Source organism: Sus scrofa, chromosome 5, assembly GCF_000003025.6.
Source record: "Sus scrofa isolate TJ Tabasco breed Duroc chromosome 5, Sscrofa11.1, whole genome shotgun sequence".
NCBI classification, from domain to species: Eukaryota; Metazoa; Chordata; class Mammalia; order Artiodactyla; family Suidae; genus Sus; species Sus scrofa.
The window spans coordinates 4905973-5019958 of NC_010447.5; the positions used below are offsets into that span (position 1 = coordinate 4905973).

The 113986-nt window shown below is 56.0% G+C and overlaps 1 protein-coding gene and 1 long non-coding RNA gene across 2 annotated transcripts; both read right to left on the bottom strand.

Moving 5' to 3' along the window:
* On the bottom strand, positions 695 to 109522 carry PARVB (parvin beta). Its single transcript, XM_021091402.1, is given in 14 exon segments — positions 695 to 3753; positions 4593 to 4665; positions 9462 to 9563; positions 12321 to 12389; positions 14731 to 14792; positions 21721 to 21740; positions 25690 to 25748; positions 28490 to 28605; positions 30361 to 30444; positions 30447 to 30500; positions 37948 to 38050; positions 49029 to 49099; positions 53196 to 53285; positions 109253 to 109522. Coding segments are annotated over 14 exon segments (1095 nt in total). The 5' UTR covers positions 109368 to 109522; the 3' UTR covers positions 695 to 3676.
* Positions 99865 to 103955, bottom strand: LOC110260615. Its single transcript, XR_002343855.1, has 2 exons — positions 101583 to 103955; positions 99865 to 100459 (listed from the first exon to the last, which is right to left on the bottom strand). It is a non-coding gene; the product is annotated as an uncharacterized LOC110260615 (long non-coding RNA).

The following is a 113986-nucleotide window of genomic DNA, read 5'->3' on the forward strand; positions in this document are numbered from 1 at the left end:
GTCCCCCTGGTCCCTGCCGCACCCCCCAGGACCTAGCTGGCACCCAGGAGTCCCTCAATAAACACTGACTAAGCTCCTGTTGTGCTGAGCTCCTGGGGGCCCCCACATCCCCCCCCCCGGGGGTTACACTTGACTCTCGTTGCTAATGAGATAATAATAATTTATTGACTCAAATTAGATTCCCAAGAGGAGATTTCTACTCAAAATGAAAACTGGAGTTTCCTTGTGGTGCAGCAGGTTAAGGATTCGGTGTTGTCACTGCAGTGGCTCTGGTCGCTGCTGCAGCTCGTGGTTGATTCCTGGCCCGTGGGACGTTTCACAGGGGCTGAAAAACCCCACAAAATCCCAACAAATCTGAGCTTCCTAACCACAAGACGCTGTCCTTGCCCAAGGAAGAGTCCCCATCTCTGCAGTGTCCAAGACCCTCTGTCAGCCCCGAGCTGGCTCCTGCCTGGGAACGGCTCCCACGAGAGGACTCAGAAGGTCCCTTCCTTCTCTGAATTCTGCTGAGGGCAAGCGGCCAGGTTGCCACCAGGCGGGGACCCTGGTGGAAGCAGAGATTCTGTGTCCCCCGTGGGGAGGGGAGGGCTGGACGGGGAGGCGTTCCTGACGGCACCCCATTCACACCAGACACCCATGCCAGACGATGAGCCAGACAGAACGGGGACAGAAGGATTCATAAAAGACGAGGGCTAGGTCCACAAGACAGCCAGGGTTCCAGTGGCTTTTATTTAATATCCAGAAATCCTACGTAAACACGGCTTACAACAATTAAAGACAATAAAATACTGACACACAGGTTGGGGAAGAGGATTCGGTCGCTTTAAAAAAACACAGCTCTGGGAGTTTCCATTGTGGCTCCGTGGATACAAACCCGGCTAGTAACCATGAGGATGCAGGTTCCATCCCTGGCCTCGCTCAGTGGGTTAAGGATCCGGTGCTGCTGTGAGCTGCGGGAAGGGCGCAGACACAGCTGGCATCCGGTGTTGCGATGGATGGGGTGCAGGCTGGCAGCTGCAGCTCTGATTAACCTGGGAACGTCCATATGCCACAGGTGCAACCCTAAAAAGGAAAAAAAAAAAAAAAAAAGCCACACAGCTCTGCGTCACATCTGGGAACAAGGGGCTCCAGGGTCAGTGCTTGCTGGTTGTTTGAGAGGACCAGAGCTGCCAGCAGGCTCCCCAAACTGGGCGGGGGCGGGGGTGGTGTCAAAGACACACCACCCAAAGGATACGAGGAGGCGAGTGGTTCGCTGCCAGCCCGTGGCCACACGGGTGCATATGATCCTGGTTTCACAGTCCCTGAGAAAGATGGTCCCACTTCCGGGGGCAAAACAATTCACTGGAAATGGGAGGCAGCTGAGGAGGAAGGCTTCCAGAACCTTCCTCAATCAAGGGCTCAGAGGGAAGCCTCTGCACGCCAAGGAGCATCAAAAGCAAGCTGTTCCTGCTGCCCACGAGATGCCCCAGCGTGTGGCACTCCACGGAGGGGCCATCCCCGCCCCGAAACACCTGCCTAGACAGCTCTTGTCCCCAAGGTAAGAGGGAGGATGGGCGAATCCCCAGAGGAGGGATCGGCCTCGAGCAGAGTCCCCCCTGACCTCTGCCCGGAGCACCGCCCCCCACAAGTATCTGTCCAGGCCTTGCTCTCACCTCTGGTTCAAGCCAGCCTGGAAGGGAGGGAATCGAGATGCGTGCAGCCCGAGGGGGCCCACCAGTGGGCGGGAGGCACAGGGATACCACTGCACCAACTTGGAAAAACGGGGATGCCAACTCACTCCTTGGTTGGCATACGGCCTTAAATCAGCATTTGGAGACCAAAGTGCCCACGTACAATCTTCCCACCTATCTTTCGCCCCTGTTTCTCTCCTACGTGAGACACGAAGAGCGTGAGGTGGGCTCCTGGCCGGAAGCTGAACTCCCCACCCCACCCCCACCCTCCCTCCAGGGTGTGGAATAGACCAGGGCCGCCCACCGGGGCTGAAGACCCCAGGCTTCTTTCCGATCCCACCCCCACCTCACCTCCTTCAGCCCCTCCCCACGCCCACCCCTCGGCCCCCAGGAATCAGGCCCTCGCCAAGCCCACGTGACAAGGCAGGTGACTCGGTCTCCATCAGCCGGTCACGGAGATGCTGCGTGTAAGGAAGGCACAGGATGTTCCAGCCTCGGCTATTTTGTCACCGTGGTCCTTTCATGTCGCCGCATCCCGCGGGAGACGCCGTAATGCCGTTTATTATTTCTTTCCCCTGCTGGGTAGCTACCTCCGTCAAAACAGCTCTTCTGAACCCACCCCCAGCCTGGCAGCCGCCGGAGCAAACACAGAATATTAGACTGGTTTCTCAGTCTTGAGCGTCGGTATTCAGTGCCATATTAACAACTTACTCGACAGCTCTGTTCGGTAGCAGGAAGGCCAACATCAAAGAGAAGAGAGAGGCCCATCTTGCTGGGGGAGCTCAGGGGTGGCATCAAAGTCCCAGCTCCGGAGCCCGGGGTTGGGGGTGGGGTGACCCAGCCTAGGACCACCTGAGCCCTGGCGGATGGGTCCTCACTTCTCTCCTGAGCCAAGGTGGGCGCCCCAAGGATGCCGATGGGGCGCTGGAAGCTAGGAGTCGGGGTGGGGCAGGGGGAGGGGTAACAGTCACATCCCCTGTTAGGGGCGGAGCTGAACCCCCAGAACCCGCACGCCGCGGTCCTAACCCCAGGACTTCAAACGCAACCGTATTTGGGGCCCAGGGTCTTGATTGGTGTCCTCATAAGCAGTGACGAGGACTCGGACCCGGAGGGAAGATGTGAAGAGACAGGGTGGAGACGGCGTCCCCGAGCCAAGGAGCAAGGCTCGGATCACCTTGACCTCAACTCCCAGCCTCCAGTCCGGGACCCCAGTCGGCGGCCCTTTGTTACGGCAGCCTGAGCAAACGAACACGCCCGGCTGGTTTAAAGGTGTTTTTCAAGTGCATCCCCACCCCCAGAGAGGGCCCCTGGGGCTGGAAACTTCCCAGGCAGCCCCTCCGCCTGCAGTTCAGATGCAGCTCCGACACAGCCCTCTCAGCCGTGGCAGGAATAAAGAAACGCCTCAGAAACCTCTCCTCCCTGGACCGTGGCGGCCGGGCCCTCGGGGTCCCAGATGTCTATGCAGCAAAATGAACACACGCTGAGTGGCCGGGGGTGGGGGGAAGGGGGGGAGCGGACAGCCCTGTCACAGCTAAAGCTTCTGGGACTTAAGGGGGCGTTTTGAAAACTGCAACATGCTTTTCACATTTAAAACCTTTTTAAAAAAGCCTTGCTTCCGAGGAGAGCCCGGCCCAGGGGATGCGGGCAGGACAGACAAGCCATCACCGCGGCTGCAAAGCTGCCTGTGCCTTTGGAGCCCCTGTGATCGCTGACGGCCCCTCCCAGGGCGGAGGGGTGGGGTGCCCGCTTTTTTTCCTTTCCACCTTTAGATCAAGGCCGACGGCATGGGGCTCAGCACCCCCCAGGTAAAGAGAGGCTGCCAACTCAGGCACTGGTGTTTGGAACGTGCATTTCAAAGGATCCCGCCGCAGCAGACGAGGAAGGAGACAAGAGTGTCACAACCAGAGAAAGGGAGCGTGGGGGTGGGGAACGACAGGAGGGGGGGGGCTCGGGGGGAGGGGGGCAGAGCCGGCACAGCCCCCCCCACCGCGGTCTCTGCTCCGCTGTCACTCCAGGTGCTTGTACTTGGTGAACAGGTTGTAAAGAACCCTCAGTGTGGATTTCAGGTCCAGGTTCACCACGTCTACGGAAGGAAAGAGACCAAGGGCAGACAAGAGGCTGCACCCCAAGCCCTGGTGCCGGCATCTGGGACACGGGGCATCCGCTGTGTCCCCAGCAGAGCACCTCTGGACGCTCTGGGCAGCACCATCTCCAGCCAGGCTGCTGCAAGAGCCCCCAGGCCACCCCCACCCCCATCCCGGGAGGAGTGCCTGGGATGGCGAGGAAAAGGATGCTTCTTCTAGGATCTGCATCGGACAATCCCTGGACCGATGGTGTGGGGGCTACGGCAGCCCAGGACACTGGGGACCAAACGCCCACAGGCCATTCTATGATAGGACCACGCGGGACCTCCTGGGGCAGGGCAGGTGGGAGCTGCTGTCCCACCCCATCAGGCTCGGGCACCTGGTGGGGCCCGAGGCAGGACACCAGGCACTCAGACCACCACTCGAGTGGGAGATTCATGGGACAGGTCATTTAACATAGGCACCAGGTAGGGACGGGGAGGTGGCCCCTCGCCGGGGCTGTCCTGGCTCCCTCACTGCCATTCAGGCCTCACGGGGCGTGGCCAGGCTGCATTCCTGCTCAGGACAAGGACCCAACAGGCAAGAAACTGCAGTAAACCTTCAATACCCTTTCAAGGCCTGAAGCAGCATCTCCAGCCTGAGGCTGTGGGGCAGAGGTCGGGACCCCAAGCCAAGCGGTTACTAAAGAACCGGCCTTGGGGGCTCCACCAGCACAGTCAGTCCTCTCGGGCCCTGAAACCCCGGCATAGGAGCCACCAACTTTGAGCCACACACACGGGGCCCGATGGGAGACACGGCCAGCCCTCCAGCCCCTCTGACACCCCAGTTGGGGCATTACCTTCGGGTCGAGCCTTGGGTTTCTTAAGCCCTCCGTCCAGCATCAGCTCAAAGGCAAACGACACATTATGGACCTGCGAGGAAGCTAGAGTTAGCACCCAGTCTGCGGCTGGTCACAGCACTCCCGCCCCCCCTCCGATGCCCACTGTTTCCCTCTGAAGGGACGGGGGTGGGGGGCAAGTGTGGCCAGAGTGAGCCTTTGCAATACCTACACCCCCGAGGACCAGGGTGCCTGGGGCAGAGCGGGGTGGGGGGTGCTGCGGGCAACACACATTCACCAAACGGTCCTCACTCTCTCTGCTCATCAGTGATGGGACGGGGGTGCTGGGACATGCTGGGATGCAGGCACCAAACTCTGCCCTCGAGGGCTGGGGTCCCCAAGCACCTGCTCTACCCCAGGCCCCGACACACCCACATGATGACAAGTGACCGTGACTCCCTTTCCCAGATGAGGAAACAGAGGCTCAGAGAGAACAGGTCACTTCCCAAAGGTACCCAGCCCTGTGCACCATCCCCAGCACACAGCAGCCACCTGCTGTCTGCCGGAAGGGCCTCAAGTGAGCTGAGCATGACAGCTGTGCTCCTGGCAGGGGCATCTGTGGCCCTGGCACAGGGCAGACCCTGCTAGAACCGAAATCAGGCCACTGGTGGCTGCGGCAGAGGCCCGGTCCTGGTCCTCAACCTGCTTGATGCCCCAGCAAGGTGGCCACATCCGCACTCCCAACGGCCTCTCCCTGCCAGCCCTGAGCCCATGGGACGCTTGAGGCTGGCATCCCGCTGGCGGTGCTGCAGAGGTTAGACACAGAGGCACCTCTGCTGTGTCGCTGTCCACCTGAACCAGAGGGGCCGGCGGTCAACCAGATCACAGCCAGCCAGACGTCTGCTTCGAGCAAAGGCTGGCAGGGGGTGAGGTGGAGGCAGGGGACCAAAAAATGAAATAAATCACAAAGGTCAGAGCTACAACGGACTTCAGGATTCTCTGTAATCAAACACCTTTTAAACAGTAAGATGTTCATGATTTCAGGGCAAACGAATCAGAAACAGCAAGTTTACCTGCGAGGTGGTTTGACCAATAACCTGGAAAAAGACTTAAGCACAATCACCCTCAGTTAGTCCAGCCCACGAGGTACTGCAGGGTACCTGGAGGTACTGCAGGAGGCCTTGGGGCCACGACAGCAGCAGGCAAGCAGCCCCGGGACAAGCAAAGAAAGCCACCACCTGCTGGGCGTCCACAGCACCTGGGCCCTGACCCCGGGGATGTAGCCCAGAGCAAGCAGGCCACTCAGGCCCCGGGCTGGGCGGGCTGCAAGGATCAGAGGCTGCCCGGCCGGGTCCGAGGCCGAGGGGACCAGGAGGCAGGCTGCCGGAGTGGGCCTGGTGGGGGGCCACGCCTGGCTGAGCCTCAGAGGTGGGGTGAGCACGGGAAATGGAGAGCAGGTCTGTGACCTCCCGTTTACAGAGGGATCCTGTGGCTAAACAGGTGAGGGCGTCTGTGCCAAGAAAGGTGCGAGGCTCCGAGAGATGGAGCCGGGACTCAGCCCGCCCGCCTAGGGATCTGGAACTTGGGTCGCCTTCTCTAAGAGCGTCCTGCCTCCTCGGCCGTCCACTGCCCACCAGGCAGGTCACCTCACTCACACGCCCCCCTGGCTCGGAGTTGAGACGGAGCCAGGACGGCCAAGAGGGAGGCGCAGAGCAAGCGGGTCTGAGCAGCAGCCCACGTGGGCCCCTCCAGGCCCGCAGGGTCCTCCCCCAGCACGGGTGTGGAGCGAGGTTAAGTCCACAAGGCTCCACTCCTGCCCCACGGAGCGGGAAGGGGGCGCCCCCCTACCCCAAGTCCCACTCTGTGCAGCTGCTCTGCCCAAATGATTTTTTTGGGGGGAGGTCTTTCTTAGGGCCCCATTCATGGCATACGGAGGTTCCTAGGCTAGGGGTCGAATAGGAGCTGCAGCTGCTGGCCCACACCACAGCCACGGCCACGCAGGATCCTTAACCCTCTGAGCGAGACCAGGGATGGAACCCACGTCCTCATGGACGCTAGTCGGGTTCATTCCCACTGAGCCACGAAGGGAACTCCAAGGAAACTGCCAGATGGGAAACGTCCCCCACCGCCTTCCATCCTCGCTCAGCTCCGTGTCTCACCCGCAACGACCTCTCCCCAGGCAGAGAAGCATCCCCGGAGCCCGGCCCCACGGACTGGGCCCAGAGAACAGCGAACAGCCACGAGGACGTGAGGCCACCTCCCTGACCCTGACTCTGACCCCAGAGTGTGAGGACCCCGCCCTCCAAGGCCACACACTGAACCCAAAGCCCCGCACTGCTGCTGCGAGTCCGCCCACTGGCAGGACCCAGAAGTCCTTTCTCTCTGAAATGCAGAGGATATTCTAAAACCTGGCCAGGAGACAGAAGACTAGTGCATCCCCAACAGGAGGGGCTCTTCCAGCTCAGCCCCTGCCGCCTGCGGGACCCTCCCCACGCCGCGTTTCCTCGCTGGTGACCCTCCCCACGCCGCGTTTCCTCGCTGGTGACCCTCCCCACGCCGCGTTTCCTCGCTGGTGGAGGGACAGAAGGCAAAGCCCCCTGCAAGTGCAAAGCCCGCCCTGGGTTCACTCCCACTGATCTCCAGGTCTCCAGGACACACTCCACCCCCAGAGAGAGGGACACTGTGGCATATTCCACGAGATGACTGATGGGCCCAGGTACCCAGCCAAGCAGCCAGCCCAGCGTAAGGATCAAGTGCTGGGCCTCACACAAGATGCTGTGGGTGGTACCCAGGCCTCTGAGATGGTTCAAGGGGCCATTTGTTTGCAGGAACCTACAGAGTCAGAGATGCCCAGTCTTTTTAAAACCCAGTGCAGTTGTTTAAAACCACAAGCCCATGGGGAGTTCCCACAGTGGCTCAGCGGTTAGCAAACCCGACTAGCATCCATGAGGACACGGGTTGGATCCATGAGGATGCAGGTTCGATCCCTGGCCTCGCTCAATGGGTTAAGGATCCGGTGTTGCTGTGAGCTGTGGTGTAGGTCACAGATGAGGCTCAGAGCTGGTGTTGTTGTGGCTGTGGTGTACGCTGGCGGCTACAGCTCTGCTTCAACCCCTGACCTGGGAACCTCCATATGCCTCAGGTGCGGCCCTAAAAAGACAAAAAAATAAAAGCCAAAACACACACACACATACACGCGCGCGCACACACACACATACGCCCATGACACGTCTGATTTTGCTCACTGAGCCTCTGTCTCCTGCTGCTGCTGCAAAGATTCCCGGCACCTCATGGAGCCTCGGGCTCGGGGGATGCTTTGTGACGGTCCCACTGCACATGTCACCACTGCCTGGCTGCGTCTACACGAGGTGACCGGGAGCTCAGGTACTGGGACCAGCGTGAAGTGGGTTCGGGTCCACATGAGGTGGCTGGGAGGACCTGGGGGTTCATAACTCCCGCGGCTCACTAGGAGCTTCCCAGTGGCACCGTGACACCATCACTGCCTACAGAGAGGAGAGCTGGGAGTCCACGAGGCCAGGTAAGGACCCTCTAGCATCACTGCCTCCTCCAAGCAGAGCCCCAGCGACTCCCCTCCGTGAGGGTCTAACTGCACGCTGGGCGCCCTCCTCTCCTGGCTCTCGATCGGAGGTGAAGACAGACTGAGAGGCCAGAGCCGCAGCTCACAGAGACCCCCCTCGTCTGGAAGGGACAGAGGCTGGAGGGGGCGTCCCTATCACTGCACAGGGCCCATCCTGGGAAGACACCCAGCTCGAGACAGCCTGGCTAAATGCACCCTTCTTAGTCATTCGAATAAAGAAAAGACCTCTCCAAAAACACACTTCTGCCACCAGGCACAGAAAGGGACGGAAACGCAGGAGCCCCGTCACCAAACTGTCTTCTTGCTTCCCAACTGGGCTCGGCACAGCCCCGAGCATCCGGTTCCCCCTGCGAGCCACGGACGCGGACGTGCCAGGACCTCGCTAATCTGTTCTGATTCCATCTCAGCAGGCGAGGCGGAATCGACATTTGGCTGCGAGCAAACTGCCTGCGAGGTGCCAGGAGCCGGCAGATTGATAAACACTGGCCCCGCTTCCCGATGTTTCCCTGGCTGCTGCCGCCCGCTTTTGCATTGTCTGCCTCTCCGACTCACGGGTCTAGCACTTCGGGAAAATAAAATGACAGATGCTCTCAGGTTCCAGCAACATGGTCAGGCCAGGAGCCTAGTTTCTAAAGCGACACACTACACATGGCTGGGGTTGGGCTGGCCCTCGGGAAGCTCTGGCAGGAGGCAAATCCCCCGGCCACAGAGCCACCCCAAATCTGAAGTCACACCCTCTGACCCACACAATCCTCTTTGAGGGACTTTCTAAGGAAACAATCCAGAAGAATGAAGAAACCTACCATATATTTGTACGTGTGTGTATGTATCTGTATCTACATATTCCAGTTGATGTCCCATTGTTTTCATAGAGAAAAAAACAAACAAGCCAATCGCCCAAAACTGGGGAACATGAAGACAGTGTTGTCAGAGCCACTCCAGGGGCTGCGTGGCACCCATGAAGACGGGATTTAGGAGACTCATGGAGCAGCAGGAAGCCCAGAGGGACATCCGTGTGGCATGAACAGGGGAAGGAGCTGAAAGTCAAGGGGCGTTCGATGACAACTATTAAAACCAGGGCAGTCCTGCGGGAAAGAGCCCGCCCCTGGACGCATCAGGCACTGCCCGTCCTCCTCTCCTGAGGGTTATTTCAATTGCAGTACCATTTTCCCGGCAGTATTTATTTTTTGAAGACTGTGGCTCGACTCCAGAGCGATTGGGGGATTCTACGCGGGGCACTTGGACCAGCCGGGCGTCCCGGGACCCTCCCAGCATGGAGACCAGGCACCTGCCTTCTGGGGGAAGCTGTCGGGGGTCAGGTAGAAGTTGTGCAGGGGTACGAAGTAGTCTTCCAGCAGACCCATGAGCAGAACCAGGTACACACCATCTGCAAACTACAGAGAAACACTCGGTGAAGTTTCTGGGCTGGGCAGGGAGTCGGCCAATGCACTCGAAAGGAGGAAAATGTTTTAAAGGAAAATCCATCCTTGGAGTTCCCGTCGTGGCTCAGTGGTTAACCAACCCAACTAGCATCCATGAAGACGCGGGTTCGATCCCTGGCCTCGCTCGGTGGGTTAAGGATCTGGTGTTGCCAGAAGCTCTGGTGTAGGTTGCAGACGAGGCTCAGATCCCATGTTACTGTGGCTCTGGCAAAGGCCTGAGGCTACAGCTCCAATTCGACTCCTAGCCTGGGAACCTCCACATGCTGCCAGTACGGCCCTAAAAGACAAAAAGACACACACACACAAAAACATCCATCCTTTGTTGAGAGAGCCTGCAATCAGATGATGAAGGCCCACAATATTTAGTAACAAAAGATGCCCACGCTATGTGGTAACAAAAATCACTTTACCAAACAGCTATACAGTGTGGTCCATTGTCATTTAAAAAAAATAAATAAGGGGAGTTCCCATCGTGACTCAGCAGGAACAAATTTGACTAGCATCCCCAAGGACACAGGTTCGATCCCTGGCCTTGCTCAGTGGGTTAAGGATTCGGTGCTGCCATGAGCTATGGTGTAGGTCAAAGACCCGTCTCAGATCCTGTGTGGCTATGGCTGTGGTGTAAGCCGGTGGCTGTAGCTCTGATTTGACCCTGGGAACCTCCATATGCCTCAGGTGCGGCCCTAAAAAGACAAAAAAAAAAAAAAAAAAAAGTATTAAATAAATAAATAAAACATTTAATGGGAGTTCTCTGGAGGCCTAGAGGATAAGGACCTGGCATTGTCACTGCTGTGGCTCGGGTTCGATCCCTGGCCTGGAAACTACCAAAAAACAAAAACCTCACGTATGCATCTGTAAGTCTTCTAGAAAATATGCATCCAACTGTGAACTGTAGTTAGTTACCTCTGGAGAGGATGACGGGGAGATTGCAGGAAGCAGAAAAAAGGACTGCTCCCTTCCAACAGGTGGACATGCACTGTTGATACATCAAGTCACAAATAATCAGAGGCTACATGTGCAGCATTAGCAAACAGCTAAAAAAATAAGAGAACTTGCAAACAACGCCCAAATAAATACACACATTAAAAATGGACCGTTCAGGAATCCCCCCTGAGGGACAGTGAGTTTAGACTCCAACGTCCGTGGCTCCCATCACTGCAGAGGTGAGGGTTCAATTCCTGGCCAGAGAACTTCTATACGCCTCAGGTGCAACTATAAAATACCAACAAACAAACAAAAAAACCCAAAAACCAAAAAACTGGACCTTTCCGCTTTCAGATACAGACTCAAGCAGGCTGCGATGAGCTACTCATAGAAAAAAAAAAACAAAAGATTTGGAACAAAACCACAGCACCGTTATCTCTGGGTGATGGGATTAGGGGTGCTTTTTATTTGTTTTGCTTATCTGCATTTTCAGACATTTCCACAATGAACCTGAATTACTTCTTTAATTAGAAAAGCAAATGAGAAAAGTTAAAGAAAGAGCGAGAAATGAAGACAGTCGCCCAGGGGTTTCAGAAGGATCAGCTGCGCATTAGCAAAATCCGCGCCGAGGACTCAACATTCGAGCCCCCAGCTAATCCTGGAAAAATTATATTGTGTCCTTCCTGCTTGCCGAGTGCTCGAAACACACTTTCACGATGGGAGGGTGGGGGGAGATGGAGGTTCCAGACTTACTGCAGGCGGGATATTTTGCACATATGCATTACAGGGGTATTAGCCTGTGTTTGCTAGGTGCCAGTCGGGGCCGGCCAGCCGGGGAGAGCAGGGGGCCAGAACACTCCAGACTCAGGGACCAGCACATACTGAGCCCTTTGGTGGGGGTGCAGTAACACCTTGGAAGGTGTGATTGGTGAATTGCACCCCCCCAAAAAAAGATGTGCTGGCATCCTAACACCCCCACACACACCCCCAGAAGCTCAGAGTGTGAGCTCGTTTGGAAATGGGGTCTTTGCAGGTGTCCTGGAGTTCAGATGTGCTCATTAAGGTGGGCCTTAACCCAGCACAACTGCGTTTTCCCAAAAAGGGGAAATTTGGTCAGACACCCACACGGGAGAAAGTCACATGAAGATGACAGCAGAGATTGAGATGATACATCCTGCTGCGGCTCAGTGGGTTAAGAACCCGACATGGTCTCTGTGAGGATGTGGGTTCGATCCCTGGCCTCGCTCAGTGGGTTAAGGATCCAGTGTTGCCACAAGCCATGGCATAGGTGGCAGGTGTGGCTCGACCCGGTGTTGCTATGGCTGTGGCAGAGGCAGGCAGCTGCAGCTCCAATTCAACCCCTAGCCTGGGAACTTCCATACACTGCAGGTTTGGTCATTTAAAGGGAAAAAAAAAAAAAAAAAAAAGATACATCTAAGGACCAACGAAAGCCAGCAACGGCCAGCCAGCCACCAAAGCTGGAATAGGACCCCCGGCCCCGCACGCCAGGTCCTCAGAAGGAACCAGTCCTGCGAACACTTTGTTTGGCGGATCTGGGACTTCCAGCCTCCAGAACTATAAATGTGTATTGTTGACGGTCCTTTGTTCCAGAAGCCCCAAGGAATTAAGACAGGCGGTCCAGAAAACGATCAGGACGGCCAGGGCTGGCGCTATCTGGGCTGCGAGATGGTCCTTCCCTGCCTAACAAGATGGCCCACCGGAGCTCAGAAAGCTGTCTGAAAACGACCCAGGACGAAGGATCCTTCCACCCAGAACACTGCTTACCTGGGTCTCTAGTTCCGTCACCTCCAAATTCAGCTTGTTCAAGTGCTTGTTCACAAACGTGATGAGAGACTGTCAAAAGCCAAGAGAACAGGGAGCATGACTGATTCAGCACCACGCCAGGGGACAGATGCGACCTTTGCCGTCCCTGGCTTCCGTGATCGCGTCTGTTTGCTAAAGCAAAAGGCTTCCCTCTGCAATGAAACATTCTCACAATAGCCCTTGGTTTTACTGGGAAAATGCCTAAATCGACTGTACCTCTCTATTCACCCGCCACGGCACACTCACCATCCACACGCACGTGCCCTCATCAGCATCCCCTACGGAAAAGCATCATCGGTGCCTTCGAGACGGACACAGCCGTCGGGGGAGATGACAAAATGTTTAAACGTCTGCTAGATGTAAGCTTGAACTATGCGACAGAGCAAAGGCTGCCCAGAGCCCCAGCCATCCGTTTCAGCCGAGGAAGAAGCTCTACCCAGGGCTTTAGCTCAGGTAAGCAGAGATTTTTCTGAGCCTTGCTAAGCACACGCCAAGGGCCGCGGACCCCTCCTCTCTGGCCGGAGTGGAAAACTTGCCCCCTGTCACTTGGCTCAGTCATCAAACCCAACTTCAATCAAAGTCAGGACAACCACCGCCCCTAACCAATGCCTCATTCATTCGACCCACATTTACTCTGTGCTGGAGACGCAAGACCATTCATGAGACGGAGCCCCACCCTGAAGAGCTGGAGGCATAATTCTCCACACCCACCCCCAGTGGACACCACGGAGAAGTCAAGAGATACAGCAAAGCACGTGCAACCACGCAACGTGGGGGCGGGTGGGGCGATAAGTGTGTGGATCCCTGGAAGATGTCAGAGGGGGGAGCATTTGGACTAGGGGGGCGCGTAGAAGACGGGGAGGGGGGAGTGGGCGGAGCAGTCACCCAGGCCACATACACACAGGCGAACCTTCCGGCATCTTCTGCCTGGGGGTGGACGTCGGGGGGAGGGGAAAGGGTAGGAGCGGGTGACCCTAGACGGACTGGTGAGGTGGACAGGGTCCAACTGCTTTTATTCCGGGGCACGGGACCATCAACCCAGCACCTCTCTCTCCCTCTCTTTCCTTTTTACTTTTTAGGGCCGCACTGGCAGCATATGGAGGTTCCCTGGCTAAGGGTCCAATCAGAGCTGTAGCTGCCGGCCTACACCACAGCCACAGCAACGCCAGATCCGAGCCACATCTGGGACCTACACCACAGCTCACGGCAACGCCAGATCCTTAACCCACTGAGCAAGGCCAGGGATCGAACCTGCGTCCTCATGGATCCTAGCCGAGTTCGTATCTCCACTAACAAGGCAACTGTCAATGTGGTGGTGGGGAAAGGGCCAGGCCAGAAGCAGGAAGCTGCCAGGCAAACACAAGGATTTTGTCTTGGTCATGACTGGAGCCCCCAGAGCCCCAAACATGCTTTTTCAAAGAATGAATTAGCACCAGATCTACAGAGACAGCTTGCCGCTACCTCATACTCCACACAGTCAGCAGCCGACATGGGGCCAGGCCCTGCACAGAGCAATCACACTGTATCCTCAGAAAAGCCGCCTCTCTTGATAGATGGGGAACCTGCAGGGAGGACTTATCATCTGCGTGGGTCACACAGCTAAGTGGGGAGCCAGATCGGAATCCTCTTCCTCGAGAATTCCAAAGCATGTCAGCCTATTAAAGGCTCTGATAAGTCCTGCACTGAGAAACCTGTGTGGAAAAACAGTCTGAGACACAGACAGCTCTCTCCCCAGGGTCAAGGGCGCAGATTTTACAGGTGGGTGGGATGACAGTGAGGTGAGTCTGGATTCCTTCTGGGGGAGAGCAAACCTTCCCAGCAGACCCCTCCCCCCAGCCCCGGATGCCAGGGCCTCGTTCACAGGGATTTTTCCATCCGCAGCCTGACCAGCAGGCTGCCTGGACTGGGGAAGGGCCTCCCCTTTGTCCTCCCAACGGGGGCGGGGAACAGGCCAAATGCAGCTTGGAACAGCTCCGCCCAGCAGCGTCTGCTTGTTTACCAGGCACGTCGTGAATGCAGCTTCATGGTCACCAGGCCAGCGGGCAGACGTGCTTAAAAACATTTCCACATTGGAAATTAAAAAAAAAAAAAAGCCTTGATTCGGAAGGAACCGCCACCGGGTGCTGGCTGGGTAATTCACTCCGCAGCAGCGGTGGGGTGGGCGGGCAGGAAGATATCCAGGAGCAAGGATGCTGAGTTAAAAGGTGCTAATTTTATGCACTGGAGTTACGCTTCTGACTATAATTACACTTCAATCCATGTGGCAAACATTTCAGAGATTTCAAACATTTTCCCACCTCCTTCCCAGCACGGCGCCCGTGCGGTGAGGAAGCCGGGAGATGAGAGAAACGCAGCCCCGTGGAGCGCTCACCTTCTTCACCACACTGAGCTTGTCCGGGGCGTGGTCGAAGAGCGTGTCGAAGGCGTCCCGCTCTGCGGAGACACAGAAGAGGGTTTCAGGGGACTCGGATGCCGCCCACATCCCCGCCCGGGACCAGGCAGCCTCTAATCCCCAGGGATGTCCCGCCCGCCTAGAATCTTTTCCGCGCCTGCCAGAACCTAGGGGTGGGCACGGATGAGGGGCAAAAGCAAGGAAAAGATGCTTCCAGGGGTCCTTCTAACTCAGTTCTATCTTTCAGCAGGAAACACAGGAGTAGCACTTCAACACTGGCCCCCCAAAATCACATCCTAGGACTTGAGGCGTCCTTGCCTCTCCCGCCCACCTGTCCCCTCTAGTCGGTAAACCTCGTCAATAAATCTGAGCCCCCCCACCCCCCAATACAAGCCTACAACCTCCTGCCTAACCCGTCTCCCTCCTCCACTCCCAGCCCTTCCCGCCCCCTCTCCCTGGTAGGCACAAGGAGCCCTTTAAAGTGTAAACTGATTCATGTCTTGCCCCTCCCCCTCCCTGCCCTGAATAAAACTCTCCACTGGCTTCTCATCAATCTTAAAATTCCCACAGGCCCGTGGGGGTCTAAGCAGGTGCAGCATCACCCCACCCCCAACACACTCGTCCTCCCTGACTTCACTCCACCAACCAGCTTCCTGGCGGCCCCTCACCCCAGGGCCTTTGCACCTGCTATTCTCTCCTTCACTTCCTCCAGACTGCTCTGAGACCTCACCTCCCCTGAGGGGCCTTCCACGGATGCAAAAAGAGCACCCCACTCCCGCTCTCTGGCCCCTCACCCCGGCGCAATTTTCATAACACATAATCACTACCAGAGAGTGTGTTTTATTTTTAGTTATCTGCTGGACTGTCAGCCCCTTGTAGGCTAGGCCCACCGTCTCACTTGCTCCCTGCACTATCCCTGGCTCCGGCTCCGGAGCCACGAAAGGCTCACAGCCAGTGCTCAGAACAAAGGAAAGAACCAGGAAACCTGCTGAGACTCCTCCAATTATTCTTCCCCGGGCGTCTGCCTCTGTGGGAACATCTGCAGGGCCTGAAGGAGCCCGTTCCTCCGTGTCCCACCCGCTCTTTCTCCCAGAGACCCCGACCCACTCTAACTGCCACGCACAGGCCCGAGCACGCCTTCCAAATTAACACAGAATCAATCCCTTCGCTCTTAAGTGCGAGGCCACTGGAGGCCAAGGCCGCATGGCTTTCAGTGGATAGGACAGCAGGGCGGGCTGGGGGCTGGGCTCTAGCCTGAGGCTGCCAGGCTGCCATGGCAGGTCACAGGGAGGCAGGACAGAGCCCGCTGCCTGGACCCCAGGCAGGTGGGCTGAGGTCTGCAGGGTGGATGCGGGGCCGTGGGGAGTCGCTGCCAGGACAGAGGGGGAGTGCGGAGGGCACCTGGAAGATGCTGGGGCCCCCGCTTCTGGCCTCAAGGAGCCACCCTTCCTCCCAAGGTGCCTGCTCAGAGGACCGCAGCCAGCAGAAAGGCCCTCTATTGCCAGCTGGAACTTGGGTCCAAACCCAGAGGTGGAGTTCTGGGGTGGGGGGAGTGGAGAGCCCAGAAAGATCCACCTGTCTGGAGGGGGCTGGGGCCCAGAAACAAAGCTGGCTCAGGGTCTGCCTCAGGACCCGCCTCCTGACCCGGAGAGGGAGGGGGGAGAAATGAGAAAGAGAGCAGGTCGTGGCCAAGTGAGCTGGGTCTTCTCTTGGAGGAAATAGCCCGGCCATTCAAACAACCTGCAGGTGCTCAAGAGTCCACAGGCCAGGGGCCAGGAGCCGCTCAAAACCTCCGCCCGGCCCAGCCCGGCCCAGCCCAGGTATGGCCTCTTCCTTGGCCTCAGGGGTGGGCAGCAGGCAGGAAGGTGGGAGGCAAAGAGGCAGGTATGTGTGTGTGTAGGTGTACATCCGAGCAGGGGGCAGGGGGTGCTGGGGAGGTGGGGGGTGGGGGGATGGAGGTGGGGGGCTGGGGAGAGGGGTGCCCCTCTTATTTCACCTAAAAGCCAATAGCAGCCCAGAGGCCCAGCCCCGCAGAACTGCCTCCCCCCGCTTTTCCACCGCAGCAGCTGCAAATTATTTCTATAATCATCTAAGTCAGATTATCCTCAATACGGCAGTCGGCTAAGAGGAGGAAAAAAAAAAAAAAAAGCAGCTAAATCTTTACAAAGCAAAACACAAACTTTAAATGCAGCTTAAGAAAAACCCCAGGAGCAGAACGGCCTTGACGTCAGCCGAGTATATTTAGCTGGGCCACTGCCGGGCTCGCAGAGCCAGGGCGGCAGGGGAGCCATCTCCGGGTCTGGAGGCCGGCGCCCCCGTGCCCCGCTCGCCGGCACCCAGGGGACAGGATGACGTCAGATCCAGGTGGTGGGCCTGGCCGCCTTGGGAATAAAAACAGATCCAGTTCAGATCCTGATGCCTGTGACGTAGGCAAGGCGCTTCCCTCTCGACGGTGGGAGCGAAAATAGCCCCTGGCTCACCGCTGGTGTAAGAATTACCCAAGAGAGTGACTCAAGGGCCAAGCCACTGCCCGCCAGGTGTGTCACTGGCACTCAGCTCACCGGGGCCCTCTCTTCCTGCCTCCAATCTCCCCGCAGGCTCTGGCGACAGTCACCAGATGAACAGGAGCAGCCCCACCCCTGGAAGGGCGCAAGCTGAGAGATGCTTACAAAGAGGGGCGCCCAACAGGCCAGAGAAAGGGGCCAAAATCCATCAGAGACCCCAGTGTCCACCCCTGTCCACCTTTCAGAGCTGCTTAGCTTCTCCAAACAAAGTGGGTTTTGTTTGAGTCAATATTTTTAAAATAAGGAGTTCCCAGTGTAGCTCAGCGGTTAACCAATCTGACTAGCATCCAAGAGGATGCGGGTTCGATCCCTGGCCTTGCTCAGTGGGTTAAGGATCCGGCATTGCCATGAGCTGTGGTGTAGGTCGCTGTTGCTGTGTTGCTGTGGCTGTGGTGTAGGCCATCGGCTACAGCTCCAATTAGACCCCCAGCCTGGGAACCTCCATATGCCGCAGGTCTTTTTTTTTTTTTTTTTTTTTTGGTCTTTTTGTCTCTTGAGGGCCACATCTGCAGCATATGGAGGTTCCCAGGATAGGGCTCGATTTCTGGCCTTTTTTTTTTTTTTTTGGTCTTTTTGTCTCTTGAGGGCCACATCTGCAGCATATGGAGGTTCCCAGGATAGGGCTCGAATCGGAGCTGCAGCTGCCGGCCTACACCAAACCACAGCAACACCAGATCCAAGCCATGTCTGTGACTACACCACAGCTCACGGCAATGCCGGATCCTTAACCCACTGATTGAGGCCAGAAATCGAACCCGCAACCTCATGGTTCCTAAGTCAGATTCATTTCCGCTGCGCCACCACAGGAACTCCTCTGGCTTCTCTTGAAGAAATGGACTCGGAGGCAGCAGTATGCCTCCATCCCCCGCCTCAGCATGGATGAGCCCCCCGTGCAAGTAGGGTTCAGACTCCCCTGTTTGCCCCAGGCCCCAGCACTCCCCACCATCAGCATTTGATATTCCGGCCACTTCCCTCTTCTGTGTCAGCGGCCTGGTCCCTAGGGCATCCGAGATCGGGGGTGGAAGAAGGGTTCACAGGAGCCCAGACATCTGAGGTGGGGCTCGATTGGGCAAGAAGACAAGGAAGGGCCTTCTGGGCAGAGGGAACGGAAAGCCAGAGTGCATTCTGGACCGTGTGGCCCGTGCGGGAAGCAAAGAGGGGCTGGTCCCTCGTGGTGAGGAGCCGTGGAGGATGGAGACCAGGAATGGCATGATCCAGCTGCAGTGTTAGCAGAAACCGGGAGGTGGGAGGGGGCTTGACCAGCGGCCACGAGGAGTCCAGGAGGAAGAGGAAGAAAGCTTCTCCCTTCTCCCCAACTTCCCGGAGCCCGGGGAGGGGGAGGGGAGCCTGCGGAGGAGAGGCAGCCAGCAAACCGTTGCCATGGAGATCAGGCTGCAGCTCCCAGCTCCCCTGGGGAGAAGGGCCTCCCACCTGCTTCAACCAGGGCGGTTATGTCCTCGGGAGGCGGCTAAGGGGGACCCCGGGCGGGGGAGCTGCGTGAACCCACCTTCCCTGGCTCAGAGTGCTCCTGTGAGAAACGGGCCGAGCCCTTGGGCTCCCTGCTAAGCCCCAGGCAGACCTTAGCCAAGGAGGGTCAGCCTGGGGTCCAGGGAGCTCCTAGAATGTGTGTAGCCCAGGGCTGGGATGCACGTGGAGGATGCTACACTCCAGCCCACGGGACGCTTGCAGCTCGAGGAACCACGTGCAAAGAGAAAGAGGGAAGGGCCAAATGACAGGCCCCGACAGTCCAGGCACCCCGAACCTGCCAGGGGCCCCAAGTCTAACAGGAGCCCCCATCTGCCAGGCTTGGGAGCAACGTGCTCCCTAAAAGCAAGAAGATGAGTGGCAGGATAATTAGGCAGGATGGGGGTGGGACGAGCTGGAGGATGGAGCGGGGTGACCCGGGCAGGATGGTGGGGAGCCTCCTGGCTATGGGCGGTCTCAAGAGGGAGCATTCCAGGCCCAGGGGCTGTGGCTTTAGCTTAAGACAAGCTGGGGACGCTGAGGAGAGTGAGGGTTAACCCTCACTTTAGGAAGTGACAGCGGCGCAGAGGCACCAACGGAAAGGGCGGGCCAGGGACCAGCACCCCCAGGTGGGGCTGTGCGGCTGTGGGGCTCCCGGGGGAGAAGGGCCTGCGGAAGCTGGTGCTGAGGCTGCCAGCGGGTAACCAGGAGACCTCGGGCGGGCGTGCGTCAGCAGAAGCCAAGCTGGGGGTGGAAGGAATCGCCTGTCACCCACTAATAGCCTGTTTGCATTTCACAAGCACAGCCTAGCGAGTAATGAGGAGGACTCCAGACCCCAGGGCTTCTTGGGGTGCCATCCTCCCATCCCCCCACCCCCCGCGGTGCTCACCAGCAGCAGCAGCAGCAGCAGGGCTGTCGCTCACATCACGACACCCGCTCTCAGCAGGAACCACTGCCGGGTCCACCAGACCCTTGAGCGCTCCTTCCCGGGGGGTTTTTAAGCCTCCCCCCCTCCATACGGGACGCTGCACACAGCCCCCCAGCTGAAATGATCCTCCCCAGTCCCCCAAAGCTCAAACAGGCCCACCCAGCACATGGGAGAGACAACTCAAAAAACCAAAGCAACATTAAAGATGCTCCAAGGGCCAGGAGTTCCCTGGTGGCTCTGCCGGTTAAGGAGCCAGTGCTGTCACTGCTGCAGCTGGGGTCACTGCTGTGGTGCGGTTTGATGGTTTGATTCCCGGCCCGGGAACTTCCACATGCTGTGGGTGTGGCCAAAACAAACAAATAAAGACGCTCCAAGGGCCCCAGTGGAGTCACCTCTGTGCCTCTATCATCCCACAGGGTCAGAGTCCCTGTGCAGAAAGGATGGGGAGTCGACAGAAGGGTGCAGGGCACCCTCAAACGGCCCCACTCAGCCCCAGGCAGAGTCAGGCTGCGGCCCCCCCCCCCCCATCCACTCCCCGGGATGGTTCTGACCCTCAGCAGGCGGACACAGGAGGGGTCCGTTCCTCTCCCTGTAATGTTTTTTAATAATAAAGACATTAAAAAGAACTGAAGTGCTACTTAAAAAAGGGTTGTGAAGACTGAATTTCCCCAGCACAGCTCGAGACCTACTTAAAGAAAGCTTAAGGACATGTCAGTGCTGCATTTTCTCTCATTCAAGACCTCTGAGAACTGAAGGGCAGCAGCCGTGTGCCATGGGTCCCCCAATCACCGTGAGGTCACAGGGCCCCGTGACCAAGCCCCGTGGGAGCCCCCAGAGTGGCACCCCTTATTCCCAGGTACCCGCAGCTAGGGACCAGCTCCGGGTGGCAGGCTTCTAGGGCACAGGGGACCTTCTCATTGGTTTTCACTTTTCCTTCCAGCAGCCGTGCTCCCCTCTCTGCCTCCTGGAGAACATGGCACTGGGAGAGGGAGGCGGTGAGAGCTCCTTGTTTTGAAATACTCCCCAAAGCGGTGAGCCCGGACGGAGCCGAGAGCTGGGCCTTCCCGGCCCTTTATCTGCAGCCCTCGCTACGATGAAGATGGGTCAAGGGGCTCCACGGAGGCAGGGGACAGCGCTTTGGGAATGACCGCTGAAAACGACAGTAACAGAGAGAGAGAGTCGGGCCCCGGGCCAAGTAGATCCAGCATTTATTATCTCACGAAGGAATCCTTCAAACAAGCCCATGGTCCCAACTCACAGATGGGGGAGAGAGGTGAGGGAGCAGGCCAGAGGTGGCCCAGCCAGGACCACAGCCAAGGCTGCCTGACCCTAACGAGGTTTGTTAGGCTGAGATTTTTTTTCTTTTCTTTCCTTTTTTTTTTTTGGCCACCCCATGGCCCATAGGGTCCCCCGGCCAGGGATCAGACCTGAGCCACAGGCTCTGCCTAAGCCACAGCTGTGGCAACGCAGGATCCTTAATCCACTGTGCTGGGCCAGGGATTGAACCTGCGTCCCAGCACTCCCAAGGTGCTGCCGATCCCATTGCGCCCCGTGGGGACCCCAAGCCGAAGATTTTAAGGTGGAAAACGATAATGAAAGTACATCCCACCAGGAAGCTGCCTCCGGCCGCCTGCCCGTGCTCCATGTTCCGCGGACATGGCTACCCTCCCTTTTATCCGGGTTCCCCCCCCCCCCCCGCTCCAGGGCCTGCGTGTGAGACCACGTGCCACGCCCCGCACACTCCCCGGTCCTGTCCTCGGTTCCAACCTCCAACCTCAACCTTCTTAACCCCCCAGGCTCTGGCTCTGAGACGCAAACCCCCGCCCACCATGCAGGCTGCCCCCACCGCAGGACCACACTCTTTCTCGAAGATTCCAAAACTGCTGGGAGCAGCGAAACCCACCCAGGGCCCTGCCGCCCCTGAGTGACTGTGTGAACCCTGGGGGCTCCTGGGACTGTCCCACTGTGCCGGTGACCTCAGACTCCCCACCCCCACTCCCACCCGTTACTTACCAAACCGGCCCATCATCATCCTGCAAACAAGAACAGAGACAACCATCAGACGGGGACTCAGAACCCAGTTTTACAAGCAGCAGGTGGCGGAGGCGACCGGCATGTCGGAGCCCCAAACTGCCTGGTCGAAGCGTTACTTACAAAAATGTAAAGTCACATTTTGAGACATTTTCTCCTCCTCTGTTTACAATCAAGAGGTACGCGGGTGGATTCTACATGTCTCGTTAAGACCAGCAGCCGGCCGCCATTGTGACTTAAGCCACCCTATCAATGCCACTTAGGGGGACCCTGAATCCTAAGAGTGGTCAACACGGAGAGCGTTTCAGCAGAAAACGAGTCCTCAGGCACCTGTTCCATTTAAACGTCACAATACAAGGATGCAGGAGTTCCCTGGTGGCTCAACAGGTAAAGGACCTGGTGTTATCTCTGCTGTGGCGCGGGTTTGACCCCTGGCCCGGGGAACTTCTGCCGGCTGAGGACACGGCCAAAAATTCATTCGTTAAATAAATAAAATTAACTACAAGGGTGCAGGCTCCCCAGGGTCCCCATTTCGGTGAGTAAGCACGATGCTCTTCCGGGAAATCATGGAACTAAAGGATCCTGGAGACCCAGAGGCTGGGCCCTGATTTCAAGGTGAGAGCTGAAACCAAGGGCGGGCTGGGTCCTCCCTGAGGACCTAAGTGCACGACCGCACTGGTCCCTTCTATGCACTAGCTTCCCCTTGACTTCGTCCCCCAGTCCCTCTAGACCCCAGTCCTTGGCCTCCGTCTTACTTAGCAAAGAGTCTCTCGAGCACCTAGGATGCTCAGGCCATGAAGACACAGAAATAAACACCCTATGGCCCCGCCCACGCGACACCTGACAGTGAGAGAGACGTGGAAGCCCACGTTTCAACACAGCCTCGAGCCCCAGAAATGTGACGTAGAGGAGATGCTATGGGGACGTAAAGGAAGCTGGCCACTCCTGCTTGGCAAACCAGGAGGGCTTCCTGGAGGAGGTGACCTCAGCACCGAAGGAATGGGAAGAACTTTGGGCCTCTACGGGAGCGGAGAGACCACCTTGAGAAACTGCAGGTGGATCTTCAGAGCTGCAGGAGGGTGGGCTCCCAGGGGGACTGAAGCAGATGCAGCCAGAAAGCAGGCAGGGTGGTGCTAAGACATCTGATGCTCTAGCAGATCCACTGGGGCCACGTGGAGGGGAAGAGACAGGACGGAGCACACCCGGAATCTAGGAGACAGGCAGGAGGCTGGGCAGCCTCTGCCAGAAACCTCCCTCCACCTGCCTCTGGGGGGCTCGCCCCCCTCCTAAAGTTCCCTGAGGGCCTCGCAGCACCTCCCACAAGGTCACGGGGCTGGATTTCACATTTCTGTGGACACGACCAGCTAAACCACCAGCCCTCAGGCGAAGAGCCGAGTCTGAAACACCTCTGAGCCTCCAGGAGCCCGGCATGGTGCCCGAGCACAGCAGGCCCCCCAGGTGCTGGTTCCTGCCATGAGTCGTGGAAGCCGTTCTCCCAGCAGCCAGCTATGGTGACAGCCCCCTCTGCCCCCTGCTGCCCTCTCGGGTCTTCCTCACACACTGCGAGACTAGGAAAGACCGTCCCACCCTCTCCCCATCACTGTATCCCCCCATCACCGACCTGGCCAACCCAGTGGTCTGCCTCCCCCTCTCCCACCCAGGGTGACTGGCGACTTGCTCTGACCCGCAGGACGGGAGGACACAGCGCATGGGGGTCCAGGGGCCTGCAGCAGCCCTCTCACTCTTTGGGGACCCCTAAGGCCCCCCCCCCAGGGAGAAAGCCCTGCTCTGTGACGACAAGAGACACAGGAAGAGACAGAGGCCCCCACGGGGCAGCACCAACCACCAGACCACTGATCCACAGCACTGTCAGCAAATAAAATGACTTGTTTTAAGCCCCTTGGCTTGGGGGCTAGTTCCTTACACAAGGATGAATAACTAAGACGCCACCCCACTCCCGATCGCCCCCGCCCCCGCAACCAAACTGCCCTCCTCCTGCTCTTGAACAGGCAGAGCCAGCTGCCTGAGGCCCACCGTGCCAGGCTCGGCACCAGGCCCCCATCCCGCACCCCCCCCACCGCCCCCCGCAGGGGGCTTGGAACAGATGTGCACACACGTCAGGCCACATGCCAGCGTCTCTCCGATGTACCTGACAGCTCCCACGCCAGGAGTGGTTTCCTGTGTCAGCTCGATTTTTCAAAGACCATACATGAATTCATGACACAGTAATTAATCACTCTCTGAAGGGAGCAGGTGGGTGAGCTGAGACGATCAATTTTTAATGTTCTGTTTCATCTGGAACAGGTTTAGGCGAGAGGCACCAATGCAGTGAATTTTAAAGATGCTCAACAAGGAGTCTTAAGGCCTCCTGAAAACCACGTGCCAAATACGCCATCTGATTGGCTATTTTCAATAGGTTTGAAGCCTTCGAGCCTTCTTAAAAATTGCCCCCCGGCCTCGTCTAAGAGGTGAGGAACGGCTCGGTCCTGTCTCTCCGAAGAAGGTTCTCGTTGACACGTACAGCGGCCTCCCTCTGACGGAGCGAAGGTGGACCAATACATGAACTGGACAAAGGGACCCTCTGACCCTTCTGAACACCTTCCCCCACCCCCACCCCCGCCCCCTCTCGATATTCTTCAAACTCACCTTCCAGCATAAGGAAGGACAGTCCAAAGTCTTTGGAACGAATAACTTAGATCTAACATCAAAAACTTTGAAGTCTTTGGCATTCCCACTCGATGAAAATTCACCATTTAAAATTCTCCTCCTCCTTCTCTTAGAAGAGATTTTGAATGTGATCGATTATATTCTTTTTTTTTTGTTGTTGTTGTTGTTGTTGCTATTTCTTGGGCCGCTCCCGCGGCATATGGAGATTCCCAGGCTAGGGGTCGAATCGGAGCTGTAGTCTCCGGCCTATGCCAGAGCCACAGCAACGCGGGATCCGAGCCGCGTCTGCAACCTACACCACAGCTCACGGCAACGCCGGATCGTTAACCCACTGAGCAAGGGCAGGGACCGAACCTGCAACCTCATGGTTCCTAGTTGGATTCGTTAACCACTGCGCCACGATGGGAACTTCCGATTATATTCTTTTTGTTGTTGTTGTTGTTGTTGTTGTTGTTGCTATTTCTTGGGCCGCTCCACGGCATATGAGGTTCCCAGGCTAGGGTGAATCGGAGCTGTAGCACTGGCCTACGCCAGAGCCACAGCAACGCGGGATCCGAGCCGCGTCTGCACCTACACCACAGCTCACGGCAACGCTGGATCGTTAACCCACTGAGCAAGGGCAGGGACCGAACCTGCAACCTCATGGTTCCTAGTCGGATTCGTTAACCACTGCGCCACGACGGGAACTCCCGATTATATTCTTAATTATTATTCCCTGCCTCATTCCAGAAACGACTTCGCACAAGTTAAAGATCAAATTCCGATAACATACGTATTTATTTTTCTACTTGGCAAGAAAGAAAAGATCTGGAATTCCTCATGTACACACCAAACCAGGAGCTCCTGCTGTGGCGCAGCGGGTTAAGAAGGTTTGATCAAACCTGAGGATGCAGCTTTGATCCCTGGCCTTGCTCAGTGGGTTAAGGATCCGGCGTTGCCGTGAGCTGTGGTGCAGGTCGCAGACCTGGCTTGGATCCCGCGTGGCTGTGGCTGTGGTGTAGGCTAGCATCTGCAGCTCTGGTTCAACCCCCAGCCTGGAAACTTTGATATGCCGTAGGTTTGGCCCTAAAAAGACAAAAAAATAAAAAACGAAAAAAACCCCCAAACGAACTGCTCTTTTGCCCTTCCTCGACCAAACCAAACCAAACCAAAACAGACTTTGAAGAAAGCACGTGGAGAACAGAAAGCCAGAGTGGACGTTTTTGAGAAAAATCCCATCTCAGGGGCAAGGGCCGTGGAATGGAAAACAGCAGGGCCTGAGGGCGGGGCAGCAGGTTCACTTACTCTGTGGTCGTGGTCAGCTCCTCCGTCACGTGGCTGGAGTGCAGCATGCCTTCCCGCTTCTGAAAACCCCAGAATGAACAAATCAACACCCCGCAGGCAGAGAGGACCCCCCAGCTTCAGGTACCCACAGTCCCCAGCCTGGGAGAGTCTCCGAGGAACAACAGAGAGCAAAGGTGGGGCTCAACACCCACCTGGGGGTGAGACTGCAGGTGACCACAGAGGGGACCCTTTGGTGGCTGGAACCTGTCCCCCCCACCATAGCACCTGCTCTCCGCATTGCTCTGAGAGTTGGCAGCTGTAAGGGTCTCAGGAGAAACACCCCAGCTCCCAAAGGAATCCTTCACTTCAGAAGCTGGGAGAGGCCAGAAGCATGAAGGCAGAGGCCCAGTACAGAGGAGCTGGATGAAATACACGTGAAACGTACATGAAATGCACAGCAAACGCTTACAACAGGAGGGGAAGCCCTGGAGGAACCACACACAGTAACAGGAGGGTGCACATGAAATGCACAGGAAACACACATACAGGAAGAAGCAGAGAAATACACAGGAGCCCTGGGTTGAACTGGGTCTTCACAGAAGTCACCTCCAGTCCGAACCTGAGAGTAGGACCTCCTTTGGAAATAGGGTCTTGGCAGATGTCATCAGCTAAGATGAGGCCATGACAGATTAGGGTTGATGCTAAATCCAATGACTGGTGTCCTCATAAGAAGAGGAAAGAGAGGCAGGAACGTGGACACAGGGAAGAAGCCACGCGATGGTGGAGGCAGCACTGGAGGGGTGTGTCCACAAGCCCAGGGTGCCAGCAGCCGACAGAAGCTGCCAGAGGGACGGAAGGCTTCAGAGGGACCCTGTCGACTCCTGGATTCAGCCTCTAGCTTCCCTTGTGTGAGAGGATGATGACTGTCGGGATTTTGTTTCAGCAGCGCCTGGACACTAACACACCTGCAGCAGGTGAGCAGCGGCAACCCTGGTGGGGGAGGGGAGGTGGTGACTGTGCAGAGAAGAAAGCCTGCAGGTCCCGGACCTCAGGATGGAGCTTGGTGGCTGCTAACCCAGCCCCCACCTCGAGCCTCTACATGAACCCCTTGAATGACGGGGAGCTCACTCACTGGTCAGGGCTGCCCCCTCTCCAGATCCAACCTCCCAGCCTCTCCTGAGCTCGGCCTCCAAGGGGTTTTCACCGCTGGTTCTGGTTCTCGTGCATGAAGAGTAACCATTGTCAGGCGCCCGTCCGCTTTCCCAGGGCCTCGGCGGGGCTGATTCTCAGAAGCGCCCACGAGGGTGGCCCAGAGTCATTTTATTCGCATACATACTGAATGCCCATCAGACCCCCGCTAGATACAGGGCCCAGGGCTGGGTATGCGACTGAGGGGGGAGAATATTGTAAAAGTCTGTACAGAAGCTCAGTTTTACGGGGAAAGCGTGGCAGCTCAGAGGAATCGAGGGCCCTCCCAAGGAAACGCGGCCCTTTGCTCCGTCCTTCCCTCTGCAAACTTCAAACTCCTGCACCTCCCGACTCAGAGTGGCTGACCAGCCGTGGAGGGACAGGCCAGCCACAGCGCTAAGGCCGAGGCTGGCCCGTTCCCCAGACCCCCCGTCTTCCCGGCCTGGACGTGGCCCAGAGTCCTCGGGTAACCCCGGTCAAGGAGGGAGTGCCAGCAAGCGCTCGCTCAGGCCAGCAAAACGGTCTGCAAACCCAAAGATCTTCTTGGACCAGAGTGCGGGCCTGAAAGGAAATATCTTGATTACGGAGCTGCTCAGCATCCATGGGCCCTGATCTGACATTCATGGTTTGGAAACCACGTTCTCATGCGGCCTCGGGAAGCCTTTCCTGGTGACCACCCGGAGTGCGCACCCAAGACGAGTGGCAGGAGCTGTCCCCTGTCCCCGTCACCACCTTGGACCCCAAGGAAGCGAACAGGGCCAAGCGGCTGGTGACCCTCACCCGATGCCAGAGAAAGGGGCGTCCCGCCCATCGGCACAGAGCCAGGCTCCCGGGGTGACGAGGGGTCGGACGGCCTCAGGAAACACAGCATTCGCCAGAGCAGACCGCAGAGACCACGGGACTGATACGTCAAAACTCAGAGGAGAGCCTGGCGCTGGACAGCTCCAGGAACAGAAACACGAAAGACGTCCAGGTGCCAAGCCTGACCTCAAGGCTCTGGCAGAAGCAGCTGTTCCTTCAGGACCCAGTGTCCCCGAGAGCCGGGGCAGAGGGCTGGGAACACAGTAGGTGCTTAATACATGTTTGGTGGGCGAGACGCACACACAAAGCCGAGGCAGGGTCTGTCCCCCGAAACGCAGGGCAAAAAGGGCCAGGCACAGTGACCTGAACCTCCGTCAGAAGGACCCTGGCTCCTAAGTTACATTTTTCCAAGTGAAGGAGGAGAAACGACCCTAAAAAAAAAGACGACGGGGGATGATGGATGTAATTGGGAGCGAGGGGGCGAGGCTGCGACGGGGGCTACCGGACTATCCATTTCAGACCGAGGTCTCTACCCTCTTCCAGCGAGTAATAAGCTCATTCAAGAGGCCTGCATTCCAGCTACTTGGCTTTGCAGGGAAATGAATGCTCTTTTCAAAAGTGTGGAAAATTAAACCTCCAGGCACTCATGCCTTTGAACCTGCCTCTCTTCAAACTGGTGCCATTGTTCCTACCCCATCATTTACCTGGAAGCCAGGGCGAGGCATGCGTTTTATCAAGAGGGAAAAAACAGAAGGCAGCCTCTTAGAGAAGAAAGAAGCGAGCAGGAGGGAAGCGTCTCGGGCCAGCCGACCGCCAGGCTGGCGGTACTTACCCGCACCACCACCACTTGCACGGAGACGTGTTCTGGAAGGTGGATCGGGGCCCGGAAGTGCGTGGCCAGGGCCACAAGGAGGTGGAGAATGGCCACCAGGTTCTTCCCGTGAATCGCTGGTCGGGGAGGGAAGAGTGGGAGCTTTAGATCATCAGACATGTACCCCAAGCCGACATCCAGAAGGCAGCGAAGATGCTGAGTGCAAATGCGACCTCAGGGGAGACCCATGGGCAAACCCACAGGCCACAGGGCAGTCCCATCGTGGCTCAGCAGTAAAGAGCCCAACTGGTATCCATGAGGATGCAGGTTTGATCCCTGGCCTTGCTTAGCAGCTTAAGGATCCGGTGGTGCCGTTGAGTTGCAGCGAAGGTTGCAGACTCAGCTCGGATCCCTCGTTGCCTTGAGCTGTGGTGCCGGCCGGCAGCTGCAGCTCCAATTTGACCCCTAGCCTGGGAACTTCCGTTAAGTGCGGCCCTAAATAAACAAAATGGAGAGAGCCGACCAGCATCCTTGGTGAATTTGGTTCTAGCTCCTAATTTTTTCTTTCCTGTCGGCCTTGGGGGATGTGTGCAACCGCTTTCAAAAGCGGGAACCGCTGTTTGCGAAAAGAGTGGACTGGGTGGTGAGAGGAGGGAGAATGAGCAGGAACATGCAGTTGGCACAAGAGACGGGCAAAGATCTGGGAAAACAGGCCACCTGGCCCTCACCCCCCCAATGAGGCGCATTCTTATCTCAGGGGCTTAAAACCCTCCCGCTCTGCAATCGAGCGTCTCTGCAGGGAAGGCGACCAAGGGCAAGGGGTGCCTGGGGAAGCTGGACGTCCCTCCTGCTGGCCTCGGCCCCGGCCACCAGCCCCAGGTGCACGGGCTCTTCTTCAGGACGTGGACCAAGGTGTCATCCCCAAAGCACTGGACTCCCCAGCCTCAGCCCTGCAGCCCATAAGGTGGGCTGGGGACTGCCCCAGGACTCTGTGCCAAGAAGCCAGGGGCTCATCTGACTGCAGCCTTCGTCTTACCCAAGCACAGGGGCCAGGAGAGCCGCTAAGCCGACCCTGTCTGCCCTGCAGGGGGTGAGGCTGGAGGAGGGACAGCAGGACCAAGCCCCTCCAGCCTCTCTTGGTTAGTGCTTCACTTTTCCAGGTTCACGTCTTGGCTGGAAGCGCTGTGATGCCAGGCGTTCCCAAGGCCGGCGCTCCGAGACACACTCCGGGGACCGGCCTGAACCCTCCAGAAGACCTGCTTCAGTGACTTCGCGGCAACACAGCTCACCACTGGTACCCAGGGTGGTAAGAACCCACCCAGCCGCTTCTGTCTCACAACCCCAACCCCATTCTTCCTCTGGAAGTCTCTCTTGATCCATGCATCCAGAAAGGACCCCTCTCTACTCTGAAGCTCAGGGAAATCTGAGCACTGCTGGCGTGACTCAGCCCCTTATTGACACACCCTGGAGTGGGGACTCCTGCTTCCTCTCCTGCCTGCTTCTCTCTCTCTCTCTCTTTTTTTTTTGTCTTTTTAGGGCCACACTCATGGCATGTGGAGGTTCCCAGGCTAGGGGTCAAATCAGAGCTGTAGCTGCCAGCTTACACCATAGCCACAGCAATGCCAGATCTGAGCCATGTCTGTGACCTACATGGCAACACCAGGTCCTTAACCTACCAAGCACGATCAGGGATTGAACCCACGTCCTCATGCCTACTAGTCAGGTTCATTATTGCTGAGCCACAGCGGGAACTCCCTGGCTGCCTCTCTCAGAGCAGGAGTGTGACCAGGTTTTAAAATGCAAGGCCAGACGTGAAGATGAATGGCAGGTGGAAAAGCTCAGAGGCTGGGCTCCCCTCCCCGCAGCCCTGCCCCCACCCCCTGGATGCTCACAGTCCACGGTCCACTGGAGCGCCCGGCCGTGGGGCCGAAGCAGGTCCTGCACCGCCTCCAGCACCGCCTGCAGCTTCTGCTTTGCCCTATTTCAGACTGGGTCACCTCGGCCACATTCAGCTTGCAGTCTGCCAGTTTTTCTGCAACGAGAAGGACAAGGGCAAAAGCAGAGCGTCAGGAAAAGCTGGAGGGACTCGGGGCCACCAGGGTGGCGGACCAGCTGCAGTGAGGCCTCCCCACCCCCACCCCCACCAGGTCATCACCAACAGGGGGGACGGTCAGGATGTTGTGCCACGGAACTCTGGACTGTCAAGTCCCCCATTGCTCAGAAAATCACTCCAAGATGAAAGGGGGCGGAGAGTTCAAGGCTAGCACTGCAGGCACCTCATGTGAGAATGTTCTAGGCACAGAATGGACGAGATGACTGAAGGTGTGGCTGGAAGGCAAGCAGGTGACCTGCGGAGCCGGGAACAGAGGTGAGGAGGCTGGGCTGGCGGGGTCCCAGAGGGAAAAGGACTTGCTGAGAAGATAAAAAGGGCCCCTTGCTGCCCTGTGGCTCCCTGCACACGGACGCTCCCACTTGGCCTCCGCTTGGGCGCCACGGTGGTTTGATGCTCAGAAGCCTGCGACTCTTTTCTCACCCAGAGTGAGGAGGAAGCATCGGGAGGAGCGGGACGAGAACTGTCACGTCTGCTCAAGATCCAATCCCTGAGACAAAGCTGCAGCTGCAGCCCACATGCTTCACTCCCCTCCCGGTGGAGCAGGAGGGGTCTCACATCACACCTGCAAAGGGGCAGGTGAGGAAGGGGCCCCAGACTTCTCTCCTATTCACTGATTTTTGGTTTTTTATGGAGGTTCCCAGGCTAGGGGTTGAATCAGAGCTACAGCAGTTGGCTCACACCACCACTCACAGCAAGGCCGGATCCCCAACCCACTGAGCAAGGCCAGGGATCCAATCTGCATCCCCGTGGATCCTAGTCAGGTTCCTTAACTGCAGAGCCACGAAGGGAACTCCGCCTACTCACTGATTTTAAGACTCAAGAGGTCTTCCAGTCAATCTCTGCGAAAAACCAGAGAACGACATCGCGGACCGCATGAGATCAGAAGGGGAGAGTGTGCAGGGCACAGAGCCTGAGGGGCGGCACCCGGAAAGGCAGTGGTGCCCAGGTCGGGCACAAACGGGGCTTCCATGTTGCAAGTGGTTCATGGTCAAGGTCTGCTGAAGGCGTTTTCGCCGGAGGCCCCTGCCATGTCAACACTGTCTCCCCGTGCCCGGCCTCCTCCCTCCTGCGGTCAGAACACCGACAAGCAGCTGTGCTATTCCCTTCGGGGTCCTGTCATTGCACAGCGATGCCTGCCAAGACTCTCCTTCCTCCCTTCATTCATTTGCTCGTTTGCTCGCAAAATAATTACGGAGCGCCCACTGTGGACCAGGCACTGTCCCCGGGCCAGAGGCAGCACAGACCAGAGAGGGCTCTCATGAGGGTGGGGGGGGGGGGTCAGTGTCAATCACACCTGCAGGGCCTCAGCTTGGGGGGCAGGGGATGCTGGAGGCAAAACAAAGCAGCTCAACCAAATGCATCCTGCAGGGACGGAAGTGATTCCCGTTGGTACGTTTTGATTTCCTTCCATCTGCATCTAACAGGTCTTAGCTGAACAACGCACAGCTGTTGGTCCACATAAACTCCCTGAAAATCCGCCGCAGGCCCCCCCGGGGCTCGGCAGCCAGAGGCAGGATGGAGCAGGGGGTCCCTGGGGAAGGAATGAGGGCTGTGGAGAGAGATGGGGAGCCAGGCTCATCTCTGCTGTCCCCTTCCAGCAGCCAAACCTGCAGACGGAACGTGGCTGTGACGCCTGGCGGGGGGGGTGGGGGGGACTATCCTGCGACGGCTCCCGCCACCAGAGCGCCGACTGGGGGACTCAGAGGGTGCAGTCACCTGCTCTCAGTCCCGGGGGTTAGAAGCCCGGGCTCAAGGCGTGAGCCGAGCAGGTCTCCCTGGGGCCTCGCTCCTCAGCTGGCAGACTTCTTCCCACGGGCCGCCTCCTCTGTGTATCTGGATCCTAATCGCCTCCTCTTCTTTTTTTTTTTTTTTTTTTACTTTTTAAAATTTGTTATTAATGTATAGTTGATTTACAACGTTCTGTCAGTGTCTGCTGTACAGCAAAGTGACCCAGTCATACATAGATATATACCTTCTTTTTCTCATATTATCTTCCATCGTGTTCCACCACACGTGATTGGATAGAGTTCCCTGTGCGGTACCGACAGGCCCTCCTTGCTCACCCATTCTAAATATGGTCGTTTGCATCTACTAACCCCAGACTCCCGGTCCATCCCGCTCCCTCCCCCTCCCCCTCGGCCACCACAAGTTTGTCTCCATGTCTGTGAGCCTGTTTCTGTTCTGTGAATAGTTTCATCTGTGCCACCTGTTAGATGGCACATGCACATCTAATCGCCTCCTAAAAGGACAGCAGTCTGATGGGTTGAGGGTCCCCCCCAGTGAGCACATTGCAACTTTAAAGACCCTGTCTCCAAATACATCCTGAGGTCTTATGAATGCTGGGGGGCACAGAACTCATCAGGCAATAACAGACACCAAGGGGGTTGGCTCTCAGGTGACCCTCCCGGAGTGGGGGGAGAAGAGGTCCTTGGCCCCCGTGTCACCAGCATCGCCCTCCCAAGCGGCCCAGGGCTTTGCATGGCCAGGTCGCTGATTCTCCTGGTGTGGTGAGAGACAGAGGCAGGAGGGGCGGACTCTCGGGTGAGGTGGGGGGACGTGGGGCCGGGAACACTTATCACACGAGGAAGGGCCTGCCTCTGGCCAGGAGAAGGGGAGCCGTGAGTCAGAAGCAGGATGACAGCCAGGCTGGGGGCCCCCCACGGCCCCAGGGTGGCCTCATCACTGCCCACAGAGGGTCCCCCCAGGACAGCACTCATGTATAAAGTTACATCCCTAAAACCTGCCAGTGGCAGAGGGTCAGAGAGCTGTTCCCCAAATCTGCCCTTAAGCAGAAAGGCACATCTGGAGGTCTCTCGGTGGCTCGGACTTGCAAATCCAGAGGTCTGGTCTCCGTCCCCAACCCCCTCCCTCCTGCCTCCACCTCCTCCATCCTTCTCCTGGTTCCTCCTCCCTCCAGGACCCTTGGGGCTCCCGCGCGGGCTCCTCCTCTGACCACTCACCATCCCTCGGGACCCAGTTCCCAAACCTCTTCTCTCAACAGAGGCAAAGAAGTCAGCCTTGGCCTTGGCCGTCAGCCCAGATCTTCTACTTGGTTTTAGCTTCTACCTTCGGAGAGTAAAGAGCCAAATGCCTCCATCAGGACCCCAGGATCACGTGATCACGTGGGTCACTACCGCCCCCTTAACGCGGCCAGCAAGACCTTGGATGTTCTTTTAATATCTGGACATTCTCTGCCACTGTCCTCTCCTTCAAACAAAGTGGTATGTCCGACCACTTGACACACAAGAGATTTCAGCGTTGCCTTCTCGAGTAGTACTTATGCAAGATCTTCAAACAGGATGGAGCTGCAGTTATAATAAAAGGCTGCCTGAGCCAAGGTCAGCCTCCTGTTATATTACACGGATAACAAAACGGAAATAGCAGGTCTCTCGGACGCCAGCAGCTTCACAGCAAGTGCCCCATTTGCAGGGGGCCAACTGAAGAGGGGACCAAAAGGACGTGCCGTGAGCGGGCAAGGTTTTCTCACAGGATACCTGCTCTACGATGCCCCTGTCGCTCTCCTCCAGGGAGGGAGCTGGCATCCCTTCCGGGCAGCTAAGGCTAAGTGCAGATGCATACCCAGAGCGGGTCCTGTGGCCAGACTTCCACGGCCTCGCCGCTAGAGCTAAGGCTTAGGGACGTCATTTTTTCAAGTGATTGGGTGGGCGAAGCCACAGATGCGTGCATAAAGAATCAGAAAAAAAAAAGTGTAAGTGAGCAAAACACTTTTATGTTTGCGTCAAAAATATCAAGACGTTTCTCCTCTGCTCAAGTGAGCAAAGCAGCTGTTCAAAGGACGATTTCAGTAAGCAAGCATTGTCACCAACGGCCAACCCTTCACGTCTAAGAGCCACAGGGAAGCCAGGGCTTTACCTAGAGAGGAGGGAAAGCTGATAACCCAGGGCCCCTTCACCATCCCGAGGTTTCTTGGGGACAGTGTCAGCTAAGAGTCATGTCCTCCTCTATTCTTCTCAGTTGAAAGTCTGCGTCTAATATCACGAATGTCTGATTTGCTGAGCTCCAGAGCAATCTAGCCCCTGACACTGCTGAGAATGGCTGTACCAAGGACACAATGTGAAACAACAAAGCTCCAACCAACTTTTTTTTTTTTTCTTTTTAGGGTCGCACCTGTGGCATATGGAGGTTCCCAGGCTAGGGGTCTAATCGGAGCTACAGCTGCTGGCCTCCACCACAGTCACAGCACCACAGGATCCAAGCCGCGTCTTTGACCTACACCACAGCTCATGGCAACACTGGATCCCCGACCCACCGACCGAGGCCAGGGATCAAACCCCATCCTCCATGGATACTGGTTGGATTCGTTTCTGATGCGCCACAATGGGAATCCCCAACCAACATTTTTAATTATAAAATTGTGACAATGACGAAACAATCTTTTTTTTCTTCTATTTGTCCTTGTTTTAGGACCACAGGTGCAGAATATGGAAGTTCCCAGGCTGGGGGTAGGATCGGAGCTACAGCTGCCAGCCTACGCCACAGCCACAACACTGGATCCGAGCCGCATCTGCTACTTACACTGCAGCTTGCAGCAACGCCAGGTCCTTAACCTACTGCGCAAGGCCAGAGATCGAACCCACATTCTCAGGGATACCGGTTGGGTTCTTACCCCGCTGAGCCACAAGAGGAACCCCATGACTAAACAATCATGATAGCTTCATTTTGGATTTATTCTTGTACCAAAGAAGCTCATTTGAAGATGGGGGTTCTCAGCTTAGCCAAAGAGATTTGATTCTCGGCCAACAGCATTCAGCCAAAAGTACGGAACACCCCTCCAGGTGAGGCCATCGGGTCCGGCATTGAACGTCGCAACCCACTACCCCACCGCTGCCTCCGGCACGAGGGGCATCTCGGTCCCGGAAGACCCAACCCCACCTCCTCGCTCCCCACCCCCCGCTATTCCCAAGGGCTTCCTCACTCACCCAGTGTTCAGCCCACAAACCTGGCCGCTTTAACCTCCAAGGTACCTGAGACCACACTCCTATCCTTTGCAAGGCGCCTCACCTGACACCAGACGGCTGTGACCGCATCCTGACCGACCTCTCGGCTCCGCCTCCTGACGCTCCTCCCTGTCCATTCTGTTCCCGGAAGCCCAAGTGACCCAAAACCAACCTTAAACTCTAACCCAGATCTTGCCACAGCCCTGCGCCAAACCTCCAGTGGCTTCCGTCACTTGGAATAAAGCCGGGGTCTGCCAGGGCTGGACCTGGTCTGGCCCCGTCGGTCCACCCCGCCTTCTTTCTCTTCTCTTTAAGCACCGCAGACTCTTCCTCCCTTCGGAGTTCCGGCCTGGAACCTTCTTTCCCTGCAACTGTGCAGGTGTCTGCTGGGACGTCAGCTTCCCGGGGCGCTGCCCCTGAGGGCCCGGCCCCCCGCCACCCCACCCCTCCACCCCTCTGATTTTCTCCCTAGCGCCCGTCACTCTCTTAAAGGCTGCACCACCGCACGGGGGTCCTCTTTCTTCCCTCTGCCAAAAGGGGTGTCAGTGATGGGGCAAGGTCACCATGGCACCTCCAGGGCCCACAGCCACACCTGCCACACGGTAGGTCAAAGAACAGTCAGTCATTCAACAAACGAAGAAATGACCAAAACGAAAACACAAATTATGGTCCCTCTGGATGGGCTTTTTGAGGACTGACTGAGTAAGGATAAAACAACGTGAGCCGTCCGTCTCCACATCCCCAGGCCCCTTCCGGGACAGTTTCCCCTCCCCATGGCTTCCCTCGAGGATCAGGCCGCTTGGCAGAGCTCTTGCGCTGAGCGTGCCACCTGCCTGGAGGGACCCGGGTCCGAGAAGGCAGGGCCAAGGCCACGACTCTCATTGCAGGCCACCACCTGCCCCTCCGACCCAGTCTGCTTCCCCTCAGTACCCATTCCTCCCCAAAGCCCAGGTGCCTGTCTCGGCGCCGCCGCCCCCCCCGCCCCCCAGCACGTCCCTGTGAAGCAAAACATGGTCCCACCCCAGTGCCACCCCCCTGGAAGGAGCGACCCTTGAGGTGGTCTGCTGGGGAGACCCCCGCACCAGCACAGCGCTTGTCCGTGGGACCATGGAGGGGGAGGCGTGTTTGCAGAAAGAGGGGGGAAACAGGTCTGTGGCCCCACGGATGCTGGGGCGGGGCCTCCCCTGGACCTTTAGGGGGTGAGTTACCCTACAGGGCAAGGCGAGGACGCTGAGTCCTCCAGGCCACCCTCACAGGGATCAGGGGACCCTGAAAATGCATCAGGGCTTCGCCGGGGCTGAGACCTCCGCCAACGGCTCGTCCCTGCTGGAGCCCTGCATGGTGCTGCCGCCCAGCAGATCCAGACAAACGCTGGCCCGTCTGGTCCCTTTCCACTCCTGTAACAGGAGCCCACGTCCTGGCAGGTAAGGAAACCTCAGGGCCTCCTTCACTGAGTCGGTCAACACGCAGTTACTGTGTGCTCAGTACTCAGTGCTCAGTACTCAGTACTCAGAGGCACAGCCCCCAGCCCAGCTCTAACCCTCGCGTCTTTGTGTTGTGTTGTTAACCGCCCCTTCCAGGCTCCAGGCCGTGGGCCCAGCCCCGGCTAAGGGGCTTTACTTGCCTTATTTTAATGAGAAGCTTTGTCCCCAGTGGACGGACATAAATAGAGCAGCCACAGGAGTTCCTGTTGTGGCTCAGTAGGTTAAGAATCCGACTAGTACCCGTGAGGATGCGGGTTCGATCCCTGCCCTCGCTCAGTGGGTTAAGGATCCAGTGTTGCCGTGAGCTGCAGTGTAGGTCGCAGACGAGGCTCGGATCCTGCGTTGCTAAGGCTATGGCGTAGGCTGGTAGCTATAGCTCCAATGCGCCCCCTAGCCTGGGAACTCCATATGTCCCAGGTGAGGCCTTAAAAAGACCAAATACATACATTAATTAATTTTAAATAAATAAATAAATAAAAAGAGAGACCGCAGTCCATCTCCCCCCTCCCTTCTCCCCCACCCCAAGTCGTACCCCTCGAGGGCACAGCCGGGGGCCATGCCCTCAGGCATCCCTGACGCTGGATGAGCCAGCGTGGGCCTGGAGGTGCTCACATCTGGACAGGCACAAGGCCAGCAGGGGGGGTGTGCAGAGAGGAGACGGTGCCCACTCGTGCCCCCTCTCCATGCTCCCCTTGGCGCCTGCACCCAGCAGCACAGAGGCCACAGACAGTTTTGGAAGCTGTGTGTGATCCACGCAGCCGCAAGGCGGGGACCTTTGGGGGGACACCCATGAGTGGCAATGAGAGAGCAGGTGACCTGGAGCCCCGCGAAGCCTGGAGCTCAGGGGCTGCCACCTGGGAGCCATGGATCCCCTCGCCGTGGCCCCGTGCAGGGTGCGGGGGCCGCCCCTCCCGGGAGACTCACCCAGGAGCTTCTGCAGCACCTGGCCGTCGTACAGGTCCTCCTCCAGCTGCTTCACAATGATCCTCTCCTCCACCAGGACGTCGTTGATCCAGTCGATGAGAACCTGCGGGCGGACAGGACGGTGGCCTCGCTGAGCGGGGCCCCGGGGACCAGCCAGCGACGGGGCAGGGCGGGAACTGAGAGCCGCTGGTCACGGGGACGCCCAGGGCAGGGGCCGGGCAAGCCCAAGGGGAAAGGCAAGCTGCTCCCCCCCCAGGCTGCCGGGACTCCAGGGGGATTCACAGGAGCATGGGGGGGGTGTCACTGTGGATGGACCGGCCACCCCCCAGCGGAGACCTGGGCAGCGCGGAAACTCCGCCAAAGAGGCGATCTGCTCCGCAGGGCACGGCGGAGGGGCAGTCGACGGGGAAACGTCAGAACGTGGTCCCCCATGGCCCCAGATGGTACAGATGAGCCATAAATGTCCACCAAACCATTCCCGATTGCCCTGAGCCTAAAGCAGGGGCGAGGAGGCGATGCCGGTGGCTGTTCCCCACACGCTCTATTTTTTCACGGCGTGACTGAGACAGAACTCACAGTCCACACAACACACCCCTTCAAAGCCTGCAGTTGCATGGTTTCAGTTCCCTCCCAAAGCCGGGCTGCCAACACCATAATCCCTGCAGAACTTTCATCCCTCCCCCGCGGGAGCCCCGGAGCCACGGCAGAGTCCCTGTCCCCTCCCCCAGCTACTTCCAACCCCAAAACCATTTTCCCCACGGACGTGTCCTTTCTGGATCCTTCCTAGGCATGGAAGCCCCTCACACGTGCTCTTTGCCTGCTGGCTTCTTTCACGGATCATGACGTTTCCAAGGCTACTCAAGCTGGCACGTGTGGGGCTGCGCGCCCTCTTAAGGCGGAATCTTAGTCCACTATCTACAGACACGCTCTAGGGGCCCCGCTCACCAGCCAAGGGACATGTGGGTGCGCTCTGGGGCTGCGGTGAACGTGGGCGTACGAGTTTTATGCAGACTCCTGTGTTCATTTCTCTAGATCCGCCTTTTCTCAAGTTTTCCACTCAGTTCCCTGAGGAATATGTATCATAAAAGAAGAAGCCTCGGAGTTCCCTTTGTGGCGCAGTGGTTAACAAATCCGACTAGGAACCATGAGGTTGTGGGTTCGATCCCTGGCCTTGCTCAGTGGGTTAAGGATCCGGCATTGCTGTGAGCTGTGGTGTAGGCTGCAGATGCAGCTTGGATCCTGCGTGGCTCTGGCTGTGGTAGGCCGGCAGCTACAGCTCTGATTGGACCCCTAGCCTGGGAACCTCCATATGCCGTGGGAGTGGCCCTAGAAAAGGCAAAAAGACAAAAAAAAAAAAAAATAGAAGAGAACCTCAATTGTGAAAGTGCCTATGGAGAAATAGGCGTCCCACTGACCAGAATTCCATTTGGCCACCGCTGCACACGGCACTTCCCTGCAAAATGAAACTGATGTTGAACAGACCCGATCAGCAGTCTGCGTGGTCCATGGTTTCCCTGTGGGAGCGAGACTCACAAAACATCCAACCGGTCCCAACAGGCACTGACTGCCCCTCCGGTGTCCTCTACCCCTCAGTGACATGGATGCAACCGGCAAAAATGGGCCACACAGCACACGTCTGTGAAGTGTATTCTATTTTCCCACTAACTCAAAAATATTGTCAGACACACCATCCCAAGAAGAACAGATGTGGAAGGAAAGTGGATGGAGGACTGGAGGAAGGAGTCTTGTGGTCAAGGTCACTCCAGCGGCAGTCTGTACGGTCAAGGTCACCCCAAGGGTCCGCTGGCTCTAGGCTGCAGCCCTCCTCCAGGGTGGGGGGTGGGGCGAGCACGGCCTGGGAGGCTGGGAGCTGGACCTCGCCCAGCTGCCTTCCCTCCCACCTTCTAGCGCCTTCTCCCATCATCCAGTTCCCACCTTCCTCTCTGAGCACCCTCCCAGCTTCCTGGGGCCGGGGTCCTCCTTGGCACCTCCTTCTCCTCCAGGACTTTAAAGGGCATCGCCCCGGCTGTGTCTCCACTCTCTCCGAGGCAGCTCACGCCCTCGCACGACGTCCACTGGCTCTGTCCAGAAAGCCCTACGCACCCCCCACTCCTGCACAGTGTTCCACGAGCATCTCACTGACCTCGCCCCCTCACCCCCCAACCTGCTCCTTCAATGAGAAGGAAAGAGGAAGCCTTCTCCAGCTTTCAGCCCCTGGCCCCACTTCTGCCCTCTTGTCACCAACTCCTCTCCAGAGCCTTGTCCACCACCTCCCTGGGCCATTGCCACAGCCCCGCTGAGCATGGCGCCTTTCCACTGGTGATCTTCAAATACCCCAAGCTCCCCTCTGCCTCAGGGCCTTTGCACGAGCTTGTCCTGCAACACCCCCCCACACCCCCACTGCCAGACCTGCTCCTGTGCATACTTCAAGTTTCACGCTCTGTATCTCTGAACGCCCGTCCCTCCCCAGCCGCATCCCCCATCACGCTCTCCCTGCACCCAAGGGCCTCTCCCAGAGCCTGTTCACATGTGCCAGGGGTACAGCTCTTTGTTTGTAACCGCCTCCCCTGCTGGACTCCAAGCTTTGTGAGGGCAGAGGCTTTAACCTCCTGTTTGTGGCTCTTGTCTCCAGCACCCAGCACTCCCTGCCCGGCTGGAACCCTAAACGCAGGCACTGAGTTCATCGATTCACTTACTGAGCACCTACTATGTGCCAGGCTCTGGGGATAAATAAGATGAGTGAGGCCTCTGTCCTGGGGGACTTTACCCTCCCATCAGACATCACAAGACAAGCACACCCGCCGTCAGGTGGTGATGGATGCCGTGGAGAAAAATAAGTCAGGATACAGTGGAGGGGCCTGACGAGCACGCCTCAGCGGGTGACCAAGGATGCATCACAGGGACCAGTCACGTCGCCGGCACGGCCTGATATGATGGGACGGAAAAGGCACCTCCCCGCCCCCAACCCAGGATGCCCTGGTCCTGAGAAAAGCATCAGACAAAACGTCAGAGCAGGACATCCTGCAAACCGCCTGCCTGCCTTCTCGAAACCACCAAAGGTCACACGGAAAACAAGGACAGTCTGAGACCCGTCACAGCCGCAAGGAGCCAAGGGGACCGGACGGCTCGGGTCACGTGGGGTCCCAGGTTGGCAAAAGTGTATTTGGTAAAAACGGAGGAAATCTGGATAAACGGTGGACTCAGTGAATAAAAATGTGCAAAACTGGCTCATTAGCATCACAAAGGTACCCAGTTGATCTAAGAGATTAACGACAGGAAATCCGGGGTGGGAGCGCGGGAGCTCTAGTTTCTCGCTGCTATTTTTCTGTAAATTGAAACCTGTTCTAAAAAATAAAGGCTGTTGAAAAAACTTAGGCAGCATGTGGGGATGGGGGGGTGGAGGCGCCACGGGGGTCAGGGGGTCGGAGGGCTTCCTGGAGGAGGTGGCATCTGAGCGGAGGCAGGAAGAAGGCAGGGGCGAGCGGTGTAGCCTCCTGGGATGGCCTGGGAGGTCAGGAGCGGGGCTTCCAGGCCCAAAGAGGGGGCAGGAGGCAGAGCCAGCCCTGGACTCTCACTGGGCCCGGAGGGGAGGGGGCAGCGGGGGAGACGAGTGGCCGTGGACACTAGCGGGAGTGGGGCTGGGCGTGGAGACTCCCGAAGGCTAAGGGTCAGGAGGAGAAGCACGGTTTGGCGCCGACCCTGGGAATGTGCAGGTGGGGCCGGACGGAGGATGGAGAGGAAGACGGGGGAGGAGGTGAACGGGGCGGCTCCCTGGATGCAGTCGCGGCTGGTAAAGCCGCAGGGAGAAGATGCCGCCCTGGGGGTGTAGGTACCAGGGAAAGAAGGGGAGGCCCAGGACGGGTGGCAGGGGACGGTCAGCAGTACGAGAAGCGAGGGGTCGAATCAGACTGTGAGCTAATACGCAGATGTTGCTTTAGGCAGCAGGGTTGGTAATTAATTTACACAGCAACAGAAAATACAAACAGCATTCGACTATCACAAAGTCTAAGCATGAGCTTCATGTACAAATAACCGGACACCAAACAAAAACAACGTGCTGCTGACCTACATCTGGGGCTTGCACTTGAGACCGGCTCACCAGAGTTCTTGCTGTGTGACCTTGAGCCAGTCACTTAACCTCTCTGGTTCCTCAGAGTCGTCATGATAAAGAAGACACATGAGGCGTTCCCACTGCGGCACAACGGGATTAGCAGCATCTCTGAAGTGCCAGGACACAGGTTCAATCCCCCACCCGGCACAGCAGGTTCAAGGATTCGGTGTTGCTGCAGCTTCGTCTGGGATCTGATCCCTGGCCTGGGAACTCTATATGCCACGGGGCAGCCAAAAATTAAAAAAAAAAAAAAAATAGAAGACACATCAATTCCTATCCCTGTGTGTGCTATGTGACCCAGGAATCCCAGGAATTCCAGTTCCAGAAGTTTCTCCCAAGGTATGAGTACAAATGTGCTCCTAGACATTTACCGATTCTGGAATGGTTCCAAACTTTGTGTAGGAAAAGTCGAATGCACAAGAGAAAAAGCCTGGAGGGACACAAATTTTAAAAATTACCGTGGCCTTCTGTTTGATTTTTCTGTCTTCCACATTGTCAGCAGTATGTATTACTTTGAGAATGAGAAAAAATAATAATAAATGCCACTTAGAAAAATGAATCCAGATGGCTTCTCTGCAGAAACTGACATGCAAATCCTACAATGCACGTGGAAAGTCAGGAGACCCCAAAAAGGAGGTCTCGCTATGGCACACCGGGTTAAGAACCCAACATAGTGTCCGTGAGGATGCGGGTTCGACCCCTGGCCTTGCTTAGTGGGTTAAGGATCCGGCATTACTGCAAGCTGTGGTGTAGGTCACAGATGCGGCTCGGATCCGGTGTTGCTGTGGCTGTGATGCAGACCTCAGCTACAGCTCCGACTCGACCCAGGAACTTCCACATGCCATGGGTGCAACCGTAAAAGAAAAAAAAAAAAAAATTTGAAAAAGCCAAAACAATCTTGAAAACAAAGGACAAAATGGAGAACTCACGCTTCCTGATCTCAAAACTTCCTGCAAAGCTAGGGAATCAAAATGTGTGATTCTGGCAGAAAGCAGGCATAGAGGCCAAGGGAACAGAAATGAGAGGCCAGGAATAAACCTCACTTTAGTCAAATGACAGCCAGCAGGGACGAGCACAATTTAATGGAGGAAAGAACAGTCATTTTTAAAAATGATAACCGGATATCCACATGCAGGAGAATAAAGCTGGGCCCTAACCATGCACAGAAATTATTGCAAAATGGGTCAAAGACCTCGGAGTAAGAACTAAAGCTATAGGAGTTCCCGTCGTGGCACAGTGGTTAACGAATCCAGCTAGGAACCATGAGGTTGCGGGTTCAATCCCTGGCCTTGCTCAGTGGGTTAAGGATCAGGGGTTGCTGTGAGCTGTGGTGTAGGTTGCAGACGTGGCTTGGATCCTGCATTGCTGTGGCTCTGGCGTAGGGTTGCAGCTACAGCTCCGATTAGACCCCTAGCCTGGGAACCTCCATATGCCGTGGAAGTGGCCCTGGAAAAAAGGCAAAAAGAGAAAAAAAAAAAAAAAAAAAGAACTAAAGTCATAAAACTCCTAGAAAACATGGAGGTAAATCTTTATGCCCTTGGATTAGGGAATGGTTTCTTAGATATGACACTCGAAGCACAAGCAATCAAAGAAAAAAAGAGATAAATTGGACTTAAAATTTAAAACATATGTACTTTAAAAGACACTATCAAAAAAACCAAGACAATCCATAAGAGATTTTGTACATCATATATCTGATAAGGACCTCTATCTAGAATGGATGAAGACCGCTTAAAACTCAGCAAACAATAAAAAGACAAATATCCTCAATTTAAAAACGAGCAAAGGATCTCAATAGACATTTCTCCAAAAAAGATGTACAAATGGCCAACACATGAAAAGATATTCAACGCCATTCGCCATCAGGGAAATATAAATCCAAACCATGAGATACCATTCGCACCCACTAGGGTAGCTATCATCAAAAAGACAGACCATTAAAAAGTGCTGCCAAGGATGTGGAGAAACTGGAAGAATTTTCCAACATTGCCAGGAGGGATGTAAGATGGTGCAGCCACCTTGGAAACAGTCTGGCAGCTACTCAAAAAGTTAGGCACAGAATTACTATGTGAGCCACCACTCCCCTCCTAGGCATAGAGCAAAAAGAACTGCAAACACAAGTTCACGCAAAACCTCGTATGTAGGGATGTTCACAACAGCACTATTCAAAATAGCCAAGATGTGGAAACAACCCAAATGCCGTCAACAAAGGATAAACACACTGTGGTATATCCATGCAATGGAATATTATTTAGCCTAAAAAAGGAACCACATTCTGATACCTGCTGCAACATGGCAAATCTTTATAACACTTTGCCAAGTCAAAGAAGCCCGACACAGAAGCCACATATTGTATGATTCCCCTGATATGAAATATCCAGATATGCAAATTATAGTGACAGAATAATTCTCTAGAGACAAAGTGGTTGTCAGGGGCCAGGAAGTGGGAAATGGGACTGAGTCCTGACGGGTATGGGGTTTCTTTTTGGGGAGATAAAAATGTTCTTAAATTGAACAACTCTGGGAGGACGCTAATTACCACTGAATTTTATGGTATGTGAATTCTATCTCAATAAACCTGTTATTTAAAAATTGCAGGTGTTAACATCTGCCTCTGTAGAGCCATTCTGAGGATCTGGTGGGAGAACCTAGCGGCCAGTGCTAATCAAGTCCAGTGATCTACTCAGATGTCAGCATCACCAGCCCTGGAGTTTTCTGCATGTCAGAAGCCGCTTTATGACTTACTGAGCATCACCAGCAGCTCCAGGTAAGGGCAGACAACACACTAGGCGTTGGCGATGCAGAGAAACACGACCTAGTCTCTGCGGTGCCACAGCTGCTTGCTGGTCCTCCCAGAGCCACTAGAGGGAGCTGCTTCCCCCGGCCCCCTGGGAGTCAACGCCGTCTCCCAACCCCACCACCTCTCTGATCTTCCCGACTATTCCCATCCTTGCTTCTAGGCTCAAGTCATGCTGCCCCCTTTGCTGGCCCTCACACGTGCCACATGTGCGTCCCACGTGGCCTCTGCCCTAGCTGCCGCCTCACCCATCATGCTCTTCCCCTGGGTACCAACCAGCAGGTCTCTGCTCAAATGCCAGCACCCCGTCCCCCCACCTAAAATGGAGGGGAGAGGAAACCACCCTGCTTCCTGCTTTAGTTTCCTCCGAAGCACTCACACTGCCCCCAACCCCATCATATAGTCCCTCATCCCTTGACTCGACTGTCCCTGTCACAGCCCCAGAGGCTAAGTAGGACAGACCCAGGCAAGGCGCTCCAACAAACAGCAGGAGCCTTGGCATGCAGCCCTGCGGCAGAGGCTGCCTCGCCCAGAGTATGGTCCTACCAGGAAACACACAAGACGTGTTTCTGCAATGAAGCAACTAAAACTTTAAAAAATCCCATCTGCCTCTCTGATCTGGTCAAAGTCCAAAAAAAAAAAAAACAAAAACAAAAACAAAAATGAGGGAGTTCCCGTGTGGCGCAGTGGTTAACGAATCGACTAGGAACCATGAGGTTGCGGGTTCGGTCCCTGCACTTGCTCCGTGGGTTAATGATCCGGCGTTGCCGTGAGCTGTGGTGTAGGTTGCAGACGCGGCTCGGATCCCGCGTTGCTGTGCTCTGGCAAGGCCGGTGGCTACAGCTCCGATTCAACCCCTAGCCTGGGAACCTCCATATGCCGCGGAGCGGCCCAAGAAATAGCAACAACAACAACAACAACAAAAAGACAAAAAGACAAAAAAAAAAAAAAAGAAAACCAAACAGACAAAAAGAGAAGAAAGACAAATTTCAGGCAAGAGGCCATGGAGGTCAGGTCTGGGAAGCCAAAGCCCAATTTCTTCTATTTTTATTTTCTTTTATTATTTTTAACCGAGCCAGCAGCACGTGGAAGTCCAGGGCCAGGGATGGAATCCATACCACAGCAGCAACCCAAGCCACTGCAGTGACAACACCGGATCCTTAACCAGTGGCGCCACAAGGGAACTCAGCGGCCCCATTTCACTGCCACCCCCAGAGAGGTGCAGTCCCTTCCTGGTCACCGTGTCCCTGGACGGCCTAGGACCCCTGTCTTAATCCTCTGTTTCACAAAACTTTGTAAAGATGACGCCTGACCTTATTTCTTGGGACGGGCTTATTTACAAACCCCGGATCCTGCCGACACACGTCTAGGACGTAAATTAATGAGGCCCTCGGCACAGGGCTCTTTGCAGGGACCTTTCACAAGCTTGTTCCAGCCAGAATAAAAAATTACTTTTCCCTGAGTGCCATCTGAATGATAATCAGGAGCTGCAGCCTGTCTCCCCCAAAGCTATGTCAGTTATGTTTTAATCACTTCCAAACAGGCTTGTCGTGCTTAATCCACTGAGGACGTAGGCTTATTGCAACAGGCAGGAGGCAGCGCCAGCCTGGCCAGGGGCAGCGCCACCCCGCAACGACTGCCCTGTTTTCTGTCCAGAAGACCATCCTCAGGCCGCGGACTTTCTTCAGAGGGACAAAGGGAGGGAGAAACTAGAACGAACACCCCGGAAGAGTCTCGTCCAGGAAACTGGGAGACGAGATGCGAAATCTGCTCATGGGCAGCAATGACCACACGGCCGGCCCACCTTGGACCCACGAGCGCACCAGTGTGGGGGCCCTCTCTGGATCCTGTGGGAAAACACAAGGGTTGCCATCCCCACGTTCCAGGATCATGAACAAGAAAAAGCATCTCACGTGTAAACGCATCCCTGGGGCACCAGCCCCCACGCTCGGCAAGACTCCGGGCACTCCGCAGGATGCGAGCGAAAGTGACCGCGGGATGAGACACGAGCAAAGAGGACAGGGGTGAGGTCACGTGTGTGCTCACTTCTAAACTGGAGCCACGGACCTGCACGTGCCCCTCCCTCCCTGCTTGGCCCTGTTCACGCCCACGTTCCAGCACCTGCACGACACCTGCCGGACAGATAGCACAGCACCTCCCTCTGCCGTCATGCTCACGCCTGCCGATGGACAGGCTTCTCCCACTTTTTTTTTTTTCTTTTTAGGGCCACACCTGCAGCATATGGAAGATCCCAGGCTAAGGGTCAAATAGGAGCTACAGTTGCTGGCCTACACCACAGACACAGCAACACAGGATCTTCTGAGCCATGTCTGCAACCTACACCACAGCTCACGGCAATGCTAGATCCTTAACCCACTGAGCAAGGCCAGGGATTGAACCCAAATCCTCATGCATAAGTCGGGTTTGTCACAACGGGAACTCCTATTCTCCCACTTTAATCTGAGCTGGGATTTGAGTCCAGAAAGCCAACTCCAGCACCCACCAGGCCCCGTCACCCCCCTTAACACTGCGCTACACACAACAGCTGCTCAAAGAGAACGTTTCGATGAACGACCTCGTTCTTGATGCCTGGCTTAGCCAGAGCCAGGGTTTTCTGGTTTTTTACAGGGAGCAGGGGCAGCTCACTGGATTTTAAACATGACAGTCCTGGGGGGGGGCAAGGTCAGTGGGGGTCAAGTCGACAGAGGGAGAGGGCAGGGGCCAAGCAGGACAGGAGGTAAAAGGTGCAGGAGATGGAGAACAGGATCCCGCTGGTCCCAGGACTGGGGCCAGGTGGTCACTCAGACCACACCCTGACTTGCTCAGGCCTGCACGTGGTCCACACCCTGCACCCCAAACAGCTGTTTCTGGGCCAAATCCCTACAAAGACCCACCGAGAGGCAGCCTTTGCTGAGACCTACTCAGATCTAATCAACCCGAAGCTCAGAGAGTCAGAGGCCCTAGAGCAGGACGGCATCCTGAAGAGCAGCAAGGACCCGCAGGTAACGTGGGTGGAAGTCTGTGCAAACCACCAGAACGGGCTGTCGGACCCCAGGTCCCCGCGGCTACCCTGGGGACCAGCTGCATCAGCATCCAATTCGCAGGTCCCCCTGGCCTTACCCATCCTCCGGAGCTCCCCTTCCCAAGACTGGGATCCTGGAGGGCTGGGCTGGGGTGAAAGGCCTGCCTGGTCCATGGGCCGCATCCCCCGTGGGCGGTTCGGATGCAAACCTTGTGTCAGTGCTGCCAACCCAGCCCCCTTATCAGCACTGCTGTGTGCAGGTGGCCTCTAGGCCTGGGGTGAATCCAGCTGGAAAAGCAAAGACCCAAACCACACAAATAGATAACCAAGAGTTCCAGGCAGCAAGAAGTGGGGGGACGGAGTCCAGCCAGGGCCAGGGGATGGGTGGGGGTGGGGCACAGGTGAAGGGAGTGGGGCAGAAACCTGTCCCTGCTCCAGAAACTGTGGTATGAGAAGAGTGCTCCAGGTGGGGGCATGGCGGGGGCACTGCAGGTGCAGGGGCCAGGCCCGTGGTGCAGCATCTAACTGCCTGCCAGCAAGCAGCCAGCCTGTGCCTCGGGCCCTGGGAGGCGATCTGCAAGGCCCTGGGGTGCCCTGCCCAATAAAGCATCCTGGTTTACACAGGGGCCAGAGAGAACCAGGCAGCTTCGGCTGGGGGCCTGGACACCAGGCAGGGCCCAGGCCGTCAGCAGTTCAAAGCTCCAGAAAAACCTCTGGACCTCGAGGCTCAGAAACTCCCCCAGCTGGCAGTGCTCTGTGCATGCTGTCACCTCATTACCACTGACAAGTGACACTATACGAGACTCCACATGCACCCCCCCCCACCCTTGGCTGATTTTATCCTGTGCCTGTTCACCGTAATAAACCATAACTGTGAGTATAGATCCTTCTAGCAAATTATCAAACCTATGGGTCATCTTGGGGGCCCAGACTTACAAGTGGTGTCAGAAGTGAGGGTGGGCTTGGGGGAAACAGCCCCTCTCACCTCACACCCAGGTGGGCACGTGCTCAGCTTGCTTGAGGAGGGGCAAGGAGGCCTGGGGGCTGGAGCACAGGAGGGTGGGCCGGAAGTTGTGCTCCTTTTGCCCCCAAGAGCTAGAACCCAAGGATCTGCCCCCACAGAGCATCCTGACCAAGACACCCGACCTCACCTTGAGCAGCTCCTTGAATCTGGGGTCATCCCTGGAGGTGGGGTCGATCACCGTGCGCTCCTCGTTCTCCTCTGCCGGGACAAAGGACAAGGGTGTTAGTGTCAGTGGGAGCGGCCAGGTTCCTTGACACAGAGAGCACCTGTGGTCTCAGGTAGCAGCCCTGGACCCAGTGATGTGGCCAGGGGCAGGTGGCAGGGCAGGGACCTACCTTCTGAGAAGCGATGGGGCGGTGCCCACCCCCACCTTTTGGGAGAAATGACAGGGGGTGGGGAGGGCTGCACACAGGCTGGAATTGGATCCGTGGGGAAAGCCCGCATTGACAAACCCAGGAAAGAGCTGTTGTCACTTAGAAAGCTTGTCACGACGTGAGATGGTGGGGACAAGAAACATTAGAAAGACAGGCTAGGGGGACGTTTCACAGCCAAGCATGTTCGTCCATATTCTGTTTCTGTTGATTTGCTTGCTTGTTTGTTTTTTATGGCTGCACCCTCAGCATATGGAAGTTCCCGGGCCAGTGATGGAATCTGAGCCACAGCTGCAACCTACACCACAGCTGCAGCAATGCCAGATCCTTTAACCAAAAGCACCCATACCTCTGCTGCAACTGGAGCTGCTGCAACTGGAGCTGCTGCAGTCGGATGTGTAACCCACTGTGCCATGGTGGGAACTCCCTGATCTGTTTGTTTCCCCCTCTGTGTTTGGGCCTTGATCCATGGACCAGGGCCACCAGCGAGCTTGTCCAGAGGGAATGATGTGGTGGAAACAAGGCAGAGAGCAGAGGAGTGAGACCCGCAGAGGTCAGACACATCACGCAAAACTGACCAGGGACATTCAAAGGACAAACGAGAGGCACGACCTCTGGCCCCTAGGACGTTCACGGGTGATGCCCAGGGTCCTGGGGCCACACAGGCTCCCGTGGCTGGGACCCTGTCCTCCCCATTGGGAACGAAATGGGTTTGAGTGACAGAGGCTTTACAATAGCAAAATCCAAAACCTGACAAATCAGAAAAACTACTTTTGGAGCCATGCAGACCTGATGCTTGAGAGGGACACTCCAGGAACAGGCAGGAACCACTCGGGGGTCCCCTGTGACATCCCTGCGAAGGCCTTCAGCAGTCTCCTCCAACTCCTGAGGCCAAGTCCAGTGGCCTCCATGTGGCCCCTGCAGCCTCTTTGCCCAGCTCTCCCTGGTACCCTCAGCTCCAGCCCTTCTAACCTTTGCTCACCCCTCAGCAAGCCTCTTGCCACCACCAGCCACAGGGCCTTGGCACATGCTGCTCCTGTCCGGCACCCTCTCCCCCAACCTCACATCCTCTTTGCCCTCCAGCTCTCAGCTCCAGGTGCTGACCAGGCCAGTTCTTATCAAGGTCACAAGGGCTTTAGGAGCCAGCAGAACTTGACAGAGCAAACTGAACAATGCCAACCCCCAGGCCAAGAGCAGCTATTTAGAAAAACGCCAGGAGTTCTCGTCAGGGCTCAGCGTAACAAACCTGACTAGTATCCACGAGGCGTGCATTCAATCCCTGGCCTCGCTCAGTGGGTTAAGGATCCGTCATTGCTGTGAGCTGTGGTGTAGGTCGCAGACGCGGCTCGGATCCCCTGTTGCTGTGGCTGTGGTGTAGGCCGGCACCTGCAGCTCTGATTTGACCCCTAGCTTGGGAACCTCCATATGCTGCACTGCAGCAAACCTCCCTCCCCGCAAAAAAAATTATTCATGTGTAGAAAAATGCTGAGACAGGAGGGCGAGGGCTCAGGGAAAGGCAGGTTCAAGCATGCTGACAAAACAACAGCTGCCGTGCTTTGAGGGTAAATTTATTCTCCAGGACAGCTGTGGGCCCAGCAGCCAGAATCAACTGCCCCCAACACCCCAACCCCAGGGGACACACAGCAACATCTGAGGACGTTTCTTTTGACCCGCCTGAGGAAACGGGAGAATGTGCTATGGGAATCTAGTGAATAGAGACCAGGGAAGCTGATCAATGACCCACAACACACAGGACGACACCACAATAAGGACGATCCAGTGCCAACTGTCCACAGGGCCAGGGAAGAGAAAACTTCCAGGCAGGGCTGTCCCCAGTTTCCCCTGGAGCGAGCTACTTGCCTGGACAGCAGCCACAGCCAGATGGGAGATGGTCCATGTGGGCAACCGTGAAGGGTCAGCGGGAAGGCAGGACGCCCGTGGCCCCTCCAGCCCCTCCTGAGCTGCCTGGACCTGCGTTTGCATCTCTTCCCGACCACTCTTGGCCTGGCCTGGCCATGGGAGCCACAACAGAGGGAACAGCCAGGACTTCTCTTTGAACTAAGTTTTAGAAATAAATGCCATGTTCCAGGACTGCCTTCCAGAATGGTCAGAACCCAAAATATGCTTTCCTTTTCTTTTTTCTTTTTTTTTTTTTTTTTGGCCGCACTTGCAGCACATGGAAGATCCCAGGCCAGGCACTGAACCACAGCAGCAACCTGAGCCAGAGCAGTGACAACACCAGGTCCTTAACCCACTGAGCCACCAGGGAACTCCCCCAAACCAGCTTTAAGGAAAGTGTGTCCAGGCCATCGAGTCCTCGGCACTGGCTGTGACGTGGTCCTGAGGAGGTGGGCACAGGGCTGGGCAGGTCTCACCTAGCAAGGCCCTGGCACTGGGGCGCTGCGGCTTTGTGCCAAGACAGGAGGTGTGTTATCCATATTTCTTGTTTTCTTTTTTCAATTTTTTCTTTTATTTAAGCGTAGTTGATTTACAATGTTGTGTTATTTTGTTGTTGTTTTTTAAGGGCTGCACCTGCAGCATATGGACGTTTCCAGGCTGGGGGTTGAATTGGAGCTGCAGCTGCCAGCCGACGATGCAGCCCCAGCAACGCCAGATCCGAGCTGCGCCTGCCACCTCCATTATCACAGACGCTATGTCAGATTCTTTTTTTTTTTTTTTTTTTTTTTTTGCTTTTCTTGGCCGCTCCACGGCATATGGAGGTTCCCAGGCTAGGGGTCAATCGGAGCTGTAGCCCCAGCCTACCCAGAGCCACAGCAACGCGGGATCCGAGCCGCGTCTGCAACCTACACCACAGCTCACGGCAACACCGATCCTTAACCCACGGAGCAAGGGCAGGGACCGAACCCGCAACCTCATGGTTCCTAGTGGGAATTGTTAACCACTGCGCCACGACGGGAACTCCATCAGATTCTTAACTCACAACGAGAACGCCCTCTTCTCTGTGTTTTCTGATGCTTAGACATCTTGGGCCTTGGGGACCCAGGAGGACCGTGCCCCTCAGAAATAGCTGATTCCCAAGACAGCAAATGTGTCTCATGTGCGTCCCATATTCACATGCAAACGGCCAGTCTGCCCAGCGCCTCCTCTCCTGAGCTCTCACCAGGCTCCTAAGCTCAAAGCCAAGAGTCCCTGCCCTACCCACCCAGGGGCCAGGTACAGACGATACAGGGCAGCCCTGTGGCCCAGAGCCCCCTAAAATGACCCCACCAGCCGGTCCAAGCCTGCCCAGGCTGCCTCACCTGCTCCGTCCCATGAAAATCACAGTAAAGGCTTGTGCCCAGGCGTCCCCCACTCCTGCCTCCTCCCGGCCCTGGGGACGGGGGACACAAGAGGGTCTTGCCAATGGCAGTGGAGCCTGGGGTGGTGGCCTCCTCGCCCTCAAAGACGCATAAAACCGACACCTGCCATCAGAGAGGCAGAAACCTGCGAGGGAAAGAGCTCTTTGTCCCTACAGACTTGTCTTTCTTTTTTTTTTTTTTTTTTAGGGCCACGCCTGCAGCATATGGAAGTTCCCAGGCTAGGGGTCCAACTGGGGCTGTAGCTGTTAGCCTACACCACAGCCACAGCCACGCCAGATTCGAGCTGCATCTTCAATCTACACCACAGCTCATGGCAACACCGGATCCTTAACCCACTGAGCGAGGCCAGGGATCGAACCCGCATCCTCATGGATACTCGCCGCGTTCGTTACCGCTGGGCCACAACAGGAACTTCTCCTGCAGACTTTTCTAAATGTGACCTTGAGCGGAGAGCCCGGACTCTCCCACGCTGCCCAGTGTGACATCTGGTCGAAAGGCCACGACCATCCAGCTCCTCTTCAGCCCCTCCCAGACCCACTGCCCAGTCCGAAACTCAACGGGCCCACGACCGCCACGGCTGGGGGCTGGCGGAGCCGACTGTACCGAGCTGGGTGTCTTCGGGGTGAATCTCCACCGAGGCAGGCGACATGGGCGCGTGGATGGCATTTTTGCCTTCTTCCTGCAGGTCGCTCACTGGGGAGCAGAAAGAGAAGGGAGAAGGCTGGTTAGCATAAACACACCGGTGTGGCTTCACACGCTGGCAGTGGAAACAGAGAGACACTGACTCCCGTTTTTTAAGCCCTTAACAAACCTTCCTAAGTGGCTTGTTGCCCAGAAAGAGCCCGAAGAAGAATGCTCCAAACCAAGAAAACAACTTCTCCCCCACGCCAGCGCGTTCCCCAGTCCCGCCAAGCCCTGCCAGGCTGTCTTCACTGCTCTTTAGAAGCCATGACTAAGACACAGAAGCTTCTGGATGCTTCCAGCTCCCCCCCAAGGCTGCTGAGATGGACAAGGCTTGGGTCACCGTGACAGCCCCTTCCCCCACCTGAACAGCTGCATCCTCAGCTGTGGGCTCCGGGGCTGAAGACACACGCCCCCTGCCCCCCAACAAACACGCATACAGGGAAGCCCAGAAATTGAAGTCACGGCCAAGTTCACAGGGCCGGAAACCTGCAGGTCTGTCACTAGGCAAGGCCCAGGGTCGGGGACAGTGGGACATGCAACAGACTCTAGCAAACTGGATCCAGAGATTTTGAGTTGGATCCACGGGACCCCCGTGGAAAGGGCAGGTGGGGGGCTGGCTTGGGGTGGGGAGGGTGCCCTGAACCCTTGCAGGGACCGTAGGGCTGGCCAAGCCATGAAGGGGCAGCGTGGATGGCACCGTGCAGACGGTACAGGAACCCCCCCCCCCCCAGGAAAGCACCTCAAGTCACACTGGCTGGGGGCCACCCGCAAGACAGCAGGGGGCTCACTGGCTCGCCCTTCAACACCGCGTTGCTTCCACCGACCCTAAATGCGCAGACTCCACGCTCCAGCCCAAAGTCCCGTTCAGTGGGTGCAGGTGGGCTGGGCAACTGCCGCCTTTCCAGCCTGGCTGCAAACCGCCAGGCGACAGACCCAACCACATGCCACTAAACCAGCCTCTCCTCGGCTGCCCACAGTGACAAGTGCCAGGCCCTGCCCTCTTTCTTTTTTTTTTATTTTAATTTGGAATTGATGGCTGCATTTATCTAAGGTAAGGACGATAAACCACAGTTTTATTCCTACATTTTTCTGTTTTTCAGATTCTTATAAAATGCCCTGTCTGTTGTCGAGAGCAAGAAATGCTTTTTCTCTACAAATGATTTCACTCTCTTCCCAGAAATCTAGAATTCAACTCAGTTTATTTTTATTATTATTTTGTTAATTGCTATTTCCCCAATATGATTTTTTTTTCTACTGTCCAGCTCGGTGACCCAGTTTCACGTACATGCACACATTCTATTTTCTCACATTATCAGGCTCCATCATAAGTGACCAGACGTAGTTCCCAGGGCTTCACAGCAGTGAACTGAAGCGTAGCTGATTCACAAGGCCGTGATAATTTGCAGGCCTTCTCCTCTCTAATGAAACACCCTCAGAGGGGGCACCCAATTTCCTCTTTCAGTATCGCAGTCACCTGGACTCCTGAACACCTCCAGTTCCGGGATCTGAAGGGACAGCGGAGCAAGGGGATAGGGTACGATGGCCCCGGGGCAGGCAGGCCACAGTGGCCCAACCGCAGGCACCTCTGGTAGCCTCTCTGCCCAACTCCTCAAGATGTCAGGGCTTCTGGAAGCCCTCAATGAAACAAACGATGAACCTCAGGTCCCAAGCCGGGAGCGGGGTACACGGCAGGCTCTCCACCTCAGCCGGAGACCCAGCTTTGAGGACAAGCCACCCTCTATCCGTCACCAGGAAGATGGAATAGGGGCCATCAGGAAGGCCCTGACTCAAGACTGTTAAAAAATGGGGTCTCTGGGAGTTCCCTAGCGGCACAGCGGGTGATGGGTCCGTTGTCATTGCTGTGGCGCAGGTTCCATCCCTGGCCCAGGAACTTCCACATGCCATGGGCGTGGCCAAAAAAAAAAAAAAAGTGGGCTCTCTCTCACCCATGTTCTCCAGCAGCAAGGATTTACACAATGAGTCACAGCCAAAAGGGGGAAACAACCCACACGTCCACTGACAGATGAACGGAAAAACAGACGCAGGCCACACCTACAATGGAGATGATATGCCTGCGAGAGAAGGAGGGGCATTCTGACACAGGCTCCCACGTGGCTGGCCCCTGAGGATGTTGCAAGCAGTGAAATAAGCCAGACGCACAACGGCAAATCCCGCAGGGTCCCGCTTCCCAGGAGGTCCTTAGAGTAAGACGCACAGCATCGAAAGGTCAGGGCTGGGGAGCCGGGGAATTACGGGGAGGCGGTGTCGAGTGGGCACAGAGCTTCAGTGTGGGCAGATGGAAGGGTCCTGGGAATGGATGGGGTTGCTGGACGCAAAAGAACTCGAACGTGCTTCATCCCACCGAACTGTACGCTTTCGAAGGGTTAAAAAGGGGTTCGCATGGTAATTATGTTATGTCTCTTCTGCCACAATTTAGAAGAGGCGTGGGCCCCTCCCAACGGCATTCTCGTCTGCGGTCTGCCCAGGTTGGAGGCCGGCACTGTCCCCACCCCACCCCACAGAGCGCATCCCGGGAGCTGTCCCACGCCGCCGTCATTTATCCCCAAGTCCTTAGCTTAACTCTGGGCACGAAGCAGACACACGTCAAACACCTCCGGGAACAAATGCTTTTGAGACCCCTGTCCCCGGCCCCCAACACCTTCCAAAGATGCCCACTCAGGCCCCTTGGGAAAACGGAGACCCAATTTCGGTGGTCATTTTTACATATTTTTACTACGTAACAAGTGACGTAGTTGTTTAACCAACAAAGAGCTTTCCAAGGCAGAAAAGGGGGTTTTCGCCCGAGTCCTCGCACCGCAAAAAAGGCATGAACCGGGCAGGGGTCTGTCTGCAGCCGCGGCGGGCTCCTCGCTGCCATTCCCAAGGCCAACATCACACAAGGAGGAGCGAGAGGCCAGGGAGGCCCCTCCGGTCAAGGCCATCGGCGATGGCTATGTTCGCGAATGAGGAAGAACAAACGACCTCCGTTTCCTTAAGCGAGGGTCGCACAGGGGGGCTCAGGGCACAGGTGGGCCCCGCAGGTGAGTCTTTCCCATGAGCTCTAACTCCTCCCAGAAGCCCCGGAGCTGCCACACGGTCATCTGACCGCCTGGACGCAGGACCTGAACCAGAGCGACAAGGGGGGACGGGGGAGGGGAGGCAGAGATAAAAAGATGCTTCCAGAAGCCCGGCTGCCTGGTCTCAAAAACAGGGAGGCAGGGAGGGGGTGGGGGACGGGAAGGGCACTTTCAAAGCAGAGAAACTGGGTCGCATGAAAAGAGAGCCGTTTCCACACCGCCCTTGAACATGAAAGATAACACTAAACAGGGCCCAGGACTTCACGACTTAATAAATGAGAGCGGCTCTCGCGGACCCGCCCAGGCTCGGGGCCAAGAGCACATTCCACAGGCCTGGGAAGCAGAAAACCAGGCTCGTCTGTGGCCACAGAGCCCCGGGGTCAGATGCCACGTGCTGGCGGGGGGCCTCCGGCAAGTCCCTTCACCTTGCTAAGCCTCGGTTTCCCCGTCTGGAGCATGCGGGTGGCAGCGGGAACCCACATCACAGGGGCCTCTGAGGAATAAGTGAGCTCATCCCACAGGGGAACCAGGAAGGCTTCCTGGAGGAAGAAGCAGGACTTGAACTTGGCTTGAAAGACAGCAAGAATCCAGAAAAGGGATTGGGCCTCCAGGCAAAGCATGTGGGTGGCAGATCAGAGCTGGGGTTCTGGCAGCCCAACGTGACAGTCCTGAACCACAGCGGAGTTCAGGGGTAGCTCTCTGGGGCTCTGCCATGATGCACGGCCTGGCTTCTCTGAGGGGCACAGGCCCCTCACCGAGGAGCTTTCAGACAAAATCTGATTTCTGAGGGTCAGCAGTCTGGCTCCTGGAAGGAGGGGGCACCCCTTGAAGCAGGGCGTTTCACCCAAGGACCCCCCTCTGCCAGGTCAGTGGCTTTCCGCTAACGCCAGGAATGTCTTGGTTTTCAAAGTCCTGGTCCATCTGCCAGAAAGTCAAACACTTCAAAGGCTGGAAAAACCGACTATCTTGATCCACTGGCGGCCGGCGTGCGTGACGATGTGGGCGTTCAGAGGGGCTGGGGCTCCACGTCTGGGCCAAGGGATTAACTCTTTCCCTAAGTGTTCGCCCTTGTTTTCTGACGAATGCCCTTGTCCACACTAAACCCAACAGCCAACCACAAAGAAATTCCCCGGGCATCAAGGTCCCCCGCCCCCCGCCCCCCCCCCCCACTGGCAGCGGCATCCTGGACATGGCCACACGGGAGGGGGCTGGGCGGGGGGTAGTTGAGAGGAGGCTCAGAAGGCAGCCAGGGAGCGCGTGTGACGGCACCACTGCCCCTTGGGGACAGCCAGGCCTCTCCACCCAGGGCATAGAGTGGGATAAGCCGACTGTCCTCCCTAGATCTCAGGAGCGCTCCCCCAAAAGCTGGAAATTTGGGGTTTGTAATAGAATCTCCCAATTTATGAATGTGAGCAAATTCCTGCGTGCCAGCCACCGTGTACAACCCCAGGTCGCTGTGTATGTCCAACCTATGTTCCTGCCGGTCAAGGGGAGAAGGCCGCTAACGTTTCCTGAGCACCTACTCTGTGCCAGGCACCTCCATGCCTTCCGTTCATCTAAGCTCATACCCAGCCTGAGTGAGTGGCTGGTCCCGGCCTGGTCCCTGCTGAGCTGGCATCTATCAGATGTGAAGTCACCTAACACACAGCAACCGTGAGCCCCAGAGTCAGGACTGAACCCAGTTCTACCTGGTCTTGTACTCGCTATGCCCAGCTAAGTCTCACCCACCCTTCACGCCTCAGCTTCCTGGCCTTTTCCAAGAAGCCCTCCTGGGTACTCCCCTCCCATGCCAGCTCCCCTCTGCCCAGATGGCTCACACCACTAGCCCTGTAATCACCTCTTTCTGGGCCATCTGCCCACACCAGTGCTAACTCAGCCCTACACAAATAGGTCTCTCTCTCCTCTTTTTTTTTCTTCTTTTTGCACTCTTCTTTTTTAGGGCCATACCTGTGGCATACGGAAGTTCCCAGGCTAGGGTCGAATCGGAGCTGCAGCTGCAGCCTAGGCCACAGCCACAGCCACGCGGGATCCAAGTCGCATCTGTGAGCTACACCACAGCTCACGGCTACACCAGATCCTTAACCCACTGAGGGAGGCCAGGGATCGAACCCACATCCTCACGGACACAGGTCAGGATCGTAACCCACTGAGCCACCAAGGTAGGTCTTTATATTTAAGGCTTAGCACCTGGGAGCCAGGCTGCTGGCTACAGATCTCAGCTCAGCCACTGACAAACTGGGCGACCCTGGGGACGAGCTACGTAGCTGCTCTGTGCCTCAGTTTCCATCTGCGAAACGGGGCCTGATGCACCCCCAAAGAGAGACAGCAGAGATTACCAGCAGCCAGGAAACAATGTCTGGTGGGCAGGACGCGCCTGGCGAGCGTCAGCTCTCAGCATCTGCTGGCTGGAGAGGGACGTGCGAGTTTCCAAAGCCAGGCTCCTTCCATCACTCCACCCAGAGACTGGGCAAAGTTTTAAAAAAAGAAAAACCACCCCCACCTCTCCTGACGGGAATTGTACGTGCATAAGAAGGCGGAAAGAGAATCAAAACCCAAAACCTCAGCCATCTCACAAAGAGCCTGCCGTTCACACCCCAAGCAAGTGCAAAGGTTCTAGCTTTGATTTCTCTTTTCATCTCTTTCTTTGCAAGGGTTTCACTTATTCATTTATTTACTTATTTATAACCTGGCTCTGTTCCCCCAAAAGGCTTTTAGGCAGTTTTTTGGGTTTTTTCTTTCTTTCTTTTTTTTTTTTTTTTTTTTTCCCCTTTGACATCATTAGGAAAGCACAACTTTGAAAGCAGGTTGCTTTGAAAAAACAAGGTTACCCAGAAGGGAAAAGACAGATCTGAAAACACAAAGGCTTCTCGTTTCTAAGAGGGGTGCCAGGGCGGGGGAATCACCACGCACCCCCCGCCAAGACGGGGTGCAGGAAGCTCCCTGGGGCTCACCTTTGGGGGGGAGGGGTTCAGCGAAGATAAAAGACCCGTGGTAGGGGAGCCCAGGCTCTCAGAGGCTCAAGCGGTGACAATTCCATTCTCTGACATGTTTCTAAGTGCGTCATTTCAACCCGGCACCGACGTTTGCCACCTATGAGGACTTTTCACACCATACAGACGTGTCCTGGTTTTTGCAGAGAACAAAAGATCAGGCGGAGAGGTTCCAGCCGGGGGGGGGGGCGGGGGGGCCTGAACCAAGATCAAAGAGAAAAATCCCAACCAAAAACGGCCACACGGCCCCCACTCGGATCCACATCTCAAAGCAGAGCTTCCAAATGGCAGGACCACGACCTACTCAGAGAAACGGAGGGGGTCCTCTGAGCTGCCAGGAAAAATAAAGGCGGATAAAGGAAGGCTCGGCTCCCAGGGAGCTCACAGCCCCCACCGCGTGTGTATAAGGAGGACCGGACAAGATCTCTGCTTCAAGGAGGCTCTCCAGCCCTCTGGGAGGCGGGGAGCTGGCTCTGCATCTCCAGCTCCCACCTGCTCTCAGAGGGTGGCTTCCCTGCAGAAGTTACGATGTATCCCAACAACGAAACTCATCGGCCATGGCCAGGAAGGTCTTAACAGAGCTTTTCTTCCACAAATAAACCCAACTGTACTTCATGGGAAGATCCCACGGTTACGACGGCACAAATAAGATCTCTGCTGGAGTGCCCGCTGTGGCTCAACGGGTAGGCGCCCGACATAGTCTCTGTAAGGATGCGGGTTCGATCCGTTGCCTCACTCCGTGGGTTATGGGTCTGGGGTTGCTGCAAGCTGCGGTGTAGGTCACAGATGCGATTTGGATCCTGCGTGCTGTGGCTGTGGCTGTGGGGTAGGCCCGCAGCTGCAGCTCTGATTCAACCCCTAACCCGGGAACGTCCATACGCTGCAGGTGTGGCCCTAAAAAGACAAAAAGAAAAAAAAAAAAGATCTCAGCAAAAACAATGATACCCACAGATGGGCACCGCTTGGGGGGGCGATGCTGCAGGACCTCCCCCTCGGGACGCCAGACAGGCGGATCAAAGGACCTACAGAGGCATAATCCGAAGGGGTCAGCTGCTTCGGGCGGGTCATCCTCAGAAAGCCTCGAGGTGGGGGACTGGCCCTTCCAGGAGGTCAAGCTCGGGTTGGTCCCCGAGATTCTCGGGATTACGAGGAATGAGTGACGTCGTCCAGGCCGAGGCTAACAGCTGGGAGAGCCAACAGCCCCAAGGACAGCAGGGCCTGACCCAGAGGTGGAAACAGAATGAGCATCACTTTCAGCGATCGGTGCAGCAAGATGGAAGAGAAAACGCCTCTGAACCTTTAAAGCGGACATTCCCGTCTTGCCCGTGGGAGCAAGCCCGGTGTATCTGTGTACGTTTAACACGCTCCAGTTTCGCAGCGAGGACGACTCTCTGAGCCGCGTGCCGAGACCCCGGGCATGGATACACCTGACTTACAGGGTTGGCTCTGCTGGGGCACGAGGTTCCAGGCCCTTCCTCCGGATGAAATAAACGGAGACGGTAAAATGCATGAGTGAGCGTGTCGGCAAGCGACAATCCAGAGGCGTCAAGAGCTCACAGCTCCGTTCCGACAGAGGCAAGCCTCGGCTTTTGCAGCTGCTGATCTAACCAACATGGGCCAGGCCATCGGAGCCTCCCCTGGCACTGGCGGGGTGGGGTGCAGGCCGCAGCCCTTGGGGAGGATGGGTGTCCTGGCCACTTGCACCCAACAGCCTGGCCTGGCCTCTGGCACAGAGACGGCGCTTAAGAAATGTCCAATTCATTACGTACAACACGTGTGAGGGTGCTGAGTTTTTAAAAGCTGGTTTCGGAGTTCCCGTCCTAGCGCAGTGGTTAACGAATCCGACTAGGAACCACGAGGTTGCGAGTTCGATCCCTGGCCTCGCTCCGTGGGTTAAGGATCCAGCGTGGCTGTGCACTGTGGTGTAGGTTGCAGACACGGCTGGGATCCCGCGTTGCTGTGGCTCTGGCGTAGGGTGGCAGCTACAGCTCCGATTCGACCCCTAGCCTGGGAACCTCCACATGCCACGGGGGTGACCCTAGAAAAGGCAAAAAGACAGAAAATAAAATAAAAATAAAAACAAAAATAAAAAGCCGGCTTCAAAAAATAGAGCATGATATTTTTGGAAAATATAGAATCAGGTAACTCAAACTGCTGTATTTCGACCTGCACACAATTAAATCCAGAGCAAAAGGCGTGAGAGGGTGTGCTCCGTCATGAGGAGAGCAGCACCCCCCGGGGATGGGTGCGTGGCGCAAGGGAAGGGGGAGAGAGATGGGAGGTACCAGTTCCATGACTGTGTCGTGTGTTACTTGCGAAATTAAAGCTGAAAGAAGGGGTAACACGATCTACAGCAGGGACCCGAGGGGAGGGACAGCCAGTTCTACAGGGAAGCAGACCACAGGGGGCGGGAGGCAAGGCTGCCTGTGGCACTGAGCCTGTCCTGGTGCTCAGCCCCCCAGGCAGGGGCTAAAAGGAAGGTTTCTAAAGGCAGAGAGACAGGGCTGGGAACCCAGGCTGTGACCCGGCCAGGCCCACACACGGTCCCCACCTGCCTTAGACCCTGGGCTTCCTTGCGGGAGGGTCTGCAGGGAGAGAGCCCGTGTCTCTGCTGCAAAGCCCCTGAGGAGTCACAGAGTCGCAGAGGGCACGGTCCATGCCCTCGAGTGTGGGCGAGAGAGAGGCAGTGGGTTTGGAGGAAGGAGGGGGACGGGAGTCACAGTCCCCCGACCCTGGGCAATTCTGTCCCCACCTCCAGGCTCAGGAAAACCCTTTCTTCAGCTTTTCTGCGTCTTTTTTCTTTTTTTGCTGCGCCCCTGGCATGCGGAAGCAGAAGTTCCCTGGCCAGGGATCAAATCTACGCCACAGCAGTGACCATGCTGGATTCTTAACCCACGGAGCCACCGGGAAACCCCAAAAACCCCTTCTTCTGAATACAAGGGGCATCCACAGAGCTCAGAATCGCCTTTCCGCAGGACTGTTTTAAGCCCAACTGTGCTTTTACCCAGCAGATCAATCCAGAGCCTCCGTCTCAGGCGAGGCTGGCCAGCACGGCCCAGCCTGGTTTGCCTGCGGAAGCTGGGGGGGCTTGGGTCCTGGGGAAACCCAGGGACAGAAACCTGGGGACCTCTCTGTCACCACCCCACTCCCCTCCACGTCATCAGCAGGTCAGAGCGCTCAGGCTCCCCTGGGCTGACCCCTCAGGTCTGAGCAGGGGCCAGGACTCAGCATCCCCAACCGGCTGCCTGGGGATGCTGCCAACGCAGGTCCACAGACCACATCTGAGCATCAAAAACTCAGAGGCCATCCCCGCGCCCCTCTGCTCCTGAAACCCGAGCCGCCGAGAGACCCTCTGTGCTCCTTTTAGAGACTCACACGGGGCCACGTGTCCACAGCTCCCTGCCCACCCAGCTCCGGTCACCGCTCTGGGATTCAGGAAGCCCTGGCCGCCCAGCTCACAGGCTCTCATGCTACATTCCCACAGCAGGTGAGGTCTCCTCTAAAAGACGGGGTCTCATCCGAGCTGGGGAGGGATGGATCTGACCCACCCGAGGCCCGAGGTCCCCCCAAACCACATAATCTCCCAGCTTCCAGCGGGATCAAAGGGAGACACAGATCCTGGTCTGCCTGGGGGTGCGGGGGGCGGGGGGTGGGGTGGGGGGGCTGCTGTTCCTTTTCCGTGAATCCCGGTTCTCAGCCTTGAGCCAAGTGCAGGGCTGCCGTCTTAGCAGCAGTAACGACCACATACACTGGCCGCCCTGGCTTCTCCCAAAACCCTCGACTTTCTTTTTCTTTTTTTCTTTTTAGGGTCGCACCAGCAGCACATGGAAGTTCCCGGGCTAGGGGTCAAACTGAAGCTGCAGCTGCCAGTCTACACCACAGCCCCAGCAATGCCAGATCCGAGCCACATCTGCGACCTACACCACAGCTCATGGCAACACTGGATCCTTAACCCACTGAGCGAGGCCAGGGATCGAACCGTGTCCTCATGGAAACTAGTTGGGTCCTTAACCTACTGAACCACAACAGGAACTCCCAAGACACTGTTTCAAAGGGCCGGTTCCCACAGCCCAGCAGGTCGGTTTGACAGCAGAAAAGGCTCTGCCGGATGGCACTGCCAGCCTCGGGGGCCACAGCAACCGAAACGGACAGAGAAACAGGGAGAGGGAACCACACGGCACAGCCCGACGACCCCAACCCCTCGAATGTCAACCAGATCCTGGGACCGAGGCCGGAGGGAAAAGGCCCGGTTCACGCCCGCGGCCTCGTATCCTACGCAAAACCGGGCACGCGACGAGCCGTCCATAAACATTCGCAGAATGAATCAAGGACCGCAAACGAGTTCCCGTGGGCGAAACGGAGCCGAATAGAGAAATTAGGGAATATTATGAGACCTAAAGTCAGAAGAACTGAGAACAGGCCGTTCTTGCAAACCATTCCACCTCCAGCCACTTAATTGGGTGGAAAAAGAGCGTTTCCATTAAGGCGCATTAGCTCGGCAGTCTGGGTCACCAAGCGCCCAATTACCGCCATGTGGACATACAGAGGGCAAGGACTCGAGGGCAGGCCTTTGCTCTGCCATCAGGGCCTTGCAGGGACGGCCTGCCTCTGGAGCAACAGCCCCAAGCCTCGGCCGCTGCAGCGCCTTCAGAATGGCCACCTGCTGCCACCTCCCAAGTGGAGGCCTCGGGAAGGACGCAATCCGCCAGTTCCAGGAAAGGAGGTCTTCCCAACGCCCAAGGCTGCTGAGGTCTAAACGCCCAGAACAGCTGGCGCTCAGAAGCCAAGGTCAGACGGCTGATGCCCTGGGCCCTGAAGCAGTTCTCCCCGCCGCCGCCCCGTGCCCTGCGTGAGCAGAAAAACGTGAGAACCACAGGAAAATGAATTGTCTGTGGACAGGAGAACAGGAAGAGAGACTTCCAGGTGAATGTACAGTGCCAGGCTTCCCCTTGAACCACCGGGCGAGCAGAAACCAGGACACGGGAGGGGCCCTGGGCTTCTCACGCAAAAAAAAGGATGACTGATCCTTTGGCGCCGAGCAGCCACTGGGTCGGTTTTTCAGACAGAGAGCAAGTGGGTCAGCTCATCCAAGTCACCGCTCCAAGTGCATCAGGTAAAAAGAGCCCTCAGGCACTGGGGCAAGGGTTCGAGGTGCGGGTGGCCGGGGCACCTGCTCCCGGCCTTTCCCTCTTCCAGTCCCCAGCCCCCCAGCGTCTCCCACCTTTGTCCCCAGGACACAGGCCCACTGGGCCCCTCCTCTGCCCATGGACCGTCCTGGTCCCCATCGCTCCCAAACCAAGTCCAAACCCCTCCCATGACACCCCACCCCCACCCACCGCTGCAGAGCTCAGGGCCGGGCACCGCCACACAGCTGGGCCTTGGCCAGCCTGTGCCCCCTCCAGGAGCTCCCCGCCCAGCCACTGTGCCCAGGTGCCCAACCAAAGCCCACTGCAAACGTTCCCTCTTCTGTGGACCGTGCAGGGGCACGGTCCCTCCTCTGAACCCCAGGTCCACGGTCAGGGCTGGTGCAGACGGCGGTGGGGTGGGGTGGGGGGCAGGGCTTGGAGGAGGATCACGGCATGGCCCTGTGACCTTGGGCACAAGCTCTCACGCCTTCCATCCTTCGCCCTCGCTCCTCCATTGTTGTGACAACGAATGTCACAAGTGGGTGCCTCAAGCAGCAGCTGGACAGGAAACGCTGGGTCTCTCCTGTTCTCGTCGCCTGCCCCTGCTCTGGGTCACTGGAAACGCCTGGTGTCCTATAGCGCCCCCCACTCAACAAGTTTGTGGGCATACCAGGCCCACGAGGGCTGCAAGGTCAGCTGGCCCCAGAGCCCCCGAGTTTACTGATCTAAACTCGGATGCGTGAAGGAGTTCCTGCCATGGATCAGCGGGTCAAGAACCCGACTAGTATCCATGAGGATGCAGGTTTGATCCCTGGCCCCGCTCAGTGGGTTAAGGATCCGGTGTTGCCGTGAGCTGTGGCGCGAGTCACAGATGCGGCTTGGATCTCGTGTTGCTGTGGCTCTGGTGCAGGCTGGCGGCTGCAGCTCCAATTCAACCCCTAGCCTGGGAACTTCCATATGCCACAGGTAGGGCTCTAAAAAAAAAAAAAAAAAAAAAAAAAAAATTACTGGGACATGTGGATGCGTCACTGCTGGAATATCAACTCCCAGAAGGCAGAGGTCAGGTCCTCTCACCCTTGCGCCCCCAGCACACCGAGGAGACCCCCACACAAGTGTGCTCGCCTGAGCAGAAGCCAATCAAAGCAAATTCAGAAAGCCTCAGTTATCTGCCAGCTTCGCATTTTGTGAAACAGCCTCACTAATTAACTATTCAGACGAGCAGGGGCCAGGACCCCCCAGGGCACCAATTCTCCAAGGATCCGACATTACAACATCCCACTCACTGCAAACCATGCTCGAAGATGCCGAATGTTCTGCTCAGGCATCACTACAAACATCTCAGGTCACTAAGCATCTCAGACAGGCACTAATGAGGCTGAACTGTAACAGAACTGCGCCACTACAGCAAACGCCAGGACGGCAGCTGGACGGGGCCAGCAACACGCTGGCCCCCACGCTGTCCTGAAAAGCACCACATCGGAAGTGCCTCCTGGAGTCAGCCAGCAGAGAGCCCGGGCCAGTGACAGTGACCCAGTGCAGGAAGCTCAGAGCCTGCAGGGGACTGGGAGGTGCTGTGTGAGTGGATCGGAGTGAAATTAAAAGGCATCCGCGTGCAGGAGGCGCTTAGCAGTAGCGTCGGTCACCCTGGGGACCCTGAGGGCCCCCATCCAGTAGCACACACTCCTGGAGCCCCGGGGCACAGGTCCCTTACCCCACCCCTCTGAGGAACAGCTGGACCGCACCCCTGAGGCCAGCCTCCCCCAACCCACAAATGGGCCATCCTGTTTTGCCAGTTCTCTCAGCTCCCTTAGCTCAAGTCCCTGGCGGTCACAGCATCCCAGCCACGTCCATCCTAACCTGATGACAAATGCTTCGATGTGGGTGCTCCGATCCCTCAATTTGGGGACCTCACCGCTGCCACATTCCTACCCATCAATCGTGCTGATTCTGAGCAGATAAAGTGACTTCAATCACAGCTCATGACAATCCGTCATTAGTTAATGATAAAGGAAAAAGATTCTAGAAGCAGCAGAGGGTGAAACCTCGGAGAAACTCCAAATTATCAGAGAGCCTCTTTGCCTACCCACGTGCATCTCTCACAAGTGTCCTATCTTAATAAATCTATTCCTTGTCCATCAAAAAAAGCATCAGAAAAGCCACTCTGTTTTCTACAGAATAATATCTGGTAGTCCCAATCGCCTACTTTATCCCTCCCACCTTCCTCTTTGATAACCATAAACCTGTTGTTTATATCTGCGAGTCTATTTCTGTTTTGTAAATAAGCTCGCTTGTATTATTTTTAGATTCCACATGTAAGCGACGTCATGTGATAGTTGTCTTTCTCAGACTTCCTCCACTTCGTATAATCATTTCCAGGTCCATCCACGTAGCTGTAAATGGTCTGAAGCTAACACAATATTGTAAATCGACTATGCGTCAATTTTTTTCTTAAAAAAGTCACACTGCCATCTGTGTTTGTCGGCCACAGTCGCAGCCCCTTGGAGCCGAGCTGTGAGATGGGTCCCCTCGACTTGGAGATGTAACGAAACCTCCCAGGACCAGCCTCTGTGTGAGGATAACACACAGAAAGAAATGTGCTTCGTAAGAGAAGACGGAAAAGGCAGTGGGAAAAACGAGCCTGGCAAAGCAAGTACCACTGGTCCCTGTTCCGCGAAACTCGTATTAATTAGTCAGATCAGTAATGTCTCATTGTATCCAGGGAAGCCCAAAGCGTGCTCTGCTGAGAAAATATGAAGATTAAATCATCCAGTCATTTTATGAAAAAGAACGGATTCTCTGTGCACCTGCCGCAGGAACGCTCCACTGGGAGGGAGCGGGAGACGAGCAGGTGGAAAACGCCGGAGCACGGCGCCCTCTAGCGGCCGGTCTCCACCGGCGGGCATGAGTGAGGCACCGCCTGCAAAGGTTTCTTCGGAGCAAGAGAGTTGGCTGCTGGGCAACGCGTGCACCTTCCAAAGGCAGGCGGGACTCGGCGGCACAGGGTGCGGGGGCAGGGGGCTTGAAGCCACCACCCCCACTGCCGGCGGCTCCACCAGGAATGGATGCAACACTCAAGGCAACAAGGGAGGAGGAGCTTCAGGACCCACTGGGGTCCCCTTTAGAGGAAGAGCCTCAAGGGAGCAGGGGGAGCCAAAGGCACGTGGAGATCCCCTGCCAGCCCGGACCAAGCCAGGGTCCCCACCGCCCCCTGTTCTGTCCCACTCCTTTCCGGTGTTGTCACGTTCGACGCACAGGTGCATCTGTGTAACTGGATGTGTGCCCACAGCACCGTGAAGGCACATGAAAGGCTTCCTCCCCAGCTCCCTGGGCAGGGTGCAGCCCAGAGGAAGCCCTCAGGGGCACGGGGCGAGTTCATGGCGAGTGCATGAATGAAGGAATGGACGGCTGCATACATGGATGTTTCCGATCCTAGCCTGGAACTCTAGGAGCTCCTTTTCGCCTCTCTGCGGGCCTCTGTGACAGGCTGAACGATGCCCCTCTTCCCTCAAAGACGCCCACAGCTCCATCCCTGGAGGCTGGGACCTCACAGAGCCAAAGGATCTTGTGATGGGGAAATGATGGGTGATGCAGGTGGGCCCCGTGGCATCTCAAAGGTCCATATTAAAGGGACACAGGTGGGTCACAGTGCAAGAAGTCAATCTGAACAGGCCACAGACTATACAGTTCCAACTCTGGGACATCCTGGAAAAGGCAAAATCATGCAGACAGTAGAAAGGCCGGTGGTCGCCGGGGGCTGGGGGAGGGAGGGATGAAGAGGGGGGACAGAGAGTGTTTAGGGGAGCGAAATTCCCCTGGGTGACAGAGCAATGGCAGCTGCAAGTCATTGTACTTTTGCTCAAATCCATAGAAAGTCCAGCACTAAAGGCGATTACGAAATTTGGGTGACAATGATGCGTCCGTGGAGGGCCACCTTTTGTAACCACTGTACCACCTGGTGAGGGGTATGGGTAATGGGGGAGGCTGGGGGGGGGGTCTATAAGGGAAATCCCTGTACCCTCTGCTCAATATTGCTGTGAACCTAAAACTGCTCTAAAACAATAAAGTCTACTTTTTTAAGAGCAGCGGAGGGCCCCCTCAGGGTCACAGGGGTGCGTGTGTGTGTGTCCTGGGCACCCCTGTACCCAGGGCCCCAGGGGAAAGGTCAGCGGTTGCCTAGGGTCCTTCTTTTCCGTGATCTCCTACTCGGGTGGTGGGCGGTGAGGAGGGGGTCAGTGGGGGGCGGGGGCGGTCCTAAGGACACTGAGTGTGGAGGCCACCTCCTTCCAGCTCCGTGGTTCGCAGCCAGGGATGTGCAGCAGCATCTGGGGATACTCCAGGCTGCCACCCCTGGATGCAGGAGGTGCTACTGGCATCTAGTGTGCAGAGGCTGGGGATGCCTGACCTGCCGTGCCCGGGACACACACACACACACACACCTGCTGGAGAATCATCGGGTGCAAAATGTGCGGCGCATGGAGGTAGTGACACCCCGCTGGATCCTCCTGAGGAGCCCCAGAGGCCGGACGGGTGAGGGTGCCCACGATGGCACAGCCGTGCCGTATCCACAGCCCGCCCAGCACCTTGCCCCCACCTTCGCTCAGGTCAGAATTCCGCGGGGCCACGGCCGTGTGCTCCCTGCCTCACAGGATCGTGGTCATGTGGCTGAAACCCCATCCCGTGTTTTGCTGCCCTAAGCATCCCCTGGCTTGTGCCCTGCCTCCACACCCTTCAGGGAAAGGGCTCCTTCCTGCCTGCTGCCACCCAGCCCCCACCTCCAGCCCCCAGGGTGGGTCTCCTTGGCACAGGGGGCAGCCTGGATGCGTCTGTCCCTCCACTTTCTGGCCCAGGGTGGACATGAGGTGGGGGCCCGAGGGCGCTGCAGCCGTGTCCCTCCACCTTCGATACCTGCTGCGTGCCCCCCACTCGCAGGCCCGGATCGCCCACACACCCTCGCCAGTCCAGCCGGGGCTGCGGCTGGGAGGCATGGGCACCAGGTGGTGAGTGACGCTGCTCCATCCCAGGGCCAAGGGGGCCTCGCTGTTCCACCCTGGTCCTCACTCCCTGGGGCTGTGGGCAGATCGGCCGCTCCCCCGAGGCCCTGGCCTCCTGCCTCTGGTTGCCCTGGCAACCGGGCACCCTCCCTCCCTGAAGAAGCCACTGTCTCCAGCAGAGTGAGAGCTCTGGACACTGGTGACAGCTGCGGGCCAGGCAGGGACGGCCAGACCAGCCAAGTGTGAGCCACCTTCTGAGCGGCCTGGACAGCTGCTGCCCTGAGGCTGCCCTGACCTGAGCCCAGGGTCACAGCGCTAAGGGACCTTCCTCTGTGCGCCTTGCCCCCCCAGGCCAGCAGAAGGACCATGGTGCTCAAAACCTCAGGGCTTGTTCGGACGTGGGCAGGCTTCCTTTGGTCCTTCTGACTTTAGCCCCGTCCCATGTAGATGACCGGCCAGCCTCTTCTCATGCGTCCACCCCAAAGTCCCCTGGCTGACTGGCACCACATCCCGCTTCATTCTCGCCCTGAAGTCATCACACGGTTATTCGTTTGTTGTGATAAATTGTCCCCCTCTTGAACAGACAGCCCAAGTACAGAGTTCTTTGCATCCTCAAAGCCCAGCTCAAGGTCCGGCACATAGTAGGGCCTCAATTGATGTTCTCTGAATTCCGAGTCAAATAAGTATCCTATCCTCCCCCCTCTCCCTCGGGGTTGCGGACTCGTGAGAGAACATGTGAAATGCTAAGCACAGGGCCCAGCAGGAGAGGCCTTCAGCAGACGCTCAGCAAGTACAATGCCAAGGTTTTGAGGACCTACTGTGTGCGGGCCAGTCACCAGCACAGCTAGAGGGGAAGGAGGTGAGTCCTGGACCCACAGCCTGCTGCTTCCACCTGCTTCCTCCCTTTGGGAGGGATGTTCCTTCCCTTTCCGGCCACTTCGGTATCTCTGACAAGCAAAGCATGTTTCTGGTCAAGCGGACCCCAAGTTTAAAGGCATGTCTCACTTCCCCAGCTGCCCAGAAACTTCTGTTTGAAGAAAACAATGAGAGGGACACACTTCATCTCTTAGTTCCCTTTATTTGTCCCTGGAGTCCAAGAGGTTAGAGGGGCAGGGGCTGGGGAGAGTAGGTGTGGCCGTATTCATTCACTTTTAAATGTAAATTCCCTTCACTTAAGAAAAGAAGTCTGGGAGTTCCCTGGTGGCTCAGCAGGTTAAAGACCTGGCATTGTCAGTGCTGTGGCTCAGATCGCTGCTGTGGCAAGGGTTCGATCCCTGGCCCAGGAATTTCCACATGCCTCGGGTACAGCCAAAATAAAATAAAATAAAGAGACTGGGTTTTTTTGTTTGGTTTTTTTTTTTTTTTTTTTGCTTTTTAGGGCTGTGCCTGCAGCATATGGAAGTTCCTGGGCCAGGGACTGAATTGGAGCTACAGCTGCAGGTCTACACCATAGCTCACAGCAATGCTGGATCCTTAACCCACTGAGCAGGGCCAGGGATCAAATCTGCAACCTCATGGATACTAGTTGGATTCATTTCTACTCAGCCACCACGGGAACTCCTGAGGTTTGGTTTTTTACACACATCTTGCAGCGTGACCACGCTGGGATGTGGCCCCGTTTGCACCTGCTCACTCTCTCATCCAACAACCACTTAGTGGGCCTCCTCTACTGTCAGGCCTGGCGCCAGGCGGGCCGCGCAAGCACTCAGACACAGGCCCTGCCCTGAGGGGCCCCAGTGCCCAGGGGGAAAATGATGGAAGTACGTGTGGATGCTGGGAGCCCTGGAATGAGTGGCAGTCCAGGCAGGCTTCCTGGAGGAGGCAACCTTGGAGCTGCGTCTTAGAGGAGCCTGGCCTACAGGGTGGACGGAAAGGATGCCAATCTCCATCCCCACACTCCCAGTGGGTGGCGGAGGCATGTCCTCAGGCCCTGCGGTGGCCGGCAGCAGGAGGCTGGCTAAGAAGCCGGGAAGAGTGGGTGTTTCTGCGGTCCCCATTCGGCCAGCTATCAACTCTCATTCTTGAGTTCCCTTCTCTTGCACCGTTCCACGCCCAGCTTGAAATCCCCCCCGCCCAGAAAGGCCTGTAGGGTGGGGATGCTGCTATGGGCTGCACCACAGAGGAAGGAAGCCTGCCCAGCCCACACCCTTAGACATGAGCTCACGCAGGCTCTCGGGGACACAGCGGGGGCAGGGCCGCTACCAAGGAACAGAGGCCTGGCGCTCAGAGGACTTGGCCAAGGAGGCAGCTAGACGCTGGCATTCAGAGTTCTTGACGTGGCTCCATGGTAACAAACCCAACTAGGATCCATCAGGACACGGGTTCGCTCCCTGGCCTCCCTCAGTGGGTTAAGGATCCGGCGTTGCCATGGCATGGGTTGCAAATGTGGCTCGGACACCGTGTTGCAGGGCGGCAGCTGCATCTCTGATTGGGGAAATAAATAAATGGTGGCCTTCCTACTGGCACCAGTCTATCCAGCTACAAAGTCCCCTCCCCAAAGGCACAGACGTGGGGAAAGCAGAGACACATCCTAGAAGGTTCTTTCAGTGTAGACCCTGCAGGCAGGGACCTGGAGGGAGGAGGGAGAGTGGACAAAGGGGCTGTGGGCAGTCGATACAGAAGAGGCAGCAGCTGCCCTCCCGGGTCCTGCTCTGGGCAGGTGGGGACGGCACAAGGCCCTCAGAGCAGAGAGTGAGCCATCTCGGTCATCACCAGGTGGGGACCGTAGAGTTGGGGTCCCACAGCAAGTAAGACACGGAGCTGGGATGGATCCTGCCTTGCCCCTAAGTGAGCAGCCAGAACAAACACACAGTCGCTGACTTGAGCCCAAACAGAACTCCTGTGTCCTCGGTGGCAGCAGACATCAGCCAGGAAGGAGGGGACAAAACACCAGTGATGGGAGCTATTCCAGAAAAGACGAGACCTCGGGTGCAACGGCCTCTGATACCAGGCTCCGGGGGTGGGGGGAGGCAGCCACAGAGCCACGATGGAGGGGGCCTCTCAATTCGGTTCCCAGCTTTTGGAACCTGGGGATCCTTTTCCTAACAGAAAACTGAACACACCTCCCTCCAGCATCAGCAGTGCTACTTTTTGGACAAAGGAAACACATTCAGCACAGCTTTTAGATGAGAATTTTTTTTAATTAAAAAAAAAATTTTAGGGCTGCATCTGCGGCATATGGAAGTTCCCAGGCTAGGGGTTGAATTGGAGCTGTAGCTGACAGTCTACACCACAGCCACAGGCTACACCACAGGCACACAGGATCTGAGACGCCTCTGTGACCTACACTGAAGCTTGTGGCAACGCCAGATCCTTAACCTACTGAGCGAGGCCAGGGATCGAACCCAAATCCTCACAGACACTATGTCAGATTCTTAACCCACAGAGCCACAAAGGGAACTCCTAGATTCATTTTTTGAAGCCCAACAGAACCTAGAAAAACTGGCAAACAGCAGTAGGTATATGACCAAGATACCTATCGATCTGGCCCCCATCACTATTTCCCCGAGTTCCAGAGACATGGCTGGTCTTTGTCTGCAGGCCTTCTCAGAGCCTTGACTGCGTTCATGTACCTTGTGATTCTCCCAGGGGAGGGTAGAGAACTCCGTAATCCACCCTCTTGGTGAGAAAGAGCAAGAGGAACAAAGCCCATCCCAGCCTCGGGAGAGTGGGCAGGGTCTGGCCTCCATCACCGCCCATCGCCCGTGGTTCCCAGACTTTCTGCCTTTTGTCGCGGAGTCTATAGTCCTTGGGAACCTGCTTCGGCGTGAACCTGGGCCTCCCTGCATTCAGCTTCCTTAAGCCCCTCCCTCAGTTGCTGGTTTCCCCTCTAGAAGAGTCCCTGCACATCCACAAAAGGCCGGCTTCAACGAACGAGAACGCTCAAGGCAAAACTCGGTCTGTGGCCTCCTTTAGGGAAGGCGTCACCTGCCAACCTGGGCCCCAAGGTCCCTTCTCCGAGGACACACCAGGCAGAGCCCAGGGGAGACGTGTGTCCTTTACTCCATCAGAAGGGGAAGGGGCACCTGTGGAAGGCGGCCTTGGTGTCAGAGGCACAGGAGCATCTGAACAGCTGTCATCTCCGTCCACCCTCTGGCAGGTCCCAGGAAGATGGCCTGCAAGCCTCAGGCGGAGGTGAAGAGCTGCAACTCAACCCCTGACTCCCGTTCCCAGGCGCTGTGTGGCCTTGCGTGGGTTCATTAGCCTCTCTGTGCTTCGGTTTCCTCTGCTATATAATAAAGCTGGTATGAGGACTGCACGGGAGACAAAGCACACGAAGAGACTGGGACAGAGAGCTCAACAGACATCAGCTGTACGACCGTCCCCATTTCACCAGCAGCAAAGCAGAGCTTTGCATCAGAGGGACCACGCCAACCGCTGTGATCAGTGCTAGGAAGGCAGAGCAGGGCTCGCCCCCAGGCTGCCCAATGCCAAGCTTCTTCCACTGACAGCTGGCTCTGAAGAAAAGGCAGAACGAATCTCTTATCCAGCAGGGAAAAGAGGAGCCCGTTTAAAGGGAAAGACAGAACCAAAAGATCATGAAAGAGAAATCCACTGTACCCGGTACCCTTTAAAAAAATCTTAATGGTTGGAGTTCCCCGGCGGCTCAATGGGTTAAGGATCTGGCCTTGTCACTGCTGTGGTTCAGGTCACTGCTATGGTGCAGGTTCCATCCCTGGCCCGGGAACTTCCAAACGTTACAGGTGAGGCCAAAAAAAAAATCTTACCTGTCCCTGAAAATATTCCCAACACCACTCCCCTATCTCGGCCCAAAGACCCACATAACCCACCGAAGTAATGGAAACTTATCAACACGCTTCAGTCTGCAAATCAGGAGCCCGTCTCTAGGGCCCAGGGGATTTCAGGGCCCCCTCCCCTGCTCTCGGCACCTTCCTGGGCAAAGGCAAGGGCCAGCCCAGAGCCCATTCTGGGCTAAATGACCTTCCCCCATGAGGCAGAGAAGAGATATGGGCCAGGGCTTCCCTGCTGTTGCTAAAAAGAAGAAGGCAAACAGGGGTCACTCACTGGTGAAGAGCGTGAGGCTGGAGGACGCGTGAGACGCGGGAGCGGGAGGCTGCGGGCACAGGGCGGCAGCCGGAGGAGCCGCGAGCGGGTCACACAGGGCGCGCGTGGGCAGGGCCGCTGCCATGACTTGCATTTTGAGGGAAAGGCCCCTTGGGGGTGGCTTTGGGGAAAACCATGGGGGATCCAGCTGCCGGGGGCACTGGGTTGTTTTTACACGATAGGCCTCTGCTAACCACAGGATCTTGTTTCTATCTCTGCTGCCAACGGCTTCACGGGCAAGCAGACGGCTCCCCAGGAAACCAAGCCCCGAGGCAAGAAGAAGGAAGGAAGGGAGGACCCGTTCCAGGGCGACTTCAGACGTGTTGATCTGGCTCAGCAAAACGCTGAACCGTAAGAGACGGCGCCTCCGCTGGGCCTTGGGTGGCGGCCTGGGCCTGGGGACCAAGCTACGGGGCAGGTGGACGGGACGACCCGAGGGCAGCACGGGCCTGGCTCCCCGGTCCAACCCCGTCCCCCACGCGCCCCTCCTGGCACCGATGGCGTCAGGAGGACCAGCGCGAATGGGGAACACTTGTCACCCCATCGCCGCAACAACGGAATCCAATACCAGAAACAAAGCCAGAGCAGGAGCTGAGGCGCCCAGACTGGCAGTTCTGCTTCCTGGAGCACCGCCTCCTCGGGATGGGGGGATCGAAGAAGATGCTAGAACGGGGCGGGGGGGGGTGCAGAACACACCCGCTTGTACTTAAAACTCCTCCTTCCTTCAGCCACTGGACACACTGCCTGGCCTGAGAGGTGGGCCAGCCACCCACCGGGTGGGGCACCAGGGCAGGCGCCTGTGTCCATCAAATGGGACTGATGACAATGAGTGACCTTCCAGCACTGCCTTGGGGACACATGAGTTGATCTGGTGTCTGTAGGAGCGCGATTGGCTCTTGTTTATGACGGTCAGTAGTAAGTCCCCAACGCCCAGGGGAACCACGTCTCCCTTAGGTGTGGCCTGAGTGACCTGCCAACGCCCAGCCCAACAGCAACACAGGCACCTGGAGGGGCCCTCGGCCCGCAGGGGCTTTGGGACTGCGGGCCGGCAGGGGACCCGCCCAGCGGCTCCTGGCGCTGCCTGGTAGCCTCACGTCCGCCCTGGCAAAGGCACCAGCAGCTCAGGATCACCCCTAGTTGGTACAACGTCATCCAGAGTCAGGAGCCGGGGCCGGAGGCAGCAGCTGCGAGGAGTCCAAGGCCGGTGGGGTGCCAAAGCTGATCTTGGGCTAACGGCTCCTCTCTTCGGGCCACCTGATGACAGAGCTTGTTAGGGGTAAACGGTGCTCCCCCGAATCCAGTTGTTGGAGTCCTAACCCCAGGACCTTGCATGACGACTATGTTTGGAGAGAGGGCCTTTGAAGAGGGGAGCAAGGTTAAATGGGGCCCTAAACCCACGTGCCTGGTGTCCTTATAAAAAGAGGAGACGAGGACACAGACACACACACAGCAACAGCCACGTAGGACACTGGGGGGACACCACCCGTAAGCCGAGGCACGAAACCAGCCCCGCCGGCACGTGGATCTAGCCCATCCAGCCTCAGAACGGTAACTGGACAAGTGGCTGTGGTTTGAGCCGCCCAGGCTGTGGTACTTGGAGCCCCAGCTGACTCAGACTAACCCGGAGCCAGGGACCAGGACGGCAGGTGGCCCCGGGTGCCTGAGGACGCGCCTCTGCAGCTGGAGCAGGACGAGGGCATCCTTTGGGCCCCTCAGCAGTCACATGGATACGAGAGATTCTCATACTAAGTGAAGGAAGTCAGAAAGAGAAAGACACACACTGTGTGATATCAGGTCTCTGTGGAATCTAAAACATGGCACCGACGAACCTACATCTACAGGACAGAAACAGATTCACAGACGTAGAGAACAGACTTGTGGTGGCCAAGGGGGCTGGTGTGGGGTGGACGGGAGTCTGGGGTTCGTAGACGCAAACTTTTACATTCAGAATAGATAAGCAGTGAGGTCCTGCTGTACAGCACGGGGAACTCTATCCAATCACCTGTCACAGAACACGACGGGGGAGTTCCCCCTGCGGCTCAGCAGGTTAAGAACCCGACTCGTATCCATGAGGACGCAGGTTCAATCCCTGGCCTCGCTCAGTGGATTAAGAATTCAGCGTTTTGCTGGAAGCTGTGGCATGAGATTGCAGATGCATCTCAGATCCTGCGTTGCTGTGGCTGTGGTGCAGGCCGGCACTTGCAGCTCTGATTCGACCCCTAGCCTGGGAACTTCCATGTGCCACAGGTACAGCCCTAAATTTTTTTTTTTTTTTAAATAAAAAGAACATGATGGGGGAATGATATGAGAAAAAGAATGTGCATATATGTGTGACTGGGTCACTTTGCTGTACAGCAGAGATTGGGACAACACTGTCAATCAACTATACTTTAATTTAAAAAAAAAAAAAGAAAGAAAGAAAGAAAGCAGGGCCCGGCCCGCCCAAGAACAGAAGAGCCAGGCTCAGAGAGTGCCAGCGCCCTGCAGGATCAGCCGTCCCATCTGCACTCAGAGACGGCTGAGACGTCCCCACGTCTGCCGGCTCGGCCAAGCAGAGGCGCTCAGCTCCTGGGGAGCAAAAATAACAGAGGGTCAGTCACGAAAGGAAACCTGCCCAGCTTTTAAAGGAAAACACTGTGCCTGAGAAATTATCCAAGAATCGGGAATCCCACGATGTCCTCGTAACAAGTCAGGTTTAGACGATTTTAATTCAAGGGGAGCGACCGTTTCAGGCCTTCACCATCTATCATCTCGCTCCTCCCACCTGCCAGGCACCGGGGCTTCTGTGATGCTGGGCCAGGTGCCCAGCTCCTTGAGTGCCATCTGCAGAGTGAAACAGGGACCACACATCCATTACTTCATTTGACCTGCATCGAGGTTTCCAAAGGCAGCAAGAAAGAATTTTTTTTTTTTTTTTTTTTTTTTTGGCCACTCCTGCGCCAGGTATCAAAACCTGCACCACAGCAGTGACCCGAGCTGCTGCAGGGACAATGTCAGATCCCTAATTCACTGAGCCACAGGGAACACCAGGTGAGAATTCTTATTACCACCCTACTTAGTGGATGACAAAGCTGAGGCAGCGGGGGCTGAACCAGGCTGCTTGAGGTCAGGACCCCAGCCAGACGTGTGCTGCGCTCCTGCTACGTGCCAGGTGACGCTCAGGCCGGCGCACAGCCGTGCGAGGACCAAGGCCCCGCACTCAAGGGGCGGGCAGCAAAGTGGGAGAAAAGGCAATCACTTCGTAAAAGCAGGATTTGAGAGGAGGATACGGGCTATGGAATCAGGCAAGAGGATGGAAGCACCATTTTACCAGGATTTAAATGAATTCAAACGAAACCAAGGGCAGGTTAACGGCTTCTTCCTGTTTCAGCAGGACGACAGCCCTTGCAGTATCATCTGTGAAAAGCCAAGGAAGGACAAGCTCTACCTTTTTACTGAAATGTTTCTGTCCAGGAGGAAGGCTCCCTTCTGTTGGAATCAGTCCTGGGCTTGAGACGGGCCATCTCCAAAATGCTAAGGTCTGAAACACAAAGCTGGGGAGTTCCCGTTGTGGCTCAGAGGTCACAAACCCGACTCGTATCCATGAGGCATCGGGTTCGATCCCTGGCCTCGCTCAGTGGGTTTAAGGATCCGCTGCTGCCGTGTAGGTCGCAGACGTGGCTGGGATCCCGCGTGGCTGTGGCTGTGGGGTAGGCCGGCGGCTGTAGCCTGGGAACCTCCATATGCCGCAGGTGCGGCCCTTAAATAAATGATAAGAAAGCATTACGCCGAGGGGTGAAAGATGCCAGGTGAGAGGGTGACCTGGATGGTGCCTCTCTGTCAGCAGATTCCTCTGCAGCCACCCACCTGGTACCCAGCAGGCACTTGGTACATGTCGGCTGACTCGGCATTGTCATTCTTGCCACACCCTCAGGTAGGAAGGCCTCTAGCACGTCTGGGAGTGGTGGGGGGCAGGCCGGCTCACCCCCACAAGGTGCTCTGAGGGCCTTGCCCAGCGCCACCCAAGGAAAAGCCCTCTAAAGCCACCCTGATCCCTGGACCAAAGCCCCAGGCAGTCCACACCCTCAGTCTAAGCCGGGCCATGAATGGAAAGAATAAGCCGCGAAGCTGAGTGACACTTTGGAGCCGCACATCTCAGGCCCTCCCAGCCCCGCTGGAGACGGCTGCCCCCCCCGTCAAGGTCAGGGCCGTCCACTTCCAAGGGCCTCCAGATCCGAAGCTCCAGACACCCCCAAACACGACGCCCAAGAACCTCGCTGGGCTTTCAACAAACTCCAGCGCACGGGATTCCCTGGACTCCGCGCTCAGCCAGCACTGCCTCGGTTCCGGGGCAGGTGCTCTGCCCTCCACAAAACCTGTCGAAGGGAAAAGGCGTCCGAGAAGCCATGGCTGGGAAGACAAGCCGCCCGCAGTGACAACACCCCACACAGACCTCGACTGTGACGCAACTGTCACCAGGCGGCCCAGGATCCGCCAGGGCGCTGGCGGTTCCCCCAAGACCAGGGGCCCCTACGGCCAAGCTCCCGCCCCCCAGGGCAGCCCCGGAGGGGTGAAGGGACCAGAGGCCAGCCGTGCCGGCGCTGGACCACCACGTGGGCCGGAGCCTGACCCCGGGGAGCCCTCTCCCACCCCACCAGCCCCCTCTGCCAGCCTCCAAACCCTGACACCGAGCGCCGGCCCGGAGGACACACCAAGATTTGTCCAACAAAGCACAGTCCATCCTCACTGTCTGTGGATTCTGTGTCTGCAAATGCAGCCACTCGCTAAAATTGTTTGTAGCCCTCTCAGCGGTCCTCCTGGCACGTATGCAGTCATCCACAGACACGGGCGTGCGGAGCAGCAAAAAACCGGGTTGCCCAACACACAACTCCCCAGGTGAGGGTGAACAGGTGATACTCCGCTTTGCTCCACACAAACACTCTAAACAAGCATCCCTCTCGAGGTCCGTGGCGTGCCTTGTTGGCTCACCTCGGCGCTTTTGGTGGGTGATTTCACCGTTTAAAAAGGTCCCAAGCTCAGTGAAGTGCTGTCTCCTGTTCCCATGCTGGGGACCGCTCTGCTGAGCCTCGCAGAGAAAGCGCATGCGTCAGATGAGCTGGGTTCAGGCACCCGTCACAGCGCTGGTGGCCTGGAGTTCAGCGCTAATGAATCAGTAACATTTATGACAGCAGGTGGCTTTAAACAGACGTGCACATAAAGCAAGGATGTGTATCGATCAGAATCCCACCTCTGTGTCTTCCCGGGAGAGGGAGTTCAGCATCGCTTGAACACAACTGCCACGAAGAAGGCATGAACTGGGAGTTCCCACTATGGCTCAGCAGGTTAAGAACCTGACTAGTATCCATGAGGATGCAGGTTCCATTCCTCGCCTCGCTCAGCGGGTTAAGGATCTGGCGTTGCTGCGAGCTGCGGTGTAGGTTGCAGATGCAGCTCGGATCCGGTGTGGCTGTGGTTGTGGCGTCGACTGCCAGCTGCAGCTCCGATTTGACCCCTAGCCTGGGAACGTGTGTGGCCAGAAAAAGACAAAAAGAAGAAGAAGCGGGAATGAACTGAATCCAGCACTTCGCTCTGGCCGCTGGTTACGGCGCCTCCTCCACTTGCCCTCCTGGCGGACACCTCCTGTGTCTCCTTGGCCTGCGCTCCAAGAATCCAAGTTTACCCCGGCTTCCGTGCAGGTACTGATGTCCAATGTCTGACACAGCTGTGTCACCAGATGACATTCACCCAGGAGGTCCCGCTGGGCGCCACTCACGCTGAGCCCCGGCTTCTGCACACCCACACCCAAAACCCCAGGATTCGGACCCCGAAGCTCCCGCCTTCACCCACCCTTCCTTTCAGCTCTGGCTCAGCCCAAGCTTCTCCTGCTCACGTCTGCAAGGTTTTGACTGAAAGCGCTTCCTCTCGCTCCAGACACCACAGCTAAAGATGCCTGCGTGACAACCAGCCGCAAAATCCTCACGCAAGAAGCTACCTTCCATTTCTGAATGTCCTTTCCACCTGCTCAGAACATAAGCAAGAAGGTTCCCTCCCACGACAGGTGAAGAAAGCGTCAAAGTCAAAGAAAATGCCAACGGAGACGCCCCCCCACGCCCCCACCCCACTGCGCTAATAAGCAACACCCCACTAGGAGAATGACAAGTTAAAACTGGTGACAGCAGCCTTTGCATCTGTTTAATAACACAGCCTCCCTACCTGTCAAACAAGCGAAGTGAGACTTTTAAAAGGAAGCCAAGGAGTTTCTGTTGTGAAGCATCGGGTTAAGGACACGATAAAATAAAATAATAAAATAAAATAATAAAAACAGTCTTTTTTGGGGCTGCGCCCGAGGCATAAGGAACTTTCCGGGCCAGGGATCAAATCCCAGTCACAGCTGCAACCTATGCAGCAGCTGTGGCAACACCAGACCCTTTAAGCCACTGTGCTGGGCTGGAGATCACACTTCCACAGTGACAGGAGCCGCTGCCATCAGATCCTTAACCCACTGCACCACAGCAGGAACTCCCAAGGGGTTTTAACACTTACAAAGTGCAGGGGACTGTGGGTTGAAAAGGGTCCCCCCCAAGTTCACGACCCCCTGGAGCACCGTGAAGGTGACCTTATTTAGAGACAGGGCCTCTGCTCTGCAGATGTAACCCAGTCCAGACAGGGTCCTGCAGGACTCAGGTGGGCTCCACTGCTGTGCTCAGAGGAAGAGGACATCCAGAGACAGACACGCACAGAGGGAAGGAGGCCACGTGATGACAGAGGCACAGGCTGCAGTGACGCCCTCCAAGCCCAGGACACCAAGGACAGCCACAACCACCAGGAACAAGGAAAAGGCGAGGAAGCGCCACCCCCCCCACCCTGCCCCTCACTGCCAGCCCCCACCCCCAGGTGCCAGGGCGGAGACACGGGAGCCCAGCTGAACTTCAAACACACCATAAACCACCAAGCGGGCGCCTCCCATTCCATCCACAGGCCTCCTGCGTGTGGCCAAGGCAAGCGTGTCTCCGGGACACGCTCAGAGTCAGGGCGGCAAAATATTCAGGCTTCAATCCGCGGTCGCAGAGGTCCCCACGGACACCACCCAGGACGCAGCGCCAGCGCGCTCTGGGCCTCTGCTCCGGGCTGAGCTCCAGCACGAGCCTCCTCTCTCGTCTCAGCCTGTTCCAGAAGCACACGGATTATTTTTAGCAGCCGTTACTGCTCTGCCGCCACTTCATTCGTTTCGGAGCCAAATAATCCCATTATGCGGGACTTGATTGGCTTGTAAAATTACCCTCCGTCCTAACAAATATTTATTGAGCGTGTCACCGTGTGCGACACCCCGCTTGGCACCTTACATTTTTCAAAAAATAATTGACTCAGCTAACAATCCCAAATCCCCTAATTTAATTTGCTCTTAAATGTGTTTAATTTTCCCACACATGGAATGACAAGCGTACGAGGCGAGCACGTTTGCCAGGTTGAGCCGAAAAAGCAAAAAATTGAGAACGTACCAGCATTGGGGGTGGATCCAACAAGGACTCCGCCGCCCGCTCCCATGCGGCTGCCTCTCTGGGCGCCATCCGAGGTCACCCTCACAGCTGGACACGCTCCATCACCTGCTGTGGAAAACTGGCCACAGTGCAGCGAGTTCGAGCGACGGGCCGGTCAGACTCAGGAGGAGAGGGGTGCGGGCCAGGCCGGGCGCCTCGCCTCCAGCCTCAGAGTCGGCTCCTGTCACCACCCGCCCTCCTGGCTCCCATCAACGCTTGTGTGACTGGGTCACCTTGTGCTACCGCAGAAATCGACACAATATGGTAAATCGACTGTACTTATATATATATATATATATTTTTGCCTTTTCTAGGGCCACTCCCGAGGCACATGGAGGTTCCCAGGCTAGGGGTCCAATCGGAGCTGTAGCCGCCGGCCTACACCAGAGCCACAGCAACACAGGATCCGAGCCGCGTCTGCAACCCACACCACAGCTCACGGCAACGCCGGATCCTTAACCCACTGAGCGAGGCCAGGGATCGAACCCGCAACCTCATGGTTCCTATCGGACTCGTTAACCACTGAGCCACAACGGGAACTCCTATGCTTATATTTTAAAAATTAAAAAAAAAAAAACCTTCAGCCGGAGGAAAGCCGAACGCGGCCCAAGCACTGCATCCTCGCCCTCTCCCGAGTTCCAAAGGGACAGGGTTCCGGCAGAGATGTGATATGGCGTGCCCAAGTGGGGGGGTGGCGGCTGGCGGGCAGAGCTGAGCTGTAGGCAACTCGGGAGTCATAAGGGACGCGCACAGTGCGGCACCAGGCAAGTTCAAGTTCAAGGTCAGGCAGAGCCGTAAAACAGAGGAGTGTGTGTGTGGGTGTGGGGTTTACACAAGGAAAGGCACAGATGCTCAGGGCACATTCGAGGGGGCAGTGGGTCCCCTCTGCTGGGAGGGAGAGCCCCTGAGGGCCAGGGCCCGGCGAGGTTATCTAAACCAAGCGGTAGGACCATGAGTGCTTGTTCACTCTTCTTTACACTGCACCTGTGTGCGCTCTTCTGTAAGTGCAATATATGTCTCAATAGCTTTCCATTAAAAAAAAAAAAAAAAAAAAAAAGCGGAGTTCCTGTCGTGGGCGCAGCAGAAATGAATCTGACCAGGAACCATCAAGTTGTGGGTTCGATCCCAGCCTCGCTCAGTGGGTTAAGGATCCGGTGTTGCCATGAGCTGTGGTGTAGGTCACAGACGCAGCTATAGCTGTGGTGTAAGCTGGCAGCTGCAGCTCTGATTCGACCCCTAGCCTGGGAACATCCATAGGCTGCAGGTGTGGCCCTAAAAAGACCAAAAAAAGTGATATAATATACATAACATAAAATTTACCATTTTCGCCATTTTTAAGTGGACACACGGCTTCTTCCCACTTTGCGGCTGTTGCTAGTTAAGCTGTGTCACGATACATTTTCTTTAATACCCAGTTCCCAGAGCGGGAAAAGACACGCTAAGTACATCCTGGACACCAGGCCCTCGATCCTCTCACAGGGAAAGTTACCGCGGTTGCGAATCCACAATATCCGCCTCATGCTCTGATACTCTTTTCTGGGGTGGGGGCGGGGGTCCCTGTAAAAGGCACAGGCAGCAACAGCAGAATACTGTAAATGGCCAGCTTGCAAAGAACGTTCTGGAAAGGAGACCACGTCACACAAACGTGGGTTTTTCTCACTGCTGGTTTATAGCAGGGACGGCCGACGTGCCGCCAGCGGGCCCAATCCAGCCCACCACCCATGTGGTCCGGGAGGTTTCACCGGCACACGCCTGCACCCGTCCGTCCTACGTACCCTCTGGGGCGGTTTGTATGCTCCAAGGGCAAGGCCGGGTCCTTTCCACAGAAACTAGACGGCTCGCAGAGTCTAAAGCATTTGTTCTTTGGACCTTTTCAGAAAAAGACCGTCGACTTTTCAATGATTAAGAGAAATCATAACACAATCCTTTAAGATTTTCCCGGCGTGGGGGACTCAGGGCGGGGGTGGGGGGGAGCACAGGAGCAGGATGTCTTTCCGCATCTCAGAAGCAGCTGAAGTCCTCGGCCTCTCCTGCATCCACCCAGCAACAACCGGTGCGTCCTGTGTCACCTGCCTGTCCCTGTTCACACCACCTCGTGGGCGACAGGTTTTCGTGCAAGGACTTCTCATGCAACCGTGAAATTTCATTCACAACCTCACTGCTGGAGGACCGGACACCCAGAAAGTCAGAAGCCGGCCAAGATGGTACTTGTGCCCTAGGGCTGCTGCAGGGAGCAACCGCAGAGCCCAGGGGGGCCCCAGAGAGGACCCCTCCAGCCTCTTCCTAGTGCCCAGCAGTGCCGGTCAGTCCTCGGCTCGTGGCCCCATCACTCGCACCCCTGCTCTGTCCTCACACGGCCTCCTGTCCTCCTGCGACTGCCTCTCCCCTCCTCTAAGGGCCCAGTCATAGTGGGTGGGGGCCCCTCCTACTCCAGGGGGGCCTCATCTTCACTTACATCTTGGTTTTTTGGCCACGCACACAGCTTTCTAAAGTTCCTGGGCCAGGGCTCGAACCTGCGCCACAGCAGGAACCAGAGCCACGGCGGTGCCAATGCTGAGTCTTTAACTACTAGGCCACCAGGGAACGCCTTAACTTACATCTTTTTTTTTAATTTGATGAATTCTATTATATTCATAGTTGCACAACCATCATCAGAACCTAATTTGGAGACATTTCCATCTGCAAGGACCCTACTTCCTAAAACTGTCACCTTCGTAGGCCCCAGGGATTAGGACCTGAATGGCTCTTTTGGGGTCACACGCTTCAGCCCATGACAGAATCTTCACTCACGTTCCGTTCCAGGCCCTCTCGGTCCGCTGGTCAACGGTCACATGAGCAAAGTGCATCCCGGCCTGAGCCTCCCTGGGTTAGGGCAGCACAGACTCTCCACAGGGCCCCTGCCATCAAGAGGGGATGCGGGTGGCGGCCACTCTCCCGTCCTGGCTATGGTGAAGCTGGACACTTACCCGGCCTTGCCCACTCACTACTTCCACCTGCTCACGTGCTCACCGACCTGGCACCTGTCAAGGCTGGGCCCATACGGCTTCCTGAGCGGCCACACGCCCGGAGCTGGAGTCACAGGCTATATCTGGCTCCAGCGTGACCAGCAGAACATTCTCCACTTCATTATTCATCCCCCAGCGCCTCAACAGCCCCAGTGACTCTCTCTTGCTAAGAATTAGATTTCTTTTGGGAGTTCCCATTGTGGCTCAGCAGTAATGAACCTAAGTAGTATCCATGAGGATTCGGGTTCGATCCCTGGCCTCGCTCGATGGGTTAGGGATCTGGTGTTGCTGTGAGCTGTGGTGTAGGTTGCAGACGTGGCTCAGATCTGGCATGGCTGCGGCTGTGGTGTAGTCCGGCAGCTGCAGCGGATTCCACCCCTAGCCTGGGAACCTCCATATGCCGCAGCACGGCCCTAAAAAGCAAAAAAAAAAAAAAACTAGCTCTTTTGCAGCAGGGCATTTGCAGCCGCCAAGCGCACCTTTGATTACAGGGCTCCTGTCAAAAGAGACCTTTTCGACCATCAGAAGGACGCTCACAGAGAACGTGGCACCAAAGACCCCTGCTTCCCCCTCTGTGGCTGTTTCTCAGGGGCGTGACTGCACAGATTAGACAGATCCCCCAGCACCCGGACGGGGCGCAGCCGTGGCACAGGCGGAACTAAATCCCCAGGCTGCCTGGGCCTCGGCTCCGGTTCGCACCCCTACCTGATACGCTCCTCCACGCGTGCACCGGTGACAAAAGTGTGCGCTCAGGTGACACGTGACGGGTCACCAGGCCCTTCCTCCCACGTTCTCGGGTTTAACTCTTAAAGCACATTCCAGCCCCGGGCGAGGGAGCTGACGCCGCCGCCAACCCCCTCGTTCAGCGAGGGCCGAACCCAGCTCAAGGTCACCAAGCAAAGAGGGACAGGGGACCCAGGTCTTGTCTCTCTTCCCACCAATCTGCGTATGTAAAGGGGACAGAAGATCATTGTGGGGGCAAGGGGTGGGGGAGGGGGTTCTTTTTTTCCCTTCGCCTTTTAAAGTTTTACTGACGTAGAGTTGATTCACAAGGTGGCAGCAAAGTGACTCAGTGACCCACGTACATGCATCAATTCTTTTCCAGATTCGTTTCCCCCATGGATGATCACAGGACGCTGGGTAGAGTTCCCGCTTCCACGCAGCAGGTTCCCACTGGCCAGTCATTCCACAGACCTCAGCGCGCACGTGCCCATCCCACACCCCCAGGCCCTCCCTCCCGCCGCCGACTGTCCCCTTTGGTCACCACAAATGTGTTCGCCAAGTCCGCGAGTTTGTTCTGCTCTGCAAATACGTTCGTGTGTATCCTTTTTCAGACGCCACATGTAAGTGGTTCCGTATGATGTTTGTCTTTCATTGTCCAGCTTCACGGACTATGACCGTCTCTGGGTCCAGGGGATTTCTTTTTAAATAAATGTAAATAAATGTTAAAAGACCTCAATCCATAGATCAGCAGTCAGCACGCTGAGGCCTGGGGGTAAATAAGCTTTTGGTAAATAAGCTTTATTGGAACACAGCTGGGCCGCCTGGTTGGTATTTGCTGTGCTGCGTGCTGGCTACACGGGCAGAGCTGAACAGTCGCCACAAGACTAAAATATTTACTGTCTGGTCCTTTCCAGTAAAAGTTTGCAGACCCACTGGAGATGATGGCTGGGAGGAGGAAGAAGGAATTTGGGCAAGTCCTGCCCCGGGCACACCCCCTAGGGCCTTGCATGCCCACAACAGCAAAACCAGAGACCCTGTGCCACCAGCCTCGTCACAGAGGGACCGTCCAGATTCAGCCCTCACCAGAGACAAGCTGAGCTGAGTCTTGAGCACAAAATCCGCTGCCTCCGTGTTCCGGACGGCTGAGCTCGCATCCTGGGCAGAAATCTGCCACCTTTTTTTTTTTTTTTTTTGGTCTTTTTTGTCTTTTTTTTTTTGTCTTTTTAGCGCCACACCTGTGACACATGGAAGTTCCCAGGCTAAGGGTGGAACTGGAGCTGCAGCTGCCAGTCTACCCACAGCCACAGCAGCACCGGATCAGAGCCTCCCCTGCAACCTACACCACAGCTCATGGCAATGCCGGATCCTTAACCCACAGAGCGAGGCCAGGGATCGAACCTGCGTCTTCATGGATGCTCGGCAGATTTGTTTCTGCTGAGCCATGATAAGAACTCCGAAATCTGCCCTCTTCACTAGGAACCAGGGACCAGTCTGAGTTTGATCTCCAGCTTGCATCTCCAAGGCGACCGCGGGCCCTCAGATTCCTTGCAACGTGCTCAGAAGTCACGCTGAAAATTGGATCACTCCAACACGGAGGAAAATAAAAGGAATCAGAGGCCACCACAGCAGTGGGGACCGGCCTCAGAGGGCCTTTTACGGCTGGAGAAATCTAATCTGGAGAAATCTAATCGGCCTCTGCGCTCGGTGTGTTTCCCGCCCCGACCCCCGCTCACACTTTCCCTTGGAGGATACTTTGACTCCAGTTCAAAGCGCGGAACAACATCCAAATTTAATCCGACGGGAGCTAACCTTGCCGACGGACCATCCATCCTCATTCAGTGCCTGAGACGAGGAAGGCGGGGACAAAAGGAGTTCCTTCTACACGGACTGTCCATCACGTTCACCGTGGGCGGGGCGAGAAGACCACTCACCAGAGACCTGGCTCCCCACCCCCACCCCGGGCTTCGGTTTCCTTTGATTGCTTTGGGGAGGCCGCAGGCACAGGGCATAGCAGGGCCTGTGCCAGAACATTCCAGAACATTCCCCAGGCTGCTCAACAAAGGTAGGAATAAATGGCCTGCTCTGTTCTCACAGCAGTCCCTACCTCGAGCCCGCCCCTTCCCTCCCAGTGACTCCCCTAAACGTTGTTAAACCAAGCCCCGGGGTGGCCGGGGGTGCCAGTACTTTGCTATGTTTCCGCCGTGCTCCCCTGAGCATCGCCCACAGCCAGAAGTCAGCAGAGGCGCCCCGCGCATCCCAGCTCCTCCCCCGCAAGCCGAGGGGCCCCTCTCTCCGCCCTCCGTCCTCATCTGAGAAATGGGACCTGCTGTGAGGACAGACCACCACAGCGCTGGGGAGGGTGCTGGCTGCAAGGAAGCATAAGAAAAGAGAAGAGGGAGTTCCCGTCATGGCTCAGTGGTTAACCAGCCCGACTAGGAACTATGAGGTTGCAGGTTCAATCCCTGGCCTTGCTCAGTGGGTTAAGGATCTAGCTTTGCCATGAGCCGTGGTGTAGGTCGCAGACACGGCTTGGATCCCGTGTTGCTGTGGCTGTGGCGTAGGCCGGCAGCTACAGCTCTGATTAGACCCCAAGCCTGGGAACCTCCATATGCCTTGGGTGAGGCCCTAGAAAAGACCCCCCCCCCAAAAAAAAGAGAGAGAGAGAGAAGAGGAGTCCCTTTTGTGGCTCAGCAGATTAAGGACCCGAGGATTAAGGCCAGGGTTCGATCCCTGACCTTGATCAGTGGGTTAAGGATCTGGTGTTGCCCAGAGCTGTGGTGCACGTGGCAGACGCGGCTCAGATCTTGTACTGCTGTGGCTGTGGTGCAGGCCGGCAGCTATGGCTCCGATTTGACCCCTAGCCCGGGACCCTCCATATGCTGTGGGTTTGGCCCTAAAAAGACAAAAGATAAAAAAAGAAAAAAAGAAAAGAAAGAAAAGAAAACTCCTACTTTAGGCTCATGACTGTCAACCACACAGTCCTCTGTGCCCAGACCCCCAGCCTCCATTAGAGTCACCAGGCGGCCACCCCAAGCCGGCGTGGTCCCCCAGGGCCTTGGGCTCATCCACGCCTACAGTCAACACCCCCCCAACCAGTCCCCATTGGCCAAACCCAGGGACATCCAACCACAAGGGTGAGACCCCAGCAACGTGGCAAGAACCAGGCCAGGAGACGAGAGAGAGGGGCCCTAAAACGCAGGAACCAGGCACTGCTCCCCTGACAAGACAGTCTCACTTACAACAGCATCCGAAGAGACAGGCCACCCAGAGACAGGTCTAAGCAAGGCGGCCGAGCCTTGCACACCGAGGACTACATGCCGCTGCAGAAGGAAACTAAGAAGAGACCTAAATCAGCAGAAAGACGTCCCATGTTCATGGACTGGACGACAGAACTGTGAGATGATCCCTCTCCAATCTCGAAATTCAATACGACCCCTGTCACAATCCCCATGGTGACTGCTACAAAAATATCACAGCCACCCTAAAATTCATACCGGCCCTCAAAGGACCCTGAGGAGCCAAAGCAATCTTGAAAAAGAAAGGCGGACAGAGTGGGAGGAATTTCCTACAAAGCTGCAGACGATGTGACACTGGCATAGGTCAGACATGGAGACCAATGGGACAGCCTGCAGTACACCCACTGCTGGTGGTCAGCTGGTTTCAGCAAGGAGGCCAAGCTTGTTCCATGAGGAATAGAGAGGAGACAGCCATGGAGTTTCCACGGAGGCTCAGCAGGTTAAGAATCTGACTAGGATCCTTGAGGATGCAGGTTCAATCCCCAGACTTGCTCAGTGGGTTAAGGATCTGGCGTTGCTGTGGCTGTGGTGTAGGCCGGCAGCTGCAGCTCTGATCTGACCCATGGCCTGGGAACCTCCATATGCTGCAGGTGCAGCCATAAAAATAAAAAAAAAGAGTGGACAGCAAGATCGAAGGTGACATCAAGGAGGGTCTCGCCAGCCCACCAACACCATCAGAGCTGGGCCAATGTCCAGGGCAGGGCCACTCCATTGGTCACCCATCCCACCTTGGTAACTGGTCAGGGGCAGGGGTCGGGGGGGACTCAGTAAATACGTTGATGAATGTCAGTATGCCTGGAAGGCTGAACGATTAACTAATAAGAACGAACAAAGGAGAGTTGAGAAGCGGAGCTGGAGCACTGTACACCAGAGCCAACAATAATATCCCCAACTCATTCTCCCTGCAGCTCTGAGGAACACGGAAGCAACCTCAGTGTCCAGCAAGAGAGGAATGGGTAAGGAAGATGCTGTACAGACATGCGATGGAATACTACACAGCCATGAAAACGAATGAAAGAATGCCATTTGCAGCAACATGAATGGACCTGGAGATGATCATACTAAGTGAAGTTAGCCAGAAGGAGAAAGACAAGTATCACATGATACTGCTTCCATGAAGAATCTAGGGAGCTCCCATCATGGCTCAGCAGAAACAAGTCCAACTAATATCCATGAGGATCAGGTTCGATTCCTGGCCTCGCACAGTGGGTTAAGGATCCGGCATTGCCCTGAGCTGTGGTGTAGGTTGCAGACACAGCTCGAATCCTGAGTTGCTGTGGCTGTGGCGTAGGCCAGCAGCTGTAGCTTTAATTCAACCCCAAGCCTGGGAACCTCCAAATGTTGTAGGTGCGGCCCTAAAAAGCAAAATAGAATAAAAGAGACAAGCAGCAAGGATCTACCGTATAAAACACATGACTACATTCAATATCCCGTGATGAACCACCATGGAGGAGTTCCCTCATGGCTCAGCAGGTTAAGGATCCAGCATTTTCACTGCAGTGGCTCAGGCCTCTGCTGTGGTTCAGGTTCGATCCCTGGCCCGAGAACGTCCGCATGCCATTGGCACAACCAAAAAAAGAAAAAGAAAGAAAAAAGAAAAACCCATAATGGAAAATAATATGAAAAAGAATACATATATATATATATGTATATATATATGAGTCACTTTGTTGTATAGCAGAAGAAACTAACACAACACACTTCAATAAAATACTTTTAAAATAAGTAAACAAATTTTTAAGAAACAGATTAAATTATCGTCTTGACCTTGTGAGTTACAAAGTCCATCCTAAAAGCTGTGACCAGTACGATTCTCTAATGAACAGACTCAAACAGAAAAAGTCAATGAGCTTCATGGAGGAGCCCCCATGCTCCCCACCCTCAGGTTAAGGATCCTGCCTTGGAAATATGCAAAGATAGATACTGACCTACAGCTGACAGGCTCTGAGCTCCTCTCCGCTGCACAACTATTTTTTTAACAGCTTTACTGAGACAGCATTCACATTTCACGCAATTCGCCCTTTTAAAGTGTGCAGTTCAATGATTCTGGACGCAGTCACCGAGCCTTACAACCGTGACCACTGTCAATGTGAGAACACTTCCCTCGCCCCAGAAAGCAAGCCGGCAGCCATCCTTCGTCGCTCCCTGTCTCTCCTGCCCAGGGCCCCTGCCAATCACGACTCTACTTTCTGTGGATTTGCCTGTGTTGGACTTTTCATGCGAACAGAATGATACACTAGGTGGCCTTTTGTGTCTGGCTTCTTGGGCTGAGCATCGTGTTCTCCAGGCTGATCAGCAGGTCACTCCTTTTCGTTGCCAAATAGTATTCCGCTGCGTGGACAGGCCACCCTGGGCGTTTCCGTTCAGGTCTTGATGGACACGTGGGCTGTTTCCACGGCCCAGCCGTCAACCAGCCATGGAGCTCTTCTCTTTCTGATCAAGGCGGCCAAGTGTTTACAAAGAGCAGAGTCTTCTCTTCCCAGGGGTTTTCTAAACAACCAAATGAAGAGCAGCCTTCGAGCAGGGCTCCCAGAAAAGAAAAACCTAAATAATAATTGTAGAAACGTGTCCTTGCCACGAGGCCCGAGCAAAAAAAATAAAATAAAACAAAACCAAGCCCAGCTGCACACAAGAAGATTGAAATTCGGTGCGAGGCGCCAACATCTCAAATCATTAAAATCTCATTATGCTAATAATATGTTTTCTAGATCGACTTAAACACTCTCTTTCCCCAACCAAGTGCAGAGAGTCTCAGGAGCAGCAGAGTCTGAGGATGAAGGCACAGCTCCCGGGACACCGTGTCCCCCGTGCCATCTGTGCACGTCGGCAGCCTGTCACTCCTGAGTCCCCACACCTACCTGAGTCCTCCTCTTAAATGGAAGTAGCGATCCAAACAGGTCACGAGGCTCTCACTATATTGTATCATTTCTGGCCAGTTACCGCCAGCCCGGGGGCTGCCCCTTCTGCATCTCTTCTGTATTTGACGGATAAATTGGGGAGGGGCACATGGCAAGAATGATGCTGACGAGACATCAGTGAGGACAAGGGCTAACCCTGGGGACCGCTTCTTCTGTGCCTGGCCCAGGCATCTTCCCCCGTTTTTACTATTACAATTTTCTCTTTTGTTTCCATTTAGGCCACACCCATGGCATGTGGAAGTTCCCAGGCCAGGGATTGAACCCGCACCACAGCAGTGACCCAAACCACAGCAGTTGAGAACGCCAGATTTTTAACAGCTAGACCACCAGGGAACTTCACTATTAAAATTTTCAAACATTGTCCCCAATTTTTACTATTAAAATTTTCGTGTGTGTGTGAGACTTTTTAGCACCGTACCCACTGCATATAGAGGTTCCCAGGCTAGGGGGGTCTAATCGAAGCTCTAGCCACTGGCCTACGCCACAGCCACAGCAACGCCAGATCGGAGCCTCATCTGCGACCTACACCACAGCTCGCAGCAGTGCCAGATTCTTAACCCACTGAGCGAGGCCAGGGATCAAACCTGCATCCTCATGGATGCTAATCAGATTCGTTTCCACTGAGCTACAACGACGACAGGAACTCCAAAATGTTCAAACATATAGAAACAACTAAAGAACTTGACCCTGGACCCGAACCCCTGCACACCCACCGCCTGGAGTCTACCAGGAGCATTTCCCTGTAACTGTTTCATTACGTATCCATCTGTTCTTCTCTCTCTCCAGCAAGTGATCTGTATTTGTTTCCTGTGGCCGCCTGAACAAATTCCCACAAATGCAGTGGCCTAAAACAACACAGACATATTATCCTACGGTTCCGGGTGGGGGTCGGGAGTCCAAAATAGGTTTCAAGCTGTCAGCAGAAAGTTCCTTCTGGAGCGTGTAGGGGGCATCTGCTGCTTTATTTTTCCAGCTGCCCCGGGCGCCCACATTCCTTGGCTTGCAGCCCTGCGTCCCTCCAGCCTGTTTCCTTAGACACATCTCTTCCCCACAGTGACCTCCTGCCTCCCTTGCGCTCACCTGGAGAATCCAGGTCACTCCCATCTCAAGACCCTCCACTCAATCACATCAGCTAAATCCTTTTTTGCGTGAAAGGTGACACAGCCGCTGGTTCAGGGGTGTGCGCCTCTTTGGGGGGCCATTAATTGGCCTGCCACACCATCTTCATTTTTATGCATTTTCAAGTATACCGCAGACGGGGAGACCTCCCCCTCTAAGCATACGTATCACTAACTAGAGGGCGGTAGTTTTTTTAAAATTTTATATAGTTGATTTACAGGGTTCTGTCCATTTCTGCTGTACAGCAAAGTGACCCAGTTCGACACACGTTCTTTTTCTCACATTCTCCTCCCTCCGGCTCCACCACAGCGGAAGGGATATAGCTCCCTGTGCTGTACAGCAGGATCTCATTGCTTATCCCTCCAAAAGTAATAGTTGGCATCTGCTAACCTCAAACTCTTTGACTATCCCGTTCCCTCCCCACCCCTGGCAACCCCAAGTCTGTTTTAATTCTTTCTTTTGAGTTAAATTTGCATACATTGAAATGCGTGTTTTTAAGCGCACATGCAGTGAGTTTTGACAAAGGCATGCACTGGTGCCTATGCAGCCCCTATCAAGAGCGAGGGCATTCTTATCATAACGGAATAGTCCCCACCCGCCCCGCCCCTCTCCAGCCAGGTCCCATCCCACCCAGAGGCAACCACACAGATGAGCTGTGTCTGTCTAGAACTCCTCCCCCTAAGAAACGGGTCACCACACGCACCCCTTACATCTAGATTCTTTTGCTCAGCAAGAGCGATGCTGAGAGTCACAGTGTGTGTGCCCTGGCACGTGTTCCTTCTTGCTGCCCAGAAGCCTTCTGTCCCATGGGTACAGCCCCGCCCACCTCTCCATCCTCCTGGAGAGCCTGGCTGATATCATGAATAGAGTCGCTATGGGCATCCTGGTGCCAGCCTTCGTACGGGCACAGGTTTCCACCTCCCTTGAGTAAGTATCTCAGATGGGAATTGCTGGGTCACAGGGAGAATGTAGGTTGAGTTCTTCAAGAAACTACCAACCTGGGAGTTCCCTCTGTGGCTCAGCAGGTTAAGAACCTCACTAGTATCCATGAGGATGCAGGTTCAATCCCTGGCCTCACTCAGTAGGTTAAGGATCTGGCGTTGCTGTGAGCTGTGGTGTAGGTGCAGATGTGGCTCGGATCCCGAGTTGCTGTGGCTGTGGTGCAGGCCAGCAGCTAGAGCTCCGATTTGACCCCTAGCCTGGGAACCTCCATATACCACTGGTGTGGCTTTAGAACAGCAAAAAAAAAAAAAAAAAAAAAAAAAAAAAGAAAGAAAAAAGATAGATATTTGATCTTCCCCAATTCCTAAGTGATGAGAGCGATAAAGATGTCTTATGTGGGAGTTCCCACTGTGGCACAACAGGATCAACAGCGTCTCTGCAGCCAGTGGCAGGGATGTGGGTTCGATGTCTGGCCCGGCACAGTGGGTTAAGGATCTGGCATTGCTGAAGCTATAGGTCTCAATTCTGGCTCGGATTCGATCCCTGGCCTGGGAACGCCATGTGCTACAGGGTGGCCGACAAAGAAAAAAGAAAAAAAAAAAAAAAGATGTCCTATGTGAATGAGGTAACTTTTGGAAAAGCCCCCAGGTAACCTAAGGATGGAGGCTTGTTGCCAGGGGAACCAAGCCCTTGATTAGGATTGGTAATTTCAGTCCCACCCCCAAACTTCCGGGGAGGGGCGGGCTAGAGATGGATTGGGCCAGTCTCCAATGGCAATGAATTAACCAACTGTGCCCACACAGTGAAGCCTCCACAAAGCCCAGGAGGACTGGGTGCAGAGAGCCCCGGGGCTGGTGATCCACAGAGGTGCTGGGTGAGGGGGGGCACCCCTCCCCACTTATTTGCCCCGTGCATCTCTTGCATCCAGCTGTTCCTGAGCGATACCCCTTTAGGAGAAACTGGTCATCTAGCCAGTACAGTGTTTCTCTGCGTCAAAGAGCTACTCCAGCAAATGAAGCCAATCCAAGCCGGGGCTCATGGGAAGCTCAGATTTAGAGCCTGTTGGTCAGAACTTGGGATCAGCATGTGAAGTGGGGGTCAGTCTTGCGGGACTGAGGCTTTAATGTGTGGAATCTGATGCCCCCTCCAGATCATGTCAGAACAGAACTGCACTGCAGGGCAGCAGGCTAGTGTCGCAGAACTGCTGGATGGGGGGGCAAGCCCTCCCCCACCCCACGTGGGAACTAGGGTCAGCATCGCAGCTGGTGATCACGAGTGGACCTGGAACCTGAATCACAGGACAGTTCTTTCCCACGCCATCGCTTGATCAAGCCAAGTTCAAATGACATCATTTCATTAAGAAACTCCCTTAATTTCCCACCAACCCTAAGAGTTGCGTACTTTCTGGAGAAGAGGAACCCGAGGCGTTAGCTCCCTGGTGGCCTAGCGGTTAAGGATCCAGCATTGTCACCACGGTGGTGGCTTGGGTTCCATCCCTGGCCCGGGGAACTTCTGCATGCCACAGGCAAAGGGCAAAGGGCAGGGAAGTGCCCACCCCAGGTCAAAGCCGCAGGGTGCAGCAGTAAGCACTGAAACCCTCAAAGGCCAGGGCTGTGACCACTGCACAAACTGCCTCTTGCGTACTTAGCAAGCAAACCAAGACCACGTTAAGAGGCTGAAAGCATCTCTTAGCATCTCTGGAGACGAGACAATGACAGCCAGGGGACCCAGGCTGACAGGAGACGGGTCACAGAGCCAACCACGTCTGGCAGGAAGGTACAAGACGTGGTGGGTGAGGTGGCAGCACGGGGCCCCCACCTGCTGGAGGCTGACAGTCAAGCCAATGGGCAGAGGGAACAGCATACGTGAAGGCCCGGAGCCAAGGACAATGAGCTGAGCAGGCGACAGGGGGCCGTGGGGACCTGGACTGGGTCCTGGAGCAGCACGAAGCTGCCGAGGCTCCGTCACGGTTCTGCAAATGCCAACGAGCCCATTCAGCACAAAATTAAGCTCATGTGTCTCCTCTGTAGTATCCGTCTTACTGGGGCTGCCTGCATCTCCACTGCCAGGAATGATAATGACGCGACTGCGAGCCAGCTGGGAAGGTTACTTGCGTTTGAATCACTCGGCAGACAAGTTGGTGGCAATTAAGAGCCAGGCTGCCAGAGTTTTAATCTCCCCAGCCGGCAGAGTGACCTCTTGCAATGGACTTCGCTCCTCTGAGCCTCCGTTTGCTCATCTGCAAAATGGGGATAACCGCGTGCTGCCCACTTCCCAGCTTTGGGTGAAGATTAAACGAGGTCACCTGTGGAGTGGTTGGCACCATGCTTGGAATATCCCAGGTGCCAACAAGCCTCAGTCGTGACCACTCGGGGTGGGATTTTTTTTAAAGCCACATCTGCAGCATATGGAGGTTCCCAGGCTAGGGGTCGAATCAGCGCTGCAGCTGCTGGCCTCCACCACGGCCACAGCAATGCCAGATCCAAGCCTCGTCTGCCACCTACACCACAGCTTGTGGTAAGACCAGATCCTTAACCCACTGAGCAAGGCCAGGGATTGAACCCGTATCCTCAAGGACACTATGTCAGATCCTTAACCAGCTGAGCCACAACAGGAACTCCTGGGTGGGATTTTTTTTTTTTTTGGCTGCGCCATGCAGAAGTTCCCAGGCCAAGGATGGAACCTGCGCCCCAGTAGTGACAACACCAGATCCTTAACCATGAGGCCACCAGGGAACTCCTGGGTGTTGCGTGGGCTTTTTTTCATCCTTCTTTTAACATTTCCTTCACTTCTTCTCAGACGATCCTCTATTAAACGTGAACTTGTCAAGTACGGATGCATTCAAGTCTTCCTTTGAAGGGTAATATTCATTGCCAAAACAGGAAAAAAATAAAAGGGACAAACAAACTTCAAATTAGGCTTTGGGCACAATGTCCCTCAAAGTCTATTTATGCCAACAATGAATTACAGACACCGCAACAAGCTGTCCCCCTCCCCCAGCCTGCTCAAAGGATGCTCTGTCCACGCACTTAGAGCAGCGCCGGGACGGTTCTCGCAAGCTCCACGGTAACAGGAGACGCGGCAGACACTGAGGGCGGTTGTGGCTCCATCAAACCAGACAGCTGCTTCCAGGAGAGCTGGATGCCAGCGAGCCCTGGGAGTTAGGAAACATCCGGCCCCTCCTGAACTTTTTAATAACTTAATATTAGACTAAAAACTACATCCTCTGGAATTGCGATTTTTCAAATCAAAGTATGAAAATGTCCAACTTATGAAAACAGCAGCTGTAAACACAGATGGTCTTACTTGGGGAAATCAATATTCCTGACTCACTCTGGGTGACTCACAAGTAAGTCAAGGTTCAAAGGCCCAGACAAAGGAGTTCCCGCTGCGGCACAACGGGACCTCAGTGTCTCTGCAAAGCCAGCGCAGTGGGTTAAAGGATCTGGCATTGCCTCAGATCTGATCCCTGGCCTGGGAACTCCACATGCCGAGGAGCAGCCAAAAAAGAAAAAGGAAAAAAAACCTCAGACCAAGGACAATCATTTCAAAATGCCTAAGCTTAACAAACAAGCATTCAACTGCTAACATGCAAGCATATGAGAAACTGCACAGATTTGCCTAATGTTCTGATTCCTCAGGCTGCTGGCAAGGAAGGAGGCCGAGGTGGGCGGAAAGGCCCCGACGAGCAGGGCTCACACTCCAGGACTGCTGCTTCCGCTCAGAAACACCTGCTGCTCGGCAAACGGGGAACTCCGATTCTCTGCACCGCACACCTCAAAGGAGCAGGCTTCCCAGCCACCGTGGGCCAGGAGGGAAGCAGGATGCTAGCTTTCCCCACACACAAATATTTTAAAGGATTTCTGTAACTCTGCTACCAACTGCCAACCCGTGCCTTCACAGGACACACTGCAAAAGAAGCAGCCAGAGCTGCTGAAATGACACAGGACTAGAGTGAGAAAAGGCTTCTATTCTGGGGATGACAATCACTCAGCGCTTAACCCTCCCATATACACTGCAGGCTGGACTAGTCTCTGCATTCTTTCCCCAGCCCAGATGCTGCCTCAGAATCCTTCCTAACACGGGGCACGCAGTCGTTATCAACCGAGCTGAGGCTACTCTCCAGGGGACACAGCCAGCCCTGCCCTACCACTAACCAGCTCTGGAGTCAGCGTCTGTGTCAGTGCCTCACTTGTCAGCAGTATCCATAATTAATACTTACCGAGGAGTTCCCGTCGTGGCGCAGTGGTTAATGAATCCGACTAGGAACCATGAGGTTGCGGGTTCGGTCCCTGCCCTTGTTCAGTGGGTTAACGATCCGGCGTTGCCGTGAACTGTGGTGTAGGTTGCAGACGCGGCTCGGATCCTGCGTTGCTGTGGCTCTGGCATAGGCCGGTGGCTACAGCTCCGACTGGACCCCTAGCCTGGGAACCTCCATATGCCATGGGAGCGGCCCAAGAAATAGCAAAAAGACAAAAAAAAAAAAAAAAAAAAAAAAAAAACTTACCGAGCACTTAATTGCTAATGAAACCCTCACTGCATTTTTTTTTTTTCTTTTTAGGGCCTCACCTGCAGCACATGAAAGTTCTGGGGTAGGAGTCGAATCCTCACTGCAGCTGCCAGCCTACACCACAGCCACAGCCACGCCAGATCCAAGCGGCATCTGTGACCCACACCGCAACTTGCGGCAACACCGGATTCTTAACCCACTGATCGAGGCCAGGGATTGAACCCACAGCCTCACGGATACTAGTTGGGTTCTTAACCAATGAACCATAACGGGAACTCCAACCTTTATGTCATTTTATCTTCACATTGTCTAAGGGCAGGTGCCCCCGAGATCCACGGGGGCCCAGTCAGGAAGAGGCTGAGACAGACGGAGTAACAGACCCACGGAGCAAGGATGTGAGCGCAGGCCTGGCTCACCCACCTCCCACCTGCTCCCCCACCACCACCTCCAGGGTGCTACCTCCCACACCAACACCAACACGCTGCCCTGCTGGGAACCCAAGAGGTCTCGACAGCTGGGGAAAGGCAGAGGTGGCATCTTCCCCGCATTTCCCCAGCTCAGAAATGAGGAAGTGGGGCCCCAAAGCCTTCCCACTCAGAGGGTGAGACCCAGAGTGCCCAAGGGGATTCCATGGCCAGAGGATGCTCGGAGAAGGCAGAAGGACCACTGGCTTCCCAGAGCCAATCACGTGATGCCTCGGGTGCTGTGAGCCCCAGGGACCAGACGATGGCAGAACCCACTGCCCATTCCATTTTCTCTCATGATCAGAACACGGTACCACGTTTAATGTTTACGAAGGAGCATCTCCAGCCGTAAAAGAGAACGAAAGAATCCCCTTGGCAGCAACACGGACGGACCTGGAGAGATGACCCCACGAAGTAAGTCCGACACAGAAAGTCAAGCATCAGGTGATATCACTTATGCGTGGAATCCAAAAATGACACAAACGGACTTATTTACAAAACAGAAAGAGACTCACAGACACAGAAAACAACTTACGGTTACCAAAGGGGAAGGGGAGGGGAAGGGATAAGTTAGGAGTTGGGGATTAACATAAGAGCGTTACTATATATAAAATAGGTAACCAACAAGGACCTACTGTAGAGCACAGGGAACTGAACTCAATAGTCTGTAATAGCCGAGGGTGGAAAAGAATCTGAAAAAGAATATATAGATACACAGATGTGTGTGCGTGTGTGCGCGTGCAGAACTGAATCCCCTGCTGTGTACCTGACGCTACCATAATACTGTACATCAATTATATTTTTGAAAAAAAGCAGTATCTCAATGACGCAAGAGCCACCAGAAACTTCCAGAATGATTGTAGTCCGTGTTTACATCCTCTCACCCCCACACAATTAGTATAGATGAGCAGATTAACAACAGGGGGCCAACGTGGGTTAATAAGGGACCCCTAAATTTACTGATAGGTTTTTCAGCTTCTACATAATATAAATAATAAATACACTCGCGAGGAAGTAAAGCCATTTTTCATCTGAAAAGGTCAAGTGTGCGACTGATGCAACGAGGAAACGGGCTTTCTGAGGGTACGTCTCTCCTGTGATGGGACCACATGTTTGAAAACAAGAAAATAGCCGGGTCAAGGTCCTGCCCTCTGCCAACCACAGCAGGGGGGGGGAAATCAATCAGAGCGCTTAAAACCCGCTCAGAGCAGGCGCTTCGTCCCTTCCACCGTCTAAGGGTCCCTTAATTATTCTGACGACTGGACAGGGAGCACGAAGGTAAGCAACTTCGGGATGTGCGATAAATATTAATCCCACCAAAGGGAGATGGGAATTCAACGCAGAGCTCCTCTGATGAGCGCGGGGTTGCCACGGCGACGGGACTCCTCGGGACCACTCAGGAATACCCACGATGCCAGGAGGACCACAGAGAGCGCTCTTCCTGGAAGGGGAGGAGTGCAAAGTCACGACTCTGGAGCCAGCATCTGCATTCCCATTCTCCATGGAAGCAACGTTTCCCAGATTTCAGCAGACGACCGGGAAAAAAGCCCAGCGTGGAACCCGCTGACGTGCCGACGTGTTTCTCTCTGAAAGGCCCACAGGCGTGTGGGCAAAACGCAGAACAAACAAGGCGAAGTGCTGCATTTGAAGATTATAATCAGAATAATAATCAAAGGAAACTTGACAAAGCCACACCAAGCCCCTTGAAAGCCACTTCCTCTCAGCCAGAGAGAGGAAAACAGAGCAGTGGCTTCCAGGGCCTGCCAACGACTCCCTAAGGAGTGCGTTGCAATAGAGAAGCCGACAGACCGTAGCTCCCTCTCCGGGCTGCCCCCACAGACAGAGACCCCCCCCCCCCCCCCCCGCTCAAAGAAGACGCCTTAGGGGTTCGGAGCAAGCAACACGGCAGGGTCTGCAGAGAACCTACACCGACGCCTCTTCCCATAGAACGTTCTAGAACTCCCCGGGTACATGGTCCTGGCCCCTCACCCGCTCACATCCTTCCACGTCTTCACCAGTCACTCTCTTCCCCTTCTTCTAAGAGTCCGACCCACCTTAACCATGACCTGCAGTCACCTTCCCAAGGGTCCGGTAGATCAAAGCAATCACCTGAGCAAACGCAGGGTCTGGAGATGCAAAGGAGCCCCAAAAAGTCCCCCCTCCCTGGCCAAAGGGGACCACACTCATTACAAACCCTGGCCCCATATCTTTTTTTTTTTTTTTTTAATTTTTATTTTATTTTTTTATTTATTTTTATTTATTTATTTTTTTTTTGTCTTTTTGTCTGTTGTTGTTGTTGTTGTTGTTGCTATCTCTTGGGCCGCTCCCGCGGCATATGGAGGTTCCCAGGCTAGGGGTCGAATCGGAGCTGTAGCCACCGGCCTACGCCAGAGCCACAGCAACGCGGGATCCGAGCCGCATCTGCAACCTACACCACAGTTCACGGCAACGCCGGATCCTTAACCCACTGAGCAAGGGCAGGGACTGAACCCGCAACCTCATGGTTCCTAGTTGGATTCGTTAACCACTGCGCCACGATGGGAACTCCTGGCCCCATATCTTACCGCAAAGAGGGGTACTAGTCCAGGATAATTTTATCTTTTTAATGATGATTTTCATTTTTTCCATCAGAGCTGGCTTACGGCGTTCTGTCGTTTTCTACTGTGAGCAAGCGGACCCAGGCACACAGACGCGTGTACGTTCTTCGTTCTCACGTCATCATGCTCCATCCTAAGTGCCTAGATAGAGTTCCCAGTGGACACAGCAGGACCTTCAGCATTATTTTCGAAGGGAAGGGGGAGGTTGAGATCCGCTTAAAAGAGGATGCGGAAATCACTTCAAGGTCACTACGCGCCCCAATCAGTTCTCTATGCAAGCGCCCTGAGCAGCCTCTAGGCCTCCCCAGGTGCACCAGCACCCCCCCGGCAGCAGGCAGCAGGGCAGGGGCCCTAGAAAACCAGGCCTCCTCTAAGCTGTTTCTATGCAAAGATCCTTCCAGCTCAGAGTAGCCTCTGGGTGGCAACCTCGGTCTCAGGCCCTGCAGCTGCACCTCCCAGGCCTCCTCTGACCTCCTCTCCATTTCAAGAATCGTGCGGCTTCCCCGGCCAGGGTACTGCCTCCAGGAAGCCCACCCTGCCTGCACCTACATGCCAGCCGCTTTCTCACGGCCCACCCCACTCCGGTCCATTCCACACCAGACTCCGTAAAGTCGCTGAGATGGGTCACCAGCACCTGCTGCTCCCACGAGCCAGGAGGGCCCAAGGACTGCTCTACCTGGCCCTGCGGCTGACCACGGCCCACTGGCCACACCACAGCCGGCCACGCTGAGCCTCCGGCACGTCCCCAGCAGGACGAGCTGGGGTCTCCTCCAGGGCCCTCCTCTCTGATTCCTGGCCAGCCTTTACACGCACCCAGGGGACCACTCCTCCAAATCCAGGCTGTGCACCCCCCAACCTGGGTCTCCATCAACACAGGGCCCGCCCCCTCCCACAGCGTCCACAGGCTCCTGAGGACAGGCCGGGGCCTGGTCCCCACCTGCCACCAGCTCCCAGGTGGCCAGGTAAAGCTTCTTCTGTGTCCCTAGGTCCTCAGGGCTCAAATTACAGGGGAGCAACTGCACTTCCTTCGAGCTCTCACCAAAGTGTCCCCGATTTTCTCGCCCCCCCCACCTGCAGAGACGGGGGTCTGCCAGGGACAGCCCCTGCTCCCCGGGACCCCCCTCGCCACCTGCTCCCTGTGAGCACCACACCTGCCTGTAGCCGGCCGGCCTGGCCACACATGCCCAGCCTGGGTGGGCCATGCAGATCCCTGCCCTCAGGAGACTGGGCTGGGAGCCCCCTGCACTGCACCGAGGTGGGGTCCAGGCGGGCCTTCAAGGGCCACTGGCAGACTCAGGCAGTTGGGGGCCCTGGGGGCTCTTCCACCTCTGCGGCTTGTCACCTTCTCTTGGTTCTAAGACACCCGAGGAAAGACCCACAGGTGTCTCCACCCAGCACTGTTCCCAACCCGTGTGCGGCTGTCCGGAGCATCGTGGGATGTTAACCAGCATTCCTGGTCCCCAACCAGAGAGGCCACCAGCACCCCCACCCTGGTCGTGACACTGCCCATGTCCCCTGGGGGCAGAATGACCCCCACCTGACAACTAGGGCATTTTTTTAAATTTATTTTGGGGCCCATGCCTGCAGCACATGGAAGTTCCCAAGCCAGGATCAAGCCTGCGCCTGCAGCAGTGACAACACCAGATCCTTAACACACTGAGCCACCAGGGAACTCCAATTTTATTCATTTACTTATGTATCTACTGATTTTTCATATTTCATGAGAACCACTGGTTTAAACCACCAGGAAGTGGCTGCTGGGTAAGGTCGTGTTGGCTCAACTATAAAGTGAGGGGGAAAGTCCTGCCTTCCAGGTAACTTGTGGGCAGGTCCCACCTTGAGAGTTCCTGATGTGGCAACACGGGATCGGCGGGCATCTTGGAAGCGCTGGGACACAGGTTCAATCCCCGATCTGGCACAGTGGGTTAAGAATCTAGCATTGCCACAGCTGCGACTTCCGTCTATACTGTGGCTCAGATATGATCCCTGGCTCGGGAACTCCACATGCAGCAGAGTGGCCAAGAAAGGGAAAAAAAGTCCCACCTGCAGGGCTAAATGATGCAGCACCTCTGTCCAGTACTCTTATGATGGAGCAGTGTTGAGGGGGGATGGTGTTTGGGGTCGACACAGCCGATCACTTCGTGGGGGACAGGGGGACAGGGTGGACTGACGAGGGTCAGCCGTGCTGGCTCAGACGGAGATGCTCTCTGGAAGTCATTTAAATCCACCAAAGAGGAGTTCCTGTCGTGGTGCAGTGGAAACGAATCCGACTAGGAACCATGAGGTGGCGGGTTCGATTCCTGGCCTCAGTCAGTGGGTTAAGGATCTGGTTGCTGTGAGCTGTGGTGTAGGTCTCAGAAGTGGCTTGGATCTGGCGTTGCTGTGGCTGTGGTATAGGCCAACAGCTGCAGCTCCGATTCGACCCCCAGCCTGGGAACCTCTATATGCCACGGGAACGGCCCTAAAAAGACAAAGAGACAAAATAAATAAATAAATAAATAAATAAATCCACCAAAGAAAACAGAATACCTGTTTCGCAAGGGTGCAGCCCCCTGATGTCACTTTAGACCTAGTTCATGGGGTCTCAGACCACATCCTGCTCACTTACCACTATTTCTGCATCAAATGCTGGGGTCAAGAGACCCAGAAGACAAGCCACGGAGCAGGAGAAAGTGTCTGTGAAGGACATAGCCGACAAAGATTTGTGACCACAATACATCAAAAAGTCCTAAAATTTAAGTAGAAGAAATCAAACAACTCAATTGTTAAAAATGAGTTTCCTAGTGGCTCAGTGAGTTAAGGACCTGGCATTGTCACTGCCGTGGCGCAGGTTCAATCCCCAGCCCAGAAACCAAAAAAAAAAAAAGGGGGGCCAAAGATCTGAATGGACACCTCACCAAAAAAGATGTAGAGATGAAACATGACGCCAGAAAAGGCTCCACATCCTAGGTCACTAGGGAATGAGACCTTAAACTGCCCTAAAAACACATTTACAAAGAAAGGGAAGGAGGGAGGGAGGGAAAGAAGAGAAACAGCAATCACGAAACAGGAATTCCTCAAGGCTCGCTTTCCTCGGAAAAGTGGGAGGGACAGAACCTCCAGGCTTGGCTGTGGTGGGTTCAGTGCTGTGCAGCCTGGCACCTGTCACTGGTGTCTGGGCAGAGGGCAAAGGTCAAGGGGGGGTCCCTCTTGCGGCAAATGGGTGGAGTGGAAATCAAATCCATTCCACCCCTTCCGTCCAGGGTCCCCCAACCCAGAACTGGCCACCCGCCACTAAGGACTTTACGCAGTAGCTGGGGTGACCCTGGGGTGCCTCCCTCCCTCCCTCCCCTGCCCCCCCCCCCGCCGGCTGGACCTGCAGGCTGTCACCCATGGTCACCAGGGGGCCCTCGTGGGGAGTCTTCCTCTGCGCCTGCTCTGTCCAGCCCCAGTAACCGATGAGCTTTAGTGAGTGGCTCCTTCGGGAGCTCTGGGGCTTTCAAGTGTTCCTCTCCACTCCTGATGCCCACAGCTCGTCCCACTTCCGTTTTCTAAACCAGCCACCACATGACGCGACTCGGGTCCTTCCATGGCACATCAGCCTTCACCACGCTGTGAATTCATCCACCGGCACTTCCCCAGCAGCCCCTCCGAGGCCCAGAACGCATTTCCTGATATGACCTTCTCTGGAAGACGGCAGGACATCCCCCCACCTGTCCCTCCGCACTTGGTCACAGCCTCGAGCTCTGCCAACCTGGGCGGGCAGGGCCGAATGCTCGGGGCACCCGGGATCTCTGGCTTCTCGGCAGTGCCGTCCTCGGCCCAGCATCCTCCCCCTCCCCCCGCCACCTCCCTTACAGAGGCCGCACCTCCACCCACACTCCTGAATTCACCATCAACTCTCTAACAACAAGGAAATGAAACCCGCCCATGGCACAGCTGGCAGCGCCCAGGACACCTCGAAGCGCCGTCTTCCTGATCGGTCCCCGGCAGGCAAATGAGCGCCTTCCCACCGGGGCCCTGGGTCTGGGCCAGGACCTGCTCCAGCTGGGGATGCACCTGAGCAGCAGGGAGGGCAGGTTGCCAAGGAAACAGGCCCGCAGGAAGACTGGCAACCCTCAATCATTCAGAACCTCATTCTCCAGGCTTCGTACCTCGCTTCTGGGTTTTGGGGGGTTTTTTGGGTTTGTTTTGGGGGGGTTGCTTTCCAGGGCTTGAACCCGTGGCATATGGAAGGTCCCAGGCTAAGGGTAGAATCAGAGCTGCAGCCAGCCTACCCCACAGCCACAGCAACACGAGATCACAGGATCCAAGCCACATCTGCGACCTACACCACAGCTCACGGCAACACCGGATCCCTGACCCACTAAGCGAGGCCAGGGACCCAGTGAACCTGCGTCCTCACGGACACTAGTCAGATTTGTTTCCACTGCGTCACAGCGGGAACTCCAGTCTCCTGCTTCTGACTCCTTCCCCACTTCCCGCCAGACCAGACAGAAGCCACTGAGCCCTTCCCAGGCCAGTCCTCCCCCAATTCCTGCATCTGAGCCCAATTCCTGTTTGCATGGGGAACCCCTGAGGGTACCAGATACCCCAACCTTGAGACCCGAGGCAAGGGACCCAGCTAACTCACACTAAAGCAACGCCAGCTTCGCCACAGAAGCACCTCTCTCCTTCCGCTGTTTTCAGGCCTCTTTTATTCAGCACAGCACGTCTGAACTATTGCAATTCTTGGCAGAGTTAAATTAAGCCAGATTGGTTCTCCATTTTCTAGGTGCCGGCCAGTTCACAAAGGCAAGGACAAGGCCTTGGCTTGGGAACTTGGGGCCTGTCCATGACTCAGGCCTGTGCTTCTTCGTATTCCAAGAGTGTAAATGTCACCTATAAAAAGCTGTCACTGTCCAGAACATTCTGCTGACCTGCTGCTCTGGGAGGAATGGCTTTCCTTCTTGGCTCCTTTGGGTCTCAACCCAAACATCATCTGCCTGAGGCCTTGCGTGGGCATCCATCTGACCGCAGCACATATTGTTACGCGACGGTGGTCTGTTTATTTAGCTACGCCCCCTGACCCCTCGGTCCAGGAAAGCAAGAGCTTTGTTCACCTTTACTTCCTAGGGGCTCACAGCAGGCAACGCATGAACTAGGAAGGGAAGGACACTGATTTGGGTGAAGGTGACAGGACGGCAACCAAGGCAGGCGGAATGATCAAGGGACATGCGAAGGCCATTTATCGCCGCTTTCAGGAGGTGCGACTTGATGGAGATAAATAAGCCAGTTTGGATCCCAAATGCCAGGCCTCAGAGAGGAGTCGCCAGTGTGCTTGGACCCACTTGTCAACCACAAAAAACCGCACAACCTTAGAGTGAAGAATGACGTTTTACCTGGCAGACAAAACTAAGGACTGGAGCCCAGGTTGCAGCCCCTGGGGTAACTCTAAGGGGAGCTCAGAAGAGCCAGGGGAGGGGCCAGGCTCCATAGGCGTTTTTTGCAACACAGACCAGGTAGTCGGAACATTGAAAGACTACTGCTAATGAGGCGTTCCCCGTCGTGGCGCAGCAGAAACAAATCCAACTAGGAACCATGAGGTTGTGGGTTCGATCCCTGGCCTCGCTCAAGGGGTTAAGAATCCGGCGATGCCGTGAGCTGTGGTGTAGGTCACAGACGTGGCTCCGCTCTGGCGTTGATGTGGCTGTGGTGTAGGCTGGCAGCTGTAGCTCCAATTAGACCCCTAGCCTGGGAAACTCCATATGCTGCGGGTGTGGCCCTAAAAAAAAAAAAAAAAAAAAAAGGCAAAGATTACTGGTTTGTAATCTGGATGGAACCCACAACCTCATGTTTCCTAGTCGGATTCGTTAACCACTGAGCCCCGACGGGAAAGCCAAAAGATTACTGTTAATGAAAGAAAACCAGACATCTCAAGTTAAGGAATTCAGGGCTTTTCTAAGTACAGGAAGATGCAAAGGACTCACTGAAATCAGTCCTTTGATGTGCACCTCAGCTCTCAGGGACCAGAGTCCTGTGCTTTCACATCCTGAGTCCCCTCAGGGCTCACCGGGAGGGGTGGCAGTGGAGGCTAGAAGGCTGCAACATCCTTTGTTTACTGATATGCCGGGCCACATTTTTTCAAAGGCCCTGCCCTCTGGGAACCCAATCATCTAATTGGATAAAAGTGCTCCCGATGGGAAATGCAAGGGCACACACTCCCCTCACCTTCCCCCTTCCTCCTCCCCAACACACACGCGCGCGCGTGCACACACGCGCACACACACACACCCCTGGGTGGGAAATGCATGGGAGCACAGAATACATATCTCCAAGGGAGAAATGAGTTCAGGGACGTGTGTCTATGTGTCCCTGCAAGCATGTCCTTAGGTCACACGGTGGAGGGGGCTCATCCTGGAGGTCCAAGGGGACCTTCTAGAGCACAGGTCAAGCTGGGCTATGAGGAACTCTGCACACCCGTGACCGCTGACACACCTTCCCCATGTCCTGCCCGAGGCCAGCTCGCACCAGCCTTTTCAGAGCTGCCCCAGCACACCACGCACCCTCACCCGCAGGGCATCTGGCCCAGAGGACGAACCTCCGGGCCAGAACAAAGGGAAAATTCCGGAACGCGGCCCCGGGAGGGGCCCAGAGAACAGCGGTATTTCAAGATCCCAAACGAGAGTCCTCACACGTCTAAAAAAACTTTTAAAATGTAAGAGAAGGCAGGCAGATTTTTAGCAGTATTCTCGCAGGCACCTGGGGTCAGACATGGAGGGGCCTCTGTGGTCCGTGCCCCAGTCGGTGCCCACGGGCCTCGCAGCTCCGGCCTGCCCGCTCCGCACGAGTTCCTCCCTCCCCTCTCCGCCGCGGGGGCCGCAGCCGGACAGCACCCCGCATCACGGACACTGGCGGGGCCCGGCCTCTGCCCGCCCGGCAGCGCGTGCCCATTGAGGAGCGAGTGCCCTCAGGCAGGGCTGAACCAGCGGGCCCGCGGCGGTGCTGCCCGGCAGCGGGGCTTTGTACATGGCCCCTCGGGCCGCGGCGGGCCCGGGGCTGGCCTCGGCGCCCCGGGAGCTCGCCCCACATCTGCTCAACGTCCTGCCCTCAGCAGGAGCTGGCGCTGCGCCCCGAGATGACGCCGGGGCCCAAAGAGGCTCGACGAGCCGCCGGCGGAGGACAGGGCGGGGGGAGAGCCTGAGCTCCCGGTTCCCGCCGGCGTTTAAAGGTCTCGGGAGGAGGAAGGCGCGAGGCTCAAGGGCTGTCGCCAAGGTCACGGCTGCGCGCTGCGCGGGCCCGGCGGGGTAAGGATGCCGCGCGCGCGGAGCCCGAAGGGGAGCGGGCGCGTGGCCCCGGCGGCCACCCGAGCGAGACTCGGGGCCGCATGGTTCCGGCTGCTACTCGACCGGGTCCCGGCAGGGCTCAGGCCGCGTGGTCCGGCTGCTACTCAACCGGGTCCCGGCAGGGCTCGGACCGCGTGGTCCCGGCTGCTACTCAACCGGGTCCCGGCAAGGCTCGGACCGCGTGGCCCGCCTGCCCCTCGATCCGGTCCCGGTGGGACTCGGGGCGGCGTGCGCGCAAGCGCGAGCGCGCGGGGCCGAGCAGCCGCCCGCCCGGAGCCCGCGGGGCGGGGCGCGGCGCGTGCGCGGCGGGCGGCCGGCGGCCGGCGGACTCACCCTCCTTGGCCTTCTTCTTCCTCGCCAGCGTGCCGCCCAGCTTGCCCAGGAACGACTCGTCCTTCTTCATCCTGTGCGGCCGCGAGGCGGGCGAGCGCAGCGGTGCGGAGGACATGGGGTGCGCGGGGACCCCGGGGCCGGGCGCGGGCGCAGCGCGTGTGAGAGCAGCCCTGGTCGCCGCCTTGGCCGCCGCCGCCGCCTGCTCGGCCTGGGGAGTGGCCCGGAGGGCGCGGCCCCGGCGCCGGCCCCCGCCCCCGCCCGCCCCCGGCCCTGCGGCGCCCGCCGCCCGAGGTCTCGGCGCCCTCTCGGGCGCTGCGGTCACCACTTCCAGCCCGCCGGCTGCCCGCGAGCCCTCGGCCGTTCCCACGCTGCGCGTCACACTCATTCTCAAAGTGAAGTGGTGCTTCCGCGCTTAAGTGCCGCCGTTGGGACAGACCTAAGGCTTCCTCCGCCTTCTCCTCCTGTTCTGCACCTCTGAGCCCTGGGCTGGGCCGGCTCTGGTGCCGGTACCTGGGCTCCAGGGAACCGGGGGGCAGTCGGGGCCAGCACCTTTGCGCACCCGAAGTGGATCACATAACCCACAAATAAGTCATGTCACTTGCTGAACTTTTACCCACAACCGGGCTTGGGGCTAGAGGCACAATCCCGGCTCTGAAGAGGCTTTGCGTTCGGTGGACATTGCTGGCACATAGGAACCCTCGCGAACACCCTGTTCTGTGCTAGGGGAGGACAGGAATTTTCCCGAAGAGACCTGAAGAGCCAGGAAACATGTTGGCCTGGAATCAGGCCGAGGGAAGAGCAGGACCAGAGGGCACAGCGTGGGGCTCCAGGGACCGGAGAGAGAAGAGGACCAAGGCAGGTCCTGGCAGCGCTGGAAGCCGCGGAAGGGGTTTGAGATGGAGGTGACCTGGTGGACTTGGGTTCTACAAGGTTGACTCTGGACGATGTGTGACAGCGGGTGGGGAAGGGGGCCCAGAGAGACCGGTTCCGGTTCCCAGGCCCCAGTGATTTAGGAGGGACGTGAACAGGTTTCTGGAGACACTCACAGGTGGACGGAGCTCCAGACTTGATGGAGTGGAAAGAGTTAAGGCCATTTCCCCAGGACAGTGGGTGGGGTCCTTCCCCAGCAGATACCACTATCTGAGGCCGTCCACCCGGGGAGGAGCAGGGGAGTCTAGGTCTGTGTGTGTGGTTAAGGTTGGTTTTTCCCTCGCCCTCCGGGCTGGCTCCGAGCCCACAGCCCTCTGTAACTCCCCCAACAGCAAACATTTGTGTTGGCCCAGCAGGAGCCAGGCCCTGCCCTCCCGCAGTGGGTGCACTGACCCCGGGGGACAGAGCCTTGCCCTCCAGGAGCTCGTGATCCAGGAGGACACAGCCCCGCAGTGACGTGGGATGCAGTTAGGAATCCAGCGGGGAGGCAGGGGAGCAGGAGGAAGAGAGGGTTGGGAGATGCAGGGACATTCGTATTCTCTCGCGGGAGAGAAGTCTCAGCAGGCAGGACAGAAAGGGAGGCCTTGAGCAAAGACCTTGGCCCCGGGGAGGGTTGAGGTGAGGTGGCAGACGAGGATGCAGGCTGCCTGGTGTGAGTGAATGGGGGCGAGCCCGCACAAGGAGCCCTGAGCCACGTCTGCGACCTACACCACAGCTCCTGGCAACGCCAGATCCTCAACCCACGGAGCAGGCCAGGGATTGAACCTGCATCCACATGGATCCTAGTAGGTAGGGTTCGTTTCCACTAAGCCACAACGGGAACTCCGATCTTTTTTTTTTTTTTTTTAGTAATTTTTATTTTTTCCATCATAGCTGGTTTACAGTGTTCTGTCAATTTTCTACTGTACAGCAAGGTGACCCAGTTTTATATATGTATATATATATATTTTTTTTTTCTTCACATTATCATGCTCCAGCATTAAGTGACTAGATACAGTTCCCAGTGCTATACAGCACGGTTGCTGGATCTTGATGGGACCCTGACACAGTCAGGGCTAGACTACTCTGAACGCTGAGGGCTACTGTCATCCAGGGCAGGGGATCTCTGGCCCCTTTGAGAATCTGCTGCGTGGTACAGATTCTAGAGAAACACACGAATGCCGCATCCTGGTTCTGGAGGCCCACAGCCACCCTCACCCTCCCACGCCCCTGGGCACAGCCACAGATCCCAGGAGGAGAGCATGTGACCACGAGAGAAGCCTCGGAAAAGAAACCTTGGATGAAGAGCAGAAAAGAACCACGGTCCTGAGCACAGTCTCGGGTGCAGGGAGTACCCAGTTAAATAACTGATTGTTCGGAAGTTTCATCAGTAGGTCTGGCTTCCGAGCAGACACACAGAATTCACCAATTTCACTCGCTTGCTGCTCATGGGAGGTCAAATCTTACTTTAAGACATTGCTGCTCTGGCGTAATGGGATCAGCAATGTGTCTGGAACACTGGGACACAGGTTGGATCCCCGGCCTGGCACACTGGGTTAAAGATTCAGCAAAGATCAGAACTGCATCTCAGATCTGGTCCCTGGCCTGGGAACTCCATATGCAGCAGGGGGCCAAAAAAAAAAAACACTTTTTTTGTTTTGGCCACAGCTGCAGCATGCAGAAGTTCCCAGGCCAGGGATCAACCCCACGCCCCAGGCGTTCCTGTTTTGACTCAGAGATAATGAACCTGTCTAGCATCAATGAGGACGTGGGTTTGATCCCTAGGTGCAGCCCTAAAAAAAAAAAAAAAAAAGACAGATACAAAAAAACCCACACCACAAAGCCAGACCCTTAGCTGCTAAGCCATCAGGGAACGCCTAAAAAATCCTACTTTAAAAGGTGCCTACTTTTTTTTTTTTTTTTTTTTTTTTTTTTGCTTTTTGGGCTACACCTGCGGCATACGGAAGTTCCCAGGCTAGGGGTCAAATGGGAGAAATAGCTGATGGCCTACACCACAGCCACAGCAATGAGGGATCCAAGCTGCATCTGAGACCTACACCACAGCTCACCGCAACGCTGGATCCCCGACCCACTCGAGCAAGGGCAGGGATCAAACCTGCATCCTCACGGATACTAATCGGATTGCTTTCCACTGGGCCACAACGGGAACATCTGAAAGGTGCTACTTTAAAAGAAAAAATGCCATTACACTGTGAAAGAACAAGAGGCTCAAGTCCAAAGGAATGTCCACCTATTTTAGGAAGGGTTACTCGCTCCAGTCGAGTGATTCTCAGTTGTAAGAGGAACTGACCCTGACCCGGGCCTCACATGACCGTAGCGTTCTGGAACGTTGTAGACGTCATTTGTATAAAAAAATAATAATCATATTTTTAACGCGAGCAGTGTCCGTGGTGCTGAGGAATCCCCGCACCTTCTCGGCCAAGTTCACTGTCATTCTCTTCCTGCAGGTGAGGGGTGGCCTTTGCAACCTCGGGAGAAATGTTGCCCTCACCGGCTCTCTTTCCCCTGCCCGTCTTGGGCTGGAGGAGAGTCTCATTTCTTATCAAATGCAGCCCAGTGCCTTGAGTTAGTTGTAATTTTTTTATTTTTTTTTTATTTTTTTTTATTTATTTATTTTTTTGGTGCATGTGCACCACCGATGACAATCAAGAAATGACTTGCTGGCTGGGGAGGAATCCGATTATTTTTTTACAAGGGTTAGAAGCTGGAGGGACCCTGATTTATTTATTTATTTTTTTAGGGCCACACCCGCAGCACATGGAAGTTCCCAGGCTAGGGGTCAAATCGGAGCTACAGCCGCCAGCCTACACCACAGCCACAGCATCATGGGACCTGAGCAGCATCTGGGACCTACACCACAGCTCACGGCAACGCTGGATCCTTAACCCACTGAGTGAGGCCAGGGACCAAACCCGCATCCTCATGGATCCTAGTTGGATTCCTTTCCGCTGCGACACATCGGGAACTCCTGGAGGGACCCCGATTGACACCCCTGAAATGTTCCCCACTCCTGGCAATTTACCCAGGCTTCTCTCTGGAGCCGTCTAACTGAAACAATTTTCCAAATTGCTCTCAGGGCAGCCACCATCTCTAGTCACTTGAAGGTTGGAAAGTGTTGGTTGTTAATAAGAAACGGAGAATGTGGGACTTCCCGTTGCGGCTCAGCAGGTTAAGAACCCGACATAGTGTCCATGAGGATGCGGGGTTCTATCCCCGGCCTCGCTCAGTGGGTTAAGGATCCATTGTCGCCCACATGCTGTGGCATAGGCCTCAGCAGATACGATTTGACCCCTATCCCGGCAACTTTCACATGCCTCGGGTGGGGCCATAAAAAAGAAAAAGAGAGAATTTAATGAGAAGCGGAAATATGATCTTAGCTCCTGGCCTCACCTGCTCAGCCCTCCACCTCTTAGCATGTGTCACGCCTGTAGCCGGTGCTGTTGCTCGGCGTGCATTTTACACGTGGACAATCATTGTGCAAATCAGATTCCGTGCAGCTGCCCCCATTAGAGAAAAACCATTCAATGTGCTTTTGAACTCGGGCTTCCAGAGTCCAGTTCCTTATTAGCTTAATTAAGAATAAGGAACAGGAGTTCCCTGGTGGCCCAGTGGTTAAGGATCTGGTGTTGTCACTGCTGTGACTCTGGTCACTGCGGTGGCTTAAGTTCCATCTCTGGCCCAGGAACTTCCGCATGCCGAGGGTGTGGCCCCCCCAAAAAAAACAAAATAAATAAGGAACAAACATTCCAGGCCCTGGGCGGGGGCCTGCACCATGTCATCTGTCAGTCTCAATTCTTGCTGCTT